We start from the raw sequence: 134,123 nt of genomic DNA, 5'->3' as shown, positions 1-134,123 counted from the left end.
TCTTCTGTACGCCCAACACCGCCCCCCCCCCCCCCCCCCCCAGTAATCAGGAAAGCACTGTAATTATCATGGAGCCTTCTAACATGAAGGTGTCATCTTCTGTCTGCTATCCAGCCAGAGACTGGAGGATCTCAGCTCACAGAGAGGGGGCCAGGGAGGAAGCTGTGAGAAAACCTCTTACTAAACCCCTGTCACGAATGAGTAGTTTGGGCTGCTTGAAGAATCACTGCCAAGGGTATTAGCAAAAGTGATTTAATAGGAGTTTATAAAAGCACAACTTCACAAAGTTCGAGGGCAAGATTCCCTCTATTACTTAATACATGGATGAAGCATACAAAAGATAATCAAGTTAGAATCAAACCACAATGATTTATACAGAGACCAAAGATGCAAAAGGGTAAGGGAGACCCTCCCATTGGGTCACGAGGTTCAGAGAAGACCCCCTGGCTTTCTAAACTCCTGACGGAGCTTAGGTGTGGCTAGGTCCAATCTTAGTCTCAGACTTTGTCAATGGTTTATGTCTTAAGGGATTATATGGGTGTAGCAGCAGTCTAAGGTTCATTCACATTTTAAGGTGGATCGCAAGATTTAGCAACACTTAATCATTGACTGATTTAACATTTACAAAGTGATTCAATAAAATTTACTACTATCACAACAGTGACTTAATTATAGATTCAAAATGGCAATATTTATACTATACTTGCTATCAGATACCGAGGTCAATTCACACATGCATGCACACAGACACAAAGATATATAGATATAGATAGATAGAGAGATAGATAGATAAACAAAAATATACCTGTTAAAAATTCCCCTTGAGCTCAGTGAAATATTCACTTCAAATGTCTTGGCATTTCTCAATGGGTGAGGGTTGAGCTGCAAGGTGTGAAGGATTTCAGCCCAGGTCCTGTCATCAGATTTCACTGACGATCCTCCAAACTTTGCAAACTGAAGAGTTCATGAGCTCTGAGATGCGTCCCACTCAGAGGGAGATGCTGGTCACAGCCTGCTGTGGTTCAGGAGAGCTCAAAGGACCTCACTTAGGACCACTGTTTATAGGTTCACGAGATAATTGGCTGTGGTCAGTTTATTTCCATTCTGGCCATAATTCTTGTCAGGCACCCTCAAAGGTGGGCCATGATCCAGGCAGGAGGAGTTTCAGCTAAGGTTAGGGAGTGCCTAATTGTCCTAACTCACTGTACCATAGCCAGGATAAGAAAGTACGAGGTTATCCCAATTCACTGCACAAGAACAGAGTGTTGGCTGGTCCTGACATGGCAACATGACCCAGGGGGGGCTGCACCACCACAACCCCAAACTTCTTGTGGAGAGACATCAATTTTGACATGACTTCCCTGGGAAAGATTCTCAAAGAAAGGAGATGTGGCTAAAAATTGCCTGCAATAGTCTACTTAAAGTGTGAGAGAGTCAGACAGTTGGGGTTGGGTTTGTGCCCTGATGGGCTGCTAGCCATCATCCCTTTCCTCAGCAGTCCACCCAAATAGCAATGCAGCCTGGCACAGGTCTAACAGGAGATTCATCTCCCCTTTTACATCCCTCAAAAGCTCACTGGGACTGTGATTGGGGCTGCTGTATGTATGCAGCAAGGAGCCAGGGACGATGGGAAATCATCCCCAGCCATTTGTGCAAAAGCCAGGGAGATTCCAGGTCTTCTTTCTATCATGTTATTCACTAAAAACTTCCCTTTTGCAAGTAAAATTTTAATAAGGTAATTTTTAAGTCTGTGAGAGAAATTAAATAACACTAGAAAAGATACAGAATTCAAGCCTTTCTAAAGCTTTAGATATGCTACCTGGTATTAAGTCAGTAAAATATCACTGTACAAAAAAAAAAAAACAACAAAAAAAACAACAAAAAAACCAACCCAAAACCCAACAACCTTAGTTCAGAAATTAGTAAGGTCTTTTTTTTTTTTTTTTTTTAATTTTAATAGCATAAAACTGCAGTGGAGTGTTCTTTTGAATGTTCCTATTGCCCTGGTGGTGTTCAACGTGATGGGGAAATTGTCTGAAAGGAAATGAAATGCTAATTATACCTAAAAATGGCAGCGTCTGTTCCATCTGCATAACCTAACTTGTATGGCTGTCAATAAAATGTCAGACCTTTAAACAGGCAAGTCTAGTATTTTTGAAAATAAACTTGCCTTAAAATTGTAAATAGAGAAAAACACTTTTAGTTCTGAGCAGTAATTGTATCTTGGAGCAACTGACCCATTTGCCAGGAACCGGGAGAGCAGTGGGGCAGGCACTGCTTAAATGAGGTTGCGAGAGAAAAAACTTTGTTAGTCACTAAGGAGCAAGTATTGCACTGGAAACTGTTACAGACTTGTCTAATTTCATCTTAGATAATGGGTATTGTCAGTTATAGGTAATCCTTGATAATTAAGTATTGATCTCATTTGCTTCTTATGTATGTCAGCAGGAGATAAACTGTCCCCATGCAGCTGCTCCTGCTCAGTTTACCATTTTAAAAGGTACAGTCCATTTGACTAGCACTCCTTCTTTGTTGGTAGGTTAGATGCAACTCCCTGTGGGTCAGCTGTACTTCTTCAGCTGTAAATGTAGGTCAGCTGGCTGCCATGGAGTATGTTCTTATCTGTAAAAGCACAAGTCCTCACACGCAACTTCACAGTGTGCTGCACTTGTCTGTCTTGTAAGAAAGCTCATTTTGCTGGAAAGTGCTCCAGCTGCTCTTGTGACACTGGCAGTTCTTGCAGCCCTTTTTATACCTGTCCTGGCCCACCTATGTGTCCAGCCCCACTGTGACACAGCCACTGCCAATGTTCTGCCTGGTGTGACACAGTCATGACATCACCAGGGCTGGTGCCTGTCATTAGTGCTACATCACTGTGATGTGGCTGTTATCTTCCACCGTTCAAAAGAGAAGAATCAATTAAATAACAATAAAAAACCAAACAATAACTCCTAAAAAAAAAGTCAAAACATACAAACAAAAGAAAATCACACCAACTGGGGAGGGAAATTAAGTGGCTGTGGCAGCAGTTTAAAGAACAGCAGCTCAGCAAAGGTTAAAAGAGAGTTAAAAACAGCAGGTCCTACCCACTGCCCAGTTTTAAAGTTGTGTGTGAAACTTGCTCTTGAGATTTGTGGGGTTTGAAGACTAAATTCTGGAAGAAATATGCTTGTTGAGTTGACTGAAGGTAATATTTCACACCTTTGGAATTAAAGACAAGTCCAATGCCAGACCTTCATCCACAACTGGCTGGTAATGCACGAGGAAATGTTTTTTTTCTGCGAGGGTGACTGAGCACTGGCACAGGTGGCCCAGAGAGGTTGTGCAGTCTCCATCCTTGGAGATACTGAAAAGCTGTCTGCCCATGGTCCTGGGCAACTGGCTCTTAGGTGGCCCTGCTCGAGCAGGGGGGTTGGACCATATGACCTTCAGAGGTCCCTTCTGACCTCAACCAGTCATTTATTCTGTGAATTCAAAATGTGTGACCTAAAATGAACATAGCAATCCTTGTAAAAATTGCTGTCATTAATTACACAGTTCTTGTGACCAGTCTCTCTTGGGTTTTGTGTCCTGCTTCATTTTTTTGTTCAGCCAAGAAATTCCTTTGCTTTTCATTCAGGCTAGTGCTGAACTACTTATGTGAGATTTTTGCCCTGAGCTGCCTCAGGGTTTTCATACCTGGAGCCAGCTTGTTTCTGTCCTCACTGTAACTCTGCCTGACTCATTCACTTCTGCCTGCCTCCAGAGCAGACCATGGGATAGCATGTCCTAGAAAAAATCCTCTCATCACTGTAATCACAGTTTAAGAGGAATCTGAATTTCATGTTCTTTCCAATCTCTGCATGTTTTCAAAGGGACATTTTAAGAGGGACATTTTGTTTTTCTGCTATTTTTCTTTCTTTTCATTTCAAGCACCATTAAGAAGCCTCCTGCAGTTTTGCCTAATCTCCCTGTGTAGATACTGCTGTTGGTTTATAGGAACCATTATGTCCTTCTATGATCGACGTATTTATCTTTTAAAACTTGATTAGGTAACTGCAGGCTGTATTTTTTCCTTTAAAGCACTTAATTTTTTCCCTTAAGAAATCCATTGACCCACATGTAACACTCTAAATCCCTCTTTTAATAGGCATGTTGCTTTCTCTTTTATTGGATAACTACTTTACCTTCTCCAAAATACCCATGTTTCAATAGGAAAAAGCCAAATTCATTTGGAGCATTTGCTTGCTCTTGTATATGGACTCTTGTGTAGCTTCTCCTGACCACTTTCCTCTGTTCCAATCATTTTGTATAGAAATTCACCAGCAGCACTTAAGTTCAAAACAAAAATAAGCTTTAGCAGGGAACAGTTTTCTTTTTCTTAGGCAACACATAATTATCCATTCCTCATTTCATATGAAATTTGTTTTCCCATTAGGCTTACAAGGGGCTGCAGCTGTATCTTTCCCTTCAATTTCCCCAAAATACTCCAGTGTTGGATTTGCTTTCTGGTCCTTTCAGCAAAACAATTTAAAGCAAAAAAATCACCAAGTTGCCATAACTGGCAACTGAATCCCTATGTTTATCTACCTACACAGGGATGGTTAGTCTACTGGCATAGACTCTCCTTTTTACTTCCAACAGCTGAAGAGCTGGTTCTATACCCAACACAGCAGGTACTGAAGTACATTGAGTTTGGCCTCAGGAAGTAATGAGGTTGTAGTAGTGATGTTTTGGATTCCCCTTGCTGCATAACAAGATGAAGTACGCAGACAAGCTGCTAGGGAGGTTGCATGTTTACTGAGGATTTCTGCTTAAAGACAAGAACTGGCTTTGCAGATACCTTTGCACTAACAGACTCAAATTTGAGGCAACAAGGATTTTGCCAATGCTGCAAAAGCATTTCCCTTGGAATCCCATTTATTTTTGGTTTTGACATACTGAAACAATTTTATAAACTCTGCGTTTTTGTAAGGAAAAATTACTCTTTTGTTATTTCTTTCTGCAGCCTAAACAGAATGATTTGAAAGAGTTCCTTTGAACAAAACCATGACATCTTCTTTGTTTAATTCAGTATTCAAAGTGAGTAGGGGCAAAAGATTCTCACCCTTCTCATAGTTAAAGCAGCAGACTGGAAAACCAGATAGCATGCTCACTTTTTGAATACTGAAAGAAATGGGAAAGTATAAAGTGGCCACAGTGACCTCTGTCTGTACAAATTACTCAGGTTTGGTTTAGGTAAAACCACTTCCTCTTCCTGAAAGAAAACCATTTTGAAAAAGTGACATATTTCCTCGATGCGAGCCTGAGCAGGACCCTCAGTGCTACTTTCTAAAGCTTTCCACGGAAGCCTGTTAGCAGAGGAAGCATCAGACTCTTTGTCTATGGTTAGCCTCTTTCAAAATAAGCATGAAAAAAAAATTGTAAAAAAAATTTCACTGGTCAGAAATGTGAATCAAAATACATAAATCTGTCTCCAGTTATCAACTCAGCATCTTTAGTTATGAGAAAAAGATGGACAGGAAAGCTTCGGGAGGAGCATCATTCATTCACACTGTCTTGAGGTACTGTGGATAATCAGCCTCAAGGGAAGCCCTGTAAACTCAGTGGTCTTTCTAACTACTGGGTTTAGGTTTATTTTAGACCTTTGGTCATATCCTGGTGCCACTGAGCCAGAGATACTGCTAAATAGTCCCCTGGGCTTCCTATGTACTCTATGTACTGCAATAGATGGACAAACCCACACATTATCCCTTGAGTGTTCTCTTAAAATTCTAAACTGGTAGAGGAAATAATGTTAAATTTCCATTAGAACTTTGAAAAAGACAGATTTCTTCCCTTTCCCATTATCACCTTGATAAATCTCTTTAAGATGCACCTTCTTGCCCTTCCAAGTTTCTCAGAAGAACAGTGTAAGACAAACGGCTTTCATGAATCATCTCGTATTGACAGGACAGTTTATCTGTGTTTTGGGGAGATAAGGTTTTGTTATCTGGCTTTCAAAATTGGTTGTGGACTGAATGAATATAGCAAAAATGTATAGAATATTCTTCTTCTACTGCTTTAAGATACACATATGCAAACAAATAAAACTAATCATAGAAAGATGGTTACTTAATGCTATAGTTTATGAGTCTCAGCTACAGACTGTCTTAATACCGTGAAGCCTCTCCTAAAGACTGGGATGAGTCTCAGTTGCCTCATCCAAATTACAGCACTGATGAAATCAGCCTTTTTACAGTGAGGTTGCTGACATGGTTGACATTGTTTTCCAAATGATGGTCCAGCCCAGGTCTGTGAGGATGACTCCAAGAGCAAGACAGACAGGTCCATTTTGTTTACTCCAGAAAGCATCAGCTTCTGTTTGCACACTGGCCGTGTTAGGGTATGCTAAACCAAAAGCTGTGTTATACTGTCAGGTTAATCTGTGCTACCCCCATAACGCTCAGTTGTTTTGTGTTTATGAGAAGATACAAAAAAAAAAAAAAAAATCTGGCTTCATTTGAAACTTTGCTGATTTTGGGGGACTTTTTCACAAAACTTGTACTGGTTCCAAACAAGGCATAGACAAGCCTTGTAAAGATCAGGAAAATCTGGCCTGCCTGTTTGTTTAAATGATCACTGGAAAGAGGATTTCCATTTAATAATCTTTATTCCAGTCACCACCATGAAACCATAAGAATAGATAAAACATGAGCTACCATGTGTTATTCATTAAGCAATGCAAACCCACAGTCTGTTGCTAACCGTGATAGTTAGTGCAAAATCCACAGTAGTTAGATTTGGGTAATTTTTTCAGGAAATACTTTTGTGCAGCAGAGATCTACCCAGGCAGCTGCTTTGCAAAACACTGACTTGTCACTGGTTGGGATAAAAGCAGAGTTAGAATAACAAGGTTTCCTGTTCATACAGTTAGTTGGGTCTCACTTTTCTCGAACTGAGACAGCATTTTTTTCTGGCTCAGCTTGAAAGAGGAACTTAAAAGTGATGGGTCATTGACTGTTGGCTTTAACAAGAAGGACTGAAAGGAGTTTGAGGTTTAAAGTTCAGTATCAGGACAGAGAAAGATTTAGGGTGAGATTATGATTACTATATTTCAGGGAAAGGCTTCTAAACTGATCTAAAGGTTTGGAACAAAAGCCAAGGCAAAAAGGAGCTGTCAGGCTTGATTTGGGTCAAGAAGACAATAGGATGGATAGACTGTGAATTATCTTGGGTTTTTTTTGAGAGAAATTTGGAAATGATCCAAACCCCCTAAATATTGGGTTCTGGAGTTATGGAAGATGAGAGGCATGTCGACATCTGGTGAATAATTTTTTTGCTAATATTAGGCAATTTTTAACTCTCCAAATTCAGGAACATTTTGCTGGATGGATTCATGCAGGACAATCACCTTGTGGCAAGTGTTCAGGCTGAGCATCATCTATTTGAGGTTTAGATAATTTATAAATAGTAGCTTGAGTCTCTAAAAGTGGGATTTGTCCTTTCGGACTCAGGTGTCTGTAATTACACCTGAAATCATTGTCTACATTAATTTCTTGTCAGGAGGACAATAGGTATGCTGAGAGCAGATTTGAGTCATCTAAGCAAAGCATCTCTCATCCCAGGAGTGTTTGTTTCTTTCCTTTGACAGCAGAGAGAGTATGTCCAGTTAAGATTGTGATTAGACCCTCTGCTCTGTAAAGCCCGAAAGTTAGGTAAGATGAAACCCACCCTTAGAAGGTGTAGAAAAGAGGTAGAGACTTGCTCCAGCAATAAGCTTCTCATGCAGAAAGAAACAGTGGAAAGGCAAAGCTCCAGCTGAGTTGTGAGGGATCAATGGAAACTCCTTTCACTAGATGGAAAAGACAGAAGGAAGGATGACCTGCTGTGGGTGAATAAGTGCTGGGTAATTCCGGGAGGATCTCAGTTAATGAAGTTGCAGCTTAATTAAACCTCATCATTCATAGCGTGTCTTGTTTGCTTGTCTTGAACAGTAAATGGAGGAGGGAGGCAAACAGTACAAACTCTAACAGGTAAGTGGCCTATTCCCATTAATGAGCATGAACTGTGCAGTAATGCAGTCAGCACTGGGGTCAGGCTGCAGAGGAAAGGGGGTTTCTTACCATGGCTGTTCTCCCCAGGGTATAGGAATGGGCTGGTTGGGAGACCATTTGTTTGTAAGTACAAAGGAAAGAGCCCAAAACAGCTTAAAATGTGATCTGAAGGTTTTATGAAAAGAATACATAGCATAAGGATGCTCCCAGGCTAGCATACTGAGGCAGGTTTGGGTAGAGCACAGTGAGTATAGAGTACGTGTGATGCTATAAATTTCACTCTTTGGGCTCATTGCTTTAATTTGGGGAGAAATTAAAACCTGGGGTCTAATGAGAAGGCTCATATATAGTCAAAACAAAGCAGGTTAGAGGAGCATAAACCAGACTGGCTAAAAGCAAGGACTGAAATTTTTAAAATTGCCATTTCAAAAGTTTGCGCCAGAAAACCAATGCATACATTGTCAGACTGTCAGCTGTCTGACCTATGTCTGAGTAAAAGGAATCTTCTTTTGCTTTTTCCTGTTCTTACCACATATGCATCAGTCCGCTAACCTACTTGTGTAGTTCTGGCACTGTTTGAAGAATAAACAGTTATCTGATCTCTGAGTCCAAGCTGAATGGGATAAGAAAAGAAAATAAGTAGGGACACAGAGAACCTGCTTTTCACCGCTGTTTCAATGATCACTTTTTTTTCCCCAAAGAAATGTCTAGTTAAAAAAGAATAAAATGTTCTCCTACTTATGTCCTTTAACTGGTACCATCCCTTTCTGAAGAGCAGGGAAGGCTATATGTAGCAGAGTCATTAAATAATATAATGTAATATAGTAGTGTGTAATAGTTTATATTGCCTTATGCTCAGCGTGCAATACACTTCAGTAATGATGTTTGAAAATTTTTTTTGGTGTGATAGTCAATCCTCTTTTGCTAAAAATATTTGCATATTTTTTACCTATCGACAATAGAAACAAAGTTACTCAAAGCTCAGTCACTTCACGCAGGATTCTTAACTGTCACAGCTGATTATTCCATAGATTAAAAATCAGAGTATATGCATGAAGTATCTATCATATCAGTTAAGTTCACGAAAGATATGACATGAAATCCAGGATGTGAAAGGCCAGAGATATTTCCAAATCCTTCAGCATTGCTTGAAAGGTATTTAATGTTTTTACCATCTTCTTGTGATAATGTAGCATGAATGGTCTGTCTCTATTGTTCATAAATCTGGTTTTCTTGCATCCTTCCTTGCAAATAGGAGCATGCCAAGTATAACTTTAAGTGAATTACAGCTGTACTTGCTGTGGTGGACTGAAAGACCTATTTTCCCTGACTCTCATGTGACAGTATTAATATATTGGTTTTATCATGAAAAAAGCATGCAGTTTCAAGGATGCTCAAATGCTGCTGCCTTTAAAATAAAGTGCATTTCAAATGCTCTGAGGGGGTCATTCAAAAAGCTTATTTTCCAGAATAGTAACCAGCAAGAAATATGTGCTCTAGGCACATGAAGAAGACAAAGTACATCAGGGGTAGTTTAATGCAATGGAATAGAAACTTGTTTGAAGTCAATTGGCATACACACTGATTTACTGCAAAGCATGCCCTGGCCTAGCAATATTACTTGGATTACATTGGTCCCCTGTTGAACTGATGTTGAAGGTATTTGCACAGTATTTAACCCCTTAATCCCCAGGTTGCTAAATAGATGTTAAGAGGCTGTTTTGTCTTTGATTTTCTTGGGTACCAAGGAAGAACCTTAGTGATAATGCCAATGTGTAGCTGATCATGACTTTTTAGAATTGTAAAATTTTACACCTAATATTTCTGAGTAGACTTATGTAACTTAGTTTCTTAACTGTTATGTTATGGTAGATTTAAATAACTCCCTGTGCTGAATATGACACCTCCCATCTCTGACAGCATACTGTGGCATATTGGGATATGTGCTTCAAGTTCATTCTGCACGGTGCCTGTGCTGAATCCATAGTGAAACCATGAATGATGAGAGAGAAATAGAGATCATAATATCAATACTGCAGGGCATTGCATTGCTGGGTGCAGTCCTGGTTTGCAACAGATAGGGGAAAGATGATCTGATTAAGGTTGCAACTTCTTAATCCAAATATCGAAACCCATTATGAGCTTAAAACTCCTATCTCTGAGCTCAATTCATTTAGCAGGGACTGCATTGAGAGTGATAAGAGAGATCTTCTATAATTTAAGTATTGGTGTGCAGTACAAAAGATGAGGTAAAGGAAGAAGAAGAGCTCTATTCCTTTCTTGAGTTTCCCTTATCCAAGACTGAGGAAGCAAAGGCAGTAGCCAAACTAGAAATAGGTATTTAAGTAAGGCAAGTAATTGACTGCTAGCCTTCAAAAAGAGATCTGATGTGAATTTATTATCTGTACTATTTCACTTACAGCATATAATAGAATTTAATGTTGGAAGCCAGGTATCATGTATCTAATACTGATAACTATTTAAATTAGTCTCCAGATTAATGTTTATGTAATACCTTCATTGTGTGGGTGTTTTTCAGACAGATATGAGGTTATCTTACTAGATAAATAAACTTGTCCTTGGAGGAAAAATAGACTTTGCTGAATTAGGAAATACACCCAGAAAGATATCTATCAATGTAAAATGTCTCTCAGTCTGATTTTTTTTATCACTGAAAGTAAGGACTTTGTTAGGCACATCTGAAGCTCACAGTCTAGCTGTCATGACATGGATATTCTTTATTAAAGTATTTCAGAAGGCCTCTCAATTGTCTATTTTCTGCAAACGATTTCTGACCATTGACAAAAGAAGATACCCGAACGCTTATCCTTTAGAGGATAACCATTGCATGAAATAAATCCTCAGCCTTTGAGTCATCCCAAATACATTTCAACATATCTGATTCTTTCCTCACACTGCCACATTCTACTTAAGTATTTCAGATGTTCTGAAATTGTTTTTCAACAAAAGAGTGAGATCCTCAGCCCCTCTCTCACCACCATCTTGATACACTCATGAATGAAGGTTTTCAGAAGGAAACACTCTTTGCTCTCTCCATAATAACACAGATTAATCTGAATTTTCTCAAGGTTTGGAAAATATTTTATTCACTCAGTTTGTCCTGGGATTTGTTTCAGGTTCTGCCCTCAATACCACATATAGCCCATTCATTATTTTTTAGCACTAATGTGTGGGCAAGCTGGTAGTTTGGAGGACAAAGTGAGCTGCCTTCTTTGTAGTGAGGATACTTGGAGGACTTGGAGCCCTCCCCCAAATTTCCCTTTTGCATTTACCAGGAGCAGGAAATTTCCCAGCTTTGCTGGATTCAACCACAGGCAGGTTCCACTTTGGCATATATGCTTACTACTATTATGTTCGTTTTATGCAAGTATCAAATTGGGGGACACTGTTGAGGGCTGGGGATTTTTGAGATTCTAGTACACCAGCCACAATTCATAGCAAAACAATGATGACATTAATTTTGCTAAGAGGTGCTAAGTCACACACACACACAAAAAGATTTTTTTGGTTTTGTTTTTGAGCTACAAAAGCTGAGAAGGGTGCCAGTGAGAAACTCTATTATAACTTCCAGGGGAAGGTGATGAAGCTACTGCAGGCTGGTGATGCTATTCTTGTCTACTGTTCTCACAGCATTCACGTGTGAACTTGACAAAGCCAATGTGGAAGGGCATTGGCAGAGTCTCACCAGAAGGGCTGTGTTGTTTCGTGTTTTCTTTCTTCATCTTTTCTTCTGTGCTGGAAATGCAGAATAAGACAAGGGATCCACAAATCTAAGCTCCATGCTGAACATGACACAATGTTATATGGAATAGCCCTTCTTTTGTGGATTTTAGTTTAAGGAAAGAAAAATTATTAGAGATGAAAGCATGTGGGATGGAAGATCAAAGACAGAAGGAACGAATTAAATAAATGCAGTGCCTGGAGCCTGTTGACTTCATTCAACATACTGTGGACAAGGAATTTACTACTGGTTTTGTGAATTGAGCTGACACCTTTGCTAATTTTCTCTTTTGTTCAATCAATGAGTAGATATATTATGTCAAACACTTCAGAAAATACATGGGATTTCTCAAGGTTAAGTTTGGTTCACTTAATAACTCTTTCTGTCATCAGCTTTCAGTGGTGGATTTGCCTACCCAAGATCTGGATCCTTTTACTTCCTCCTATTGACTCTAGAGGCTGCTGAGGGGGACTTTAGTCTCCTGTATGAAATTGTTAGTTATTTCAGGACTTGTTTCCTTCAGATAGAGAGATTGATGTGTGTATGAGCTGAGACTTCATCACTGTCACTGTCTCAAAGCCAAAAAAGACCGTTGTATGGCCTTGCTCTCAAATACTGCTGATGACAATGCTATTTCCAAGAGTACCTGCTTTTGACTGGTTACTGACAGTCCTGGAAAAGTTTCTAACAACTTTCTTGTTTTTGAACTATCTTAGATGGCTATTTCTGATTTTTTTTTTTTTTTTTGAGATTAAAAGTTTTTTAAGTACTGCTGGAAAGTTCACCTTCAGCTAGCTTGCTTTAGCTGATAACTGCGAGAGTACTGGCATCACATCAGCATCCATAAGCGGATGTGCTTTAGACAAGCTAGGTCTTGTGATAACACTGTTTACAATAATGCTCCAGAGAGGAAGAAAGGCCAAAACCAAGTCAGATTCAGAACAATATTTTCAGATGTTGTCTTTCAGGCCTAGGACACATAGCAGGATGCTTTAGGACAGACAGGCTGCTAACTATAAAAGTTCACTGTATTGGTGCTGAAGTGTACCAACTTAGCTGTCACCAATCCAGTCTGAACCTTCTGTGTTTGCAAGTACTGAAGTGAAAATTTAATGGAAGTCCTGATTTCAAGGGCGAAGCTTCTTCATTTTGTAGCTTGAGGTATTACCTAAGGCTCTTCTGAATTAGGGTAAGATTGAATGAAGCAGGTCATCATCTGTCCTACATTGTGTATGGTTTCCAGTGCACAAACATTTAGGTGGAAAATCTTCCTTTAGACAAGTGCAGTTAATCTTGGTTCTGTTTCTTGGCTTCTTCAAGTGTTTGAAGAAATGGAAAAGCTATCCCAAGGTGTTATCTAATTTCTCCTGTGAAAGAAAGAAATTGTGAAGCATAGCTGTCTCTGGGCTCTCGGGACCTTGTTGCCACACAAGAGGCTCCTCAGGACTCCACTGGCCGTAAGGAGGACTTGTGTCCTCTTGCTCTTTGGCCTTGGGGATGGTCCCTGGGGGAGATCAGAGCTGCTCTTATTACCCTGCAGCACTAAGCCACTCTAAATTACCCCTGATGAAAAGTGGGTGAGGAGAAAAACAGCTTTGATACCATGCCTGTTTAACCTCTGATTGTTTTGGATACCTGCAGCATAGGCATGCCGCAACGGAGGGTTTGGACTGTCATTGGTAGAGTTTGTGTTCATCCCCTGAGAGGTATCAAAAATACTGTGTTTTGAAAGGGCTAGGAACAGTGCATATTTCCAGGGTTTGAAAAGTCAAAGAACATTTTTGTGCTCAAAATTTGAACCAGAACTGAAAATGTAGTGTTGACATAACATTTTCCATGGAGTGATCATTTCTTTAAAACATGTTTAAACATTTGTTTTTAAAATGTATTCTAGCATTGATATTTTGCATTTTTCCACTTTAAAATTATGTCATATTTGCAGATTACACTCTAGAATTAGATAGTGAAAGTAGGTATAAAGTACCTTACTATCATAGAAAAAAAAATGCCTCTTTTGACCTATAATTAATGGCATGTAAAAAATCAGTTGTGATTTTGTAATTCTCTATTTTTGTTTTGCAAGAAAACAATTTCTGAAAAGAGAATGTCCCATTATGTTCTGCTTCTTACACAGAATATCTAGTTTTATTTTATGTCTTTTCCCCCCTCTCAAATATTCAGTATACAGAGATTTTTTACTCCAAACAACAAAACCCATATTCTTCTTTTTCAGGGCTCTTATTTCAGCTGTTCATTATGTGCATTGATTCTCATGAAAATGAAGTAGCAGTAAGTCTTATGTTGATTTTTCTATATGTACAATATTCTAAGGAAGAGTCTTATCAATAATCTTGTCCATGGAAATACTTGTAAGGAAATAAAAATATGAGAAAATCACACAATTATTGTGAATTCTTTCTGTAGTAATCACACAATCGTATGCAATTTTGTTCCTTGTGAAGTTCTTTTCACATAGGTAGTTATTTCATTTTACAGAGTAAAGGAAGATTTGGCATTAACAGATGTAAAAGTTCTTGACTGTGCAATTAGACTAAAATCCTTTTTCCTTGAAATTATGCTGATTTACAATACTGTGAACAGAGGAACAAAAAAAGGAACAGAATGATTAAAAACTGAAAATGTCTGAGAGGGAAATAAACTAATGAAACACATAATTAACTGTACCTGGACACAGACAGATATTATCCTATTGCTCCTGAGTTTCTATATCTTCCTTCCTTAGGAAAAACTTTGCTTGACTAAATCCTTCCAGATTTGTTCTGTTTTATGATACTTCTGGAGGGAGTAATATTTAATTGAGATATAAGTAATTCAGGACACGTCAGCAGAAATGTTAAGATTGGACATTGTTGTGAGATTAAGACATATGCTCTGACTTTTAAATGGAATTAGAGTGGGATCCAGAAGGAGAAGGTATCATGGGGAAAAATGGCCATGGGTTTTGTAACCAAACGTATTTGGGAAGCATGCAGGAAGTGTTGCATAAAATCTGATTAGAAAAGACAGCAGAGGGAAAGGATTCAGAAGGGAAATGGGAAGAGTTCAAGGCTAAATTAATATATGCCCCAGTGTAAGAGTGGCCATCTGGCAACTCATCCCTAACCTATACCCTCAGGAGAAAGGAAGTAATGGTTTAGGTGCAGAAAAGATGAGCAAAAATAATCAAACACTTAAAAAAATAGAAATAAGATAAAGAAAATTTGAAAGGCTCTAGAAAGCTTTGGTAAAGTTTGGGAAGAAGAAATGAAGCTGGAAGAGAACAGAAAGGCTATTGTAAAGGGGAAGGGTGGATAGATGATGGTGTTTGTAAGCATGTAGCCTTTCAGACTTCTGTTCAAAAATCTTTAACAAAGCTGCAGGGCCATCTCTCCGGCTGCTGTTGTATGAAAAGAAAGTGAAGGAAAAGATGTTGTACAGTGTGTTTCCAGACCCCAATGTGATCCTGAACTGCAGAATCACCAGGAATTCAGAATGTAAGGAATTGGTGCCAGTACAGAGGAAAGCTCTGTTCTTCATATTTGTGGTAGTCACAGGCGTGTATCTGTGTGGCTTTGAACATGAGCTCAAAGTGGTGTAGGGAATGAGTACAGGTTTGAGCAGCTGCTTAAAGTTAAGGATCCGTTCAGTTGCTTTGTTGAATGAGAGTCTAAGCAAGCATGGAGAAATTGAAACTTTTTTTTTTTTTTTGTAAAGTAATGCCTGAGGTTTGCAGAGGTTCAGCATTCTACTGTTTGGTGGGAAACAGCAGCAAAACCTCAAATATGTGAAGATGCACTTCTCTAAGCAGCAAAGAATATACAGTCAATAGTGTCTCACACAGAGAATAAGGGACAGTCACCGCTGTTAAAATGAGCATCAAAAAATGAAGGTACAATGCTCTCTGTAGCCATATCTACCAAGATATGTATAGAAATACCACTGTCTATACATGACCTTGACAAAACCTACTTATAACTTTTAGAAGGAAATGAGTCTGTAATATAAAGAAGGGCACAGGTTGTGTTAATTAAAAGAAAGGAACAGAATTTCTATCTTTCCAGTTTAAATTTCCTTAGCTTTTAAAACTTGTAAATAAATATTTTTTTCCATATTTATAGCTTTACTCTATAAATGGGAATGAAGTTCTATAAGAAATTAAACACATTTATTTGTATTCCAGAGTTTCTTCTGATTCAAATGTTAACTGTCCGATTTATTAACAGAAGACTTCTTTCTTGACATGTAAGGATCATTTACTTTTAATGGAAAAAAATTGCACCAGATCTGATTATCATATAGATTGTTCTTGAAATAAAATGGGTTAAATGAAATAGGCACTTGTCAAACCAATCCTATTGCTGGTAGTATCTTAAATTAACCCATTACTTTTGTTCCCCTGCTGCTTCTCTTACCTGAGGGATATAACTTACTTATGAACAAATTTATCTTTGTGGGGGTAGATTGCTGCAAGTCTTAGTACAGTTATCCTGAAGTAGTTAGGTCAGTAAAAGAAGTAGTTAAAAGAGCAAAAAATGTCACTCAAGTGAATAAAACCATCTTAAAGATAATGGTTCACAGCTAGACAGAGTGTGAGTAATCAAAATGTATTCTGCTTATTATGTTTTCTAATATGAGGACACTTTGGCATTTATTTCACTTTTCTCATATGGAAGGATATCAGATGAGATTGTACAGCCAACGGGCTTACTATTCATAGATACCCTTGTAAGCTGCCAGTCATCACAACCAATAGCTCTGGAGAATGGAAAATTCATGAGATGGTAAAAGTAATATAAAGATGTAAAGCAATATTTTGCCTTTCGTCCCTGGGACAAAGCTGGTTCAGGTGGGTACCATTCCAGCAATAATTAGAAATACATGCTATATGTGTTGTAATTATCTTCTTGAATTTTTAAAGATTATGCAAGATAGGCCTATGTGCTAATATCTAGTTATAAGTAGTAGGATGTTGGTACAGCTAGTTCTACGTGGGCTTGGTAGGAAATATGCTTTTGATTGCCCACATCTTTCACAAGTTATAAGTGCTGGCCGGTTTCAGCCCTTCCTCCTTCCCCACCTTTCTTACGTTGACTTCTTCAAAAGCACAGCAGAACTCTGCTTCTTTTCTCCTGATCCTTTGGTTGTCATTTCAAGTCTGGGGAATAGGTGCAGGGAGCAGTGCAAAAAGGGAAAAAAGATGGAACCCTACCAAGCTTGCTTGTACTGTTAATGCTTTTGCTTTATTGTTTATATTTTAGCTGAGATGGTTATTTTGAAAAGTTGGTGCTTAACACATGCATGTGTTTGAAGGAAGGATCAAGTCAAGGTTATCACTGACTGAATGAAACAGTAGTCTCTGGACAAAACGGCTTTGTAATGAAAAAATATTTATCAATAGATGCCAAAATTCTTCTGACAAACCATTGCTGAACTTCCACTTGTGTTCTGGTTTGTTCTAGTTGTGACAGCAGTAAAGGGGTTGAACAGTGGAAATGATTAAGAGACAGCAGAGAGGAGTCTGCTGAGCAACTGGAGAATTAACTACTCTGAAAATGAATCAGAAGCTTAATACCATGATTTCTGAGTCTTTTTGTTCCATTTCATTGAAGCTTTTCCCCCCAAAAAATCTTTCTTCGGTCTTTTTTTGGTGGCATATGGATAACTGAAACATCAGGCCTGAGCAAACAAAAGTAGAACTTTACATTCATTTTAAGGCCTTCTCATGCAATTCTCTTTCTGCAATATGTCTGTGAATACAATGACATTTGAGGGTAAAGAATACTGAGCTTAATAAGAACTCAAAAGCTTTCAGAACTACAAATGTTTAGGGGAATTTAAAGTCTCCATATTTCATTCATTCAGTGTCATAACTGTATGATTCCATGACTTCTAAAATTGCTTAATTGTTTCCACATTTTTGTTCCTGCAGAGAAATGTGTGCTTGCTTGGTTTTGGTAGGATGCAACATTTAATATGTTTTGTTTAGTTTTAAAGATACAGGTGACATGAAGCAAATAACAACTTGATTCTTTCATACAAGAGTTGTTCTTGCCCCCAGTGAGGTAAGGACATTTTTGGTTCAGTGTAAAACAACACAAATAGTTGAAGATGTGCTGGAAAAAAACCCAAGTTTTTTGTAATTCTTTAGTCAATAAGACTTTAGTCAGCTGGGGGTTGTATAATATTAGAAATAGATATCTCAGCACACTCTTTTCATGTGAAACTGTTGCAATAGCAAAATGTAAAGCTAATCAAGATGAAAAGCAACTTGTAGAAGTTCAGAACCTTGTGATAAATGCCTTTTAAGAGAGCCAGGTGTAGGATTCCTTGATTCTGTAGCTGTGGGTTTCCAGTAATTCTGAGATGTGCCTTACCAGGAACATACAACAGTAGTTTGAATATTTTTAATGTGCATTGATAATAACAGACTATAGACTTCCTCCATGCCCTTTTTCCCTCCCACTTTTTTGCTTCACATGTGTTAATCAGACATAATTAATTGCAATTGGGAGTGCTGTCAGTATTTTATCAGTTGCAGATTTATGGAGTGGGTAAGCTGTTGATTATTAAGATTATTAAGAAGGTCCTCCTGACAACTCTGAGTGCTAGACATTGCTGGGGCTTGAGTGTGTGGGGGTTTTTTTTAGGAAAAAAGATGTGCATGAAAATATAAGTGGTGAATAGTTTCCAGTGGAGTTAGAACTAAGAAGGATCAGGACACATAATTGTAGCTGTACAGGCACATGGAGCAGTAACACAGTACATTGATTCCATACCTAAATTTTTTTCGGGATATATATGGGAGAAAGATTACCCATGTTTAGTCAAATCAATCGCATATTCAACCCTAAAATGAATATTTTTCAGGTAACCTGGCAATACTGTCTATGAATAAAACAAATGAAAAAATGCTGGACTTGTCTAATCTCCACTTCCCATCTACCCAATTAAGAATAAAAAAGGTGAATAAATGACCTTTTGCAAGTATTCCCAAGCCTTAGAAAGGAAATGTAAATAAATACTTTTAATGTAAGAGCCTGTAAACATATTTGATTCTTAATTAGTTTGTTATGGTGACAGACAAGTATTGAACAGCAGAAAATAAAACCCTGCAGGGGGAAGAGCCAGACAAATACCAAGACACTTGGAGGGCTATTTTTTTGCTTAGAGAAAAAGTTGTCCAAAAGCAAAAGAGAGGGGTTGCTCTTACCCCCAAGCTGTGTTAACTACCTAAAGCAGAGATTTGTGTCTGTGCAGCAATATAGCATTTCCAGTTTATTTCAACAGCATAAGTGAGTATATAGCTGTGGAGTCTCTTTTTTTTCTTCTTTTTTTTCCTTTTCTTTTCAAAGGATGTCTTTCCCCACAGAATGCTGTTCTCCCCTGAGCCTGGTAGCATCCACATCCTTCTCATATGTTTATTCATCTGGGCCCTCCTGACTTTCTCAGCGAACTCCAAGAAGCCATGAATGGGGGCAAGAACAAAGCAGTCAGTGCATTTTAGAGGGCAGGAGGTATCAGCACAGGAAGACAGTGTCAAAACAGAGTGCAGTGAATCGTGCAGGTATGGGTGCCTCCCAGAATAGAGGTTAATATACTCTCCCCCTTATACAAGCTATAAAAGCTCTTAGTAGGAAAAGGCTCACCCTCCTCACAGTCATGAGTACAGCTCAGGCTGGTGATGGTAACTTAGCTGCCTGGGGATGTGGGATGAAAGCCCTGGACCAGCTGTCTTTAAGGGTTTCTGAAAGGCACAGTCTGGGATACTCTTATAATTCTGCTACAGAAGCCACACCAAGCTCTCAGTGGTCCCTGCTGAAATGGTCAGTGCCTGTGCCCATCATTTCCCTCAGGTGTTCCCATCAAATAACATCTTCAGCCGAGTTGATTACACAGATTCGAGGCTGAAAGTTGGTGAAAAATCTCCTCTTAATCAATGCCCTCGCTTCACCCAGTGCAGTGAGGGGGTGGGAGAAGGAGAATCTGGGGGCAAATCAACAGCCTGCCATCCTCTCGCGTGTGCTGCTCAGAGAGCCCTGCACTGCCTCCCACCGTCACCTCTCCAAGCAGAGAGTTTCCTCCAGGCTTAAACTCCCGGAGATACGCCAGGTGAGGCGGGCTGGCGTTATTTGGTAATTGCAATGGGGTGCGTGATGAGGTGGGGATCCCCGCGTCCGGGTAAGGAGGAGCGGGTGGGCAGGGGAGTTGCACGGATGGGGAAGGACAGGGAAGGTCATGGGCTTGGAGAGCCCTGTGTGGCTGGAGCTATGTGGGAGGCGGTGGGAGCATCCGGGGGCGGGGGGGGGATCCTGGGAAGAACATCAGCTCTTACCGCTCGGGATAGAGCACAGCAGGGTGCACCGGCGCTCCCGGGTGCAGTTTGAAGTTGTTCGGCCAGCTCTCCTGTGCCAAGCAAGAGAGGAGATTGATTGCACTGACCGATTATTTTGCGTGCTGGTTTAATTCCCCCCCCCCCTTCCACTCCCGCCACTCACACATATACACCCCTCCTCGGCCACCCCCTATGAGACAAGATCTCTTAGGGAAGGCAGAAACCGATCTCAGCCTGGGCACGGCGGACGGGGAGAAGCGGCACTAACCACTCCCAGCGGAGGGGCGGCACAGCCGGATGAGGCAGGCGTGCGGCGTGTGAGGGGGAGAGACCCCGACGGAGCCCCCCGCCCCGCTGGGCAGCCTGCAGGCAGCCCTGCCCTCTCCAGGAAGGCTCTCTCGCCACGCCTGCTCTGGGGCAGCCCTTGGGAGGGCGCAGGGGCACTCGCCCAGCTCCGGTCGAGAAGGGGGCGCGCCGAAAAAAAAAAAACAACCCACCCTCAAATCCACACCTAGAGGAAGACAACGGCGTGGGAAGAGGGGGAGGGAAGACTGGGAGGACAACGCGACCCACATGCCGACCGGGCAGCAGGTTTTTCCTCCGAGAAGCGAATCCCCGGCTCTGCCGGGAGCCTCTGCCCCAGCCGCGCCGAGGGGATAAGGATGAGGAGCCGCCTCGACCGCGCCAGCGGCGGCTGCAGCACCGCGGACAGCGCCCGCCCCGTCCGGCCGACCTGAGCGGGCGTTTCAGCACCGGGGACAGCGACAGCTTCAGCACCGCGGACAGCGGCAGCGCCATGGCGGGCCGCGCCCGCGCAGCGCCGCGCAGCGCTCCGCGCCTCTAGAGCGAAGCGGACCCGGCCCCGACGCGCACATGTAAGCTGCTGCCCCTGCGGGGAGCGGCGGGCAGCCGCGGGGGCTCTGCCTCTTTTCCAGAGCCGGCTGTCCTTTCAGCTCCTCTGAGAAGTGCCCTGGCTCTAACGCCAGTGCCTCGTTACGCAGCGGGAAGTTTTGTTGGGGTTAGAGGTGTCTCGGTGCGACTCAGTCTCCGACAAGCCCAAGTAAGGGGCTGGCGCAAGTGAGGTGGGTGGCTGCGTATGAGACTGGTTTGGCTTTCTACCCTTGGAATTTGTGCAAACGTGCTTGGCCTCAGCGTACCTCCAAGGGCTTGTTGCTTGTTACTGGCCACATGGTTTGGAGCCACGCTGTTGTCTTCTCTTGTAGCTGGGTGAATTTTTTAAGGGCTTGTTTTTCCTGGAAACAGTGTGGCCAAGGTGAAAAGAGGAAAAATGAAAGGTGTAAATGCGGGACGCTGTATCGTGCCTGTTGCAGCTTACTGGGTCTAACGGTTGTCAGGAGTCCTTCTCTCCTTCTCTCCTTCTCTTGTCTTGAAATAACTATGAAGTAAGCAATGAAAAGGGTGCAGCAATAGGGAAAAAACGAAATAGAGCCAGAACGGAGATTACCAGTTCTTTTTAGAGCTTTTTCTTTCCAGTAGAACTGTTTGTTGAAAATCAGCTTTACACTGCCCCCTGCTTGCACAATTAGAAATATCTTTTGTCGCTCTCCTCGGTAGTAAAAATTTATGAATGAACAGGTATTCTTCTGTTGTGTTCTCGGTATGATCTGAGCCTGAGTTTTGAAGTGCTTCAACAGTGAGGGTGAATTATTCCTGGTTCCCAAAGCCAGATTATAAAAAAAAAAAAAAAGTAGGATTCATTCTTGTCATGGCAGTTCATTTGGTGGCCAAACACTTAATGAATGGACAATGGAAAAGAATGTAAAAATAGCCTTGATTTTGGTATAGCTATCTCACATGTGTTCTATGATACCTTTGTAATAATCAGTTATCTTCACAACCATATATTAAGGGGAAGCAAGGAAGGAAGGAAGGAAAAGACCCCCAGTACGTATATTGTAACACAAGAAGAAATTGAACACAAGAACCAAGGTGATTATTTTACAGTCTCTCCTGCTGTAAAAGTCTTGTATTGGTGTATGACATTGCTTTGGAATAGGAAAGAAAATGCTGATGCTTAGTTTATAAGAAGGGGGAGGGTGAGACAACTGAGCAGCAGTGGATGGGTTTTTCAGAAAGATAGCTGGTAGAAAGCCAAATTCCATTTCCTTTTTTCAAACCACAAGGCAGAGCTGCCTTCTTTCTAACAGAGATCAGGGAGAACATGAAAATTTAGATGCTGGTAAAGATTTGGTGGTCTGTCCTCAATGTTTCTCGGTTATTGGCCTCCAGCCTTATGCTTCATGACAAGAAGATGATGGGAGTGTTAGTATGTATTGTTCATCATCATCCTTTAATGACATGAGAGGCCTGGGTTGTCTTCCTGAATGTATCTCATGCTGCCATTTCTTAAAGGGATTTGAAAAGGTGTGGTTTTGCTGACTGCACCTGTACTTCCACAAGGACAGAGGCCACTTTTCAAAGTTTGACCTTAAATTATCATTTTCTTTTATGAGCAGTGGGAATGGTGGGGAGGGGATATTACTTCCTGCAACTGCTTTGTAGGACCACTCTGCAAGTGAACGAATATCTGAATAGAGCTAAAAAATTCTGTTAATTGTCCCTAGATATGTATGCAACTTTTCATGTAGGAGAATGCAACTTTTCATGTAGGAGAATGACCATGTTGCTAATAGTGTTGAATTAGTGCTTTGGACATCCCAAGATTAAATAAAATGACATGTAAGCATTTCAAAGCATAGAAAACTTTGGAATAAGCTGCTGTTAATCAAAAGCAACCACCCCAAACGATACTGAGTCTGTATACATAGTAAGTCAGCAATATGTGAAAAAAGATACTTAAAACTTTTATCTTAAAGGATAACATCTTGACTTAAGATAAGATTTAGAAGGCTGTTTAAGATATTGGAGAAAAAGAGGGTATCAGAGAGCTCTGGTAGTATATGCCTGTGCAGCATTTGGAATGCCAGAGTAGCCTATTGCATATAGGATAATAAATGTGTGCAGCTGTGTTCAGTCTGTGCTCCTGACTTGAAGTCTGGAGTCTGCTTCAAAATATGTTACAATTTTTTTGACTAAAAGATGCAACACCTTACTATTTCTGTTGTGAATAATTTGACTTACTCTTTCAAATGGATTCATTTCTATATCAATTTGTGTCTGCTTGTATAACTTAATTTCCTTAATTTTTGTTCATGTTTATAGTATGTCTTGGATGATCAGGTTTTCTATGTGGAAGCGAGGGTTAATAGAGGAAAATGGTCCATTTGATGTATAAGAGCTGTGTCAATTCCAAAGAGGCCTCAGGGAGTCTGCAGCCTTTATGTGCCCTGATTCTTTTTAGAAATATTGATGTAAGTAGAAAGAAAAATAATAAGTAAGGCATCAATCTGACAGTTTCTGAAGCTCTGCAGGAACCGAGGGTAATGCTTTCAAAATGGCTTTCAGAAACTTGCCTTTTCAACAAGACAGAGTCAATGTCTCATCAATGCCTACACTGATGGTTGCTTTACCCAACATGGGGCATAGTAATGGTTACATACCCTAAGTTTCTTCTGTAGTTTCTGGACAAAGGGGGCCATTGAAAAGGCACAGGGAGACTCCTGCCAAACTCTCTCCACTGAGTGAAAGCAAACCTAAAGTGTAGTCAGAGACCATAAGTTCCTAAAGCTGCCTTTGTAAATGCCCTGCTCAATTTTTAGGCTTTAAGACAAGTAAAGGTTGACATCACCTGAGAATTCCAGAATTGCCGCAGTACCTAATACCCATTGATTTCAATACCTATTCAGACTTCAGATGTTTTAAAAACTGAAGCAGATACTATTCAGCCTGCCCTGCATGCTTTTAAGGTTCTGGTTCAAAGCCATGTGTAAAAGCTCCAATTTCAGTTAAGGCCTTTGAACATTTTCTCCAAGCCTTAGCTCTGCCCATCCATTGGCTCTTGTGTGGGACCAGAGAGGCAGCAGAATGTCCTGTGTGGCATAGTCTGGAGCACTTTGGAAAGGAGGATCAAGGAGAAAGGACTTTTGCTGGGCTAACCTCAATATGAAGCAGCCCAGCTTCCTTCCTATGTCTACCTTTCCTACACGTCTAGCATTCAGACCAGTTAAGAGAGTGTGGTTGTGTCATGGTTTAACTCCAGCCAACAACTAAGCACCATGCAGCCGCTCACTCACTTAACTCCCTACCCAGTGGAACAGGGGAGAGAATTGGGAAAAAAGAGGTAGAACTCATGGGCTGAGATAAGAACAATTTAATAGAAAAGAAAGGAGGAAAGTAATAATGATAATAACAATAACAAAATGACAACAATAATAATAATAATAAAAGAATGGGACTATACAAAACAAGTGATGCACAATGCAATTGCTCATCACTCACTGACCTATGCCCATTTAGTTCCTGAGCAGCAATCCTCCCTGGGCCAACTCCCCCCAGTTTATATACTGGGCATGATGTCACATGGTATGGAATACCCCTTTGGCCAGTTTGGGTCAGCTGTCCTGGCTGTGTCCCCTCCCAACTTCTTGTGCCCCTCCAGCCTTCTTGCTGGCTGGGCATGAGAAGCTGAAAAATCCTTGACTTTATTTATAAACACCGCTGAGCAACAACTGAAACCATCAGTGTGTTATCAACATTCTTCTCATACTGAACCCAAAACATAGCACTATACCAGCCACTAGAAAGAAAATTAACTCTCTCAGCCAAAACTAGGACAGGTTGCAAAAAAGGAGAGTTTCAGCTTCAACAGTGTTTTCAGTGACACCACATGAAGAACAAATCTCATGTTACACCATGTTCCCTTTTCAGATGTTGAGTGTCTCAGCACCTAGTACCATCAGTGCAAGTTGCAAGGACCTACTCTTAGCCACTTTAATTAGAAACTGAGATGCTCCCAGAGGAAGATTTGTTAAAAGCCTAACCACCTTTCAGAAATTGCTATTCTTCTCAACTCGCCACAGGAGTCCAAACATCTTATGGCTCCCTCAGCTGCATAAAGCTGGATGTGCTTTGCTGCAAGCACTACTTAGGCCCTGAAATTTTTGTTTTTCTTTTCCCAGACCATTTTCTCTCCAACAACACTGCATACATTGGCATTCTTTCCTAGAAAAACACAATATTTAATTGCAGTGCCTGATGAGTTTGATCACTAGCTGTCTCAATAAAACATGCAAATACAGAGTAATTTCAATGCAAAGCACCTTTAAACAAAAATGGTAAGATAAATGCAATCAAGTTACAATTACTTCTTTTTAAGAGAGCATATTAGACACACTCAGTAAATATGATTAGTTCTAAACCTGCCGGCACATAACTGAAAAGCAGAACAGAAAAATTTGCCGAGTACAGTCATGACATTACAGTAGGGTTCAGTTTCCAAGATCTTCAGCTACTGCATATATTACTCTTTGCACTACCACTTCTCTATCACGATTCTGTGCTTAGGTCAAACATAATTATAACTTTCTTCTCAGAACAGGAGTTGATAGCTGAGCATTTCTCATGAAATTATTCAAAGTTAAAAGTATAATTTTTTATTCATCTCTTGTTCTCTATAAAGATGATAAAGTGCGATAGCTGAGATATTGATCTTCTCTGCTCATGAGCAAGACTAGGGGTCATAATTCATCTGAGGTGAAGCCCTCTGAATTATGGTGCTCTTGCCCTTACCTGCAGGCAGCAGAGATCAACTCTGTGGTGTAGGGACATCCCTACAGCACATTTATTGCAAGATAAATGTTGTATAGTAATTATCTTTTTGGAGGGCAGGTATGCTTTTCTGTTTCCTCTTTTTCTGATGCAGTTTCTGTTGTTGGAAACAGTGTATGAAACCAGTGTTCTCTCTGAATTGAAGAAAGTGAAAAGAAGGTCTTTTTTTTTTTGGCATGTTATTACATATGTAACAAACGGGTGCAAATTAGCTCCAGGCCAAATTCTAACCTCTTTTCTCAGACAAAAATCTTAGAACTGAGCCAATGGTAATATTTTAGGTAGTTTTATGGTTACTTTGGGTGTGATTGTAAGGTTATCTGTCCCACCTATCTGGCTCCTCCTTTAGAGGTAATAACATATCAGGAGAGAAAAGTTTTTCTAAGAAAAAAAGAACAATGTATCAAGAATTATACTTGGACATCAGGCAAAATATCTAATAGATTCCTCACAGCTGGAAATGATCCGTATTTCTGAGTTGCTTCCAGTACTGACCATTAAATATAACAACAAATATAAGGTTGCCAAATATCTTGGCATACATGTTTTTTGAACATCAGAAAAGCCCAGTGGAATTCCTCCTGCTTGAAGCAGCTCTTGCAATTAACTGTCCTAAAATATTTAAGTGTGTGCAGCCCTGCCACACTCATTGGTCATCACTGAGTAGCTACAGGAGCTGGATTCGTTTCCACTTGATCCCAGCAACATTTGCTTAAGCCATCACCAGCTCATCCTTTTGAGTTGCTTAATGTTTTAAGAGGTTTAATTTCACATCCAGGAAATCCCAAGACTGCAAATGTGTGAAGTGCTTTCTGGTACTCTAAGTCCCCATTTAACAAAGTCACAGTTCAGAAGTGTTTATTTGTATGTATGGTCCTTACTTGAACTCAGTAAGTCTTCAGTGCAGATTTAAAACTTAAATGCTGTCCTGAATAGCTAAAGGATATGAGCTCCAGTTTAGATAAGCACTTCTGCATATGGTTAAATACTTCATTTTAAGCACGTTAGCTCTCTTGGCCTCACTGGGACTGCTTCTGAGATGAAAGCTAATTGCTGGGGACATTGTGTGTGTGTATGTGTATATGTATGTGTGTGCGCACGCACATGCATAAGAGTTTGCAAAATTTGGACTTCACTGAAGTCAATGGAACTTGTACTGTTGACTTCAAAGGGGCCCCATATTTACCCAAGGCATTTTGCTGCTTTAGAGACCTGTCTCCCTGTCAGTGTTAGATGTGTTAATGGTATATTTTTTTAGCTGTTATTGTTTTCTCTTATAAAATAATTCATGCAATCTTGGGAATTAACTTACTTAACCGTATCTCCTTGATTATTCGTATGTCCCTCATCTCTGTGTACTGCTTCAACTTTCAACCACACTGGAAGGGATTGGTTTTAAGATTTATATAGCACTTTATCTCTCAGTGGAGCACAGGATGATATGTTCAGTTTCTTCCAGCTTTTATTAAGTTGTTATACTGATGCATCAAAGTTTAGCGGGACAGGTTCTTAATTATGAACCTCTCTTTCAACCATGTATGGTCACAAAATTGCTTTCTTAGGATTCGTTCAGATTTTAGTGTAGCTGCTAAAAATTTGCTTGAAATTCTTCAGTACTAGCTTTCTGTTCTAATTAAAATGATAGATACGTATGTATAATTTAGTTCCCTAAGAACAGCTACCTTCAGAATTTCTGTGTCTGGGCACTTTAGGTATTTGGGGTTTCTAATACCCTTTGTTTTCCTGGGTTTTTGCTTGATTCCATTACTCTTTTCCTAGATATTATTGAAGGCAATATAATCTACTCCACTTTGACTCCTGGCACCTTTCTCTCTCCTCATTCACAGCATTTTCAAAGTCCAGTAGTATTTTTTTTAGAGCAATACATGAACTGTTCATTGACTGAAGGTCAAAACTGACTTGGAGAACAGATGGATCATGGAAGGATGAACCTTTGCCACCCACTGAGCATTAACACCTGCTTATTTGTTACATCTGCCCACTGCAGATTAGAGGCTCCTGAAAATTTTACCCAAGTGATTTAGGACTTGCTATTTGGACTGAGTGCAAATGCTTTTTGTGAAAGAGGTGTTGGTTTTACCTTTTCACCCAGGCTGCACATTCTGTGGGCTTAGGATAGCAATTAACTCCACGTGCTTTGACTCTAAAAGAGGGACTTTGATTTTGTTGAGATGCTGCTGCAATAAAATTAAAACAGAAGAGCAACGTCGAGATGGTACTGAATACAAAGTGTGACTGTTTTAAAACCACAGATAGATTTAGGATTTCAGTTAATTTCATACAACGGCGTGTTTACTCCCCCTTGAGGCTGGTTGCACATTGCATCGTTTTCTTTGGGCGTTCCAGAGAAGGCAGAATAAGAACAGTTTGTCTCCATCCCACCAACTCCAAGTGAAGATATTTCAGCCACATAATCAGTGGGGAAACTAATGACCCTTTCTGATCTGCCCTCTGTTTGTGGTCAGAAACCTGTGTTCTAGTCTTTCTGCAGTAGCTCTCTGAAAGATGCTTACTGGGGAGTGATGTGACTTTCTTTAGGGCTTGTGGCCTCAAGTATAAAACTCAAGAAGAGTAATTCAGAGAAATATTATGTTGTGTAATTAAGTTCTAAACAATAAAAATGGAAAACAATGTGTTCATACATTTTTTTTGGCTATTTCTCAAGTTAAGAATGTGCTGTATATCCTTGTTGAAATCCAGAAGGGTGTACAAGTCAGAATAGAACTTGTCTGCTGTTCAGGAAACTAATTTTCTTTATTCCACATCCTAAATGATTTCAAACAACTGGCCCAGATTATAGAAACCTAGTAAGATCTGATCATAATGAGACATTTCTAACCTTGTTTCAGGTTAAGTGAGTTTATGACTCTCCAAGAATATAACCAACCTTCCTTTCCCATTTTCTGCAGGTTGAGAAACAGCAATTATAAAAACATGCATCGAAGGCACACAACCCTTCGGGAGAAGGGCCGGAGGCAGGCCATCCGGGGCCCAGCCTACATGTTCAATGAGAAAGGCACCAGCCTGACTGCGGAAGAGGAACGCTTTCTTGATTCTGCAGAATATGGCAACATTCCTGTTGTGCGAAAAATGCTGGAGGAATCCAAAACCTTGAACTTTAATTGCGTCGATTATATGGGACAAAACGCCCTTCAGTTAGCTGTAGGGAATGAGCATCTGGAAGTGACGGAGCTCCTCCTCAAAAAGGAGAATCTCGCTCGAGTTGGAGATGCACTTTTGTTAGCCATCAGTAAAGGATACGTGCGCATTGTGGAAGCAATATTGAACCATCCAGCCTTTGCACAAGGACAGCGTCTCACACTCAGCCCCCTCGAGCAGGAACTGAGAGATGATGATTTTTATGCTTATGATGAAGATGGAACTCGGTTCTCCCATGACATTACCCCTATTATCCTTGCTGCCCACTGCCAGGAGTATGAAATTGTTCACATCTTACTTCTAAAAGGCGCGCGGATTGAAAGGCCACATGACTATTTTTGCAAGTGCAATGAATGTATTGAGAAGCAGAGGAAAGATTCCTTTAGTCACTCTCGATCGAGAATGAATGCCTACAAAGGATTAGCCAGTGCTGCTTATTTGTCTCTTTCCAGTGAAGACCCTGTCCTTACTGCTTTAGAGCTAAGCAATGAATTGGCCAGACTAGCCAACATTGAAACTGAATTTAAGGTAATTTGCCACTGTGCCTTTTTCCTTGGGCTGAATGTGTTCAGAGTACCGTATGTTTTACATGTTTGATCAAGTCTTGGTTTCCCATTTGAGGGGGGGCGGGGTGGAGGAAACAGAAGTTACAGAAACTGCCAGATGTGTTAACTACACATAGATTGAGATCACTGTGCATTCTCCAGTTAATAAATATTTGGAACTGAATATTGCATTTTATAGCAGAGACATCCTTACTTAGAGATTTTATGTTCCACGCTGTGATTGCTTAGAATCTCTAGATTGCAGCAGGAATAAAAATTAGATTATTACAAAAATGGAGACTCATTTTTTTGTAAGAAAGGTAAGTCTTTTTAATTGAGCAATCCATTTTAGAGGCAGGGCTCTAAAGGTTGGTTTAATGGCTTAAGAATCCAGTACATCTAGTTCTGTTACAATGATAAAAGGTATATATCAAGCATTTTTGGTTCTCTGTAAAATAATTTAAATTGCATTGCATCTTAATGGTTTGGTACTGCATCTGTATATGATGAATTCCATGAAAAAGAAAGAGAGGAATGATCAAGAGATTGCTATGAGGTTTATCATCATGCCAAACATAACTGGAACTTGCAAAACTCTCTTAGAAGTTATTCAAGATTTCCATTATCATAATGAGTTTGTAAATGTCCAATGTCATTTGCATTATTTCTCTAAGTCATTTACGTGACATAAATAGCATTGTCTCCCTTTCTAAAATAAATTAGTCATGAAAAAACTCATTCTCAGTGGCTCAGTCATCAACATAAGACTGTTTTCTGACTTATGACTATTGTGCAGCTAACAATCACGATCAGTGACACTGGGATAATAAAATCTATGTTGTGAGTAAACTGGGGTAGGATACCTGCCAGGAATCCATTATTTTTAATTTAGAAAACTATTGAAGTGTTAAAGCATCCATTTCAGGATCTGTGGCTATATGCTCTCCAATTTAAAAGTGAGAAGAAAGCATGTTTTCAGGCTGTTGCCTTTGAAACTCTTTAGTAAGCCTCTAACAGGAAAAAAATGCCCAAACCACTGAGCTCTTTTGGCAATAAAATTAGGGCAAAATCTTGCAAACTCTTTTTACCCATGTGAATCAGAATTGCAAGGACACAATAATTTAAAAGAGAGTTTTTACTTGCACGGCATTCAGTGCTAGTGAAGCAACCTCATTGGGTTCAGTGAATCGGGCCGCTTGAGTGAGGGTTACTCCAGTGTGAAAGCACTGTGGGCTCACACCCACTGTTAACAACATTAATATCTCATTTATGTTCCAGCTTCTTTTCAGTAGAAAAATATATATTGTGTGGAGCATATGCAGCCTCAGTATTGCACGCCTGTCAGTTCTGATAAGTGTCTTGCTGCAGAAAAGTAAATCTATTTCTACCAGAATCCCTCCTTTTGTTCATAGAGCTGCCAATGTGGTCTAGACTGGCACTGGCAGGTACATGAATCCTCCAGGAGCAAACAAGCAATCAAATGTTAAATAGTCTCATGGTGGTTATACCTCCCCAGCATTGGCAAATGGATGCAAATAAATCAATACCGGCAAAACCATTAGAAACTCTTTGCCAAATTACTGTATCTCCAGGAAGGTTTTCCAGTTTCAGTGCCTTATTGGAAGGGTCTCTGCAACACACAAGTATGTGTGTTAGCAAAGTACCTCAGAAGTACCCATACCACTAGTTTACTTCAAAGTTGTCACATTCCTTTAGTATATTAATGTCTCCAGAAATAAGAAAAGTCTGGAAATTTTAATGTATTCTCACTGTAGAAAAAAATTAGATGTATGTATTTACACAAAAATATTTATTCTTATTAACATAATCAGTGTGATGTGGAATAGGGTATTAATAAAACAGTAGGGTTTTTTTCACAGAACATGACATTTTGAGAATTCATTTCTAGAAAAGAACACAATTGCTGAAAATGTATTTAAGATGACCACAAATTATGAAAATCTATGAAATCAGACAAGTTCATCAGGACTTCTTTTGTGCCTAAAATATACTGTCCTAGAATTTTGGGGTTTTATTGCTAAAGTTCTGTAATGGCAATTGGTGCTTAGCAGATTTATAAAATTATCACTTGGAATTATTTCAGAATAGTTATTTATATGCAATCTTAGCAATACAGTTTTCAGGAGGTACAAAAGGTCTTTGAAACAGAAGGACACAAGTAAGATTTTAATAATGTAGGTGGACAAATAGTAATTAAGTAACCTCTGAAGAAACTCCTAGCATGAGCTAATTAAAATATGAACGCAGTGCCTCTCACCTGCTGCTTGCTGCCCTAAACCTCTTACGCAATAGCACCATTCAGTACTTCGGACTGAAGAGCCAGTATGTGCACTATGTTTTTAGAGAACATGAAATTTTTTAGCTGAGTTGCCTTTTTGTACAGATACGAAAGGTGAAACAAAACAGCCACATGAACCACTTCAAAGCAGAAAAGTTTCATTAGCTGTGGCTGGCCACAGTTTGAGAGAGACTCCAATGAAGATTACTAGGTGAAAATCATTTTATCCATACTTTTTTACAGTGGTGGAAGCTGAATAGATTGTTCTCATCCTAAATTGCTAAGATTCAGTCATACACTGCAGTTCTTACGAAATGTCTTTGCATAAGCATCGCACATCACTATGGGAGTACTATGGGAGTGGTTGTTAAGGTGAAAATGGGAGTCTGGACATATGCTAGATCACACTGCTGGCTTTTAGCAGCATTTCTGTTGACTGATGAATAGGTCTTTAACAGCAAGAGTAGATATTCTGGCTATCAGCATGGAGTGGATATACTGCCCTATTGAACTCCTTTCCTGATGTGTTGATTTTGGCTCAAAACCAAGGTCAAGACAGTCAGCTACTATGTGGCTTCCCACATGCTGAAAAGAATAATAACAGTGGAGACTTGGAGCTGGAAGAAAGAGGGAAGTTGTCAGAGTCAATCAATGCCGATGGTTTTACTGGAGCAGATATTCTATTGGGGTAAATCAGTGCTTTTTTCACTGCAGCGTAGATGAGGCCACAGAAGATGAGGACTTGTCCCAGTATTTAGAACAAATGTTTGGATCAATGTTGCTGTGCCATTATTACAAGCAAATGTCAGTTTTTGCAATGCTTATTGAAGAGGAGGGGGAAAAAAAGTGGAATAATGTTACATTCACATAGAAGTAATTTCATTTTTTCCCTTGAATTCTCTAGTGCCAAAATCTTGCAAAAAAGTTTTCTTATTAATGGGAGAAAACAAATTGCTTTGAAAGATGTAGTCCACAAGTCTAGAAATAAATAATCCCCATTCCCCAAAATAAGATGAAAAATATTGAACTGGTCAATTCCACTGAAAATACTAGCAATGTGCTTGCATTAAATGTCCTGGCAATTAGCCTAGAAATGGGGTGGGTAGGAGACCCCTCAGAGGTGGATTCTTGAAATTTCAGAATAGAGAGAAGTAAATGTCAGAGTCACTGTGTGTGTTTGCAGTCTCTGTGCAATGATACCCTTCCATAGTGGAGGCAGCCCAAGTTGAAAAAACAACCTTAATTCAGTCCTTTGCCTTTTTTGTATATCTTGTTTGAAAGCATAAAATTAAGAACCAGTTCATGACTTTCTCATTCTTTCCAATTTTCATTTTGTGTTTAAAAAAAATAAATCAACATCCACAGGAGCAAGGGTAATACAGATTTGGGGCCTCATTTATTCCACTGGATTAGGCCCTTGGTCTGTATTGCCCTTGGAAAGAGAGAAAGAGAGGGGAGCCTTCCTCCCTGGGTGGACTAGTGACCATGCTTCTGCAGACTGGAGGCACTACTGTGTGGGAAACTGAGGGGTTTATTTCAATTAAAAATCAAAAGTAGAACTAAAACAGAAATCTAGAACAAAGTTAATGTGCTTCGTGATTTTCCATAAAGCATGGAAAACAGCCATTAGGCCAGTGATTAAAATATGAAGCTCTTTCAAGGGAGAAAACATGTAAAGTCAGCCCAGCAGAGCTAGGACCCCTCTAGTCCACCCAGGGAGGAAGGCTCCCTGCTCTTTCTCTCTCTTTTACTCAAATTGAAAAAAATCTGTGTACACTCCCATTTCTTTCAAAGTTGGCAGACCCTGGGCCTGAGTCATAAAGCAAATAATTCTTCTCTCATCTACCAGTGTATTCTGTTTGTTTTGCTCATGTTAGTAGGCTTGATGTCACTTCCAGTATGAATAACATAGCCAGTTTCCATATGAACAAGTCATCACGCGTGAGCCAGGCTGATGAGAAGTGCTGTCCTCTTTGGTCCAGAGAAATCGATCTTCCCTGTGTCACCTTGGCGTGAAACCATATGCAGATGTGTTCACAAGTTGCCAGCTGTCCACAGCCAGGTGACTCGGTTCTAAGACTGGAATATTAAAAGCCGAGTCAACAGAATCATTTTTATCTGTCCATCAAACTCCTTAGGAGATTACATTTCTAGCAAAGAGTCTGCAGGAAATGCCCTTGCAACTGTCTTCAACAACAGTATTAGGCTTAATGTTACTATCCGCACCCTGGAAGCAGTGAGTGAAGCACAGAATAATAGCTCTCTTTACTGTTTTTTAAAGCTGTGACTGTGCATTCCTGTTCCTGGTGAGATCCCACTCTACACCCAGGTCTGTTTTACAGCCTTGCACGCTCTCAAAATAGACTACATGCTTGTGTACATCAGGAAACGTCCTTGTAATGAAGACAATCAGCCAATTCATTCCATTTACCAATCCAGACAAATTAAATTACAGAATCACAAAGGAGGCTATGAAAAGATCTCACCAACCATAAATGGTAAATAAGATCTCAGCTCCTGCTGATTAAAAAGTTATCGAAAGCATGATCAAAACCACCACCTGGAACACATATGGTGCATGGTCTTTGTTTACCAATGCTACCAACGTTGTCAGTTCATTTACTACAGAGTAACATGGTTTGTTTCTAAGTTATATGCTTCTCGCTGTCCCTTTTCTTTTAACTGTTGTCCTTTCTCCAAAAAATGTTGGGATCCAAAAGCAGACCCTAGCTGTGAGCCTGCTCTTGTGTGCAGGTGAGCATCATGTCCAGGCTCAGCTGGCTGATGGACTGCAACTGGCTGCTATGCTATTTGTGGGGAGTGATGGCTTGTGTGGCAGCAAGTCAAGTGTGTAGATGCCTACAGAGATGTGCCTGCTAGGAACTGCTTGTTTTTTCACTGGGGCTGCAGTCATGTAAAACAGCTGAGGCTCAAATCCCTAAATTCTCGTGATGCTGAAAGAATGGCAAAACAACCCTGGAAGGTCAGTGACTTGTATCCATTAGGGATAACGTGACATTCCTGCAGCACAACTCTTGCTCCAGTTAGCCCCACCTTTTTTCTACCTAAATATAAATTGTTAACTTCACAGAATGTGCTTCGCCTCAACTTCTTAAAATGACCTTGTAAATTTTCCCAGTATTTCTGGCTTTATCTCTGCAAATGAGAAACTGGGACCAGATCCTGCACTTTGAGGATGACACCGTACTGCTGTTGCAAAGTAATAAGCACTGACATATCTAGTTATATACTGCTGAGAAGCTGCAGCTTTTTAGGTTTTGTGGCTCTGCAGCATTGAAGAAGACCTCCTAACCTCTTCATTTCTCAGGCCATCTGCAAATCAATCATGGGCATTACTGAGGATAAATACATCAGAGATTGTAAACTGCTTCCTTTCCCCGTATTGATTGCTAAACTTGGTGAAATATGACTTAATGAAAGAAGTCTAACTCTTCAAATACAAAATAAATGGGGGAGAGAATATTTTTTAATTTGTAAGAAAATAAGAGGAGATGGTAATAAATATAGAGAAAATAAGATATACAAATTATGCGAAGGCCTAAGGAAACTTGGAAAGAAGAGCTGACTGCAAAAGTTGAACTTTGCAGTCCCAACTGGGAAACATTTCAACATGAAAAATACATGCTGCATGGAGTTAAAAAAATCATTATTAGATTAATGCTTTTTGGAATGAGTGATAAAAAACTAGGAAAGGGCAGAAAACATTGGGAAGCAAAATAGTAGGAAGGGGAAATATTTCGTGGGAACGGAGGATAGCAGTGGACTTGGAAAGAGAAAAATTCTTGACAACCATCAGGCTGTAAACCAGTAAGGCTGTACTTAGAAACTCTGCTTCCTACTTAAACTGAACAAACTCTTAGACTTGTTTGCTCTCAGAACTGACTGATTGGAGATAGCCCCTGAAACTCATCTCCCATTAAAAAAAAGAGATTGTTGTGGGAACCTCCTTAATTAGTCTCATGAACACTCTTGTAAATCAATCACTTAATTTTTCCACTCTGACCCATTTTTCCTTGAGCCATCCTGTTATCCCTTTGTAACCTCTTGCCTCAACATACTCTCTGGCAGGCATCTTGCTTCTGATATGTTTGGGAACACCTTTTAAGACTCATATTTATTATTTCAGCAAGATGCTCTTTGAGGCTTTAGTGTTTTTATCTGGCCTTTCTTTAGGTTTTCATTTAATTTTCCAGATTTTCTGTTCTTTTCTATTTTTTCTTCCAGACAGGACTTGTATTTTTTAAAGAGATGTCTTTTTACTTGTGCATCTTCCTTTTTTTCTGCTGTTTCACTTTGCTGGGTGTTAGGAAGAGAAGACAGAAGGAAGCTTCAGAAATCTGGCCTGGTATGCAGAATATATTGACTCCTTTTTACTACTGTTTTTATTTTCTCCTGCACAAGTATCATCAATCTTACCTCATTCCTGTTTTGAAAATTAAGTATCACCGTTATAAATACTTTTGAGTATATGAATGGCCACTATTCCCAGGTGATCGGCTCTTGCACCAGCTCCTGTACACAGCTGTGAAGCAACTTTTATTTCTCCTCCTGTGAGTTTTCTGACAACCACTCCAAAAAGCAGCTGCTTGGGAATGAAAACCACCTCTTCCCATCGCATCCCTTTCCTCTCCTACCTCTTCTGACTCTCATTGCTAAATTTCTAATTGAGAGAGCAGGCCACTGGGTCACTCAGCTTTATCCCAAATTAATGCCTGATGACACTGGGCTTTGATGGGGCTGGTCCAGAACATCCCTTTCAGACCCTTTTTGTGTTGCAGTTCATGTTCTAATTAGCTTGTTCTCTGCTTCTCCTGTTGGCTCTATGCTACTTCTGTACCCTCAGCTTCTCACAGGGAGATCCCTGCTGCCTTTGAACCCATCTTGATACTCAAAGTCAAAAGGGTGACTCTCTTTTTGACTTTTTTTACCTAAATATGCATGATACCTGTGAAAGAACAGAAATGTATACATTGCTAAATGCATTTACACTGCTAGTGCACAGTCAAAAGAGTTGAGCACTTCTGTAGACATGATGAAAACTGCTATTTGTAAAGTTATGCTAGTAAGCTATAATCTTTTTTTTCAGTTTTTTTGGATATGAACTTTTCCAGGTCAGTCTTTAACAAGAACATTATTTTTTCTTAGAGATGGAGTCAGGGATGTGGTTTGGTGTTTTTTAGCCTTAAAAAAGAACTTTTTGTTCTCCCCCCCTCCGCCCCCCTCACCTAAAAGCCAATTTTCTCTACTGCCTTGAAAACATGTGCATTTAGAAGCTACAATTCTTTTTTTCAATTTTCACTTGTGCAAAGCAAATGCATAAGTAGGTACAACCAATTACCCAACTCATAATACAGGAAAGAATCAAGTCCCAGTAAAGCAGGAAAACAAATTTCCTATTATTAAAATTTTAACTTATTGTTGGAACAAATTAGGCATTAAAGTAAGAGAGGAAATTAAAAATGATCACAGAAATAGCCTGGGAGAAGGAGAATATATTGAAGCCTTGTAGCGAAATTTGTGTTTGGCTCACTGAGTGGGATTCACTCTGTACATGAGGAACTCATTCTCCGTGCTGTTCTTTTTCAGAGACAAACCCACCAATAATAGATGCTACATCAAGTTTGTCTTGAGAGCTAAATTAATTAATTGCAGATATGTTTTGCATGGATATATAGCAGGGACTGTGGAAAATGGATGTAGAGAACCCTTCTGATCTTAAAAAAACACCAAATTTGTGACTCTCTTATTGTTCTCTTTAAATATTTATAAATCAAGAAATATCCTCTATATTTTGAGAGCTGTTTTTGTAAGTGCTCTTTCTATGCCTGTTCTGTGATTAAATCATTTTCTGCCTGGCACACTGCCCAAGCAAAATGGTTTTAAAATGTTGCATGAGAAGAAAATCTCCAAAGCTTTTCAGAGTGGTTTAGAACTGATGCCAAAGCTGTGATGCCTGGAGCTGTCTTGAAAAAAAATATATTTGTATCTGCGAATGCGAAGGTATCTTAGCATCTGTCTATGTCTATTCACAGTAAAGCAGAGTAGTAGATGTTGTGATTCATAGTGAAAGGTATAACTCAGCCATCCACAACCCACACCTGCACCTGGAAAAAATAAGACCATTATTCAAGAAAGTTGTAACTCTAGTGACAGTACTAGCCACTGAGCAATCACATAAAATTGGATCCTGGCCACTGCCTACAAGGTGGATGATACCTACTTTGTGGATGATAGAGTGACAGTGTTGTTAAAATATCCCAGCTAACTTTGGTCAAAAAAGAAAAAACTCTTTAAAAGTTGACAAAACACATTCTACAGGAAAATGTTCTCTTCACTTTCCCAGAAGAAAAAGCCCATGTCTCTCCTTTGAAACAGTGGAGGGGAAAAAAGATTCTTTCGACACATCAAATCAGAGACAATGCATCAGTGTAAGAAAATCTAATATTTTAGTTAATTCCTTTAAGGGTTTTGCTCCTCTCATAAAATTGTCTGGAGGAAACTTTTGGTATTTGGAGATGGCAAGACAGAAGCAACCCTGGAAATATCTGAATATCCCAGAGAGTACAGCTGGGATACTTTTGTTTCCCGTGAGGCTACTCTAAGTGAGACTTTTGGCAATGCCAGTTTGCACACCACCAGTGCAATGTTTATTACCCTTTACAGATCCTTGGGAAGCGATTTCTAGTCTGCTCAGTTAAGGATGAACAGACTTGCAACTGCGGCACTTACAGCATATTATTTGCAGTTTGATTGCACATAACAGCCCTAATACTAGAGCAGGATTCCAGTTTAGGTGAGCAACAGACATAATCATAAAAGTATAAAATAACATGGGACAATAATAATAATAATAATAATAATTTATTATATTTATTATACTAATTAATATCAATAATCATTAATAGGAGACAACACATGGGTCCATAAGCAGGGTGGGAAGGGGATAGCAATGGAAATGGTTCACATAATGAAGCAGCACAGCAGCTGTTCCACCATTGTCAAGTATTTTGGAAGCATTTTCAAGTAGATAAGTTTTAAGCCAAATAACACAACATTTTAGCCAGGTAGAGAGACAAGTGCAAAATCTGGAACCAGATGGAACTGAGCATATTTCAGTTGCTTTAAGGTAATTTTGCTCCTGGGATTTCAGTGTTTCCTTACAAATAAGCAGCCCATCCTCCATCAGGAGTGCATTTCTGTTGAGTTGAAAAATCCCTATTAATGGACACATTTTTAAGGGACCCTAAGGGAAGGAATTGGTAAAGGTGGTGAGCAGAGTTAACTCCCTTACATGTAAATAATCCTGGGAGGAATCTGTAGGAAAAGAGGAGAAACCCCAGCAATATTAATGTGTTTGTTCCTCCCCTGCCAGAAACGTCTGATACTAAATTTCAGAATCTGAAGCAACTACACTCCAGTAAATGGGTGGCACAGGGGCTGTCAGTGTGCTTTCTCTCTGCATAAATGTCTGGTGACTTCTATTTTTCTTCCTCTTGTAGTCTGCTGTACTGATTATATTAAGTCCAGATTTTCCATATAGTTCTTAAACCCTGGGTACGATGAGGAATTTAGAAATTAATTTTTGTTATGTAAGGTGACTTTTATAAATCCTTCTGAACTGCCAAGGCCTAGTGGCAACTAATTTTACTGAGCCATGATTTTCAGGAAATATATTTGTGTGTGTGACATCTTACATAGAGTAACTTGGAGCATATTGAATATATTTAGAAGAAAGGGGTTTAGAGTTCAGAGATCTCCTTTTCGTTCTTCTTGAACCTGAACTTTTGATAGTGAATACAAGGAGAGAGTTGTTTACCTTTGATATAGGCAATCTCTGAATATTTTGTAGTCAGGGTGAAGCATAATAAAGCTTGTAACATGTTAATGAGGAATATAAGCGTTTTGACTAAGTAGAAGGAAAAAAACAACTGACATTTTGAGATAATTTGCTGTGTGTGGAGGGGATCTGTATGAAGGCAAGGTTAAATACAGAGTTATATTAAGTTAAAGTTACTGTGATAGAAAAGCAAGTGAAATAAGGTTAAATTAAATGAATATAGTGCCCATGTGCGTTGTGGAGTCATACACACCACATATAGCTGAGTAAAGAACAGTAGGTAGCTGGTATGAAGATTTAAGTGGTATTTAACTGGCTTTTGGGAGCTCTTTTAGCAAAAGTGAGGCTGTGATACCTGGTCCTCACCCTGTTTCTGCTTCTCAGAGACAAGGAGCGAAGAAAATTGTTTGGGTTTAGAGATGACTGATTTTAGGAATGAAGATGATTTGCCTGCACTGTGTTTGTCTTTTGTGTGCAAGCACTGCTCTACAACAGCTTTTTGAGTACAGATGCTTGGAAGGATGAATCTAACAGACACAAGGACTGTCACAAACCCAGAGACAGGCAACAAACAGTTTAGAAATACTTTCAAAATTTAATTGCACATAAAAACTTCAGCTTACCACAGTGTTACTAATTTCACATTTTGTATTTTATAACAACTTTAACATGGGAGAAAAGCCCCAGTAGTTGGCAAAATCATGGCTCATTTGACCATTGTATCATCTTCAGGTTTGCTGAACCCGAAGATGATTTCTTCCTCACCCTTTGAAAGAAATATGTACAGTGAAGCTGGTGGACTAACCAGTGGGTCTGATCCGAGGCTGACCACTGCTCATGGATTCCTCTCTTTATACAAATGAGGAATAACAGATCACATCTTGGATTAAGAGATCTGTCACAGCTAACTAATTGATCAGCAGTTACATCAGTTAGGTAGGATTCATGCTCTACCACAACCTTTCCCAACGATCTGGGCTATCCCACAGAAATTTACCTTTGTCTCTCCAGTCTCTAAGGAATAAAGGGGAGACAAACTCCTCCGTGCCGCCTCTCGCTGTTCTGCTGGCTGCCCAGCCCAGGTGCCAGAGGACTTTCTGTTCGTGCGGGCAGTTGGATTCTGCTGCGGCAGAGCCGAACAGCCCAGGACTGCGCTCAGCCATGGCCCTCGCTGCCGCTCCGGAGAGGAGCAGCTCGCATTTCTCTGCCAGGTTTGCAGCCAGCTGCTAGTAGCACTGTGATAAATAGGGGGAATGATTTGGCCAGTTGCCTGTGTTTAGTTAACAGTGACAGAGTGTTTTCCTTTCTTACCCACTGAGCGTGCAAGACAAAATGAGTCCTGGTATCCAAAACCGGTGCACCTACTCGATGGTAATGCAGGGAGGGCTCCTGCCACTTGCAGCTGGCCGTTTTGAAAGGAAAGGCACGTTGGTCCTTTCCATCCTGGTTACTGGATCCTCTGCAATGAGTACAGAGCTTGTATGACTTTGAGCTTGCCCTTACTAGCACACTCACCATTTGTCTCAGAGAGTTTTCTCAGAGCACTTACTGATATAAAATTACATAGTAATACAATTACCCTTCCTCCTCCCCTCAGCACAAAATGATACGAAGATGGGTATACTCTAGAGCGCCGAAGACAAAGACATTTTTCAGAAAGACAAAATCAAATTATTGGTGAGGGAAGCAGACAGAAGATGATGCTATCACTATTGCAATATCAGTCCAATACGATATTGATAAGCTTTGTGTTTAATTAGTAATGCCAAATGCCCAAACATTCAGCTAAGAACCAGCACTGGTTTTTAGGGAATAGTTAGGACCCGGGCAGTTTATTATGAGCAAGATGACTGGTTTCCAAAGACTGCCGCTCATTATTCTCTTTGGGCAAGGATATCTACTGGAACTACAAATGAGCATAATTAGGACTATTACTCTGAATAGAATAATAATACTAGATCAGCAGATGGGAGAATGGAGTCAGGTACGTTTATCCAAGGCACTGTAGGGAATTAATATCGTATTAATGAATGTAAACGAAGTAACATATTCTGAGGATCTCAAGTCCAACATTAAAGAGGATGCAGATGGGAAGTGATTTAGTTTATCTTTCATTGTGTTGTTAATTGTTGTTATTGTAGATAATTATAATGAACTCATCCTCACTGCGTCTAGGCAGACTATCCACTGGATTGTGGATAAACAGGAATGGTATACAAACAATTTTATATTGCCACAAAATGGTGCTAGGTACTTTAATGTCTATGGGTTTTTGGCATTTACATGATCAAAAATGGCAATTTCCTGGAATATAACTTATTGCAGGGAACTTTACACCAGTGCAGCATGGAAATTGCTCATTGCCAAGTGTGTCATTTCATTGTCACTAACCAACCCCAGGACTGGGACTCATTTCAGAACAAAGAAATGTAATTACACACTTTTTATATTCGTATTTCTGTTTAAGATAGTGCTGCAGCATCACTTCTAAGTGCTCTTCTTAGAGCAAGGATGATGTCCATGCGGTCAAGAGTGCTCTGTGCCAGGACTCTGCAGCTGGGATCACATTTTTCCAAAGTGCTTGGTTGCTGCTTTGATGCTGTGGGGACCAGAATTTCATTCCCTCTGATGCTTGTGACTAGTTTTCCAAGGAGCTGTTGTTGCTGGACTTTGGGAAATGTGGTAGTTGTCTGTCTGAGATCTGGAAGACACATAGTTATTTTAGTTCTCGATGTAAGCTGCGTCATGGCTCTCAGTTAAGCCAGCGTTCACTTGCAGGCTGGATTTAGAAGCAGTCTTTCTCCTGGTATGCAGATGCAGTTTGTAGCCAAAATCCCCATGAGAAATGGGACTCACAGCACCTTTGAACATATAAGTGTGTTCCTTAAGCAAGCTGAAAGTGCCAAATTTAGCTCAGCTTAGGGGATAGATGTAGCTGTGTTAAGCAAATAATTGCTTTAGATTTAAATCCATTATTTTCTCCCTTTTTTTCCCATCTGGTTTTCAGGAAACATAGGGGTTTCAAGCAGCTGAGCTGAAAAGAGCCACACAATTGAAGGAGAGCAGCTAATGCATTTAGTGCAAGGAAACTATCTATTCAGTCTCAAATTGTATAGAAAATGTGGATCTTCCCCAGTGGTGCTTGTAACAGACAGATCAGGAATGTAATAAACATGGGAAAATGCCAGAGAGGAGAAGTATGGATGGCATGTGAAATGAGGAGCTTGGCCCAGAGGTAACTTTCGTGCTTTGATACATCTATCACATCAGAGCGGCAGATTTGCTGCCTGTTGTCTTGTGTGTAAGTGTGTGCTCTGTTGAAAACAGAATAGGTGGCAAGAAAAAGAAGTTAACCCCAACACTGCATTGGACTCCTGCCCTTGTGAAATGCATCTGGGGGTAAAAGAGGAATTCTTCTGCATGATGATAAAAGTAAGGTTGAGATAAATGTTCCTCTAATGCAAGAGGCATTTGCATTTTTAAAAATAAGAAAAGCCATTTCTCAGTGTCATGTTCCCACACAAGGAGCAAGCAAATATTTGAAAATAATGGAGAGAGATTTGGAATCTTGCACTGCATCATCATGAGCTTGATTTTACTGCTGACATTAACAGATCCTAAAGTCTTCTTCACCAAGAGAATTAGCAGAGTATTATTTTGAGATGTGTAGTTTGTATTTAATAAAGAGAAGCTGTTGACAGGACACAGGGAGACAGACCCTTTCCTTCACTGAACGTGTGTATTCCCCACATTTTGCATGCCAAAATATTTAGTTAACACCTCTGTATAGCCTGTCCTGTTTCTGTGACATCCAGGGACTTGATAATTTATCTTCTGAAAACAGGTGTTTCAGCATAAACATTCAAATGAGCTTGGGAAAATCTGCAAGAAGGTAAAAAAACCACCTTTTATTTAGCTGAGGAATTAAAAGCATGTGGCTTATTTGTGACATGGGTTTGAAAGCCAGCTGAGATGATGTGAAGGAGAAGTACATCAAGCATCAAATGCCATCTTATGTTGAAAAGCTGCTATGCCAACCTTGAGAATTTAAATACTCTAATTTAAAAAAAATTATTGTCAACCAACATAATTTCTGTTCTAAGTATATTTAAATATCTTCAGAGACTTGGAATAGGGTTTTAGTTCTATACTGAATAGCACTGATGTTTCTGCACACATGCATGCTATGGAGATGCTCAGTAATGGTACTTGTCAGGAAGAAGGTGACATTGTGGGAAAGGAGTAGAGGAGATGGAGGTGTTCTTATGGCAACTTCTTAAACGCATATTTAAAAAAAAAAGATTGTACTTTGTTCAGGGTGAGAACTTTAAACAAGTCAAGTGATTCACTAATTTCAGCGTAGAGAGAGTTCACAGGCACAAGAAATTTATTTTAAGTTTCAAATAGAAAAAAATCAATATAAGTAATAAAAAAAGTTGAGAGTGGACTGCTCCTGCAATTTCTTATTCTAAGGAATCTAAAACTTTGGCTGAAGAGTCAAGAATTGTGTTCAGTCTCAGTCCTTAGCTTCCTCCTAGGATTATGTGAATGGATTCCTGGCTTTACTTCCCCAAATAATCCATCCATTAATTTTAGATTAAAAAAGAAAAAAAATGCATTTTAAAGAATTGTTTCAAGGGGATATCAAAGTGAAGTATTTTGCATTTTCCAATGTTTTTATTGATGGAAAGAGCTTGCAAAATTTATTAATTGGTTTTGGTTCCACAGAAGCTGTGTTTATGACAAAACCAAACAATTTCCCAGAAGCAGTTATCAGTAGAGTTGGTAGATACATAACAGCTAGAGCGCAAAAGAGTAGAACCAAAACAAGGAGGTACAAACCTATCCTTTCTGCTGCTTTTGACAGTTCCCACTTTAAAGATCTTGGAACGTTATTGTTGAAGGTTACGCATATGCCTGGACCTGTGAAGGATGCTGTAAAAGCACAGTAACAAATTTTAACGGATTTTTTTAACTCTGCCACAGAAACTATTAACACCACCTTGGCTATCAAATCCTTAAGGATTTGATATATCTACCAGTCCATAGGTATAAGGTGAAATCCAAAGTCAGTGGTTTGATTGATTCCTTACTGCTCTGGTCCTTGTTGAAGGGGTATGCTGTCTCAGAGATCAGCTTCTGGGGTGCATATGAAGAGATGAATTGCAGCTAGAAAGCCTAACCTATTGAGGAGAAAAAAGAGGCACCAAAAAAAATTTCTTATGGTAAATCAGTCAATGCAGCTGCCATTGAAATCTTTGCAATGATGCAAGGAACGTTATTTTCATGGCTTATTGGAAGCCACACAATTTTTGTCCTCAGTCAAAGCATACTTGTTTTCTGGACTTCTTTGGCCAAAAATAATATCAACACAGACAGCACTGTCTGCTTTGTCCTTGGGCTTTTTTATTGGACATATCTCTTGGTGTCCCCTCACACTCCCTTGCAGGATTTAAAGTCACCCTTTGCCGGGAGGCGCTGCCCCGCTGCTCCACCATGCTGCAGCCTGGCACTCTGCAGCAAGCAAACACTTGCCATGTTTCTCTTGGCTCCATTTAGAAAGGTCCGAATTGCTTGGAAAGCAACAGACACGCACTTTTGAAATGTCAGACTCTTGTATTTGAACAGATTGCTTATTATATTATGCTCACTGGAGGTGAAGAAGTCAAGGTCTGGATCATTGGAAAAACGAACCAGCGGCATCTGTTGCTACCTCCAGACATAATTCGCAACAAGCACCTGAGTAGTGAAGTGTTTTAAATGAGAACTTGGCTTTTTTTTCAGAGCCATGCCCACTGAATATAACACACTACACCCAAAGCTCCAAAAAATCGCCGATGAGCTCCTGCTTAAGAAAGAAGAGAACACAAATCAACTTGATGTTGTGCTTTCTGTAATATTAACTGTACAGCCTTGGCATAGTCTATGCATGTAGGCACTTAGTCTGGAAACAATAGAAATGCACTCGGCTGTAATCAAACGTGTCAGAAGTTATGCGCACAGTCACCAGAGCTATTTGGAAGGGATGCTCAGGGCACTTCAGAAGTTAACATGGTTACAGGAGCAGGATCAGTGCAGAGCCCTTTCTTAGCCTTGCCTCTCATCACCTTCCCTCCCACAGGCCTTGTGTTTTTTTTCATTCCTAAACATATGGCCAGTCACAGACAGTGTAAATACCCAGAAGGAAAATTGTCCAACAGCTTCTAGACTGGCTTGTGCATATTTCATGTGATATCTAATTGGTAAATATTTATAAGCATTTTGTATATTTGACATGATGGTTTATTTAATAACTTCATTTCAAAACTAGCATGTAATTTTAGTGGCTTTCTGCTGCCCTCCTTTCTCTCACCTTTGTTTTCTATCTATGCGCGTTTCTATTTGGGGGAGTTTTCTGTTCATGCTTACAGAATTACTTCTCCATTTTATTTCTGCTGCTTCTTCTCACAGTGCTAATCTAAGCAATGCAATATTTCTCCCCATGATATATGTGTATGTGTGATGTAGATCAAATACAAAGAGCCAAGAACTTCAAGGAAACAGAAAAAGAGGCTCTGTGCAATGTGCCTACAGCTTTCATTTGCACAGCAAATTTAATGCTACCCAGAAATGCCAGATTTACTGCCGAGTACACAGCTCCTGCATTGCTCACAGACAGGAGGTTGGATTCAGCGGATTTATGCTGTACAGTTAATCTGTGAACACCCTGAGAGCACGTGGAGGCTTTCTGGTGCGATGATAGCCCCAGTCACAGATGCTGGGCGTTCATGTCTGTTGGTTCCAGAAATCTTGGATTTGTATGGAAGCCCTCAAATTCCAGTGAAGCAGACTTATAAGAGACAATATGGACAGAGCCCTAGAGAAATGGTGACTCTAGTATATAGCCATCATCCTGTGTCTCCTCCCCTTTTCCTCCTTTTATTTGGAAAAAAAAAGTGTATTGATAAGCAGCATTAGGTTGCCTTTTTTTTCTAGAAAAAGGTCTGTAGATTAAATCATTCTGGGCCAGATATATGGTTAGATATTCAAAGGGAAATTCATCTGTGATACTAGTTTTTCTGATCAGAAGTCTGACCTTGAAGCTTTAGTATAGGCTAACAAAACAATTAGTTGTATACAGGATAGCAGTAAAAACTGTGAAACTTGGAATTATCTCTGCTTAGAATATCTATTGATGGGTTGTGGTTCCTGTACTGCTCTTTAAGGGTGTTATTTGGAAGCAATTATTAGATTGAATTTAATTAAAGGTCCTAAATAGTAACATATGGAGTGATTTTCATTAATAGTGCACCTGTACAGGTTGTTCTGTATTTGTGTGCCATGCACCATCCTGTGGGTCTGTGGCCCCATTTCAAGTAACAGCTGTGTAGTGATTAATCTACAATGATTACAACAAAAAAACCCTGCAGGTCGATTGACAAACTCATCCCACTTCAAAATTCCCGAAGCCCCAAAGAAGATTACTTCAGTGCTTCACTGAAACACATGCTTGCAAGCATTTCGTCAGCATCAGCAGGACTTAAACATTAACTCAAGTGTGTTCCTCATTCTGGGACCGGGAAGGTAGTTTGTAATTGCATATAAAGTGGTTTGATCCTCTTAGTTTCTGAACCATTGTCCACATTCCAGTTTCTGGTGAATGCTCATCTGCACTGAGAGGTTCAGCAAATCTCAGACCTGCTCACTGTACGTTGCAGCGTCGAGGCCAGACATTTGTATGTGCCATCCAAAATGCATCTGCAATGCTGGCATTTCAGAGGTAGGCTCCCATGGAGGATGCTCCTCTTCAGTGCTTGACTGTGATTGCTTTTTAAACAGGGGTTGGTTTTTTTTGTTTTTTTTTCATTAACTAGTCAAGACAGGTTGCTGGTCGTACTTTTTCTCGTCACTAAACTTTTTACTCAGACTGCCTGCCTCTGACCCGAAACAGCTCTTTTCTGAAGAAATCTGGGTGGTTTTGAACAGATGTGGAGACATGACAGAGTTCATTTAGAACATAATCAACAGATAATAATAGGGTATTCAGAGAAATTGCAGTGAATGACAAGTACCATCAGCCTTTTCAAAACAGCAAAATTAGACATTTTTAACTCCACATGCACAACAGTGTTAGAAGAAGCAGGAAATGACTAATTTGGAATCCTTTTATTATGTTCTAGTTTTTAAAAAATGATATTGTAACATTCTCAAGCATTATCCTGATCCTTCTCTGCTCACTGTCTCTATAGGAAATAAAATACTGTTCCATGTGTTATTTGAAGCAGACTGGCTCTCTTGTGTACTTAGTTGTATCTTTCATCTTCCTCCCTGAGGCCTGACAGCACTCAGCTTGTCAGGATGAGGCCCCAGTATCCCTCACGTATGATTTGCGGTTTTCATTACTGTAAAGATCCATCTGTTTTATGAAACCTGTAATCCTCAGACTTCTATAATGTGGTAGCTAATCGGAGTACTTGGGAAGGTTTGGGTTATTGTCATTGCCTGTGTCTGTTTTCACAAGGCTGCCGAGAGGACTGAGCTGGATTTTGTGTCTCCAGCCCTGAGTTCCTTGCTGCGGTGGGAAGGAGGACCTCCACTTGCAGCCCACCGCCTGCCCAGGTTTGCAACCGGAATGGTTCAACCCAGAAACGTATTTAGACCGGGATGGCCATGAAATACTTGGTTTGGGGGTCAAACCCGGCTGGCAGAGGCTGTGGCGGAGCGGGGACTGGCCCTTTGCGCCCCAAGACCCAGTGGCCATCTGCCCCTCTGCCTCCTGGCAAAGTCACCAGGAGTCCTCAGGGCTCTGATCGTCAAAAACCTTGGCGTTACAAAAAGTAACTGGAAATGCGTCCTGGTTCTCCTTCACCTCTGCCTCCCGACTCTTCCACCCCTCGCTAACCCTTGCCCTGGGGCTGCAGCCTTCTGTCCTACGCAAAAGCGAGCCCCACCACTGCCACGGCACTCCTTCGTGCAGGGGATGCAGGATCTCAGATACTTCCAAATGTGTGAAATACAGGCAATTTATACAGCACTGGCACACCCACCGGTATAGCTTGCGTGCTGCTTGTAAATCTTCTTGGCTTCCCTGAGTTTTTTTAGCATGCGTCATGGCTTGCAGTTCAGTGTTTTATATGCAGATAGGTCATTTCTGCTTGCGTCATCAAAGCTACACTATGCAAGCCAGGGTCAGGAGAAGCTTGGCTGTCAGTCTCCTGCTAATCTCAGTCTTTAATAAAGATACAGCCAATAACCTGTGCTTGCAAAGAGAAAGACACTGACATGAGGAGAGTCGCTGTGTTCGCTGTGTTCTCACCGTCAGACTGAACAGGATTGTCTATGCTGACTGTGAGCATTAAGGAAGCCACAACAAAGATGACAAATGCTTTTGTAAAAGGGATCATCAGAAGACACAGCAGGTTCAGTGATCATTGAGGCTTGTCTTAACATGTGAGCAAAGTCTCATGAGAGCAGTAAGCTGCTCTCCTGCCTGGCTGCAGATTAGCTGGAAGGCACTTTTATTTTATTTTATTTTATTTTATTCTTTATACAGCCTGTATCTTGGGTAGATTGTGTTGCTGCTTGTGTCTACTTAAAAATTGGAGTAAATAATTCCGAACAGAAAAATCATTCATAGTCCCTGCAAATGTACAGAACAAGCAAAAACATTAGGCTTGGAGATGTGAATAAAGTTGGGTCTTGCTGGAGTTTGCCAGCTGGGAGCCTGCCATTTACAGTTGCTTTAGAAGCACTTTCCTAGTTGTTAACTAAACTGCTTTCCTTAAAGAAAGCAGAAGAGGAAAAATAATCTGAGCTAATACATACTAGTTGTTCAGATGATGTGGAAATGGTGATGAGAATTACCTGAAACGTCCTGGCTAACAGATAAGCTTGTGAACTTTGTAAAGGGTACATAGAGAATGGTATTAAAGCTTAGCAGAGTTCTCAGCCTTGTATTTTTTAAACCTGCTGGGCTAATTATGCGTCTGCATTACCTGTGGCAGCTAGGTATTTCATTCCCAGCCTACATCTATTTTCAGATCTATCTATATTTGCTGTCCTTCACGATTCCTGTGGTTACTTCCAGGCTGATATTTTTGTTTGGACATCTATTCTCTCAGTGAACAGGCAAGCTTTCTATTTATTTAAATTCATCTTGGTATGGTGAAGATTAAAGCACAAAATTGATTAGCGAGGAGCGCTTTGAATCCATAAAATACAATCTTTTTTTCATTTACATTTCAGACCTTACTTTACCCCATATTTGATGACACTCACTCTACAAACCCTATCTCCACTAAATACCTAGGTACTAGATTTAGATGCAAATGTACAATCATTTTCTGCCTGAACCTTGAGGACATCTTAAATCTTAATGCACTAAATTGGCACATTTATAGAAGTCTTGGTGCCCCAGTTTCTGCAGTGGGACATGCACCTGCTCTACCAGAGATAAACATCTGCTTGTTTTTATGTCTCCTTTTAATGAAGATTTGAAGTTCCTGCTGATCTCCATTTATGAACACTCCAATTAGAACATGCGGTCTGATTACAGCACTCAAGGAGGAAAAGGGAAACCCAGATTTCAACCTTTTTGATAGATAAGAGGATGTAAACGTACAAGTTCCGCCTTGCAGAAGGTCTCGCTGCTAAAATACAGGCTATCCCTCAGCTCCTCAGCCCCTTCTCCTAAACACCTATCAGAAATGGCATCTTCCCTGTTTCTGGGAGAATGGTCTAATCCCAGCTCCGAAAGGCTTTCTGGTTCCCTGTGACTATTGAATTTTTCCGTGCTGAGTGAAACAGCTCTTCATAGCCTTCAGCACACAGGACAGCATAGTAAGCAAAGTTGGGACACACACATTAGAAGCAACCTCAAACCTATGACAAAGTCATCAAACCAACTTATTTAAAAAATATTAAGTATCAAGAGCATCTTAATTCTGAAGGGGAAAAACTGTCCAAAGAAATTTAGCCACCTCTAATAACATCATATTTTAGACAGCACAGCATTAATGTTCTCATTAATTAATGAATGTTTGCACAGTGCTTTGAGATCCTTGCCTAACAAGGAAGGCTAATACATTGCTATGTGTAAATGTTAGAATTAATAATTTAGAAAATATAGGAGTACAAAGCCAGGTTACTCTCATCATTTCATCAAATCCAGGTTTAACTACCTTCTTTTTTTGGCTGCTGGCTTAATTAGATAAGCTGCTGAATTTAATTAACTCATCAAACCTAATTTGAAAAGATCTCTCAAGTCAGTAAGAGCTTGTCTTATGCTTATTATTTCTATTTGTTACATCGAGTCTTTAATATCACCATTTTGTTAGGATATTAATGGTAGCCTTAATTGTGTTCTAATTTACTGCATTTACACAGATGGTGGCATTTTCCTCATTTTTTAAGTGTCAGCATGTGAAAATCAATCACAATTTAATTTAAGGCAGTGAAACTGCTCTTCTAGCCCTCTATCAAGACAGCTACATACTATCTCTTTTCCCATAAGTGTAATTTAGGTTTGCAAGGTGAAATTATTTCATAGGAAATCATGTTGAGTTTCTAAAGTCCCATTTGCTGGAGAAGTGTTATGACAAAAATGATCTTCTGGATGCTCTTTTGGGACTGTTTAACCAAATTGGTAGGTAATAAATTTGAAACTGAAATTGGTATTACAACTATATAATTCATTTGAACACATCTGAATGTGATGCTCCAGCTTGTTGTGCCAGCCTGAAACTCCTTGAAAGTTACTAAAGAATTACTAGCAAAGAAACTAAATTGTAAAATTTGCTGTAAATTCTGACCCATTAGCAGGACCTTTGGCTATCTTTTCATGTTCCTAGATGATATGCCACCCAGAGAAGAGATCCAGCAATTGCTTAAAAACAAAATTTCCCTATAAATTATTTACTTGTTGTTCTGTAAAGCATGCTCTATTGTAATGTAAACTATGTTGGTGATAGAAACATTGCTAATTAAGTCTGGGGGAGTTCATGTATATCTGTGAAAAGCTAGCTACACCCTGGGTGAAATCAAGTGCTTTCTTACTATTCCAGTCAGTAGTTTTGCAAAAGTAACCTTGCTTACAATTGCTCTCTCTTGCTTTTTTTGTTTGTTCGTTTGAGGCATGCTTTCAAGTGTGCAACTGAATAATTCATTTTTCTCTGTTTTCCTTTAGAATGACTACAGAAAGCTATCTATGCAATGCAAGGACTTTGTTGTGGGGGTGCTGGACCTGTGCAGAGACACTGAAGAAGTTGAGGCTATTCTGAACGGAGATGTGAACATACATTTGTGCCCCGAGCACCACCGGCCAAGTCTGAGCAGGATTAAGCTTGCTATTAAATACGAGGTCAAAAAGGTAAGCCATTTCTTTGGGTCCCTGGTGATTATGTCTTCACATCTAAATTATGCTGCCTTGATGTCACCTGAAAAATAATAAATGTAAGATAGATTTCTGTGGGACCAGGACTATCGCTAGAATTTTAGCGTTTTATGGCTTGATTTGCATTTTCTCACATACTTTAATATAGAGAAGGTTATTTGCAAGGGGCATATTACAGCAGGTATGGCATTTATTTTAAAATTATAGACATGGATATATAGACAGCCCAAGGGCCGGCTATAGAGCACAGTGCTTCTTGTGCAGATCATGACTATGAGTCTCTGCAGACTTCAGCAGGGACCAAAAGTTGTTACTGTAACACACTGAGGGTCTTCCTTCCTTCACTGCGATTTACATGAAGGTGAGGGATGAACCTAGCAGATGCTGTGGCATCTTTGGCCACAAATTATAAAAGATAATTTAGTCCCGATCCTCACATTCCCAAACCATTTGTCTTTCCTTCAGACTACATCTACTGCTTTGACTGAGGAAATAGCTGGTCCCTGCAGCCTGACTGAAGTCAGCAGACCGTCTCCTGTCTCACTTGTCTGCTCTCAAAAGCTCCCTCACCACTTAACTCTGATCCACATCTCCTCTTAGTCTCCAAAGCCACTTGCAACCATAAAAAATGTTTCCTTTTCTGTAATGTTACAGAAAAAACATATACAAAAAGTAGCAATTTTGTCATTGTCAAGACCCTTTACTACAGTCTGATGAAAAGTGGAATCTAAATTTAAAAAAAAAAGACGTTTTCTAATTTTTATTCAGAATTGGATCAAAACCTCAAAAATCAATTTCTGATTAACTTGGAATTTTGATTTTTTGAAAGCATGTGAAAGTAGATAAACATTAACAAAAAGTGATAGATTCCCAGCTTCTACTCTCCTAAAGCTCCGCATCCATATTCTAAGAGTTCAGATTTCCCCAAATCTACAAAACAGAAGGAAGATGTATATTTTAAGGAAAAACATGAAGACAGAATGACCTTTAGCAGTATTTTAAACAAACATCCAGCTTTACGGAAGTATGTTGTGTGAATAGAAAATTTGATTCTGGCAAATCCTAGGCCTGGGTGGTCCCAATTAATTGCTCCTACAATATGCATTGATGGAAACTGGGCTCCTGCTACGGGACTCAAAGAGCGTTCCAATTTTTGAAGCTAACATCTGCTCTCTCTTTCCCCTCCCAAACCCACCACCTGCTTCAGTTTGCCTCTTGACTATACTGCTATGCTGGCTAGAGGAGGTCTTTTCCTGTTATGAAAGCCATTAATTAAAGAGAATCTTAAAACTCTTATTTGAAACGAATTGCTTTCATGCAGGAGCACATAGTATGAAGCCAAATATTTCCTCCTAGGATGTTGTGTCTCTGCATCGTTCCATCACCAAAACTGAGCGTAACATCTCAGTTCACTCTTGGATGCCTTTCAGCAAGTGGGGTCAAGTTTAGTTATTGAAGCTGTTGCTTTGTTAACAGGAGGCCAAACTTGCTCTGGTGCTCTTCCAGAAAATGAACTCATCTGAAAGACACTGATAGCACCTCATCAAAGAATAGACCCCAGCGACCTATGCTCTGAGAATTATCATGAAGTTGGTCAGAACCTCAAGCCTTTTCAATGTATGAGGTCTTTTGCACTATTTTGCTTGTTTATTCTTCTAAATATTTGCGTCACCCTTTAGATACCAAGACCGTTAGCCAGACCTCAATTGCTGTTATTGTGCCGCTTTGAGCACATTCATCCTAGCTTAGCTGGTTTCAGAGCAACACGGCCTCCATTTCTTACGTTGTATATATGTGCACCTTTTCGTAATGCATGAACAGTGACCTAAAGCATCTGTGGTAGGTCATATACAGTTGATCTTGTTATGTATAAATATCTTCTTACGGCCAGGAAAGCTGAGCGTCCCTTCTGGATCACAGCAACTTGTTGCACACTGATAATAACTGTTAAACTGATTACAGAACATAAACATAAGCATTCATCAACCTCATGTTGGCTCTCAGGTTAGCACTTTTCAGAATATCCTTTTAAGCAGGCAGAATATATCTATGTTTAAGACGAGCATTTAACTGCTAACTCAAAAGTAAGATAGTTCCATTTGTGGAAGCAGAGACACACTCAGATAAATGGCTTTGGTTATTGGCAGTGGCTTATGATAATAGACTGATATTTATCACACTTGCTGAACAAAGAGATTGTGTTATGGTAACACAGTAATGATTTCCTTAAGAGGCAATACATTTCAGGTACAAGGTTTTTATCCAGCTGAGAGATATTTAGGCTTATATATACATACTCTGTGCTTTGAAATCTGTTTTCATTTCAAGAGAATCCTATAATAAAGAGGGGTGAGATGGAGGGTGAATTATTGTACATGTTTAATAAATCAATTCTTGGACAGATTCTGTAAATTCCAAGTCACTTTTTCAAAGCTAATGCAATGACTCATAGGTGTAAGTGAGATCACATGTGACCCTCCAAGTGTGAAAGGCAGAGCAAGGCAGGGGCACCGAGCGACTTCCCACCCACAGCACCCAAACCCCCATCGCCTGGTCTGACAGTGCTCCCTGCCCAGTCCAAGGCTGGGTGCTGAGACGTGGGTGGCTGTAACTCACCCAGAAACAGTCCCAGGGACGTGGAGACCTTTCCAGTTCTTTAACTGCGTTCTGGGACTGGAATGACACAGAAATAGTTGTGTTTGCAAATTTTTTTTTGTTCTGGAAATTTAGTTGGCAGGGTAGGACTGATGAAGGGACTACAGCAGTGCCTGCCACCCCTGCTCCTCACTTCTACCATTAGCATCAACATTCAGAGGGTCAGTTTTGCATTCTCCAGCTCAGCAAGCTCTAGATGAGCCAGGGAAATAAAGATGTTCTTACTTAAATGAGTATAGAGCCCCTGAAGTGTTTTATATTTGTTCTTTCCCAGGAACAGCAAGAAGAATCTTAGACAAGACAACTTTAGGGACTTCAGAATGGTCTGAGAAAATAAAATAAAACAGAAGTTAGTTGTTACGGGTTTGGTTTTTTTTCATTAAGTTAGCATCCAGACTAAATAATTGCATTCACATCTGAAATTTTAAGAAATATTTGATGTTTCAAAAAAATCTATTTCTACCATTAGCTGCTTAATTCACATTTCCATATTAGTACTCTAAGTGTCTACAGTAGGCTTTCTTTGATGAAAATTTGCAGAGAACAATTTATATTGAAAATTATTATTTAATATCGATGATTTTACTTTTACGGCTGCTGATGCAGTCTGCATTTTATCACATTTTTATTTCCAGAGTCTGGGAAAGATGTCTAGGGCTCCCAATCTCAGGCAGGAGAGCAATTGCATCTGTAGGGTTTCATCAGGCATTTGCACAAACTCAGAAAATCTTCCTTGTTCTTTTAAATTTCCCTGTTACTTCATCGTCCTCATACACAGCAATCACCACAGCCACAGTGTCTAAGAATGGTTTTTTTCTTTAATAATAGCAGCTGGTCTATAAGCTTCTCCCACTCCCTGCCCAGCTCCCAGCCCTCATGGAGTTGTCTTCCCCCTCAAAGGCCAATGCCCACGGAGGTCAGGAGGCGGCAGAGGTAGCAGGATTTTGAAACTGAGAGCCATCACATTGCATTTTAAGGATTTAAATCGCCTCTGCCATCTTTTGTCTTTTTCTTCGTATGTGCCCATCTGAAAATTTTAGGGATGCAATTGATGCTACAATTACAGTTTCAATTTTAAGTCCTAATTTTAGTTCCAACACAGTATCTCCTTGATCCTGAATACAGCAGTTGCGTTCCCCGATAAGTCACACTTGGTTGGAGGTAGAGGCTGCAGCTCCCTTGCACGTACAGTGCACGTCACGCCTGTACATCAGCGAGCTCAAACCATCAGCCTTGCGGCAGCTTTTAGCCCAAAACATTGTGCTGCTTGTGCCTCTATGTTTGAAGGGCAACTCCCTGCCCGAAAATCCCCAAGTCCAGGGGCAACCTGCCCTTTGAGCTGAATGTTCACAGACCTGTTCATTGATCACACTCTGTCGGTGCAAGAAAACCTTGTATGCACATCAGGGCTAAAAGGGCGACTGAAGCCGCCTTGTCTCCTCTACTCAGTAAACCTGCAACTGGTACCCTACAACAGGTTTTTGTCCAGGCCCTAAATGATCTTTCTCTGCACTTTCTCCTTTGTGCTTCCCATTAGAATTCCCTGTTACCTCACCCCTTCACTACTCCAAAAAAGCAGTTCTCTATTCACCTGAAAAGACACAGTTTTATTAATCATTATCTTTTTTTTCCTAATTTACAAAATTTGAGATGAATCTTGGAAAGTCGCTCAAGAAAGAGCAAAAGTTCCGGACTTTACTTGTCTGCCTCTTTTTTTTTTTTTTCTTTTTTTTTTTTTCCTTTTTTTTTCTGCAAAGCATGCTACTAGCACATATGAGATGCTGGCAAGAAAGCAAGTTTAAGGCTTAATATAATTGAAGGACTTTATATAGAAGGTCATTGAAGAATTAAGAAACTCTGCTTGTACGTATTTCACAGCAAGGAGAAAGCTAAAATTACAGTAGTTTACAAGGTGGTCTTTAAAAGCACTGCATTACTCTAATTCTCTACCCTTCCGGAAAGAGCTAAATAATCACTCTGTACCCTAGGATTCTTGGAAAACTGCACTCAAATGTCCTCCGTTCAAGTTTTCCAGAGTCTTTTCTCCCTTCAAATTAGCTGTCTTAAATGATTCATGATTCCCCGAAAATTATTACAATGGGAACAGTTTGTCAAGAGTAAAACAAACAATTTGCAAATGTTTGAGCATTTACTGAGTCCTGGACTGTTTCCAAGAAATGGACTTTTAGCCCATGTTATGGGATTGTTGAAAATGTACCATTGTCTCCCCTGAAATTATTTAGCTATGCTTCGCACTTGCGTACTCCAGTCAAGAACTGATTTCTTTCTCCTCCAGCTGAGCAGGGCTTCAGGCAAAGGGAGGAGAAAGATTTGGGTGCAGGAAGAGTAGCAGGGCACCCTGCTGATGCTGTAGCAAGGCTGTTCAGGTGGTTTCTTTGGATTTTGTAGGAGAAGGCTGGGGAACTGTCACAGTGTGAGAGCAAACACTGTGGCGGGGTCCAGCAGACACTCATGGAAATGGCAAAATTAAAAGCAGTGTTAAGGTGAAACCAGAATTATTTAGGTTGGGTGTTTCTGGTGGATTATAGCCAAAAGTGGCTTGAGTTGCTATTTGGAGTTCTGGTCCCAAGGAAAGAAAACAAAACTGATCTTGAGCTTCTTGAGGCAAGGATACTCTCAGCTGTTCTTCATGCAGGTTTACAACACCTAAGTGAGAGTTTACTTCATGTTCTTGACTGAACCTTGCAGAATAATGTTTTTTCTTTTCTTGAAACAATTAAACAATTTTGGTTTCAATCAGATACTGGAAATATAAGAGTAGCACAGGTTTTCCCTGTGTGTGAACTCATTTCTAATTAAGCCAGGGTGTGATTTCTACCTGTGAGAGGCATAGGTACAGAGGCCAGGACAACTGTGTTTTGGAGTCTTCCCTTGGACAGCCGATAGTGAGAAAATGCAGTTTGTGATGTATTACAACAAAATGATTTTACTGGTGTATATCAGCTTTCCAGAGCCCTTCGTATTTTCTGTTCTCATTTTTGTCTGTATTTCTATGGTCCTTTTTTGTCATCCTTTAATGTTGGCAAGGGGCTTATATGTCAACATTTACCTTTAGGTTTAAAGCTGTTGCGTCTCTGTAAGAGGTGACATTCGTTATCCTTCTTTCCCAATGTCAGAATTATCGTTGCTGTATTCTTTTAATTGCCAGTGTTGAGTGCCTACCTCAGCTTTTTCAGCAGTTCAGTTCATAGCCGTCACAGAGCCAGAGCACCTTTCTCTTTCACGAGTTTTAATTTAATTAAAGACACACAAATTGGGTTTAGAAAAAAAAAAAATTAATAAGAATTAAACAGAACACCAGATGGCTGTGTAAATCCTATTTAATAGAGAGCTAGAACAGGAACTTTTCTCATAACTGTATTATTAATAATTAACATATGGAGGATGCTCCAAACAGAATAGTCATGGCCGCATTAGATTACAATTTTTCACTGCATTGGTCACGCGACTCAGATACTCAAGGGCATGAGAAGTCCCAGCTCTCGTCAACTGCTGCAGTAACCTGTGCTCCCCATTCATTTGCTCGGAGGATGCGATTTTACCCTGCCCAATATCTTGTGCACAAAATGCCTTCCAGGGTCCTTCTCACCATTGAATGGGGCCCCACGTGCAGCATTTCCACCCCACATGGGAGCTAGAGAAGGTTAGTCTCTGAACGGGCAAAAGAGCCAGCCCTGCTCCTGCGGAGGAGACAGCCCTGAGCCTCAAAATGTGCAGGAACAGACACTGCCCCAAACACAGGCTGGGGCAGAGCTCAGCTAGCACATCCTTAGGAAGGTTAATGGGAAAAGCTTGGTGTTTGCAAGAGAAGCACGAGAAAATAAGCTGGAGAGTAGAGGGCAGGAGAAGCCCACGGACAACAAGAAATTCTGCAGCTCCTCCCTTTGGAAAGCAAGGAGTATATCTGTGCCGTGTGCCAGGGTGGGTAGCAATGGGTCAGCGAGCTGTGTGTCCTTCCAATTTGCAGTTATCCTGCAAATTCCTGCAGTGCCATGCCCTGGGGAGGGACCGCTGCAGGGGAAAGGCAGAGGGGGCACACCGGGGCACGCCGCCCACCACCTCACACACAGCCTGTGCGTTAGCCTTGACACGAATGGAAAACTACATTTCAGCAACCCGAACGAAATGTTTCAGCTCTGCAGCTTTCGGAGCTGTGTAGGTCACAGAAAATCTCTCGCGGCTGTTTGTCCTTCTTTGGAACAAAATTAAGTTTAGGAATTTCCCATGGGACGAACATTGATCTTGCTATACCCCAATGGTTGTCACATGCACAGATATGGCTTGAAACAAGACAGGGTTATGTTTTGCCATCTAAATGTGAAGCCTCAAGGAGGAGAACTCCTCAAGAAAAAAGGCTTTCAGTAAGTTGGCTTTTTGCTTCTGTTCCTGTAATCCCTGGCTAATTTTTTTCCACTCTTTAGTTTCAGGAATATTTAACTGAGGTCTTGTGGACTCATTGACAGCTTGGACTGTGGTGGTGGGAAGAAAAGTATCTCTTGTCTCCATCACTGGAGAACCAGTCGATACTGTTCAAATGTAATTTAGTATCTTTGTTAACAGTAGAAACTCTGTGGTCATCCTGGACTTTTAAGTTTATCCATCTAATTTTTACATTTTTAATTGCATATTACAGATGTTTTGTCAGAGATTGGAAAGGGAAGGAGTTACTTTTCTTCCTCACAGAAAGTGTTGCTGTGTCTCTGAGTATTTCATTAGCAAGGTTCCTTCCTCCCACTAAAATCTGTGATTCTGATGATTTCCTTTTGCCCAGATGTTATAATTTTTTTTCTTTCCCAAGATGAATCTCATTTTGTTATTTCCTGCCCATACATCCATCCTCTCAAGACTTGAATGAATCATTTCTCCATCGTGAGTGGTGTTTGCAATATTCCCAATTCACTGTAATATGCAGACTTAATTATTTTCATTTGCAAAGTGCCACAGGGTCTTAGATGTCCATCAAGACATTGACAAGAGAGCACGGGAACACACCAAACCCATTGTGTGGATGTCTGTCACAGATGAAAGGACTTAAAATTACCTTTATTAATAATAAAATTCTCTTAGAAAAGAGCGATTAATATGGTCTGTTATAAACCTGACCTTAGTTGCCCCCAATTTTGGCTTCATCTATCTCCCCATAGGCAGTAGACCTGCTAATGTGCATTTTGAATGGAAAGTCAGATGGGGATGAGTACAACCCCTCAAAAAAATAATAAGATTCAGTATTTCAAGTTACTGAGGGCATTTTCCTAAGCCGTGTTCAGGTTCAGATGTCTGCGTGGGTACTGACCCAGGATGTGTGTGGCTCTCCTACTTGAGATTCTCGTCACACACCTGTAGATGTCTACTTTTTCGGGGCTCTATACCTCGTGGTGAGAGGAGTCTCAACCTATGAGTGAGTCTTTCTCTCCATCAGCTCTGCTGGGAGGAAAGCCATCTACACTGGAGGCATCTGGGTTTGAGCACCAGCCTTTCCTCACCATGTAGCCAGGGGAAAACAGTTTACTGACTCTCCTGGGGGAGGGAGAAGCTTTAGCATTTTAAATTTCTCCTTCTCTGCCCACTGTGGTGGTTTTTTTTTAGATACCAAAGGGAGCTTGTTGTTTGGTAGCTTTTTATTGTGGCATGTTTTCAGATGAATAATTAAATAATAAGGATTTCCAAGTGGTTTTGATTCTGCACAGATATGAAAACCCTGGAATGTTAGAGGCTGGGACTTCCAATTCATTTGCTTGTTTTCAGATAAATAATTCAGTGATAAGATTTATTCATACATGTACAAAGAGGACAGTGCAGACATTAGCAATAAATCTCTTCAGAAAACATGCAGCCTACTAGAATATGAAATTGAAGTTTTCTCAAGAGCCAACCACCTTATTCACTACCCTATAGAAGAATGCTTAGCACAAAAAGAGCCTCTGTCTTTGTCTCAGGGAAGTGAAATGATAAAAAAAAATTAGGCAGAACAAGGTTTAAACTGAAACAATTGAAGAATTTATGTAAACTCTACATTTTCTAGTTATACACCTCAAATATATCAGACGTAATTTTATACCACATGAATTGAAAATGTAACAGAATGGCAAAAAATCCCCCTCCATTCCTTCCAGTACTAAGAGGATTATTTTGTGTTTTCACTCAGCACTGGAGAGCATTTCTGTCAATCAGCAACTTGCATTTGAAATGATCCTGGCAGTTTTATTTACCCCATTATTTTCATTTTCTATTTGACTAATCTGTTTTTATTGGTTTTTATTTTGTGCCTGTTTAACAATCCAGTGGCTGGTCAAATCCCATTTCTATCCACATTGCTCAGTCTAACAGGAGTACACAGTCTCCTTTACAGAGCTGCACCCCACGGGTGGTTTTGGGCAATTACACAAGCATTGGGATGCTGGGATGACCTTCACTGCCTTGGTTCTGTCTTCTTGTCACCTTTGCAAAGTGAGATCCCAATCCTGTTAATGTACTCACTGATTTAGCAGAGAGCAGATCTATCCCAAACAACAGCCTTGCTTTTATAGAGCGGACTGAGTCGCAGGAAAGAGATGTGGTTGTAAACTGTAGCTGTGCTAAGGTTTTAGGTGTTCAGGATCAGAATTTTGGGTTAGATAACTTGGGTCAACAAGGAAGTGGATCCAGATATTGGATTTCCATAAAACCGGGCAATATGTGAGTGTCTTGGGATTTGATGCAACAAAGTATTTTCCCACTGCCAAATGGCTCTAATATAAAAGGTATTTTGGTTCGGAAAGGTGCATGTGAAAGGTTTACAGAAGGTGTAATTTATTAGTAAAACCATAATAAATGCTTCTGGGTTTATGCCTTAAAAGTAACTCAGAGACTGAGGTTGCACAATTTGTTGGGTTTGGGTCTTTTTCCTGATAATTCCAGCTCATCTGGGCTCTGCCTACATATAGAAACCTTTTCCCTTTGCTACCAGGTTTATAAATGCTGATGTTAGACTCCAGATATCAGGTCTGAATATTCACGAAGACTGTCATAAAGCTCATCTACAGGATGAGCAAGAACCTCATGAATATTTGTGTGATGCCATTAGACAGTCAAATGAAACCCAGGGACAGAGGGAAAGCTGCAGAAATCCTGAGGGCAGGGACGTTTCCTTGCTTCATGTTCTCTGTGTGTGTCTGCAGCAACTGCAATATCTCTGAGGACCTTTCCTCATGTAGTGTTTATTTCTATGCAATGGTCACATCCCGTTGAAATGAGTCTTAATCAGTTGAATTTTCTTTCATCCAAGTTGAACAGGGTTCCATGAAATTCTTTTTTGCATCTGGATGAAGGAATTTGGACCTGCTGATTTACTCTCCCTTGTAAGGTTACTCTGGTGCAAAGTGTTTTAAAAAATGGGCCTGTGGCTATGGATAGAATTTAACTATAATTAGAGCAGGTCTCTTGTGAAAAGGTCACAGTCTCACAGCATAGGTATTTAGATTGGAACTTTACTTATTATTTTTAATTCATAAATAATAGGGCAAGTAGTTTTCTATTTCTTTCTTAAACTTTCTACAGTTTTACTTGCACCTCTTATCAGGCACAACAGCAACCAGTAAGCCAAGTTCCAGCCATATTTACCCTCTGACAACCTCATTTGTCATAGTTTAATAGCACAAGCACTTGCTAAAGGCAGATTTTTTTTCCGCTCTCTGGATCATGAAATATATTATATCCTATCTGCTTCTGTTAAGGTGTCTCAGAATAGTTTCTTCAAAACAAGGGCTCTTTGTTCACTTGGAGGTTCACAGAAGAGTACAAGGTGAAGATAAGAAAAGGCATATGCATATCTTGGCCTTTTCTTGTACTGTGTATTTCCTAGCAAGCTTCAGTAATTTCCACTGAGCTCTGCTGTCTCCTGCTCTGCTTTGGGTGAAATGACTCTGCAAGTACATGGTTTTTTTTCCTGGATCAAAAAACTGTTCCAACACATTTTCCACTTTTTTTTTTTCAAGTTTAGGGTTTTTTTCCCAAAAAAGTATGTTTCAGTTCAAGAAAAGTATTTTATTCAGTGTAAATCCAGACTCATTATTTAGGCTTTGAGTCTTAAAAATGCTTAAAATATTAAAGGAATCTTCCAAAGTGAGAAGTGGTTTAAAAGCAAAGAAATTATGTTTTGTTTTAATATTTTCATTGCCTTTTTTTTTTTTCTGTCGTGAGCACATGGGCATACATTTACCCTTTAATTCTTCTCATCCTCTTTGGTGAAATGGCAGTATATTTTTTACCCTTCAGGGGAAGAGCAGTAATATCCTGCTTCAACCTTTCCCTGAGTTTCTTCCACCCCTGCGGATGTTTGCTGATACTCCCACAGCATCTTCAGCAACCCACTGAAAAAGGGTGATTTCATATCTCCTTTAATGAAGGTTTCGCTGGGAGAAACATGATGTTACCTACCCAAAAGTGGAGATGGGCAAGCCCAGCTTTCCATCTGGAAAGGACAACACCGCTGCCCAGCAAATGCCAACTCACCTTCCAGACCAGGACTGGCAACACCAGCACGGCAAGCTCAGCTCAAGTTGTGTTTGTCTGTGAGGTGTGTCATGAAGTCTTCTTAATAATACTTACGTACTTTCAGCCTTTCAGAGCACACAATGTGTGCGGTTCAGATCCCACCTGGATTTTTCCAACGTGCAGATCCCTGCAGGAGCACTGCTCCTCTGCTCCCTGGTGAGAGCCCTGGCAAAATGGGAAAAGCCATGTACACAATCCATTTGACGCTCCCCTCATTTTCCCTTGTAATTCAGAGGCATGGGGAGACGATTGACTCAAATGAGTCATCAAAACGGTTTCGGCATTTTTGCTAGGATCTCTGGCATTTGAAGCATTACGCACCCGACCAGGGGTTCCTGTGAGCAGGTGCTGCAGCCTAAAATGTGTTAATCAATGTAGGCTTGCAGAAGTGATGAGCTACATCAAAAGACAAATGTTTAATAATGAACTCAGAAAGGTTGTTCGAAGGACATGAACACAGCTACGTGATGGAAAGAAAATTGGTTCATCCCTGCCCCTGCCAGTGTCTCTTGACATTACCGATGTTCTCCTGAAAATCTATTTATGCAGCGCCTTTTCTAGCTCTCACTCGCTGATTAAACACACCGCTGCTCACCTGAACTGCAGCTTTTGTTTGCTGAGGTTTGCCACTGTTTGTTATAAAGCTTACAGCGAAGGGGCGAGCTGGAGAGGCCACGACAGGAGTATCTCTGTGAAAGCAGGGCATTAAAGTCACAAGTTTATGTTGGTAGCTCTGACATGCAGGTTTTTAAAGTGTTTTCACTGTTTCACTGATGAGTTTTTCCTTCCTACCTCAGCCCCTGGGCTATTTAGCAGAGAGTGCATTAGCAAAGCAAGACGATCCTGTCCGAGTAGTTAATTCTTTTGCCTCAGTGGTAGATTTCTCTACTCGTAAGGGAATTAGAATTATTTCAGTAATAAAAGAGATACTGGTTTTTTTCTGCACGATTAATTCCAATCATCTGAGGCTGACCTCTGCCTTTTACCTGTCTTGCCATAAGCTTCCTTATTTCTGCTGACAGCAATTTTCTGTCCAAGAGAGATAAATTTGTCCTTTTTTTTTTTTTTTTCCTGTTTGATGTGTGAGCATTGTCTGACACTCAAGAATTTCCTGGGTTTTTGTCACCTGGCTGTAGCTTCTCTGTTATGTGCCACAGGATAAGAGAGATGCCCTTCAGGTAGGGACCATAGGGTGTTTTGGATAGAGGGTTTAGGTTTAAACAGTGCCTTAACCACTGACAGCTTAGGCAACTACAGTGCTAATACTGAACAGCAGAAGTGACCAGGGTGCTCATCACAGACTCTCTGTGTCCAGTATAATAGAAGATAAAAAATGAAAGTCTCTTTGTTGCAGTGTTTTCTATGGGAAGTAACTTCCTATACAGTTATAGAGATATAAAGGTACTTTATTGTCTGCCTAGTGAAACTCATGCATTTTTAAACAAGTATGCTGAGGAAAAAATCTCCCTCTGCCATGAGAGCTGTAAAGTGCTTTCCCACAATGCATGTACATGATAAGCTACGAGAAAGAGCTGTCATATATCAAATTAGATAGCAATGTGGAAAAGTTATCTTTCAATGTGGTATCCACAGTGGTGTCTAAAACATTCTCTTTATTTCTATGTGTAAAACAGTTCCTTTGGGCCCTTTCAATTCCCACTGAAAGCTTTGAGAGATTTTTCCATATTCTAGATAAATACTCATCTCACTCATTTAATCCCCTGTAGCACCAAACAGTGGCTTTTGGAGGTGTCAATACTTTCTTGTGTCTTTCAGTGGCTCTCAAAAATGCCACTTTGGCAGCTTGAACTGCCTTTTCAGATTAATGCGTGATTTTATTAATTTTTTTTTAGCCATTTTTAAACTTAAAGAAATGTGTAACTGATAGGCTGGAGGGAAGTACAATTTTCTTCCTAAATCGGAGAGGTATGCATGGTATAGGAAAAAAACCACCACAATCTACTGGGGTCCCTGTGCCATGGGACCAGAAAAGCTCCCACTGTGGTTTGTGAATGCAGAAGCATTGGAAAACATTTTGCTTGAACTCCCAGATCCCGATGCATTACTTTATCAGCTTGGAGGGGACTCGCTCTGCCTGTAAGATAAAGCACTTAATGCTTTTAAATGGCTTTTTTTGGACCTATGCAATCCCTTTCACTGCCAGCGCTTCCATTTTAATCAGCGATATCTTGCCCTTCTGCACAACCCCAGCCACGCCGGTCTTGTTGCAACGCTTTCTGCCTTTCTCTTCTTCTGGGATGCAGCACAGGAGCAGTCACAGTTTGCTCCTAAAAGCCTCCTAGCCTCATTTTCCAGTACTGAAGAAAGGGAAATAGCATTTAATGGGAACTTTGAAAAAGCATTGCAGCATTTAAGCCTCTGAAATTCAATATACTGTAACACCATTTTTCATTACACTTTGAAGCGTTCTAGTTTGAAGCTTTTGTCTCAAACTCTGTTCTTTTCTGTGCCTACGACACTAAGCAAAGCATTAGTGTGATCTTTAACTTGGTGTCAGTGCCCACTCTCAGAGAAGAGAGAAAGTTAACTGGGTCTGTAATGTCTCTGATGAGATCTAAGATCAACTTCCGAAATTTTGATAGAGAGAGGGTTGGCATTGTCCATGGGTGACTGTGTATTTCATTAATATCTGATGGATCAAACATAATGGAAAACTCTACTGCTTGCTATAAGCAAATAACAGATCAAAACTCATTCATGCTCTGATCTTTCTTATCCTCATCTGATTTTCCCCTCATTTTTGTAATAACCAGAGTAAGATGAACACCATCAAGGCCCTGTGGCATGCTGCCCATCTTTATTGCCTTGTACAAAATAAATTGTTCCAATGGACTGGGTTTTATGGCAATTCCTTCTCAATTTTCCCATATTTGTATTTTCATTGTAGCTGTTCCAGACAGAGTGAAAAAATGAACAGATTAAAATGTCTGATGAATTCTCTGAAATGCCAACCAGCAAAAGTCTCTGACTGTCTCATTGCCAAGGACAACTGCATTTCTTTATCTGAATCAATTCTCATAATGCAGTGAACAATTCCAAGAGCAGGAGGAAGCCTGGCTGTTGCTTTGGCCCCTCATCTCAGAAGTCTGTACATCAACCACTGTAATTTTCTTTTCCATGAGTTGCTGCGATTGCTGTTGAATTCAACATATCAGAAAAATAAAATTTACAAAGGGAATCAATTCTCTCTCTAGCTTCCTTCCACTTCATCTTTCTGTCCATTTGCCAGAAAGATAATAAGCCCTAGCAGCATTAGCACAAGCATAAACACTGGGCATTAGGAAATGCCTCCTTGCAATACTGCTCTCATCACCTTAACCTTAAACTTTAAATGCTCAGAAGCACTAGGACTGATGATTTATAGATGATCTTCTTTGAAAGCTTTCTTTTTTTGAAAGCAGCTTAAAAGAAAGCATATTAAAATGTTAATATTTCCAGGAAAAAATTCTACAGACAGAAGAGGTTAAAAGTACCTATCAAATTCCTTCACTCTGATTGATTTATTCAGTGGAAGGGGTAAAGTCTTATTTTTCTACTTTTTTCTTTTTGAGAAATGCAGGCCCCAGAGCCTAATTCATCTGAAGAAGCACATTTTAAATAGCTGCTAATGTGCTGTTAAAGAAGGAAATGCTCTATTCCATGGCAATCCTAATTACTGTGCAACTGTATTTCATTCTGCGCTAGCAATGAACCAATCATTTAAACTCATAGTAACGGTTTTGTTATTATGCAAACATCTAGAAAAGAGTCCATTAAAGTCCCGATTTGACCATCGTTTCATAGACAGTGAAGATGAAAGCACAGTTAGAATTTCCTCTACTTTTCAGTCCCAATAAAACTACAGACTACAGCTGAAATCCCCCCAGGTGGTTGCAACTTAAAGGGCTGAAGCAGGGCAATGGGGCAGCTGCCAGACATGGTCCATGTCCCCCCCCCGCCAGGCAGGGACCCCAGCAGCCACCAAGTCCCCTGGTAACCTCTGCTTTCCTCCTCTCTTTCTCTCCCCCCCTTCATCCTCCCCCTCATCTCCAGAAAGTTCTGCTTTTTGAAATAGCGGAGGGGTTTACAGTTCCCTCCTAAGAACATTTATTCAGCTGCAAAACTCATAAATGAAACACTCAGGTTTGCTAATGCAATCAGCTACATTAGCAACATATTTATTTTTCATCTTTTCTTTCAGTTATTTTGCCTTTTAATTATCTTCCTTTGTGATTAAAGACAGTCACATTCTAAATTCAATCACCCTGAAGAACAATATGAAATAAAGAAGTTTAATCTTTTATTATAAAACTCTTCTGTGAGACCCAGTGGTGCTGTAATTTTACCATTAAGAAATTGCCCTTTTCAGTTGTCTGCTGCTCGCCTTTTCTTTTTCCTCTGAACAATAAACTGAAGAAGAGTCTCAGTTACAAATACAAAACATGTACTTTCTGTACCAGAGCACCACAGCTTTTCCTTCAGCTTTTAAATTTGTCTTTTTTGTCTGATCAGTGAAGAATGAGCTGTCATTTTTTGAAGGGTTCTCTGAGATATAAAGCGTTTAAAGTAGCAAAATACCAGCCAGACCTCTTATAGTTAACAGGAGAAGGAGAACCGTGCAGAATGGCTCTCTTTGGGTCCGTATGCAGTGAATAGAACGATATCACACTAGTGCTGTGTTGAGCTACTATTTCAATGCCCTATGTCTTTAGCAAGTTATCAGAGGGTTTTTTTCAGTTTGACATCAAAGTGCCTCTCTTTCTTTTCTGAATCTCAATGTAGACCGTTTTACCTCAAAAGGTAACTTGCCCACAGAGGCACTTTGTCAGTGCTGGCTGCCAGTGGATGTTGGGTTTTGGCCCAGATGGTCTGCTGTCTAGCAAAACTTTTACCTAGAGAAGACAAGAAGCAGAAGTGAAACACGTTTTGCCAGTACCTGGGGATTTTGGGTGCCTAGTTTGCAGTTTTCTGTTTGCGACACCGTAAGCAATGTTGGACAACAAAGAGGCGCCCTGTCTTGTTCCCCTGGCAAGTTCAGCAGGTTATTCACTGAAACCTCATCCTCTTCAGACAGTGCTACTGATACTTTTATTTCTGTTTCTCTTACAGTTTGTCGCTCACCCCAACTGCCAGCAGCAATTGCTCACCATGTGGTACGAAAACCTCTCAGGTTTACGGCAGCAATCTATAGCTGTGAAGTTCTTGGCTGTCTTTGGGGTCTCCATTGGCCTGCCCTTCCTCGCCATAGCCTACTGGATTGCTCCCTGCAGCAAGGTACAAACTCAGTAAGGTGCATGGGTTTTTATGGTCATTTCTTTCCAGGGCCTGGAATGAAGTCACGTATTTTTCTGTAATGCTGTTGGGAAGTGATTTGTGCTATCGTTTAAGATTGCCCCAAAGGAGAGCAAGCTTGAGGTGTTGCTTGGTATATACCAACAGAGCTATTAGGCATGGCTTGAGGATCATTTTTCCAGGTAAAAAAGGTGGGGTGGTAGCAGAAGAGGCTGAGACAGCGGATGACAAGAAAAGAAAAGGGACAAGAAATGGATAGGAGATAACAACATGGGGGGTGGGGTGAAGAAAGAGTAGAAGAAGCTATAAAATGGCAAATAACTAAAACAGCAAAGCTTTGTTGCCCTTTTAGTTAACTCTGATGTTTAAATTCTTGTTCTTTTTCTGTACTTTTTATTGGAGGTTCCTCCCTTCTTCAGAGCTCTTTCCTTCCCTTTCCTTCTTTCTGATCTTGTATTTTTAGTTAGTGGAATATTATTATGGCACAGGTGCCTGAAACTCTGGCAAGCCCCAGGGGACTGCTTAGTGCTGCACAGAAGACTAGTCTTAATCATACAACCTTTATGGTTTTGAGGGAAAAGATGATGAAACTTGGAAAACTGCCGTGTACCTAAATACAGCTGTGCTATGTCTCACAGCATCAGACGGAGCAAGAGAGTTTTGCCGAGACCTAGAGGTCAAAGGACCAGAGCCAACCATTAGCTTAGGTAAAAGCTTGAGTTGTCTGCGGTATGAAATCTGTAGCGAGGTTTCCATCCTGAAAGGGTCTGCTCAAACAAGTGGAGGTAAATAGGTGTGTGGCTGAGCGATAAATAGCTTTTTCACTACTCTTGCCACAGAAGAAAGGGATGGCAGGGGAGAAGATCATTTCACATTCAGCAATAGCCAACAACATCATCCATTACCAGGTAGAGGTCTTCAGCAGGAGGCTTGTCAGAGGTAATTAAATTTGATCAAAATGACCCTTGGCGCTGGTAGTGTATTCAGTCTTGAAAGCATCTTCTCCCATTTCCTTTAAAAGCCAGTGAGGAATCCTTTCTAAATTTGTCAAGCCCAAGAAATTATAGATCTATGAATGGGTATTAAGGAAAGACTATAATTTGAAAAGATTTATGTTAGTGCGATCAGACAAACCTTTTGAAAACAGTTTTCCAGAACATCTGAGGTAGTAAAACATGTTTAAGGCTTGGTGTTCTCCAAAATACTTCCAAGTACTTTCTCTTAGAGTAATCAAGAGTGTTACTTCATTTTCTCAAGGTTTGTATCAACACAAAACCCCACAGCTTTTATGAGTACTGGACAGGACTCAGAAGTTTCACACAGAGAAGTGCGTGTGAAAGCCGGGCTGTGTTGTGGGTGGTTTTGGTTAGGTCGTAGAGGGAATTCATGTGTAGAATTTCCATGTTGATTCCATTATGTCAGACCTCAGTCTAGCAGGGATTTATGAAGCTGTTTAATTTCCTTCACCTCTGTTGAATGTGCTGGGAGTTGGCACACCAGCCAACAGCAACATTTGTGGTGTATTCTCAGGATTACAGAGGTTGCATTTGAATATAGCAATAGATGGGGAGAACAATTAGACTAGAAATAAGTGGAGAATTGAAATGAAAAGCATAAAAACTAAGGGGAAAAAACTGAGGCAAAAAATTCAAAATAAATCAGTTTTCCAGCAGAAGTAAGAAATGACTGAGAATGTTATTTGGTTTTAATTTCTTGAGGTAGGTGTATTAAAATCAGAAAAAAATGGAGGGAGGGGGACTTACCTTTTCATCAACTGTGATTTCATTACACCAAACTTTTCATGCATTCTCATTTTAAAATGTCCCTTTCTTTTCACCCCACTTTAGACTATGAAAAACCATATGTAACCCTCTATCATAAAGTCAAATTGAAAGTTCTTTCAGACAGGAATTGTCTTTTAATGCATGCATTTGCATTGATCAGAACAATGTAGTCTTGATTTTTGATTGGGGCCTGTGATAGAAATAACTGAATAATGAAGGCATTTTCCCCCCTGAATTGGTACCTCACCCAAAATCATCATTATTCGGTTCAAAGGCTGAGGGTTGATACATGAGCCGTGTGTCCTCTCACAGTGTTATTGCAGACAATTCTACATAGGCAGCATACCTGCTGAAAGGATGGTGATCTTAACAGATGATTTGCGTGTGATGCTCTGAGCAGCCTGGTTTTGTCCTGGTCAATTTTACAAGTGTTTTGTTTGGTTTTAAGTCATGGAAACAATCTTGATGTTACACAACTGGGTAATGAAATAATTTTTCCATAGTAACAATCAGCTAAGATATTTAACTTAAATCAAATCAGGCCTGTCTTAAAAGCCACATGGATACACAGGCATGAGGCAGTGACTCATTTCTGGACTAAGACAGTGAGAAAAATGAAGGAAGTCTCTGCAGTGTGGCATACTTCTTCTGGGAGCTATCCTGACCAATACTACTGTGTATCACATTCTTAAGATGTATCAGTCAAATTCTGCAGTTTCACATAGGGTAATAGAGTAATTCATATCTCAGAATAATACCTTCACTGATGTATCTTGGCAAGGAATATGTTTTCAAGCCTTTACTCCCTACCAGAAGATTTTCTTTAATAAAGCTTTGTGGGTTAGAATATACCGTGTCAAATACCAGCCTTGAAAATTTGGTAAATAGTATTAACTGGAGTTTGCAACTGAACTCTTAAGTCTTTTGCATTCAGTTGCACAGAGCTGTCTTTATTAAAAACAATTTTAGTGCGAGTCGTTCATTCACCTCTGGATGCACAAACTGTTGACAAAACCCGTGGAGTGTAAGCCCATCCTATCCTGAAATATCTGTGTTGACTCATCCATCTCACGGAAGTCACGCCATGACTCTGTAATGAACCATTGCTTTATATGTTGGTGTCCAAAACTTATTTCACCGGTGATCGAAAGAGAAGATTAGAGATAGAATGGAAAAATTGCACAGTCTGCTGTCCAAAAATATAAATACAAGAGCAAGCAGGACTGTTTGGACTGCCTGCAGAACTTCAAGAGGTATTTTCTTCCTTCTCGGGTCGGTTGAAGTGCACATTCAGATATTACAACACTAACAGAGATCATTTATACACAGCTCTCATTGCCTGGGTTGTCTCTGGCTTTCATGTAGCCATGCTGGGGATTTATGGACTGTAGCTCCCGCTGAGACAGACTCAGCATCCATTTAAGCACTGGAACTCTAACGATTCACTCCACCTAAAGCTGTACCTATACCTTTTTACTCTAGGTCTTTTCCTCCCCTGGTAAGCTACATAAAATTTCTACAACAATATTCTTCATGTTTCTGCCATGAGCATAGTACTGAAAGTAGTAATGGCTTTTTTCTTTATGATGTTTCTATCTTTCTTTGTTCCTGTCTCTTAGAGATTAATTTGCACTTGGAAAACTTTGTTTCAGTATCACATTTTATATGTTTTCATTTTGATACGTCTGCATGTTTCATTATTTTCCTGTAATACAGATAGGATACTAAATCATGAAATGAGCTATTCTCTTAAGAATGAACCTTTGTATCTACACACTGTCAGTGTCTCTGTCTTAATAGTGAGAGCCAGGCACTTCCTTGCAATCCTGATTTGATGAAAGATGATATTTTCATTTTAAAAAGTAATTGAGAAATTGATACATCCAAGTAGTTACACACCTTGAGTTTAACTTTATCATGTTGCTTGAAAAATGTATCTTACTGTTATAAAGCGTTAGGCTGGCTGGAGAAATTAACGCTTCATTGATTTTTTACAGAATATTCTAGTCAACACTTTCACCTCCTGTAGCTCTTAGCTAAAAATCAGATTTCTGAGAAGATACGAAAAGCATCAGCTCAAGAAAAAAAATGTAAGCTTTCTGCAGTAATAGAGGGGATAAAATGCTGATGTAACACTGACTAAATGCAGACTTTTGTTAAATCAGTAGAGAACTAAGTGAAATTACCCACAGAATTCATTTGGTTCTGTAATACATGGGATTATTTCTCTGATAACCGAGGCTGTGCTACTTTAATCTCAGGTCTCTTCTAAGTTTCTATAGACAGCAGAAAAAGTCTAATTATTCGGAGACAAGTCAGAGTTCAATAGACAGTGTTTTTTCTCTTTTAGTGAAATCAGGGTAGAAATGAGTCTTGTAGAGATTGCAAATGCACTTCTAAAAAGCTTTGTTGGTGAGGCCCCATATATCCATAGTTGTTGTTCCACTTCACTCTTGCAATTTGAGCTCTCTCAGATAGGTCATACAAGGAAAACATCAGAGATTATTACTGTATGGGACATTGTTCAAACATATCCCATCGCCCCATCAGCTCTGTGCTGGAAATATAAATTCTGCTACAAAGTGTAAATCTACCCAACACCAGTCATAAAAAGCTGTTGAGAACTAACACTACACCAAGGTTTACAGCAGAGGAGTGAACCAGCATCACAAGCGTTGGGACTGGTTTTAACACACTTCATTTACTCCTACATCTGCCATAATATTCCTAGACAAGATTAAAGAAACTTGGGGTTTGATTCAGTGCAATATCTACCCACTGAAACACATCATTATTGACCTCAGAAAAAAGCAGGCATGTTAATAAGGGCTTGGAGATAGATAGAGCAGATTTTTTTTTTCATTTTCTTTATTGGAAAGTCTTTCTGGCATTTAGAAACATGCAAATTTTCCAATAGGATTTACTATTCTGTCAACTTCATAAAAGATTTATTTTACGTTTTAAAAATTCAGAGAAGAAGAAGAAATAAGAACCAGAATCATAAGGCTTCCTTTAAATTTCTGCTAAACCTAAAGACCCCTGTTTTTAAAATATTTCCTGCTCTGCAATGACGAGAGCCCTGGGCTCCTTTGAACAAAGCTGCTATTGGAAATAAGGAGGAAAACAAGGAATTTCCTTTTTCAGTCCTTTTTCATATTTCCTATGAAGTTTTATGGTCAAGTCAGATACTAAGAAAATTTTGAGGATACCTTGTCATCGAGGGAAATGAATCAAGGAGTAATATACTGCAAAAAAAATCCCATTTGCTTTCAGGGGGGTTTGGAAAGGGCACATACAGGCCGGCACTTCCATTGCTGTCCATTGTGTCCAACACTGCAGGCTTCAGTCCTTGCACTCCTAAAAATGCTTTTACTATGACATCTTTCTGGAGTAATGTTGTCTTAGATCACAGAAAATGTAAAATGAAAAAAGTGTTATTTAAATTCATTAACAAAGAAAGCTTTTCAAGAAGAATGGAACAATATTATCTATAGTGAAGAGATCTGCTGCTCTGATTCTTGGCTTAATGTCTTGAAATAAATCCCTGTGTTCTGGGGGGTGAATCTACAGCTTTTATAGTAATTATGAGGGAAGACTATCATACCAAAGCATATTAAAAGCATTACTAAAGAATCTTTAAATGAAAGGTTATTTCCTACACATCATTAATGAACTAAGAATTCAGCATTAATAAAAGATTCTAATATATAACAATGATGTAAAGACGAGAAGTGGGCCCATCATTAGGATTTATATTGACACACACAAGTACATTCATATAACACATATACACACAAACATGTCTCATATAAATGTCCTGTCTCTTCATTTTCCACTTACCATATGGCCAGGACAATTAGATACTATATGTGGGTATAAAGGAGCAATATGAGATACTGCCATGCATAGAAAATTATCCAAAGGGCATAATTTGAACTGCAATGCATAACGTCTAGTAATAGCAAAGAACAACTTGAACAAATCTAAACACCATTTAGTTCAAGATCTAGAATTCATTTCTGAATCCTTTTCACCTTGGGCAATTGGTTCAAACTTCTATAGGAAAAAAACTTCCAGGAGGTGGATAAGGGAAAAAAATCTTATGTCTTGTGTATGTTTCTTTGCAGTTGGGACGGACCCTCCGAAGTCCTTTCATGAAGTTTGTGGCACATGCGGTTTCTTTCACAATCTTCCTTGGACTGTTAGTAGTGAATGCTTCAGATCGGTTTGAAGGAGTAAAAAATCTCCCCAATGAGACGATCACGGATCATCCAAAACAAATATTTAGAGTCAAAACAACTCAGTTCTCATGGACAGAATTGCTGATCATGAAGTGGGTATTGGGTAAGCAAAACCAAAATATCTACAAGTCCTCCAGGGAAATTCAACATGACTAAGAATAGCATGATAGACAGTGACAAGACAAAGGAAAAAAAAAACCAAACCAAACACCACCACCCCCCCAACAAACAAACAAAAAACCCCCATCTTGAGGCTAATTTAGCAGTTGATGGCAGTATTTTGATTAAAACAAGTTCAAAGAAGGCTTTGATCTTGGTCACTGCTTTTGAAAATATTGAGTGGTGCTTAACAAATTCTCACTCTCTTGATTTTCCACTTCCCATGGTGAATGCTAGAGATGTTGTCTGTCTGCCTCTATTGGTTTAATCATTGCATCTTAAAGAAGTTAATATAGTCATAGAAACTTACAGCTTCACTACAGGACATTGCTCTATCTAAAGTGAGCAGAAAGAAGTGTGTCCATTGGGACATAGGTGACCACCAGCCAGTTTTACTACCCTGCCATGAGATCCTGTTATAATTCACTGAACCTCAGTTTCTTCATCTGAAAAATGGGTATATTGTTACTTATTTTTTCGTAATGCACTCTGAGATCTGGTGATGAAAACTGCTAGGTAAATAAGAGTTGGATTTTATGAAATTCATAGTAGAAATTGTTAATGGTGAGAGGACAGCACAGCACTCAAATCTTTTAAAAGAAATCAAGTTATCCAACAATTATAAGGTAGTGATTCATGTGGATGAATGCTTCAAGTGCAAAAGTATGTCACGTGCACAAGTTAAACTTCAAGGAGTTTTAGGCAAATTCAGATGTATTACTTTTCTTATGGGCATAATTCATTCCTGGTAGGTCATCTACCTTGAACCATTAATGTAAACAAGCTCAGAAGGATTTATTGGGAAACTGAGCTTATCAACTCTGCAGAGTCTTTGTCTACCTCTTCTGTATCTATTTTTACTCACCACCATGATTTTGATTCTTTTCTTGCAGCAAATAATTCCACTGTTCCATAAGTACTGATGGCATTAAACCCCCCCTGAAAAATCAGATAGAGCTGCTCTATCTGATGACTTCCTGGCCACCATTTCTTTGTTCCCTGTCCCTGCAATAATCAGAATCCCATACAGGATATTAGGCTAGAAAATACAGAATAGATGCCGGACTGGATAGAGTAAGTCTGTAAGATATATTTTTAAAATTATATTAAAGAAGTTGAACAAGATGATTAGATTTTAGACTAGGTATTCTTTCCTTACAAGCAGTAGGTATCTGTCTGCCCAGTGAGTTCCTGAGAGATGAAGAAGAAAACATTTCATTTAAAGCTAAGGTTTTCACTTTTCTGGGAGAAGAAAGGTGATTCATTGTACAGACTTCTGAATATAATGAGATTTTCTAATGACTGCCTACATCAGCACTGACAATCTTCTCTGGCCATTTTACCTGTCTGCCTACATAAAGCTTCAAATAATGTTTCAGCAATACTAAGGTGCAAGTTTGGTGCATGTGGCCTCCAGACAGCTGACACGGGGGCTTGGGCACTTGTTGAGCCCTATATGTGACCCTGAACTTTAAGGACTGTGAAAGCACTAAGGGTGGTGGACTGCCCAGCATTTTGGTGCAAAAATCTTATAGGTATTATAAATACCTATATGTAAGTAGAAATGTAATTAAATAAAAGTAAATGCTATACATAAATATCACAGGTTAAGTTGCTAACACATGCTTTTCCAAAAAGGCAAATGTAAGTAGACAGTAAGTACATGTTAAAGTATAATGAATCTCACTCTTGTGTACTAAATATACATATCTATATTTAAAACTACCTGGCAACACCTGAAGTTGCTGTCTTCAGACTCAACAGTGTAGGTGTGCTACCTACATTTCATTTCGTAGTACAATTAAAAAGTATAATTTTATTTATTCTCAGCTTGTAAATCCTTTCCTTCTCTTTCTGTTCTTTCTCTTTTCTCCTTCATACTGTAGCAGAAGTGATGAATGCTGGTGACACATTACTTGTTCCAACCATAGGAGACCATTTGTGAGAAATTAGTTTACAGGTCCCTGATCTTCGTTCTTTTTAGGGGAGAAAATTGGCTGAGTTTTCTGGCTCGCAACGATAAAATTATGACGCATGTTCAGAATAGCATTATTTGAGGATAATGTGATACATTAGCATAGCACAGTATGGCCACGAGTGAGCACAACCTGTGATAGCAGTTCCTGCAGTTAATCTTGCTGGAGATATGAAAATTGATCCACATGCATACATTTTAAGAGGAAACTACCAGAAGGAGAATTTCAGACTGGAATTATGCAAAAAGATACCATTGCCATCTCCTGCTCCCAACTATTTGTAATGCAGGCAAGTAATGGAATAAACCCATGCAGAGGCAATGACTTTCAACCAGGCAAACACTTCATCCTGCTCCAAAAATCCATATCAGACGCTTTACTTTCCATTAGCCTGCGCCTCTGAAATGGCTGTAGAGCATCATTGGATCAGCTAGGTAGTGTTAGCAGCCCATTTAACATCGCCATGAGCAGCCAGATAGCATTTTAGGTGGGAGAATGCCTTTTTGGTCTCACTCCTCTTCTTTACGAATGAACATCCAAGGGTTGCAGATTATAAACCTGTGAGCACAGAGAAATACCATGATGCTCTGAGAGGAGAACTTGCCCATTTGTACATGGGGCACGGCAATTTCAGTGGCCAGGTCTTCCCATCTCTTGCCTTCAAGTGAGGCAGGCTGGGATTTTCCTAGTGAGCAATATGGAGGAAAGCGTGCACTGGAAGCAGGGAGGCTTAATTTAGAGATACAAAATCCCCACTGCAAAAGCAGCTGAGGTAGCACTTAAGCTCTGAGTAGACACAATCTGAGCACAACTCTCTCTTAATCCATCAGCCTTTGGCCGATCCAGGAAGGCTCAAATGCAGCTCGGCAACATCAGCTGCTCATGATTTATGTACCAGGCCAGTGGATATAAAAATCTGACAAACTGTTCCTTTTTGTGCACAGCTGGTGAACAGCACTTGTTGCACACTTCCATTTTTCTTCCAGACATGCTGTGCTTGTAGCTTGACTCTTCTTCCCCTGCTGAAACCAGAAATGCCCATCAAGGTGACATTTCTGATTATCCCTGCTGTGGGAGAACAGGCACAAGGGACATGCAGAACCTGGAGAGCAGAAGCTGCTCATATCCCACCTCTCTGTCCATCAAACTCAGGGAAACAACCTCTCCCAGAGCCGTTGGGGGCCTCAGAAACATCACACTGAAATGTCATCACATCCTGGCAAATCTGCTTTGCCTAGTTGCCTTCCCTTATTTCTTAGATCCCATCTTATGTCCCAGCCCCTGAATTTTAGCTGCTTTTTCTCTTCTCAGTATTTTTACTTAAGGAGAAGCTCTGAATTACTCTCTCACAATGTATATACAATTACCCAGCAGTACTGACTGAATAATTACTGTAACTTTTCTACTTGTCCTGAATAGACAATTTTCCATATGTATGGATAAAAAATGATTGCCACACAGTTGGCAAAAAGAATGATATGAATTATAGGCCAATAGTGTGATTCTTTCAGGGAGTGATTCTAATTTTAGTCAGTCTACTCAGTTTTAGACATCTCTTACTTCATTAATCTGTGACTTAGGTATATTAAGTGACCAAGATTAGAAAAAAATTTGGATGGGAGAGTTAATATTTAAACCAGAAAAGACATTTCTGGGCATCAGTGAACAAGTGCTTTGGTAGGCAATGTTACCACGCATGTGGTATTTCCTGAAGTGCTTTGGTACTTTTATTTGACACACATACATAATGCGTAGGGCTAATGTCTCCTCTCTATCACTTCTGGGATACTTTTTTTTGAAGCTAGAAATGTTTCTTTAATATTTCATCCTTGCTCCGGGACAGTTCCTGAGAAACCAATTCTTCCACCTTCTCCCTTAGGCTATATATTATTAAATGTTACTCATGGTGAATGACGGCTTAGAATGAAGTTCTTGCTTTAACTCTGCCAAGCACCCGCAGACTCGAGGAGAAAATCTGGGAGGCTCCTCTCCTGCCCTCCCTCTGGCTCTGCTCGGTGCTCAGCAGACCTCAGGCTCTCTCCCAAGAGACCTATATGGGGCATAACCTATATCAGGGTACATCTCCAAGTACCTGCCCAGAGATTCCAGGGCTCTGAAGTCATAGGCTAGCTGTGCCTTGGCCGACGGCAGTATCGATAGCTTAGTTTTCCTTTTTCTCTCAAATCCTTCCCTGTGCACAAGGACTGACAGCGGTAGTTCTTCATGCCCCCACCCTCCGGCTAGATTCACACTGACATGTTTCCTTCCCTATAACCCAGCCTTCAACTGCGCCTCTTGGGACACCATGTGCTTCCAGGAGTCTCTGAAGTAGCCAGGCAAATGCATTTACATGCCATGCCACGAGAGCTTCCAGTAAAGAGGATGGAGAAGAGTTCACAAAAAGGACAAGGTTGCAGGAGGCCACATGGAAATTGGCAGGCACTGCTCCTGCTTGATTAAACGTGAATTTTGCTGCTGCTATGGAAACAGAATTGGGTAAAGTGCAGGAAATATTTATCAGTGGGTTAAATATTCCAATATTTTAGCTATTCAGAAGCAAGATTTTGGCCCTGGAGCCCTGCTGTGATTGAAAATTGGCCAAGTTGGTGAATTTGACCTGAGCTCTTATCTCCAGTTTGCCCACTGAACTTACCTGTCGTCCCCAGCACTTCCCAGTAGAACATGACTGTCAAAACGTTTGAATTGTCTGAGTTTGGCGTTTAGGTTTATCTGTAAGTCTATTGGCAGAAAGATCCTAAATTCAGGCTAAACTCAGCATTTTCAAAGTGGTAGATCAGATTTTAATGAATGGGAATTCATTATTATTTAATATATAAAACTTCAAGGGTAGAACTTCTGTCTTCCCTTTTCTCTAACCATACTGTATTTAGTCCTGGATCCAATTTTCTCTCGTAAAGATCTGTTTCCATTCTCAAAATGGACCCACCCATTATTTTAGGGAAGGAGGAAAACATGAGCAGAGCAAGCAATACCATCTTCAGTGGCACAGTTTAGCAAGGAGATTTGGGGGACAAGAGAGGAAATCTACATTTTTTCCAAACAAACAGATCAGCAGTAGGATTTTCTAATGTCTTCAGTATTTCTGAACTGTGCTTTCTCTGACATCACCAGAAATCTACTTTACCATTGACTCATATAGTAAAATTTGGAAATTTCTACCTCATATGCACAAAAGGACATCTAAGCTTAAAGTTTTTAAGAATTTTTAAGAAAAGATGACACGAGCCATTCTTAAGAAATTCAGTTTAATTGAAAAGTTATTTGCTTCTATCTTAGAAGCCACTATTAGCCAGGAAATGTGTCTGTCAGAATACAAAAAGCACCCTCCGTGTTTGCCGGTTAAACGTGCTCTGGCCTTTCCACAGGCATGATATGGTCAGAGTGCAAGGAGATCTGGGAAGAGGGTCCACGCGAATATGTCGTGCATCTCTGGAACCTGCTGGACTTCGGGATGCTGTCCATCTTCGTGGCATCGTTCACCGCCAGGTTCATGGCTTTTCTCAAAGCAACTGAAGCACAACAGTACGTAGATCAGTACGTTCAAGATGATGACCTCAATAATGTCACCCTTCCCCCTGAAGTTGCTTACTTTACTTATGGTAAGATGCTTTTTGCTATCTAATGCTTCCTGTTTTTTTAGGCTAATGTGTGGCAGTGCTGAGAGCAGCTTTCTTTTTGTGATATTTATGTAGGTTTTTTCTAATTAAACCAAATGATTCTTCTCAGATCTACCCATTCCAGCCATCTTCCTAAGCAGTCAGAAAGGAATTGAGATCTGAACCTCATTCAGTCTCTGATCTTGTGCTAAGGCTACATTCAGGTCAATCACATCCTGACAAAATAGCTTGAGCAACAAATAATCAGGAACTAGGAGTGAGCAGAATATAATTTAAATTACAGACGAATGAACCTGCTTCATTTTCCAAATGTGAGAGGGGGGAGATTTGTGAACAAACATAGGATCTGGAACTGCATTTCTAACTGTTGGCACACTCTGCATCTTTGTTACATCCGACACCTGTATAATGGAAATAGAAACACCAATTACACCCATAAGCTGCTGCTCCTCCAAGAGAAAAACTTTATTTTTGGAAAGCATCTGTAAGTGCTAACGTTTGGAAGTGCAAGCAGTAGCATAACCTTGACAACATTATTTTTGATGGCTGAAATGGTTTTTCCCTGATATTCACGAATGAATAGAGCTTTGCACCCCAGTGTGGGCACTGGATTCATTGCATGCCTCTGCAAGCTTTAGATGTACTCCTGAGCAAAATCCACGGGGATTTTGGCTCACGGAGCAGCTGCAGGAGCTAGAGACCTGGGCACAGAGGAGTGCCATTTGCTCCCCAGGGTCATGAGGTAGTTATTCTAGCAAGGGCCTTGGGCTGGAGAGGAAGATCTGGGGCAGCAGACTTCATCCACTGTAGACATGCACCATTTGGCACCAGAGACATGTGCCCTGAGCCCACACCAGGGTGCACGGCCACATGTTCGCTGGTGGGTCCGTGAGCCGGTCACACCAGCTCAGGTTCTTGGTTGGTGTGTCCCATCTGAAGGTCAGCTTCCCTCTCCCTGCCCAGGCAAGCAAGAGGCCTCTGAGGTGATGCTGTGGTTTGCCTCTCGCTGACCCATTTAAAGTGAGTTCATGATACAAAGGTGCAGAGGGGCCGGCACAGAATGTCACAACCAGATCCTGCGAATTCCTCCATCTGTTGCTTTTCCTTTTGTTCAGGTTACTGAAAATAATGTCTAAGTTTACTGCTGTGTCCTTAAAGACGTCACATGTTTTAGCTCTGAGTCACAATCTTTTCATCAAGAAGTTCAGTTGATGCAAGGACACTTATAAGCCATATTAATAACAATGTTCAAATTTTCAGTAGATTAAATAAATGATGCATATCTGGTATCAAGAAGCTTTTTAAAGTAAAAATATTAGAGTGACTATACTGCAAGAATTGGTTTTAATTTTCAGATGACATGAAGATGATACACTTGATGGTTATATCTGCTTTATCTGAACATATCCTAACTTTCTTATCTAATGGTAGGGATAGAGATCTCAGTCTGCCTCATGCTTCCTTTCCAAATATTGACACAGTGCCATGTATCCAAATCTATAGCCGAACTCCACTGGGTTGTGGTTTTGGTTCTCCATCTCAAGGACTTCAGATGGAAAAGGCACAGCACAGTTGATGTTCGACTGGGAAAAGGAAAATACCAGATTTGTTTAAAGCCATGCTGTTTATTTGCTGTGTGACTTTGGTAAATCCCAGTGACTTGCTCATTTCTCATCTTTACAATGTGAAAAATACAATTCTTCTTGCCCGTACTTCTACAGCATGCTGAGGACTTCATCGACCAGTTGTTCCAAAGCTTTTTTTTTTCTTTAACTCCCAGCCAAACCCAAGATTCAGTCTCGAAAAGGGGTCATTTATCGTCATAACTTCCATCTAACACTTTTTGTTACTAATACCTAGTGTACATGTATTGTTTTAGCCAGGAACAAGTGGCTTCCCTCGGATCCTCAGATCATTTCAGAAGGACTGTATGCAATAGCTGTGGTACTCAGCTTCTCCCGCATTGCTTACATTCTTCCAGCCAACGAAAGCTTCGGCCCCCTGCAGATCTCTTTGGGGAGGACTGTGAAGGATATCTTCAAGTTCATGGTCATCTTCATCATGGTGTTCCTGGCCTTCATGATTGGAATGTTCAACCTTTACTCTTACTACCTTGGTGCAAAATACAACCCTGCGTTTACAACGTGAGTACCTATGGAAAAGCAGCTGCTTTTGCAGGGCTCAATCCATTTTGGTCCGTTGCTGCTGTCAGATGGTTTCTACTCCAGTTGCATGGGGAAGTCACACCCAGACTTTGCCTGGGAAACTTGTAGCACAGCCTCCAGCCCTGGTAGCCAGCTCAAGACCTGAGCGTAGGGAGTCGTGTAGTTCAGAAATAGCTATTATTTCTGGCAGTCAAGATAAGAGCTGAGGAAAATATTTTTTGAGATGTTCAGTTTAGTAACTCCAGAAAAGTAGTGGTGAAGAGGTTAGACCTAAGATTATTGTTCTTAAAGCTGTAAGCTGAAGAGTACGTAAAATAAGGGAGGATTTTGCTTATGTGGGGTCTGTTTTAGGATACCACCTGAGCGCAGCTGTGATTATTAAGTACATATCTTGCAGAGCCAGCTGCTAGTCGTGATGCTCAAAAAAGCAAAACAACCCAGGATGCCTAGGCTGTGTTTTTTAAATCCCGACTGGGAACTTTTCGGCAGAGACCACGTGAAAGCTGCACAGAGCATCAAGCCAGGTTACTGGCCACGCAGGGCAGTGGGTCTGCCTGGGTCGTGCTCACCCGCCAGCGCTTGCTGGGTGGCCGCAGAGCCCTGCGGTGGTGGCTGTGCTAATGTCCTGCCTCCATCTTGTCAGGGATGTTGGGAAGAGAAAAAGGTTGGCAAATGCTTCTGGAATGAGGTTCAGACTGAGGCTGCTTTTGAAAGGGGAAAGTCTACAGCTCAAAGGTAGGAGAAAATGCAATCTTGATTCTCCGGGACCCCGGAAACCCAAGCCCCAGCCCTGGTGGGGACAGCTGAGGTCCCGAAGGAGCTTTCAGAGGAGGGGAGAGCCTGGTGCCTTGCTGTGTCTGAGGGATGTGTCCCAAACACCCCAGGAAAACCTCCTCCCTTGCACTGCGATGTGGCACCAGCATAGCACCGTGGCAGTCAGCTTTGTGTCTCACAAACCCACCATGACTTGTCTCAGGGACACGGTGGGGACTTTCCTTCCCACAGAGCTGTCTGTGAAGGAAGAGGAAAGCCTGGCGTAATGTTTTCCCCTTGCTGTGGTCTGACTTCCAGGCAACCACGCCATGCTTGTAACGCGTGAGCCCACGGTGTTTACCAGATGCAGAGCAGACAGCCGGCATCTGAGGTGTCATTTCTCTAATGTGTCACGTAGTGAGCTGGTGGCTTAGCTCGTAGCTCCTCTAGGAGAAATGACCTTTTCAGCATCATTTCTGTCCTGCGAGTGGCTGTTTCCTTCCAAATGCACAGGAGCCAGTTTTACTACACCACCCTCTTGTGCTATATGTATCCTGTAACATAATGTTTACTTTCTCTAATTGAGCCAAATATGCCTTCTAGACCTCTCCTCTAACCTCAGGATACATTTTAATGGAAGGATTTATGAGGCCAGATGCAATTGCATTTATCTGCGCTCGGTAGTAAGGTAGAAGAAAATTGAGTGTGTGGGATGTGACTTGCTTCTTATTTGAAGAGAAGGAAATGCCCTTGAAGCACAAGGCTTAATGAGAAGTTGAGTCGATACCATCCTTGACTGCCTGGTGGCACAGTAACCTTCAGTTATGGTATCCCCCAGGCACGTTGCTAGAGCACGTCACTGAAGAATTCCATTCTCTGATGCAATGCCGTGCAGTAACTCTCTCATTAGCACTCATTACCTAAGTGGATCTTCCAGTAGTTGCTATCTTTTGATGGAAATAATGAGCAAACATTGACTAAAATGATGACTGCTCACTGGTAGAGATTGCTTAAATGCCCAAGGGATGTCTGGATTCGTGAGTCTTGTCAAAAGGCAGTGCTCTTCCTCCTTAACTTCAGCCTGGTGACTACTTATCCTGGAGGGACTTCATGGTGTTATGAAGCAAATTCTCCATGAGCATAAATTTGCCTTTTAAGAATTTGGAAGAGATTTAAAATGGACTTCTGATTATTTAAACACATGGGAGTGTCAAATGATGATCAGTGAAAATGAGCCCTTTCATCATATGAAACAAAGAGAATAGATTAACATTCATCCCAAAAATCCTTCTCAGACATCTCAGTCAACAAGCTAGAAACCCTGAGGTATACAGTCTCAAACAATTTTAATAAGCTAATGACAAGGTTATACTGGCAGATAGGCAGCTACCAATTCTAGCAACATTTCCTTCTCTCTTTTTTGTGAGCTGCTTGTGAGCCTTGCTGAACGTGGTGGGCTCCTGCTGCCATTAACTTATTCATGAAAGGAAGGAAAATTTCAATATTAGAACTAAGTAGCTTGACTATTGTGAAAATTCACTGAGACAAAGAAAAATAATGCTTACTTTGGTGTCCTCATAACCATTCTGTGACTTCAGTGACTTCACTGAATGCATTTCCTGGTGGGCTTGTTTGTGACTTCTAACGAGGATGGGTGAAATTTTACAGTGGGCAAGTTTTATACTCAAAAATATGACTATTTGACTATGGGACCTGATCCTCAGAGATCACTTGGCTAGTCATGACAGAAAAAGACCTGCTGGATTTGTGCAGTAATTGATTGCGGCCAGTTTCAAAGGGCAATGAATTGCCAGCTCACCGGATAGCCTCAGTGAGAAACCTCACAGACAAAGAGCTACTCCCTGAAATAACTTTGAATTACATATTTAAGAAAACCACAGCTTCCCAGGACAGTACATAGGCAGAAAAAAGAGTGTACATTTGTCCAGACAACACTAAGAGGGAATTGCTTGCTTAATTCTAATGGTAATGATCAGTGACTGTTTGGTGCAACTTAGCTTTCGCCTTCCCTTGCTATTGCACTTTTGAAATCTTGTGCTCAGTTTTGCTTGTGTTGCTATCTACAGAGCAAGCACGTAGCACCCCAGTGGCCTCTGAAATGAGTTACCATGCAAAGTTTCTGTCATTTCTTCCATTCTAATGTCCTGGATGCAAAGGAAATAAAGATGCAGTGGACTTTATGTCACACAGTTAAATGCAGAGATTATTTAGCTAACCGTGCTATACTTTCAAAAATTTTTTGAAGGTCTTCAATGCTGAAAAGTAGACCATTTCCACGACAGTTGCAACCAACCCCAGCTATGTTTATCTGTTTATTGTATGCTGTGTACAGAACACAGCTCTTGAAAGAGCCTGTAATTAAGAACATGCTATGCAAACAAAATCGAAATGGAAGCAAGACTGATTGCATACATCTTGCTTTCTGCATCACAAATCAGGCTGAAGGCTACCATGCGAGGTTTTCTGTCTCCCTCTCCCCAAAGAGAGATGTGACTCACTCTTCAGTGCCAATGTTGCTGCTTCGAGGCTTGAAGGCTTTTTTCTTCTCATTTTACTTTGTCAAAATATGATCTTTTTGTAGATTATATTGACTGCGTTGCTTTTTTGGCGGTGTTACGTCTCAACCAATCAGTTTAAGGAAATAACTCAGTCAGAAAGGATGCCTTAAGCTTTCTTAAAGAGGAGGACACAAGATTGGCATGAAATCATAGCCTTGCCATGATCTTTTTTGATGAACAGCACACTGCTGTTTACAAAAGCGAGGAAAATCTGCAACTAGATGATTGCCTATGGTCTGTTTTCTTCCTTGATGCAAAATGTTTAAGTTTTTAAACTTTGTTTAACTTTTACAAGCCTGCGTGTATAGAAACAAAAAAAAAATCTCTGCTCTCTCCTCACTGCAACTGTTGGCTCTACCATGGCAGAGAGAGAGTGCAGGTACCCATCTCCACAAGGAGCATCAGTCAATCTGCCACTGCCAGATCCCCCTGCTGCCAGGAGCTGTCAGTCTGGGCAGAACTCCTGCCTTCCTCCATTCCTTCATTTGTCTGCCTTTCAGAAGGATAAAACACCCGCTGACCTTGCAGGAAGGGGGTAAATTGCTTAGCTGGCAACGACGAGGCACATCAACATCTTGGAATCTTTGAAACTTGGCTCCAGACATCCTCGTCTCGTGTTTTAGTGAGATGTTCTCAAAAAAAAACCAAACAGCCAACTGATGTTCCCTGTGACCTGTGCCAAATCTCGTGCAATTTGGCAGTAATCTAAAAGGGAGAAGGAAAGAGCCATCCAGCCTTTTTGGAGGGTAGGGATGGACTAGTACAAAATTTCCTTAGAAATGTTTCCTCTACGAGAGGGAGACCTGCATCTGCCTGGGGGCATTGCTAAGCACCATTTTGGGGTGCTACAGGTGAGGTCCACCTCTCACACCACCTTTCCAGTCCCACCACCATGGGTGCTGGTCCCTCACCTGACCTCGGGAATAAGGACTATGGACATTTGCACTGGAGCAATTGCCTGCCCCTCTGCAGTGCTCAGGGAGGTCAGGGCTGCTTGCGGTCCTTAATTAACTTTTGAAGGAGAATCTGACAGGACGCCAGAACAAAGGTTAATGCTTAAGCTGCGGAAAAGCAACAGAGTTGACAGGTTGTATTAAAATCTGCTGGGAGGGTGGAAAACTAAGGGAACCTTTCCAAATTAAAAAAAGGAAGGTTAATAGCAGGGTGCCACTGGGATCAAGGCTGAGGGTTATGGTTTTTATTAGTTTGTAAGTGACTCAGGTGGTGGGTTTCAAAGCCAGAGATTTTTGGTGTCACATGTGTTCTTTAACTGGAAAGTACAACATTTATAGAATGAGCACTGGCCAGATTGCTACCATAAAAGCAAAGGGTATCTATCTATCATCTGACACATTAATGCCAGCAACCCTTGGCTGCAAATGAGGACAGGAGACAAAAGCAGAGTGTTACAGGAGAGGAAATGCCCAGCAAGGGGAAAAGTGATGGCACTTGTTTGCAGGGCAGTCATAGCTCATCCCACAAGTGGATCTCTGCATGCTGTCCCAGCCTCAGGCGAAGCAGCAAGAGGGAGTGAACATGGGATCAGTGACTCCGTATCCCTGATATGGAGACCCACTAGAAAGCCACATTTTAAATGAAGTTGTGCAACATCGATGCGAAACACCACTCAGGGTTACTCCCCACAAGTCAATGCAGTTATATTGGCTGAAAAGAAAACCTAAATATTTACTGCATTCTTACTACTACTTGTAAATGGAATGTGGAATACCATAAGTTATGATGGGAGATAAATACCAATTTGCTGTGGCAGAAAGGAATTGCCCAGTGGTCTGCACTAGCTTTTCAAAGGGTTGAAACTAATTTCTTTTGCTTTTATGCATGGTGTAATTGATCCTGGAGTTGATGTAAAGCTTATTGTTCCCTTAGGTTATGTTATAGTTTGTGTCTATGATCTGGTTTTAGGCAGAGATTTAGCAGGATTAGGCTGCCACCCTAGTAAAAAACATTTCATCAAAATAATTTGTAAATGGCATTGTTTTCTTAGAAGGCATTTACCTCCTGGCAGGCAGGGAGAGAGGGGAGGTAAGTAACTGTTAACGTGCTAAGGATTGTTCAGTGAAGGCAAAAGTGTTTCTAAATTAAAAATTAAGCAAACTGTTTCCAAAATGTACCAGCATCCCTCCTCCTCCTTCCTTCCTTCCTTTTCAGCTGTGGCTGGTCCCATCCTGCCAGTTACAGCTTTGACTCCTCTGCATCAGACTCTCTTTTTGGCCTGTCAGTCTGGCCACATCCTTTCCAGCCACACTTCCCTCTGTCATTGGCTTATTCTCCTCTTTTTTTCCTGTTTTCAACCTTTTTCTTTTCCTCTGGTTCCTTTCTACTTTCAAGCAAGGGCAATAACCATATCAAAATGCCTCTCTGCAACATCTTCTACTGCTCCTTAATTTCAGATTTTTGCTACAAATGCTTGGGTGTCTGACTTGTTTGCAGTACCAAAGCAGGATGGGAAGAAAATCAGACTATGGGTTGACTACTTTTGCACTGTGTGCTCGTTATATTAATGCCACTAATCAGAACTTTTCAGTCACTTTTCCTGGGTAACAAGTAGTGCTTCCCTTCTGCCCTGGAAATAACATATAAGGAGGTCAAACTAGGTTCCTTCTTCCCTTTCCCAGATAATGTCTGCCTGTCTGCTCTGGATGAGAAAAGCATGAGTAAGTAGAATTAAAAAGCCCTACGCAAAAAGTTTCAAACTGCAAGTTGTCCATGGAGAAGTCCTTAATAGGGACACAAAATCCAAGTGACAAATAATGTACCTGAGAAGAACAGATGGAGCAAATGAGGGGTCACTCTAACTTTATGGTATTAATCAGAAATCATATTTCTTTATCAAATCAGGAAATATGATTTGCTACATCCCTGGGTGCTGGATAATGGCTTACAATAAGCATGCTAAGGCATCATATTTATGTTGGTGGATTGCCACTTTGATTATTAGCATTTGGCCCGGCTAACCTCGTGTCAACTCTATAAAGTGATTGTTTGCTTTGTTTTTAGGGTAGAAGAAAGTTTTAAAACCTTATTCTGGTCAATATTTGGCTTATCTGAAGTGATATCTGTGGTGCTGAAGTACGATCATAAATTCATTGAGAATATTGGATATGTACTCTATGGAGTATATAACGTGACTATGGTGGTGGTGCTGCTTAATATGCTAATAGCCATGATCAACAACTCCTATCAGGAAATTGAGGTAAGATAAGAAATTAGATTACAAACTTAATGTACTTAATTATCACCAATAATGAAAATGTTAAAAAAAACAAGGAAGCTGTAGCTTATTCCATCTGAAAGATGAGAGTGCTGTAGAAACTCAGATCTTACACTTTGTAAGACTTAAGGCTGTGTCTGTCCTCCGTAAATTAAGATTGAATTAATAATTAACAATGAATCATTTCTAGAACAACTTCAGCTTCCTTGGTTTTAATGACCATCTGTGAGTAAACCCAGTTTCCTTTACATGTATTTATTGAAAGTAGTTTGTAATATTTTTTATGACCTTTGTCAGTTATGATCGTTTATCCATGTGTGTTACCTTAGCTGCATTGTTTGCTTATGATAGATTGACTAATATTTCATCTGACTTTTTGCCCTGTTCTCTACTGGTTAAATGCCCAAGCCCATCTAAGTCTGAAACTCATGTATGCATATTTTAAAAAATCTGTATTTTCCAGGCATGCAACCTTGATGCAGATTTTTCTGAGGAGTGTATAGGTCTGTAAAACATAACTGCAACTTTTAAAGGGCATGAACATAGCCCTCAAGGAATATGAATAGGTTTCTGCAGCAAGGTGTTTGCAGGGTTTACCCAACCTTGTTCAGTAGTATTGCTATTAGCAGACTGGATTTGCTAAATGCTTTGGACATAAACAACTCCCTGCTAATATATATAAAAGCAGAAAAAAATATTATTTGGATAACGTATATGCTGAGTCATGTCTTTTTTCTGATTCGTTAAATGTCAAGTTTCTGTAGCTGGGTTTGTATTAATTATTTGTTGTAATGTCCCCTCAGAAGCTGACACTGCAAAAGGCCAGAGCTGAAAATATTTTCTCGCTGTAATGTCTTGTTCATCCATGTACTGTAGTGCAAATATAACTCTATCTTGTGCATGCTGTAACTAAATCTAAATGTCAGAGAGACCTTACATATGTTCTCTGCCCCAGAAGCTTTCCTGCATGCAGAAGAGTCATTTCCCCAAAGGTTCCTAATCACGTAAGATCAAGCATCTTCCCAAATCCTCTTCTACTGAAACGAGATTTACTTCTGAAGGGGTCTCAGCCTCTTACTGCATTTTCTAGTTTATTGTAGTAGATAGAGATACTCTTGAAAGTTTCAGAAGAAAAATCTCTAAAAATACCAGAATAAGTGGCCTATATTAACTTTCTAGTCTAAACTTTGTGATGACCATTTTCCTGGAAAAATGTTTTATCATCCTTCTTGATTGCGTGGAAATTTTCAAGACTTTGTTAAAGACTGCTTGTAACTATCAGCAAGCAAAACTAGCGTGAGCTATTTGGCTCAGATCCTCCTACTTGAGGACTGAGAAAAACTAATAAATCTCATACCAGCTCCTTTCAATCCTCAGGAGCAGGGAGGTTAAAAACAGAGTCACCCTACCGACTGCAGAGCAAGTCCCTTTTGCCAATGTGTTTATCTGATGACATCAATGTCAGTAACAACAGAGGCTGGTCATTACTTAGGAATTAAATTCCATTATGGTCACTGGGAACATGTTTTACTGCCAGCTGGAGTGGCAAGACCATGCTTTCCATTGGACATCTCTCTTGCTGTTTTTCTTCTGTTTATGCCTCAAGTATTAGTGCTTCCTGCCAACTTTGCATTTATGGAAAGAAAAAATCATTTTGCCAGCCAGAAACCAAACCTACTTCCATCAGTAGCTTCTTACCTGCTTAAGAGAAAGCACTTACAAGTGACTTCTACTGTAATTCAGCCTAAGGCTTCTGTGAGGTGTAACCCCAAACAATAAGACCAAGCGGCAGAAGTGAATGCTGTTCCATTGGTGAAGACATATTGCTGTAACTGTGACAGAATTAATCTCAATTGTGTTATGCCAGTTTTTGACTGGGTGTCAGAGGTACGGGCTAATCAGAGGTTATTAATTTCAGCAGAACACAGATGTACATGAGTACGGGGTGTTGGCAGACCCACGCTTCTATTGATGCTGCTGGCCTCCGTATAAACCACAATGAAAACAGCTGTAGAGCAGCTGTATCTCATCCTTTCTTTAGCCTGATAAATGGTCCTGATACACAGCCCTGACCATCCTCCCCTACAAATGCCAAGCAGATCCATAAAGTATGTGCTAACCTTGGTCTTGTACATGGCAGTGATCCTGGCACACATTGACAGTTTGCAAAGGAGGTTCACAGGCACCGAGTGATGGCCTTTTTTCTCCCCCTTCATCCACTGAGGTGAATAGTAAGAGAATTAAGGTGTAGTGATCTAGGGATATGTGATGGTGAATGCAAACAGGATTCATGAAGAAATCAGCTGATAGAAGAAATCAGCAACCTGGCCTTTTCTATGGGGGATTCCTGACAAATGCAGTGGTAACAGTTAGCTGGCAGTCAGATAGCATTGCAGTTAATCAGAGACAGTCTTTGCTGTTGTTGTGCATGTAACAGTTTTTTCTGGTTTCCATGACTCTGTGTATGTTCTGACATATTCTTTCGTCAGCACAAGCACCAGGTTGTTGCTGAAAGACAACCCCTTTCATAGCCAAGGAAACAGGAAATAGTCTAGTATTTGGAGGATTTATACTCTCTGTTTATCCATTGCTTTGTTCAAATTTTCCTTAGTTTGAGGTTATCACAAAACCACCTACAAAGACACATTGTACGCAAAGGTCCTCATTTGGCAAACAGAAATCTGATTCTAGTTAAATCCTACCTGTATGTTTGTCCTTCTCACAGGTAAATTCCTTCCTATTTACTAATCATGCATTTGGGTGTTCTTTTTTTCTCTTCCCTTCCCAAGGAGGATGCAGATGTGGAGTGGAAGTTTGCACGTGCCAAGCTCTGGCTATCCTACTTTGACGAAGGAAGGACTTTACCTGCTCCTTTTAATCTAGTGCCAAGCCCTAAATCATTTTATTATCTCATACTGAGAATAAAAATGTGCCTCATAAAACTCTGCAAATCTAAGGCCAAAAACTGTGAAAATGATCTTGAGATGGGGATGCTGAATTCCAAACAACGGGTATGTTGTATCTTCACTTTTTGCCTTTTTTGTAGAAAGGATTCATGCCAGGAACCTTCTAGAGGGGGTTCCATGGTACACAAGTAGATCAGGGACAGCACAGCCTCTTAGCCTCATCATTGCATGTCACTTGCATTACATTGCACCTAGAGGGTCCTCCCAGACTTGTGGCCTCATTATACTAGGCACTGTCTGAACACCTGGAAAAAAGCAAATTTTATAAAAGCCGGCACTTCTATAAGGGAGTTTCCCAAGGTCAAATAAGCAAGGTCAAAGATGAAGGGCAGAAGCAGAGGCACAAACAGGATCCCAGCTTGTCTGACTCCTCATCTACCCAGCAGGCCTTTTGCCTTTTCAAAACATCCACCTCCCTTTAAGTGATTTCCAAATTAATTTTACTGTCATTACATTTACTGCCATTCCAGGTTCGGGAACAAGTTTCCAAGCAGTGCTTAATAACACCTCCTAGATAACTAAAGCTATAATTAACAACCTCTCTACTTACATCTGCCTAGTGATGTGTAGCCACTAATGGGTAGATCCTGCCTCAGCTACCGCCCCTTTGGTCATTTGAAATAGAAATTTGCTTTCAAAATACTGGCTACACAGCGGTACAGTTTCCTCAGCACTAGTGAGTGTCTGCGTGACAAAGCAAGAGAGATGCAAGAATATGGTTAAGCATCCAGACCCTTCCCAACAGAATTAGCTTTGCTCCCCCGTGGGAAAATGCCAAAGAAATTAGAGAAAATGATGTTGCCTGCAGAAATTACCATCTACAACACAGTGCTGAGCGTCACTGGGATGAAGCATTCCTAGCACATAAATTTATCACAAACATCATCCCACTCACAGGGCAATTCCACCTGCTTTACACTGGAGAAGAAAACACCCAAAATATTCACAGGCACTCAGCTGCCATCATATTCAGTGGATTCAAAGATGGGAGGAGGCAGCTTTGCTTAAAAGTGTCCTGGCCTTTATTTAATCTTCTCAGCTCAAGCTGGGTTTGAAACAAGAGAACAACACTGGGAACCCATTCCTGGGGGAAAGGAAAAGTCCTCTGAAATGTGTTGTGTCTCATTTCTTACAGTCACTGCACGTGAGAGGCCAGTGTGGCTCCTTGGCAGGCTGGCCAGCCTTTCTGGGGCATGTTGCTATTCCCTCAGCCTGGTCTCAGACTCATCCATCCAGGTTTTAAAACCCCAGCTGCGTGGCACTGCACAGGAGAGGGAAGAAGTGGGTGACACTGGGACGCTCCAACTGAGACTGGGCAGCCAACCCCCAGTTTTAAGCCTGCAAAAGAGAGGAGGTGGAATGAGAGATGGAGGAGAAGGAAAGGGAGGTTGGAGGAGGCTTTACAGAGTTCACCTTTGTAATGTGCAGCCTGCTTTTGGGCTTCGTCTGGATCTCTTGGCTCTCTTTGAAGGAGCCAACAGCTGAGCAACACAACTCACGGTGAACCATCTGGCTCCAGGCAATGCCCATGGCCTTGGAGGAGATCATGCTCCCATGAATTTAAGAGGACTGGTCAGGTCCACTGTTCATTCAGTCTCTGCCAGAGCCTAAATTGAAAGGAGAAGCATATCCGTGGGGTCTACTCCATGCTAGCAATTAATTTAACTACCCAACACAGTAGGCATTGCCAAGACAGACAAGCATTGGGGCCATTTTACTCTATAAATTCATTTAACACTACTATTGATTACTTAAAGACCCACTAGAACAGTGGAGTCTTGAAATAAAAGAAATGTTTGTCCTTTAACTATCTCAAATAATGATTAAAAAAAAATAATATTTTTAAACGTTATTTGAATCTAACCACACAAAGCTTGCTTTGTTTGAAATTTAATTTCTGCTTCAAAGCACAAACCAAAGTAATAAAATTTTCTCCAAGCCCCTTGTTCCCCAAGCCACATGAATGAAAGTGTCTAGCTTGCCCTTTTTCATGGAACTCATGCAAAATCCATGGTAACCATGGCTTTGACATAAACAATTAAAGGTATCAGTCATTTCTTGCTTGCCTGTTGATTTTGTTCACAGATCATCTTCAAAACAGTCTCTGTAAAACCATGGCACACCTGATGAGTGAGAAATAAAAAAATAATTACATGATTACATCAGACTTTTAGTTCAACCACTATCAGCATCTTGATTTTAAAATAATAATAATAATTTTTTTTTAAAAAAATCACCTATTTCTCAGGATCTCTGGTCCAGTCAGGGAAGCAAAACCTTTAACTAGGGCTTTCCCTGTACATACACTTGCATAGAGGTTCAGAGGCCTATGATACGTATTGGCTCTTTTGGGTCTATGATATGAATTAGTTCCTTTGAATAAGTGATTTTTTTTTTCATTAGCACTTGAACTAAAGTGTTCAGAGGTGGATAACAGAGTCAAAGAAATCTGTTACAAATACGGTGTGTAGTCTTCAGAAAAGTGTCCTTGGAAGCTTCTAGAGCACAAAATTAGTAGGTGTGATGTACTCTGATAAAAAATACTGCTCTATCTAAAAAAAAACCAAAAACATATTTTTGTTGAGCTGAAAAAAGTAGTGTATTGTACTGCTTTTTGAAAAGGACCGATGAAAACCAATTCTGTTTCAAAATTTGTTTTTGTACCACATCGATTTGTTCTCTCTAAACATAAGCATTTATTCTTCTTCCTTCCTTAAATTGTGTTCTAAATTGATAATCACCGATCTATTTTAGATTAATACATTTTGTGCCTCTTAACACCTTCTTGTCTAAAACTTGTGCGAGAATACCATTTTTGTCTAGACTATTTATAGTCTTTTTTTTTTTTTTTAAGTAATTTGTGGGTTTTGACCCTTTTCTGTCTTTCAAAAGTTTACTTTTTTAGACCTGAATGTGCTGGGTTTTATTCTACTCATAAATTAAACCATTTCCTACTGTTTTTATAAAGCTCTGTTTAGTTTGGGGCTGTCTGGGTATGAGAAACTATCATTGATTTAATTATATCATGATGTTTTATAATTTCAGAAAGTTCGTTTTCACTCTAGCGCTCGAAATACAGACATTTTTTCTGGGAAGAACGCTTATAACAAGCCCACAAGATATCAGGTAATCACATCATTGAAAGCAAGAGCCAGGGAAGAGATCTGTCAGTGAACAGCTCTTACCTGCAAGGGTCACGTTCGTTTTCTTCCAGTTAATGCCATCCTGTGACACGCCAGGCACGGGCACAGGACTTCAGAGACAAACACAACCTATCACCCATGGAAATACACATGGTGTTAGCATTTGTCACACTAATTAATTCCACTCAAGGGTATTTAATTTAATACAAGAAATATCATTCAAGCTTTGATCCTCCAGTCTTGCATCGACAGCATTTCATTTGTCATGACATAGCATCATCTCTCCAGCCTTTGCATTAACATTTGCACGTGCTTTCTCTGGCAGTGACTTGTCCTACCAAGCTAAACCTGCAATGTGGTATGGTTCAAAAATACCCGTGGCTGGAGCGGTGGCACAGGGTACCCCAGCCATCGCACGAACTAACACAACTGTCTGTCTCAGCTGGAACGTTCATGCCAGCAGACGTATTATTTCTTGTGCAAACATGTGTAGTAGAGTAACACAACAAGCAAAATGTACCCCATGGGATTTTTTCCTTATTTTTTACCATAAACTGAAAAGGAACCTGACAGCAAGTGATGTGCCTGAAGGAACCGACGTTAAAGAGAGTTTAGGAAAGTAGTAGTTAAGTTGAATAAAATGTATGCAATGGCAAATCTAGAAGTAATTTGTCTTGTGTTGGTACAGTATCCAGCACAACGGGCTCCTAGGCTGTACAGCAGACCAGTAATAAATTTCTACTGGTTTTAAAAGTTGTTCAGGCTTTTGTGCCAGGATAGGAGGAGTATCTAAAAATCTAAGTTAGAAATGGGATGCATTTGCTCTGGCATCTGGAGTTAGTTGGCTTGATACCATCAAAGGCAAAGGGAAGATATGATTGTGTCCTGCTCAAAAGAGCATTTCAGCATTTCTGGCATTTTCCTGTCCATTAAAACCCACAGGTAATGGAAAGATGTGTCAGCCTCTGCTGGACTCATTCTCTTCCTGGAGCTATTAATTCTAAATGAGACCGCCTAATGTTTGTGGTAAATTAGACCCTTATTTCCAAGGCTGAAAAATCTAAAGGTGGCTGTGAAAAATAGATAGAAAAAGATAACTACCTGTTATTCTGCTTTAATAATGCTCCTACTAGATTTGTCTTCAAATGATCTTCGAAAGTTTCAGTTGCTGCAGGAAGAAATTGCCCAGATAATATCAGGAGAGTGTAATAGTCTTGATTATCTAAACATAAAGAAGAACAAACAGTTTGATAATCTGGCCAGCAAGCTTTCTTCTACTACTGGGAAAACCTTTGAAGCAGTAGCTTTTCTGCAATCTGCGTACTCGGACTACATACAGACAGTGCTCTTGAGGGATAACAATATACAGAACCGAAACATGCAATCATTTGAAAAGGAGGGAGAAAAGTCAACACACAGCCGCTGTGATCTGGGAATAAACTAGTCCAGACAAAAGGATACCTTTATCAAACCCCCTTGAGCTGAGACTTTGAGATGGAGCATTGCTAAAATGCTGTACTAACCTCACAAGTTTTTCCCACCTTCAGCACTGCAGTCTGCCATGCTATCAACAACTCATGAAAGGATTTGTCAGGAAAAAAAAAAAAATAGGAGGAATAGTTTTTACTTTTAAAGGCTAAGCAGTATATTTCTTTGCTGTTTGGAGAAACAAAATAGCAAAGAGGTGAGAAATAAGGAAATTCCTTTGCTCGCCTCACTCTCGAGCTCTTCTGCTGCCTAACTGATAATGTGTGCATTTGAGATCACCGCATTTGATATCTGATGCCCCAGGGAATAGTTGTCCCCTCTAATCACTGTTGACTTGCGTCTGATTTTGACCAGGGACGTGAAGGTACAAAGCATTTCCTCCCATTAGTGCTGCCCTGGGACCTCCCACACTCATGCCAAATGACATCTGCAGTGCCCACAAACACAGCATCAAGCAGAAACCTGTGACTTGAATAGCAGTATTAAGGTCTGGAACAATGTGATCTTCAACAGTGCATGTAAGTGAAGTCCAGAATAAAACACTATAAATAGTGAAGTGGGAAGACATCGTGGCCTCCACATTAAGGACAAGGAATTGAGGTCCGGCAGGAGTTATCAGACCCAAAAGCCTATGGCTGAACGAGAAATTGAGCCCCACATCTCATGAGTCCAACTTCAGTGCCTTGGCCACAAATCTGTCCTTTTCTTCTCATTTCCCTCTGTGCTAAAAGGTATAGGAGGTATTCAGATAGCTGATGACAAATGCGGAGCTTGGAGGTTGTGCCAATAAACACATTAAAAATATTTAGTTCAGTGCAGAGTTATAATTTACAAATGCCTGACCTGTTCCTAGAACCTATTCTTTTAAGACCATTTTAAGACCAACACTCAGTAGTTCAGTGTTGCATAGTATAAAAGATTCTAAGACCTGAAGAATTTCAATTAACTTTTAGAGAATGGAGGAACAGTATTTTATAGAAATCAGACGTATTTGAATTGTTTCAAGTTTAGCATTCATTACCACAAGACTTCTGTAAGTTTTGTTCAGCATTTCCCTGCAGGAATCAGAATTATTTTGCCAAAAGGCTATTTCACCCACTGTAGCTAAAAGGAGCAGTACTGGGGAGAAGAGGAGAAGAAAGCTTAGAAGCCACGGTGCAATATTAAGGCAAAAATTAATTACTTTCCTAAAGCTATTGGTAGAGATATCTACTAAGTGGCTAAGTAGACTCTTGTTAAAAAGTGGTCACATTTTTAGTATTTAGTTTCTGTGGACAAATCTGACTACAACATGTATTTGATAGACTAGGCAGCCTTAAACGTGTGACTTCCATCACACATAGTGCTTAATATAGGATAGCATTTGAGTAGTGTCCCTCAGAAATACAAGCTCTATGGGAACTGGAGTAGATAGATGTTATGTTATCACATTTTTCCAGGTAATAAGAGCATTCACGTGTGCTGATTCCTTGTTTTAGTCTAAATTTCCTCTGTCGTCTGTTCTGAAAAAATAATTTCTTTTTGGATCCAGGATTTCCCTACTTTCCCCAAACATTACTTCATTTATGTTTTCTCAGGTGACAACCCTACCTCCCTCTGGATTCTACTACCTTGGCCATCTTCAACACACCGTACGTGCGCTCTGCCTCATCTCTGTTGCCTTAATGACTCACCCGGTTAGCCAGATGCCTCTTTGATACAAGGACAGTCTTAGACATCCCATATTCCATGGCTGCATGACATATACAAATGACTGGATCCTTCTTTGATGTTCACATGCCTTTTGCGCTGCTACAATCCATATTTGGCTACTAAGAAAAAAGAGCAGGTGTACCAATTTCTTAATTCATATTTCCCACTCTGTGGAGCATTTTTCAGTGATGTTCAAAGCAGAGACATATGATGGCTCTGTGAATAAGTGAGCCCATGCCGGGAGAGGCTTTTCCCTTAACAGTGGCCATCTGGTCCATGAAAGACATTTGTGTATCTGTTCTTGGATGCTCACTGAGCTCTCCTCTGTTTGCAGAGGATGCACCTAAATTTGCCTCTGACAGAGCAACCATTTTTATGTTTATAATAGTTGAGATTTCTTTTTTTCCCCTCATTGATGAGTGTCTTTTCTGTAGTGAAGAATGTCAATGACACAGGCCTTCAGCTGTAACCCAGCGCGTAGCCCAAGACTGCAAAGTTACTTTCCTTCTAGATAAATGTAATTTATGCATTTTTGGAACAATATCACATTGCAAGCTCATATCCATAGCCATCTTCTTCTATTTCCATATACACTGTTCCTTACTAACAACCATCTCCCATTTTATAAGTCTACATGGCTCTATTTTTTCCCCTGTACATGTCCCTTAAAATCTGCCATTTCCCTAAGAAACTTCTCTCCCTTAAGCCAAGTTCTCCACTTCTGTTCAAACTGTCTTTTCTCTGTCCTTCACTAAATTTGTTTTCTCTCCTAAAACCCCAACTGCAAGGCAAACAGAGTCTTTCTATTAACCTCAGGTCAGATGTTTAGTTCATCATCATGAGTGAGGTTGCTAACTTCATTAATTAACCATTTATTTCTTCCTGTAAAATATCTTTTATTGATACATTAAACAGCAACATGCTAAAGGAAGGCTCTGGATCCCATTTCTTAGCTTGCTATTGGTTCAGCTGTGGTTTTTTTCTGTCTGTGGGACATACTCTACATTCATATGCATCCCACAAAATACCCCAAAGTGCCTTGTATGTGGGCTCATTATGGAATGGCTGTCAATCACTATTGTAGTACAAAGTTCATAACATGAAGTATAAAATAAATGGGAAGTCAATAAAAAAAATTCTCTTTGCATCATCTGAAGCCAGGTTTTATCCATAGTGAAGTCAGGTGTTTGAATTGCTCGTAATGAGTCTAGAATGAAGGCAATGTGGATAAGCTCATGTTAAGATAAGTATTTCTGTTCTCTTTTCAGAAAATAATGAAACGTCTGATTAAGCGGTATGTACTGAAGGCTCAGGTTGACCGAGAAAATGATGAGGTTAATGAAGGCAAGTGGATTTTTATAATTAACACAGATTAGAGCATGTAATGTTATTGCTATTGATACGGCCAGTAAGAGGGTTGAGCTTAGATAACATCCTCTGGAGAGAGAGAGCATGCTCATGCTCGCACTAAGGTGAGCAGTGGTAACTCTGAGCCACTTTTATGCTCTTTAAATTCTGGGTCCTTAATTTTCCTTAGGAGAACACATATATCATAGGATCTGTCTTTACATAATCCTGCTTTGCCCTATAGTTCTACCTCTCCTTGCTTTACAACGCCCACGATATTGCCAACACCTAACCTTGTCTTGGGGTCTAAGTAAAGCAGTTTCTGACTGTACTGCCCATTCCTGCCCCAAGGACTTTTTTTGAACTGGATAAGGATTTATACAGCCATGGTATCATGTAGGATTTATATGCAGATGGGAAAGAACCTCTTTCTAACACCTCTTAGCTGCTACCCTCCTGCAAATGCCCTGTGTAGGTGGGGATCTGTATGTGGGGAGATAACAGACTTGAGAAAAAAGATGAACTTTCCATACATACTTGCTATTGCTGTCAGTACCACTACAGCAAGTACAGGTTATTTCTTATAAGTCAAATATTAAGTGCATAAATGCAGGGACATCATATGGAGCTCCACACACATTCATGACCAAGGTCATCAAAATTAATGCTTTCTCAGGTCTTAAAAGCATAGAGGTTAATTATTTGGTTCAATATTGCTAACAAGAATATTTTCCTCCTTTTAGGAGAACTTAAAGAGATTAAGCAAGATATTTCTAGTCTCCGCTATGAACTCTTAGAGGAAAAGTCACAAGCTACTGGTGAGCTGGCAAGACTAATACAGCAGCTGAGCGACAAATTTGGGAAGAACTTAAATAAGGACATTTGATGGTGAACATGGAGAAAGGCAACTGGTTTTCTAAACATTATTCAGTCTCAACCAGCATCTTAGGAGGGCAAAAACCATGCAAAAGATGGGTACTGCACGCTCAACTTTTGCTAGCTAGCAAGTATTGGTAGGAGCACTTCCCATTACTCTTGTGCTTGGTGAGTTACCAGTTAAACAAGCGACTTACTGGTAAAACTACATGCCCTTTGACGTGAGAAATAGATGCACCATAGGGAAGGCACCTCTAGTTAAAGGTAAAAAGCCAGATCTTCACCCATCTGACTCTAGTGAAGACAATGCATCTGTGCTCATTTATACCAACTGAGACTGTACTGATCAGAATTGGATGAAACCTGAAGAAAAAAAAAAAAAAAATGTGCCAAGCATACTCCCTGGAAAATTTTACAAATTCCTATCCTTGGGTGTGTACTCTCCTTTTATGTTTACACAGGCATCCATGAAGATAACTTTGAAGAGCACTGTGGTTAATGAGTTAACAAACAAATGAGAAATCATCTGCTGAAATTACCAAGGCAAATTATGGCAGGTAGAGGTCATCTACCTTTTAGACTGGATGACAGCGTTGGAAAAAGTGGACCAAGCTTGTTGGGTAAAGCATCCTTTGTTTGACCCCTCTGCTACAACCTGATAAAGGGATTCCCAGCCAAAAACTCCTCTCCACCTTTTTCAGCTATATTAGCTAGTCCACTAATGGATATGGTCTCTTTGTACACACCTAGCCTCTCTTTTATCCTTAGATGATCCCAGCTTCAACAATAGTGTACTGAAATATTCATAATGATGTAAAACTCACTTCCCAGGAATACCCAGAAATAACATGTATTGTGCTAATGTGTTCAGTTCAAGGAACAACATTAATCCAGTGACAGCGATGCAACTGAGCTCAGCTTTTTGGATTCCAGAGGTTAAACAGCAAGCAGTAGGGTGAGATAAATCACAAAGAACATAGCCCAGTAGTTTCAAACCTTTAAATCAATATGAAAAGGCTTCAATTCCACCAAGAACATTCTGACAAAGAAAAGGAAAAATCATTGTAGAAATTATTGGTTTATCTATTTGGCTCTTACAGAGGACCAGGAAGGGATTAAAACTGTTTTAAAGGCTCCAGTAATATAAGTACTTGGATTGCACTTTTCTGACTGGAAAGAGATGAGTCTGCGCCACACAACTGCAAACTTGGATTGCTTGGGTTTTTATGTTTAGCTACATGATTTCAACTACTTAAAGCACACCTTACTACTTGGGAACCACTGAACTGTACTGTTTGTTTACAAGAGACACCTATAAGATGAACATGACATTTAGGTATCAGCTGAGAAAAACAAGCAGAACCAGAAGGTGACCTGTGATCAGTTCTTAAGTGCCAGATGAGAATACAGATATCCTAACAGAATAATAGTTATATTTGTACAAAAAAAAAAGAAAACAAAATAAAAAAGTGTACTGTACGTAGATCTGTTTAGAGAAAAAAGCAAAATACTGTATTTTTACCTTTAATAAGATTATCTTGTATACTGTAATATTTTTACCTAAAAATGGGAAAAAATAAAATTACCTCATAATATTTTGTTGTACACTGAGTGAAATATTTGCCTGATCTTTTGACTATCCAATACATGGACTTTTTTTTGCTTTTCTGCGATGCGTGAACAATGAAAACATTATATGAAGCAATTTTGCCATAGGAGTTCTGAAGCCTGAGTCAAAAAAGAAAACTTAAACTCAAATACATTTAAAGGGAATAAAACTAAGAGATTAAAGGTTCTGTGAGCAACTATAGTCTGCAAAAATGACTCCTTATTTGTGGTGCTTGATTTGAAATTACTGTATCCTTACTGTGTTTGTAAAATTGCCTTCTAAGAACAGAAATTCAGCTTGGCTGGCTTCAGACAAGCCTGGTGTTGGTACTGAGTGTGCAATCAAAAGTCAAATGAGTAACATTGAAGTTTACAGGCTTTAGCTGGTAAGACAACTGAAATGGCATTTGCCCCCAATTACCCGGTCTGGGCAATGGTACTCCACAGTGCTCCAGCACAGGGCAGCATTTCCCATAGCTCTTGTTTGCAAATGTGGGAAATCTGTTGTTTTGCATGATAGTTCTTGCAGTGTAGTATTGTGATGAAACACTTAAATGTCCATGTTCAGCAGAGAGTACCAAATGCCAGGGTAAGAAGACAGACACTGCAGGGAACAATATTTGCAAGAATGATAACTCATCGCTTTGGGCTCTCTTCCACTATTTAAACCAGAAAATGCTGCTGATTTAAAATATTTAGTTTTCCCCATAAGAAGAAGGAATATCTTTCATGGTAATACTGCTTCCCCCCGCCTTTGCGGCCACCACGTAAAACTTTTTTCAATTTGGAAAACCAGCTCTGCTGCCACAAGCACTGTCTTAAAAATTTATTTCATTACAGCTCTACACCCAGCTCCTGATCAAAGCATTGCTTTACCCTTCCCATTCAGCATTTTAGCATCCCCTAGGAATTTAAGCAGAATTATTCTAGGTACAACATACAATAACCACCATAATTTCCATTTCTCAAGATATCGCATGTCAAGTAGCACAAGAAAGTTAAGTGGAAACGCTGTGATGCACCTACATTTTGTACATTTAAACGCAGCTCAGCAACAGGCCTGTCCTAAAGTCCAGCAATGCCAACGGGGATGTCCTCCTACTGCTGAATATTGCAGTCAATACGTATTCCAATCAGCACAAATAACACTATACTGTGAACAGCTTTGCTGAATTACATGAGCCCAGGTGTAGCTGTGCCCCATCACCTGCTGCCCTTATAGCATCTATATAAGGGAAGCAGTGCAGTCCTGCCACAGCTAAATCAGATCAACTAGTTAGCATCAAATCAGCTAATTAGCATACTGCTCTGCATTCAGGAATTTGCTATGAAAGAGCATAGTATTTTCTGGGACTTTGAAAGTAGACTAAAAGATGTATAAAAAGTACTGTTAAAAAAATCTGCTTCCTCCCCTTTTGCATTTACATTCCAGGAACTATCAAGGCACAGAGACTTCTTATATAAATATTCATGACAAGTAAAATCCCACTTCATCAGAGCGCTTTTCTCATCTGGTCCCAGGAACACACCCAAGGAAGCTGCACACCATGTATTACTGTGCTCTCAGCAGAAACTGTGTGAAATTCATGGTTTATTCTCCAAGCTCTGTTTATAAGAGATTAAAATTAAGAAGCCTTACTAAAAGATCCCTGAAAGGATTTAGAGAGTTTGAAGAGGAAAAATCCAAGTAGGTGGGTCCCAGGTTGGATTAGAGCTGAGACGTGCAGGTGCCCTCTCCCATCTCCCATCACCAGTGGGACCTCACGGCAGGCCAGCGTCACACCTACCCACCTGCTGAGTTAGATCGGATCCAGTCTGCAACAGCTCTTACTTTGGGTTTGAAGTATAGGATTTAATATTCCTTGGACAAATTCATATTGTGAAGGAATGGAACTTTGCCCAAACTCTTTGTAGATACAGAATCATTACTTTTGATGGGAATTATGTTAGAAAGGGGTCAGGCAAAGATGAAACTAACCTGAAGTCTTCCTTCACAAGGGTGAATATTCTCCAAAAGATCCTCCTAATTCTGCAAATCCCACAGGCCAATCAAACTGGCACTTAAATAGCCACCCTGAGGAAGATCAGAACAAAGCCATTAACGAGCCAGTATTGATTTCTTGACTGCCCAAGTCTTCAGACAATTGTTTCACATCTTGCAACGACCAAACCAGTCACCTGCTGCTAACAAAAGGGCGCAAACAGCAGAAAGCATTAACGTGACTCGAAATAGCTGAACTGCCAGGTTTTAAGCCAGGAACCCCTGCTGACCAGAGGTGCAACTCCTGAAGCAAAGGAGCTGCCCGAGGGCATCTGGTGTCTTGCCACCGCTTTCAGCAGCATGGGATGGGCTTTGCAGCCCCCAGGGTGGAGGTGATGTTTCATACAGGGCTTTGCTCTCACAGCTGGACTAATTCTGCCTGTAACTTTACAGAGAAGGACTAAGGACTACTGTCCCTAGTTCCCCCAGAACATGGTTTAAAAGTAAGTAAGAAGCAAGAACTGTGCCATGAATAATGGCTTAGAATACTGCCTGCATCCTGACCAGAGCTCACAGCACATTAAATTGTCAGAGCTAGGGTTTATTTTTAATTAATCTTCATGAGAAAAGCATTTCCAGCAGGCCAAAAGAAATTGCCCCAATTAAAAGATGGAAGAAATTAAAGATCACTCAGCAAAGACAAGCCAGGACACCACAAACACAGGAGACCCGAGCAGCACGGACAGGGTTTCCAACACATCTCCAGCCGGCAGCAGAGCTCTGCCCGCACCACGGCCGGGTCTGGGCTCCAGCCCTGGGCATCGTGGGCAGCACCGTGTCACAGAGAACCTCTCGCCGCAAGCAGGGACCTGGCAAACAGGTCTTGTCATTCCTAATTTGGCTTGCATTTGCTTCCCTGACTAACCAACAGGTAGGGGAAGGAAGGGCAGAACTTCATAGCCGAGGCTGCCAGGACTGTCCTGCAAGGTGGCTTTCAGATGGGGAGGATAGATGTTTCCTCTATCTAGACATTATAAATACTTGCTTTGTGACCCAGCCTGACCCCTAAAAGCAGCTCTGCCCTTGCTTTGGCCACTAATTTCTCACCACTACAGAGTTAGATGCTACAGTCAGCAGGTCCCATTGCTCCCTTTCTTCTCTCACTTGGTTCATGCCCATCATTTTACCTTGCCAGGGACTGGGCTGTAAACCCTGCAGGTGGGAGACCTGATGCTGGACACCAAACTACGTCCTTAAGGAACTTACATTTTTAGTAAAAAAGGATAGAAAGGGCACAGGAGAAATAGCCCTCACTTCCAGTGAGAGAAGGGAGGTGCAGAGAAATTCAGGGATTTGCCTTAATGAGCTGGAAGTTAGGGGCCAAAAATGAGATTGTGGCTCTGAATCTTATTTGGGGCTATATATACCCATTAGCTTCGCCCTCTCTTGGTCCCTGTTCTGCATCTTTGAAGGGCACGTACTCCAGTGTGAGGGATAAGATCTGTCAATGCCCGATGCAAGCAGCACAAGAGCAACAATGGGAAAAAAGAATCATTGCCTCAGTTACCATACATTTATTTTGGGAAGCGATTCCTTCAATCTCTGGGAGGTTTTAATGGCTCCATATCAATAATGAGATAAGTCTTCACTATAGCTGAACTTAAATAAAGCCAAATAGAAAGGGAGATAATAACCAAAGGGGCAAAATAACTAAACTGGTTCTGGAATTTGTAATGCCTTTAATAGCAAGCAAAAGGGCACTCGCTTAAGGTCATTTGAGACAGATATTTAACACAAACCTGCAGTGTGATAAATGGGGTTTGGAAGGGCTTAAAAGGTTAATGAATAGCTAACGAGCTTGTTAATATATAACTAATGTTTACTATAATACAGACTAATATTTAATTCCCTTACTAATGATTAATTATTCTGCTGTAAGGGTTTAATTAGGGCTCACACAGCAGGAGTGTGTGTGGGGGGGAAATCTGGTGCTGAGATGACTTTCTGTGTGGCAGTCGCTGGCCCCGACTCCGGGGTCTCCTCCGGCACCTACCCCTGTGGTGGGCACAGCTTTGGGTGTCACAGGGTGCCCGCGTGTCGAGGAACCAGGAGACTGACGGCTGAGATCTTCCTTAGGATGAAAGTTGTTCTCTTGTACGTCCAAACAGGCGGCACATAGACTCCATAGCACGTTGCTTTTGAAAACAAGCAAACAAATCCCGAAAGGAAACCTCTTCTTGTACCCCAGCGGCTGACAGCATCGTGCACTGCAGCCGTGCTCTCCCCTCGGAGCAGGTCCCCCAGTATTGCTATACTGGTACCCAGCACCACTTCTGACTGCAAGGATTGTGGAGCAGGGATTGTGATAACTCACTCCAAGGTTTTCATTTGAAGATGAAAGCTTCCACCAAATTAAAAAGCTGATTTTATGCAAAAGTGTTTTCTGTACAATAACATGCTTCAGGCCAAATCTGCATGATGATTCCTAAACACAAATAACAGAAGTGCCGTCACCCTATAAGGAAGGTCGCTGGGCACATGCATTTAGAAACAGCACTGACTGATTTTATCAGTCATTCCTGCAGCCAGCCAGGACAAACAGACAGTGCTTCAGCAAGCTACTCAGAAGACCACACTCATCATTCCGGCTCTGCATTTGCAGCCAGGCAAGTGAGCTCACAGCTTAGTTACTTTTATTTTGGTCTTTTTTCCCCAAAAATCCACAGAGACACCATATCCATGTCACAGCTCTCAGGGCCATCAAACCTGAAGCCTGTCTAAGTAACACTTAGGCAAGCCTTTAGCTAAAGAGATGCCACCGATTTCATTCGAGGGGCAGTCACTAAGCACATCTAAGAGCAGTACTCCAGCTCATAGCTTTCTGGCAGTATCCGATGTCTGCAAAGCAATAGTATTGAGATTAAAGTACGACAGTGAACGAATAACAGGTACCTCATCAGAAGCAATATTCACCGCAGAGTAAAAAGACACAACTTGAGGGAGACTTTTGTACTTATTAAACACTCTTAACTATATGATGGTTAACCCTATGATGGTTTAACCATATAACACCTGACTCAGTCCCTGCCACCATCTAGGCATCTCACCAGAACCACATTTTTTGTGATGCTCCACAGTCACCATTTCTGCTGCAATAGGTGTTGTGGAAAATGCAGTGCAGGCAGAGGTAGCCCATTGCAGGCACACGAGCTGCAGAGAGGAACGGGGTCCGGGAGCAACCCAGCCACAGCTCTCGTAAAGGGGAGGATGGAAGAGATGATGTTATGGATCTGAACCACAAACCTCCAGCGGAACAGCGTGGGAGCAGGAATCTGCAGGCAGGAAAGCCAGGGGAATGAGAGCAGGAGATTTGCACCCACTACAGCTGAGCTGTAGCATGAAGACTGTGGTGTACATCACCTGGCTGTGCCTGATCAACCTTTTGCATAAATTATAGCGCATACACTCTGGGATTTAATTTTTTTTAACTTTAAAAAAATATATATTTGTGGGGTTTGTGTTCTGCAGCCCTCCTAAGGGGAAAATGAGGAGGAGGGAAAGGTGCAACTTGAACAACAATGAAATTAAGGGAAAAAGTGTTACAGATGGATGTCAGCAGGTGTAAATTAAAACAATAGCCCTTCCTCAACTGGAGTTACAGCCACACAGCATGAACTGCTGTCTCTGAACACTTTTTCCCCAAGCTGTGTAGACACACTAGCTAGCTCAGAGCTAACTCAGGGTTTTCAACGAGGCATAGATATATACCTATAGAATCTGCTAAAAGCCAGCCCTGAACCTAAATGCAGGGTATAGCTCAGAGAGAACATCATAAGTTAACAGGAATAATTTTGCCTGGTAATGTCGAGTGATGCCACAGCCTGCAATAACCCCACAATCCCTAAGACCTCCAAGTAGCCTGGCAGTCTGAGAGGAGAGAAAGAAACTACTTATTTTCTATTGTTTCAGGAGTTTTTTCTGGCTTTTAACCATAAAAGTTCAAACCTCTTGTCCCTGCAGAGAGCTGCAAGGTGTTCCCCTATATATTTTCCATGCTTTGGAGTAAAGGCTGTGGGTAGCGCATAGGGATTTCAGTGACCACGTCCATTTCCAAGGGGAAAACACAACCCAAAGCATCCCCAAACTCAAACACAAACTTGGGGGGGGTGATGGAGGAGGAGAGGACTCCTGCCCGTGGCTGCTGGTTGCGGTGGGAGCCGGCAGGCTGTGCTCACCAACAACTAATGCACAGCTCTGCCTCTGTGATGCTCTGAAGTAAAACCAAAGCTACAGGAGGAAAAAAAAAAAAAAAATCCGCTTTCTGCAGGGTTTTTCTTCAGCTCGTTATAGCAACCTGCCTACATGCTTTAACAACGTATAAAGCCACAAGGATCTGGCTCTTATTAAACTGTATTATTACACCAAAGAAATGTTGAACTGCTGCTTTCTTGTTAGAAGGAAAGACAATATTTCTTCAGCTGACTTTGATTTACTCGGATAGGTTTTCTTCTTTGTATTGGCTTACATTTTTTTCGGGTAAATGTCTACCTTGCTCCCAGGGGACCACACCTTTCAGTATCTCGCACTCATTCACACCTGCACAAAGTAAAGATAAAAATCTCCATAAGCAAAATTTTCCCTTCAGCTGAATTTTGTGTTTAGGACCTACCGTGGCCAAATCACCACATGCTGCTTCCCCAAAGTGAAGAGTCAGCTATTTACGTTTATTTAAAAAATATGAAGATTAGGTTCTCCTCCAATCCGTACCTACCTAAGCCAAAACCTAACTGCCATAAACTTGGAAACAAAATCATGTTTCTGCTATCATCTCATATAATAAGCAGGGTTTTCTTCATCCATCCTTCACATTTTAGTAGCATTGCTAACAAAATGTGGAAAATTCCTAGATCTGAGGTACCAAGACACTTGTGATGATAGCAGAGTGAGTGACAGCTCTTTTCAAATTCTAATAGGGAATCCCTCCAGCATGCATCCTTCTTGGAGCTGGAATTTAGCCTTTAGCCTTTACTCTTTCTAGGCACAAAGTCTGTCCTTGATTAAAGACAACACTTCAGTCATAACCTAAACTTCCATAAGTACAGTAGTTTATTTCTTGTTATTCTTCTGGCAGTGGTGAGTCAGAAACCTTTGCGTTATGACAGCTTAAACCAACAAACTCGATGCTCCCAGATGCAATTAAGAGACAGGCAAAAGCTTGAGAGTCAAGTGTGTTTCTCCTGGGCTGAAGCCAGTGTAACCTCATTCCTGACATTTATGTCAGTGGTAAGGGACTCCTCTGAGGGCTGGGTGAAAGACAGGAATGATACAGAATTACAAATATATATTATTTATAAATGTAAAAAAAAGAAATAAAAGAATAAAAAAAATAAAAAGCATGCCATAACTGCATTACTGAATATCGGAAAAATCAAAACTAGTCTATCAACCTCTCTGTGTGTCACTCCTACAGCTTCACGTGCTCCCCACAGCCCTCCTGCTCTCCAGCACTAGAATTCCAGGGACCTGGAGCCACCCCCACGCCACGGGCACAACCATGTATCAGCGATGTACACAGCATAAACCACAGCCTGCATCTTGTTCAGGCAGAGGACTGCGGTTCAGAAACATATTGTTATCATCTAAGTCAATCCTCTAAACCAACCAATTCCAGCAACTCGCTTTGAAAATACCACCCACGTTCTATAAAAATTCAGATTTAAGATGCAGCCCACAGAGATTAATGAGGGTTTGAATTTATGCCTCAAGAGCTTCTAATAGTTTTATTTTTCTGCTATACCACTACAACCTTCCTATACATGGCGGTTGCTCACTTACTTCCAGCTAGGGAAAGGCCTTGATTTCACAGCTAATAAAAATTGCATCCGGGGGAAAAAAAAAAAAAAAAAAAAAGCAATTGTTATTACTCAGGTTGTATTTTAGCACAAAGTTTAGTTACGTAAATCGGTGTGTAGTGGACAGACCGAGTTTCAGGTGGTGTTTTTCTCAGTCGAAGCTTCTGTGATATGCGAGTGGCCCCGTGTCCGGCACGCAGCAGGGCAGCGCGGATGCCCAGTCCTCCCATCTGTCCTGGCACCGGGGGGGCACTTTGCAGCAGCCTCCATAACGCTATGGGAGGTGTTCCCTGCAGAAAGCTTTTAGCTTGAGGTTTGAGGAGTAAAGTCAGCAGTCATAAAGCAGTGGCGGTAGCCAACAAGACCCTTCCAGTATTCCACAGCTGGACAGACCTTGTGACAATTCCTCACTACTCAGGCAGCAAATGCTGCTGAAAGCCATCCCACTGAGTGTGCCCATTAAAAGCAATCAAGCACACCCCTCTGCGCTTACCAGGCACTTCAGTACAAGTACTAAACAAGCACGCCAGTTTGGGCAGAGCGGGCTGGAAAACATCTCTGTGAATTTATATTTTACTCTATTACACTATGGACATACGCAACCCTAGTACAGCACCTGGGTTTTGCTTTCCTCTGGTAGCATTGCTTTACAAATTTAATTTTTTCCAAGTTTGAATTGGACATCCTGGGGGAAAGGAGGGGAAAGAACCTCAGTATTGGTTGAAAAGCCAAGTAACCTTGTTCTCACAGATTGTAAGAAAAGCTCTCTGTCCTCTCCACCTCCGCTCAAAAAGGAAAGAGAGAACATTTATCTTCACTTAGCACTGAGTATATCCTGTTACAGATTTCTGAGTGATTCCACTACCTATAAAGCTGTAGGAGAGAAAAGACATTCTTCCTCTCTACACATTACATGTTAGACATCCTTAAATAGGTCTCAGACTGTCCCACAGACCAGGACCAAAATGACAGTGTGAACCACCGCTGTCTGGCACTTGTGATATTCCTGCTTCTGTGTGCACATCTGTCTGAGTTGCCTTGTGCATAATTCAGCACAATTGTACACATTTCTTGGTTAATGTACTCAAAATAATCGTTACTCAGCTTGATGACTAGGTCCTGACTTACAGCCATCTGGATGGTTTATTTTAGAAAGTGATTTGAAAGAACAGTGGTTTATTCATAATTATTACGAGGGCTCCGTGAGAACACGAGGGCTGCAGGGATCCAGCTACTGGCTGTACTTTGCCTTTCTCTCATCAGCCTCCAGCTTCAGGTTTACCTTAGAAGTTCCCACATTTTTTGAAGGAGGAAGATAACATTTATCATTAACCACAACATGCTCTTATCATCAGACTTTGAACAGCAACACCATAAAGGCCACCTGGCTCCAGAGATGATTCACCATAAACCCACCGACTGATAGCTGCCGCTTCCACACCACCAGCACATGGTCAACCTGCACCGGGCTGCGGCCAGATAACAGAACTACGCTTACCATTAATGCCAATTAACGTTCAAATGACTCAGACCTTTTCTGGAAGTGTTGCCTTTCAGCGTACCGCTTGCTGCGGCTGGAGCGGTACGTGACCATGGCAGGCTCGGGATGCCATCGACACAGGTCTGAGAGGCTGCAGGCCCCCTGCAATGCAAAAAAGGAGAGGCACTGCACATTTAGGAGGGGTTTTTATGTATCTCAGCCAAGCCTCACAGTACCTAAATGAGTACTGTGCATTTGCTGCATTATTTTTTGTGTCCCTTTTGCCGACACATGCAAGGAACCTGAGCTAGTGGCTCTGCCACAGACTTCATACCTCATCCTAGCTCCAATGGCTTTTTCCAATTTTCCTACAAAGGGCAGATTACCATGCTGTTTTCAAAGTAAATACATTTTTGCTTGGGTGCAGAGGTCTCCTTGGGTGAAAAGGTCCCAATCATAACCTCTGGAGAGGCAGGAACATGCCCAGCAGCCATGGCAGAATGAGCTGAAATTATCACAAAAGGTCACTGAGAGAGAGTTTATATTATAAACATGGTTCTGGTCCCTGTAAATAAGCAGCCCTCTCGCTAACCGCAGAGGATTTACATGCCCAAAGGGTAAGCACAGGGTATTTACAAGCCCCAGCGGGTACTGCTGGATCCTCCAGCAGCGGTTTTCTCCTTGGAAGAAGTTATCGTGAGTGTGGAGCATTTCCCATCTCTGAACCACTGATATGTGGGGCAAAGCCTCTGCGCTGCTCATTTCCCCCCGAGCCAACGCTGCCTGTTTCGAAAATGTTGCCATCTGTAATTACTGCACAATGGGATGAAGTGAGGGTCCTTTGATCACGTATTCATCATATCTCCCCTGCTTTGAAGATAACTCTGCAGAGTGACAGCATCTGTTCTAATCCCTAGGTGGTGCCAATAAATACAGGAACTGGTAGTTTAATACAACGCTATCTGTGGTCTCATATTCCTTTAATAGCTAATAATAGAACAAAACTACAAAATATAGCAATGATCCCACAGCTGCAAACTACCCATTAAACCAACACAAGACGTGTAAAGGATGGCTGTTAGCACCCTCAAAGGCAGTGAATCATCTAATGCCCTCCCATCTGCACAAAGGATTGCACATTTCATTTATTTCTACAATACCTGTCAGAGCAGAAAAAGAATTGCATTTTAAAAGGATATCAAAAATCATCGCTGTCAGGACCAGGCTGGAACCTCCTAAATTGTCAGATTTCACAGCAGAGACTGCATGACACTTCTGCAGGTCTTTCATAATCCTGCCATATCAGAAAGTTTGGGCTTGCAGTTTGATCTGTAAAGGAATCGCTAGTTGGGAAAAATAAGCAAGGCCACCCATTATATTTCACAAAGAACAAAACAAAACAAACAAAAAACCAAGCTAGAGCACAGATTTGGCATGCTGAAACAGACAGATATTCCCTCAACTACATTGCAAGCGTCAGGAAGATGCACCAGCTTGTTTCCCACTGTGGATTTTTAATAAAAGAAACAGAAGCAAATAAGGAGGGCTGATACCATGAGTTTGCAAAGGCATCTATATTCTCAGGCAAAGCAATTTTGCCTGTAGTTCTTGCTCTGTGGTCTCCAGGGATGTATTCTTAGCTGGCATTAATCGGCATGGAAAATCAATGCAGCCATGTGTATAAGCTGAGGCTGCTGCCTAGGTCTTTCTTTTCCTTCCCCTTCACTTGCATAGAGGTGTGTATATGGACAAATTGCTTCTTGGGATGATATGTGCTAACTCCACATTTCCTCCAGTAAACTCATTTTTCTTTAATCCCCTCTGGTGCAGAGGCTTATGAAGGCAGTTGTGATTCCCAGCTCTCTGCCTTTGGCTACACCTGTGATTAATACCATTCCCTGAGTCTTGCAGACTTAGGATTTTAAGAATATGGTGGCAGAAAACTTGAATTTGTCAGGCCCCAGGACTCTAAAGTATTTTGAGTGCCACATCTTTCCTGTGTGGCATTAGATTATCCTCATTGATACATTATTTTATCCAGACTTTGCATTGCAAGTAACAATCCTTTAGGGGTCCCTTGTATCCATTTTTTGTTAAACATGTAGAAATACACTCATGCTTTTTTGCTGCTCTTTCCCTTGACACTACATTCTTTTTTGGCTGTACCCTCCTGCTTATTTTTCTCTTATTTAAAGCTGAATAGTTTACTTTTCTCTTTTATTTCTACTTACTTTTTCTCTTATTTCTTTCTGGTCTTTGCAATTTTCTGGTGCTGGTGTGAGCATCCCAGAGAGGGCAGGACAGAAGTCATGCAGTCCCAGCAGAGTGGTCTCCTCTCGCAGGATCTGTGGGGTTGAGTACCATTCCTTGCTCTTTACTGGACATCTATTAAAGGCTGAAATAACAAACGTGACCCTCAAACATGCCGATGTGTAACACACGCATTCAAAAAGCAGCTGGAGGAGTGAAGCTGGTAGGAGATGTGGACAGAGGGACATCAAGTCGGCAGGTCCCAGTGCAGCTCAGCCAAGGGCCAGGGCCAGGCACCCATCAGCTCACCCTGTCCCAGCCCTGTGCTCTACAGCACCGAGTGTCACACCTTTCTCTGGAAACCAGAGGAGTGCAATGAGCACTGGCTTAGAATATTCCTTTCAGAAATCATTTTGCTGTTTTCTGCAGGACTTCACGTGCTGAGAACTGACGATTACCTCTGCAGGATAAAAGGGACGGAAGACAGCTTCCAAGAACAAATGGACATTCAGCAGCAGACGTTGGATAAATCTCCTAGAAGGCACGTTATATGGATCCCAGCAAATCTGCAGCATAAATCAGAATTGTGACCATTCTGTATGTGATTAAAAGAGGGAGTTAAGCTTACCTCTGTCTTCTCTCCCAGTGGCTTCTTCTCCAGTCCAGCCTCAGGGGGGTTTGCCTGACAGTAGCAGAAGCAGATGGGAACCTACAGTTCAGATAAACAATATAAACAGGGAAACAATAAAATCATTACATGGGTTGCACTTACAGGGGAACGAGAGCAGTAACGGTGGCGTAGCCAGGATGGTGCAACTCCACAAGCAAGAGTTTGTAAATGTCCCAAGGAAGGGACTTTCTACTCAAAACCTTGCGTTTTCCCAGAATTACCATCTGGTCTAGTGAAAGGCTCTGCCTTTCCCTACGGATTTGGTGTCAGTCATGGACAACACTTGATGATGGCTTAAGCGAGTGTTAATCCTCAACTCTCACCGTGGGAAGAGGTGTCCTCATTGGACACCACTGCAGGCGTGGGGCAGAGGAGGAACATGTCCAGCCTTGGCTCTCTGACACTGCAAAACAAAGGACAAGACGAATCTGACTTAATGACACTATCCAAAAAGAAAGCGCTTATATCTCTGAGGATTTAAGCTATTCTATCACACATTGCTCCTGGCATGAACTGTTGGCATGGAGACTGATGCGAAATGTAATACAACATAAATAAAATATTAATGACACAGGAGAAACCAGTAGTGATTTAAAGAGATACTGAGCTGCCAACCAAGCTACCATTTGGAGTTCATCATACAAACAACAGGGAACACTATGACTAAAGCTATAAAGGGCAATGAGGAATAGTCCCGTTCTGCCAAAATCTTCTGGCCATCAAAAACACTCAGAAAAGTCTGATATGGCAGAGGGAAGAAGTGAAGAACTTCCTAAAAATGTTTTTCCTTTTTCCCAAACAGAAATGAAAGGAAGGTCCCTGCCTCAGGAGCAGCAGGGCCAGGCCAGCAGGCTGTGGGACATGGCTTAGAAATGCACCAGGTACATCACAGCACTCACCGAGATCAGAAAAATGTGGTCACAGCTCTTGCCTCACAGTCTTGGGTTGCCTTTGCAAGAAAACCAATACCCAGAGGGGAGGAGAAAGGACATTGCTGAGGTGGGATGCCCGGAGCCGGGAGCTGGGAAGCGTTGCTGATTTTATTAGCGTGGATGTAGACCGAGAGATTCAGGCTCAAATTCCTGTTTCAATAAGAAAGTTGTCCCAACAGGTTCAGCTGAGTGAGAAACTAACCCCAGATTAGCAAAAGCAGCATTAGGGTGTTCACTGGAGGGAGGAAAAGGCAGCATGAAAAATGTATCCCAGTCTCCCACACCTTGCACAATCACCTTTCCCAGTAGAAATGTTGCTTTTAGTGGTATACTCCCGGTTTGAGAAAATTTTTCTTCAGCAAAGCTATTTTGTTGAAAAATTCCCAACAATCCCTAATTCTGAATTCTCACACTAAATTATATTTGAAGTGACACACTTCCAAAACATGCAAAGATAATAAGCATTTAGTATCATGGAATGGATAGCATGATGGAAAAATACTAAGTGAAATCTGATTCTTATATGAGCTTTTCACAGGCTCAGATAATTGCAGAACTGTTGATAAGCTGTCAGAGAGAGTCAGCAGAGGGGCAGAAATGATCAGAACAGTTCCTGAGCTGGTGCAACCAACATAGAGCTCAAAGTCAGACCAACTTTATTGAAATAGCTGGCCTTGGCAGATTTACATCATTGGACATGGAGGCAGAATTTAATCCCAAAACAGCACATTTCTTATTATTTAATGTCTAAAAGAATGGGACTTAAGTCCTCCCTACTCACATCCCTTTTCTCTTTGCAAGGCTTTGTTATCCACATCCCTTGCTCCAGATCCTCTTACTGGTTGCATGTAAACAATATTAAAAAATAAATATATTTTCTGAAGCCCAATAATTTCCCATTTACATAAATCATAAAAATTTCTCTTGCAGGAATTGGAAGAGAAAGACTGAGGGGTTTGGGAATAATACAAGTCTGTCTGGACTACATATCTGAGAGAGAGCTGAAGATGAAAGACTCCCAGATACAATGCAAATTAATAGTCATAATTTAAAAGCCCTGTCTCCAGGAGATAAAATTGTCCCAAGTAACTACTATAAAGGCTGAATTTCTGATACAGAACTTACAGCGCTTCTTATTGAATGCTCCGCACATCACAGACCCACATCGCAAAGTGCTACTGGAGGAGGACATTATGTTGGCTGACAATGGAAACCGAAGCATAATCACTGGCGATTTGCGTACCGTCATTAACTTGCTATTCAAAATGAACCAGAGACAACTGAGAGATACGCATCCTCCGGAGCCACAGGGCAACAAATTCAAGGGCCTTTTTCTGTTTGCAGGTGCAGATAAATCAACTGTGTATTTGTGCATGTGAAAATTTATCACAGTGCCTTTTGCACAACTTGTATAACTGTGTCTAAAATATTTTAAGCATAATCTCATTGTAGAAACCCTACACAGGCAAAGAAATTACTTGGAATAGTATATTGAGACAATATAGACGGAACAAACTAAGTTCACATTTCTATCAGTTATTCAGTGAATGAGAGCTAATGTTTGGGCTAGACCACAGCTGTATCAGTTTATTACGCACTATCTAGAAAGCTGCATGAGGTGCTTATTGACTCATGGGGATGTGGGGAAATACAGGAGAATGGTGTGGAAGTGCTCATTAAAGTGTTTAGCACATGCACCTATTGTGCTTCTTTTCCTTCTATTGTCTCTTGGGCAAGCCAGGAGGCTGGGCCGTTCTCGGAGAGAGGATGTCTGAAGTCAACATCAAAAATATTTTCCTGGGAAGTGGATGCTGAGTTTATAAACAAAAGTACGCTCAGCCAGAGGCCAAGTGTCCGCTTTGCCTGGTTAATGTCACCTCTGCACCTTCCACCGTCCCTCTGAATTCATCCTGCAGAGGATAAACCTCCTGCCTTACCTGCTGTGGATGGGCATCTGCAAAGGGCTTTGCTTTGCAGTAGTGATGCTGAACACCTATTCCTCTATACCTTCTCCATATAATTCCCCTCTATGGACTCTATATTCTAGACTGAAACTGTCTTTATTCAGAAATAACTCTGCAATTCTCACGTCATTGTAGAAGAAAAAGACAAAACCAGGATGTCTTATTCAGAGCACCTGTCCCTAAAAAAAAAAAAAAAAAAGGAATACAGAAAACCTGGCCAATGAAAACAAATACCCACTTGTGGTTTCTTTCTGACAGTGCCCATGACCACTAGCCTGACCGTGCTTCTAAAGAAGGGTTCTTATCTCCCGGTGCCCTGCATTTTCCTCCTTTCTACAACGTCCCTACAATATCCCTTCCCCCTGTGCCCCTTGCCTGTTCACACTCTTTGGAGCAGTGCCCTGCAGCGTAAGCTCCTTTCTATCCTAACTACCCACCTACGGTTGGCATCTTGAGACACTAATCCCGCGCAGATCACCCTTTTTGGTGTTGTTATCACGCTATCATGTTGCATTATATTTTCATTACTATAGCTTCAGATGTTACTTTAGTCCCATTAAGTGCTAGCAAAATCCTTTGTGAAGGCACTTGCAATTAGGTAAATAATTATAAGTCATTTATAATAATTCACCTAGGATGCGGAGCATTAGGCTGCTCAGAAAAAGCTCCTTTCCAGGCAGGTAGGTTTCACCAATGGTGCCTTCTCACTGCAGAAGGTGAGGGTGACTAGAGATGGATACCTGGGAGGAACGATCCCAGCTGTACTCCCAGCCTGACCCATTTTGAAAGTTGAAGGCAGCCAGTGCAGAGGGCAGCCCCTCCGCTGCTGACCTTGGGGACTCGCTCAGCCTTGCGAGGTATTTTTCTGGAGCAGGGCCCTGCAGGAGTGTGTTTTTCTAGCTACCATCTACTGTCTGGGGCAGAGCATCAACAGCATCCATTGGAGGGGCTATTGATAAAAATCGTGTACATGGCAGCACTAAGGCATAATATTAGCACTGGAAGAGAAAAACCAGCAAATATTCAGTTTTGAACAAAAACAGCAAGGCAAGAGCGTGTGAGAAGTGCAATGAGCAGTCTCAGCAGCATTTCCTATTTTTCTCAACTGTTTCGTAACATCATGCAAAAGTAAGATCTTTCAGCAACCCTACCAGACACTCTTCCCTACGCTGCCTGCTGAGCAAACCTGAGAGACACCCCAGCACCAGGAAACCCACAGGAGTCAGCGTCCCAAACAAACAGCCGCACGTACCGCTCTCTTCAGGCATTGCAGTAGCATGCTGCTTTTAAACGGTGGCTCAAACACCCTTAAAAGCACCCATGGTTTGTCAGACTCCTCCACAGGAGACTTTCCTGGAGGAATTTAAGAAGATATTTGTATCCCCTCCTTCCAGCCCAGCCCTAGGGCTGTTTGCTGGCATGGCCAGCACCCTCCCCTGCCCGCCGTGCTAGCTCAGCTCGGGGGGGTATCAGTCACTAATTGTACCACTGAAGGTTATTAAAATAAGCCAGCGGATTTGGGGCAGAAATAGTAGCCCTTATGTAGTTTTTGTCAACTTTGGCTATGACAGCGGTTATCATCAGCTGAGGAGTTGCAGCAAGCATCAAGTGGAGATGGTTTCTGCAGCTGCCTCGGCAAGATCCCAGCAGAGCTCCTGGCTATGCCCGTTAAATGTTTCTCTCATTGAACATTCAAAAGCTGAAGGGCTCAGACACATTCTTTGCCCCTCATTTCATCACAGCTGACCCCATAACATACAAAGGGAGCTGATTTGCCTTTGGAATGCCAGATTTTGCAACCATGGCAATACGTAAATGTGTTTCCTTTCCCCTTTCTCAGGGAAACAAACTGAAATACAAAACCACAAGAAGAAAGGAAAAGTTTGCATGCTCAGTGAATCTGGTGGTAAGCAAGTAATATCAGCTGGGAAGAACCCGCCAGAAATGTCCAAATGTGCCTAATACAAATTCTCTGCGAAGGATTGACAGCTTCGAAGATTCATACGTGTTAATCTACTTAGCTGAATTGCTATAAGCGTGGCTCAGCTTTTAAGATTTGCTATAAGCTACCAAACAACCCTGCCTGATTAGTTTTAGTCATTCCAGCGCAACTTTTTGAGTCAGAAGAATTTAGTTTTTCTATTGCAGAAAATGATAGTTCTGCTTTGTAGGAGTAATGCTTGTACGCAAGGAAAAGTCAGAACCTGAGATGAACCTCAATGTATTTTGACCTCGTGCACCATCTGAGCTACAGGGGTTTATTTTCTTTAATGAGAAACCCCCAGTACTTTATAGATACAAGCTTTATCGCAGCAGAACAAAATGTTCACGTCTTTAAACATGCTCATATAGTCTGTGGCTCACTTCGGACGTTCATCTCACAGGTGATTCCCACCCTAGCCTTTTCACACACCATTTCTCCGGGTGATTGCAGCCTATTTTCCAAAGGCAATGTAAAAGTCTCCTTGAGACTTGCAAGAAAATTCCTCCAAGTAAATAGGAGAAAACTTTCACAACCGCTTTGTGGCTGCTCTCCAGCGAAAGCTGTGCCTTTCCTTTTTGCTGGTCTGTTTGCATTGCGAACAAAAGCACAGAGCTGCTCTTCACTGAAACTGCTCTTGCTCTGCAGCGTTTCACCCTCCCACATCCAGCCTCCCCTTAGCGTGTGTTTCCCTGCTACGGATGCAAGGCGGCAGACGCATGGATACCCGGGATGGCAGAGCAGACGCTGCGCTTCATCCCCCAGCCCATCGGAGCGAATGGGCGCCTTGGCTTCCATCCCACTCCGACTCGCCTGCAGGCTTTGACAGTGAAAGGTAAAGACGATGGCTCTTCACGCACCGCTTTAGTCATCGCAGCAGAAATCATTTCCGTCTCCGTGTACCTACCGGGAATAGCTACAGGAACATACTGGCAGCATCCTGTTGTTCCTGAAAGAGAACGGCCCCACAAGAGCTTTCCCATGTTACCTCACTCCTCTGCTATCCAAAGCATCCGTCTGTCCTTGCTGGCTGGGAGAAGCTTTTTGGACATACAGAAGGGCCCTGGGCTTTCCTGGTGGCAGCGGGGCACAGTGCTCAGCCAAACTTATCGTCTGCTCCTCGCACATCTCTGGCTTTCAAACCGCTGTGGTTTATAGGAGGTGTGCGGGCGGGTTCGGGGAGGGTGCCCAGCTTTTACACGGGTGAACAGAGGACTCGTGCTCTCCCCTCTCCTGCCTCCCCCACCTTCTGTCCCACTGGTAGTAACCCACTCTCCTGCAGCAACTCCTTTCTCACCACGCAGCCCCCAAACTTGCAAAAGCCCACAAATAAACACAATTCAATAACAAGGAGCTTAAATGCAAAAGCTGCTGTTGCTAATAGAAACAGATGCTCCATTTCTATAGAGGCAGTTTCCTCGGTAACTGATGCCAACACAAGGCCTCATCGTGCACGGTGCTGACTGCTCAACGAGAGCAGAGGACCACATAGGTGGTGCTGAGCATCTTTCCATAAACACCCTGTTAAAAATAGGCAGGGTCTGTAGCTGTTTCAAAAGCAGATTTTGATTTCTCTATAGTGTGAAATAGTTACAGGAGGGAGGAAAACATTGCCTCATCCACAGGACATTTGAGCAAATGCTCTAATATGAGAACAGTCACTAGTTTACAGCACACAAGCAATGTCACACCTTTAATCTCACATTTGAATATATCATGGTGACTCTTGGCCGTTAGCTTTAACATCAGAGAGTACAAACCCCATGGGAGTGAAATAATATTAAGGAATTTAGCTAAGCATTTATCAAATGCCATATGGGCCACACAGCTCAGGCTCCCCCCGTGTCCATACTCACCTGGAAATGCCAGGAGACCCCTGAGGGCTTTTCTGCAGCACTGGAAAATTATGGAAACTTATTCAGATGTGACACGGATGTGTTCACAACATGGGATTCCCTGGGCACAAAGGTCCCAAGGGTTACAGGAATAAGAATGAGCAGGTAAAAGTTGGAAGGCGTGAAGTAATGGGCTGTTTTGGGGCTGTGGGTCCCAACCCCAAATCTGGATCTGGTTACAGGATCTCCAGCCATCCAACCACTGCAGCCACCTGAACGAGCCGAGCCCCGCGTTCTCCCAGCACAAATTCTGCCCAACTCCAGGGAGGAGGCAGCTGCCCGCGCCGCCTCAGGCTGGCAGCCACAGCCTGCACCCACCGGCTCACGCAACGGCGGTCCCGTGCCCATCCCGTTAACTGGAATATGCTGCTCTGGGTTAGCCCAGCTGTCCGGAGGCAGCCGAGGTTGAGGAAAACCAAGGCTGATGCCCCATTCCGTGTCTGGCCCTCGCAGGCAGCAGCAGGCACAAAGGTTGCAGGAGTCTGAGACACATGCAGGAAAACATATGAGACGTGGAGACTTCAACAATGGGAGATTGTCTCTCTAACTGCTCACGAGTACTACACCCGCTACTATTCCTCCCATCATGGTCTAAGGGGCACGCATCCAATTAAGTTGTTAACAACTCCTATTTAGTTCTGAAGACCGCTGTTCCTGTTCACAAGCACTTGGATGCTGAAAAGCTCTCCTAATTTTCCAGTAATACCAGATCATCTGAAAAAAAAGATTTCATCTCTGCCTACAAACCTTGCACTGCCTGAATATGGTCCGGTCTTGATGACACTTGACAGGTTATTGGACAATATAAAATCCAAAACAATGATATCAGCACTTTATCTGGTTTGAATGGTAGATTCTCCTCTGATTTCTATAGGTGTAGCATCAAGCAATAAGAAAAACTGTGGTTTTACTGAGTTGGGTTTTTTTTCCTCTCTGCAGAGATGGTGTGAAGAGCTATTACATTTCTTTCCCTCTGCCCTCAGATCTGCCCGAGACCTCCCATAAAAGAGCAGCCACTCTTTATTCTGCTGGGAACTAAACAGGCAGCAGAAACTACGGCTAAACACAGGCTTGCCTCTCCTGCAACCATGGGAGAAGACACAAGGTCCCTGCAGGACAAGCAGCCAGCACGAAAGCTCTTCTGCTCAGCAGGGGAAGCCCCCGATGGCTGTGGGTTTGGAGTCAGAGCATTTCCCTGACATCCCCTCTTTTATGGATAGCTGTTCTACTGGTAACTGTATTCACCGTGGAGGTACTGGGGAGCTTTCTCCAGTTCCCAGAGGAAAGATGTGTTTACCTGATACCCGCTGCCAGACAACCAGAGCAGCACGTGCTGCGGCTGGCCCTGGGCTCTGCACGTGTGCTCAGTGCGTACGTGATGTTGGCCAGTTTGCTGGTGAGACAGAAGTCTCCGAGCCTGTATCTCAGCTGGCTACCTCCTGTGTTGAATGGCAAGAGAGCTGGGAGAAGATCTTACCCGTGAAGTCTCTACCCGAGGTCCCTCTGGGGTGAATGCTGCTGTGGGATGCGGGCAGGCAGTGGGGACTATGGGATGCCTGACCACAACCAGAGCTGGAGGAGACCTCCAGGGTTTTCTGCCCCATCTCCATCCCAAAGAGCAACAATCACACCAACGTCACTCCCGGCAAATGCTTTTCCAGCATTTCCTACCCTTAGAGATCCCAGTGACAATGTCTCCAGACCCACTTCCCCCGGTTCATATCTATGCCATTACCTCCACCAGTCACTCAGCTGTCTTTTGCCACCCTCCCTCCCAATCAATCATGTTTTGTCTGTCTTATTCAGTTTTGTTCTGCTCCTTTTTCTGTTCTCTCCCCGCCTGTTCTTTCTCTAATTCCTGACATTGATTTGTTTCTCTTCCAGCTTTGCGACTCAGCTGAGCTTTTCAACACCTTTTGTTCCTCCCATTCTTCTCTTCCTCTCCCCCTCCCAGATCCTCCTGGTGTCGGTCTCAAGCACAGACCAGGCTGTGGAAGGCAATTGGCTCTGAAAGTCTTTCCGAACTGTATTTTCCTTCTTGGAAAGAATCCCAAAACCAAATAATAAATGTTTATTTTAATTAGCGAGAGACCACTGGCCTAGTATTAAAATCACCTTTTGCTGACAGGATGCACTTAACTGACTGCCGATTTGCTCAGTCAATGAGGCTGCTGGATTCTTTCATTAATTCCAGCCAAGGAAAAAACAAGTCCCACAACTGACTTGGCTCTGCACATAAACAGCACCCGTAATTATGGCAGCACATCTGTAGTTAAGGTTAAGCCAGTCTGCTTCTGCAACCTGTGATTTTCCAGGCTTCTAACCTGGCAATAATGGGACTTGCTGAACCAAAACTTCTGCACTTTGCTCGTCCGCGAGTCTCATCTGCAGCAGCACTCCAGAGAGGCAAGAATGCACTTTTAAGCCACATGAATTGGCTATTAAGGTAATTTCCTACCCCTTGTGTTAGTCTTCCCATCAGATAACTGTAGTGAATCAGGGAGTTTGACCCCACCAGCCCTGTGTGCAGATACATTGCTGGAACTGATGGAAGTCCTTCTCCAATCTCTGGGCATCACATCTGCGGCAGGGTCCATCTCAGATTTCCTCAATAGACAAAAATCAACTATGACCCAACCTGAAGTTTCTCTGACTCTCTAGGGCAGGACAGCTCACTTGTTTAACCTTTGCAAGCATCTTCTCTGAGTACCAGTAATTCCTTGGTTTCCCTATGAAGGTTTTTCAATTGTTTGGAAGGGGACTTCTTTTGGCTAAAGATGGAAGTAATCTCTTACACTGAGATTCCAGTTAACACCTGTAAATACCAGCGCACTGCATTTCCCCACTGCCTGGACAAATACACTGATATAATCTCCCAGTGGTTGGTAAGTAGCTGGGGTGTCCCCCTTTTACCATCGTCACGTAGTATACCCACTGGTCACCTTTGTCGTGCCACGGTAGCTGCGTCTCTCTGTCCTCCAAGCAGTGGGTAGGCTTCCAGGAGAGGTGCTGAGCAATTACTAATGCAAGTTCCTGGTGTTCACCAGGAGATGTCCACCCAGCCCTTCAATGCCTGTCTCTGAGTGGATGGGGGAACCAGTATGCATTGACTGAATCTGATCCAGGAGGAGACACAGCCCTGAGCTTGGGAAAGCAGACAGACTTGCTTTGCTCCAAGGTAATGTGCTGCAGCTGCCAAAATCCCCCAGGGGACGTGACCCCTGGAGACTTACCTTCAAGCCTGGCATAGGCCAGACCTGGGGAGGTGCTGGGGTGAGGCTGGTACCAGAGCTAACCCGTCCCGGACAGTGGGAGCTCGGCTCTTCCTTGCAGCCACCTCTGGGATGAACCCAGCAAACCAGCTGGGTTGCTTTGTGGTTCGTCACTAAACCTGCACCGCATTACCCCGGATAGTCATCCTGGCCAAAACACCTCCAAATGATACCCCCCAGAACAGTTTTTCCAGACGGCGTTTGCAATACACCTACTCGTAAAACAGGCGATGCTGCTTTTGGTAGGACTGCTGCAAGCTCGCAGCGTGCTCCAGCAAACCTGCTCAAAGGTAGAAAAGTTTCTATTAATTTGTTTATTAATAGAAAAGTCTATTAATTTGTTGAAGGCAGACTTAAACAAATACCTCCTTTTTTTCCTTTCTAAGTTTCTTTCAAATGACAAACTCCTTATCTCCTGATTCAAGGTTAATATTTCTCCTGTTTTAAGAGAAGCAGCTCGGATCTGAGACATCAGTCAGCCTTTTGTTGGCTGACACATCCCTACAGACTGAGACAGGCTCACTTGCTAAAGTCCTGCTGCCACACAATAGCAGAAATGTTTTGCTTGTTTTTCAGAAATTACATCTGAGTGATGAAGCTACAGAAGGAGAGAAAGGGTCTTCAGTAGAATAATTCTTTTAAAATATATGCAGGTTTGTCACAATGGGCTGTTCTCAAAATCAGTATGATGGCATTAAGTGCCAAATTCCTATTAAAAATTAAACCTTTAAAACAAATCCGTGTAATGTCCCACCCCTTTGCTGGGGAAACCTAACAGCCGGCTCGTGCATCAATAATCGCACATTCAAAAGAAACAGCCACCATTTGTCATTCTCAAGCATCAATGGAGAAAAGTTTGTAGCCACTTTGCTACACACCCCCAGAATATGGAGGAGGATTTCCAAGGGCTGCATTTGCAGCTTGCCTTTCTCCCAGCCAGTCACCAGGTACCATTTCGGAGCCAGCAACCATCAAGCTGAAACCTCTGCTTCTGACAAGCTGCTCCGTAAAGGTCAGCCACTTAGTAATGAAGCCGTATACACCAACGGCACAAAGAGAATACAAATGACAGGCAGTTCTGGGAAATAGCAGTCCCTGCGCTGCACGTGCCACAGTATCTGTCACCAATGGCCCCTATTTTTAATTTGCCCCATGCCCCCAGAGAAGAGAATCAGAAAATATCAGGGAGTCAGGATGGGAAATCATCTGTCCATCTTTCTTCTGCTCCGTATCAGACCAGAACCATATTCAAGGCTTTCTAGGAAAAGGTTCGGACAGGAATTCACTTGTTCCACGTGCCACGTCGAGCACCGAGCCCGCAGCCTGGCGTGCCCTGGCAACAGGGACACACAGACAGGGCTGTGCCCTTCCCTCTCCACGCTGGTGTCTCTGATGTCTGATTTCAGTCACTTTTTGTCCGCTGCTTGTCAGGAAGGGAGCATCTTTTCATTTCTTACAAGCCAGAGGAAATCCTCTTAGAAGCAAACGCCGTGATGACACATTCCTGAAGATGCCGCACACTATCCCACAGGGATGCTCCGTGTGTCACCTTGCAGTTGTGATGGCTCTGACAGACCTGTGAAGGTCTTAGCTGGATCAGGCATCACTCCACGAATTATCTTTCTCCTGATAAACACATATATGTATAATATATAGAGAGATATATGTGTATATCTACACACACACACACATATATATATACACACATTACACAAAAATACAGATATATCATATAAAAGAAAAGACAGTATGGGACCTGACGATGTGTTACTGATTACCTGGAATAACGGAAGGCGGCGGCAATTTATTTTTTTCCTACAGGAGAAGGGGATTTAACAAAATTACAATTTAAACATTATTTATAGGGCAACCTTGCCTCCAAAACCTCTTACAGCAGAAATAAATTAGGGCTCATCCATCATGAGCAAATGCCACTGTTCCAGTCTCCTCTGGCGCAGTTTCATACCAGACTAGGCAATTTCCCAGGATTTCACCAAGCACCTGGAGCTGATCCGATCTCGGCTGCCTTCGGCCACGCTCGGCTGCATGGTTAATGCACCCTGCCTGCACAAGCGGTCCGGGTGAAGTCAGCACAACATTAAGATAATTTGGAGCTGCCTGATTCAGATAATCAAAGTCAGATCCCCAGGGCTTGTCTCCACGGAGAAATCAGTGCAAAACATCCAGGATGTGAATTGTCAGTGCCACAAGCATTTGCATTAAGTCCTCCTGCTCCCCACTAAAATTAATTTCTCCCAGTTCAGCCTAACCCAGTTCCCAAACTGAACTGAGCTCAGCGACACGAAGGTAATTTCGGAGAGGAGTGAAGGTGTTGTGGTGGAAATTAGTGCAAAAAGCTGCAACTCAGCAGTACTGGCTTTGCCTGCTCTTTCAGACATTCCAGATGGGTCTTTGGACATATTTCCATTTGAAGGTAGGAGAGTCATCTTCCCTCACTTCCTACCCACTATCTTATTTTAAGTAATGAATCACATGTTTTACTTTTTTCCTCTTTTTCCTTTATGAAACTGAAAATGCAGATCAAGCTTTTCTAGTCCTTCGAAGCTCCAGACTTCTGCAACATCAGCAGCAAATAACTTCTGCTGCTATTAAACCCTATTTTATCATTGCTAAGTGTCATTTGTCATAGAGGAATGACACTTTTCTGATTTCTTAAAATATTCCCCATGGTGATATACCTTGTTTTTTCCCTATTTAGCAAACTCACTTCTGATATTCAGAAATAAGAGAAATATTCCACTCTGAAATTTCAGGATTAACTGGAAATCACATCCAGGATGTCTGCAAACCTCCTGAACCATGGAGGAGGTGAGAAGACCGTGCATGCTGTCGGGTCTTTTTTTGTCAGATAAAGAAGTTTTTATATACTTCTATAACAGAACATGAGACCTTGGAAATTATTTCTGTGTGAAAAATGACAGAGAAAAGCAAAGCAGCAAACAAAAGTGCCCCAGAGCTGATGGCATGTCACCAGTGCAGCGTGCGTGATGTCCTTCAGCTGACAGCAGTTTCATTAGCAGCCGAGCATGCTACATTTGCTCTAAGGTGCCTAAAACACGCCAGACTGACAGGTCTTCGGTTGCTTTATTGGGCCTGTTAGAGACAGTAGCAGGGAATCAATTAGCAGTCAGAATATTTAAGTTGTTTGTAACTGTGTGGACAAACACCCTAAAGCGACTCTCAGCGCACCGCAGATGCTCCACCAGCGCTCCACCACCCCGAGGCTGCGGGCGTTTTAAGCGAGGAGTCAGAGACAACGATAAACAAGGACAATTTGGGCAAATTGTGCGAGAAGTTGCTCCATCACGCGGATGGAGCCATTAAATCTGGTCTGTCCCGCAGAGGAGGGATTTGCTATGGGGCAGCTCAACTGTCACCCAGCTGCAAGGAGCCACGTTATCCCCCCAAAACCTCACGTTTTTTAAAGTTCTTCCCTGGTGTGAAAACCCTTTCTGGACTTTGGGGGAGAGAGTTTTCTGGGTCGATCCTGTCAGTAAAGTGCCTTTTCCAGGCAGCAAATTAATTTCCAACATAAAAGCAGAAAAACATCAAAACTCAAGAGGAAACAGAAGGTAGGAAAGCTAGGAAAATAATTGCCCACTTGGCCGGACTGAAAGCAGCAGATTGCTTTGCAAGCTTATTCAGACCGCATGCAAGTATCCAAGACTTTTCTCTTGTAACTGGTAAAATAATCAATACCTACCCACTTGTGAAGTTTAGTGAAGATAATGAACTGGCGAATATTTATAGCAAAAGCCATGGCACATTAGGTATTCCAAAGGACTTATGTAAGTGCCACTTTCTTTAATACAGCTTTAGAGGAAACGGTTTAAGAAGCTTTATCAGCATAAAACATATTTTGAAATTCATGAAAATTAATAATTGGCATAGCAAAGTCAAAGCCATCTAAGCGGAATGACTTAACCCTCCTGGACAGTATTTTTCACTAACTATAATGGTTCATCTGTCAGCTGAGAGAGGAAAATTCTCTTCTATTGTCAAATACAATGAAACAAAGGAGGAAACTTCTCGAGCTGATGGGGACTTCATGGGAATAAATGGAATATGGCAAGTTCTATAGAATAAGGCCCATTCTTCAAAATAAAACAAATTAAAGCTGACTAAGTTGAGGAAACTGAGTCAGAGCAATTTCCTTGTGACTGAACTAAGCACTGGTATTTAGTCTGGCCTCAGCCTCTTTCTCCTGAGCGGGTATTTTCTTTGGACCAGGCCCTACGGGGCTCACATGAATTTCCCATCAAAGTCCTTTACTCTGAAATATTTGCATTGTTTTCACACCCGTTCAGTGGTTGACTCCAACATATATTCTAGCATACAAATGGCAGAGCCTAAGGCTTGGATTTTCCTCCAGGAGGTTGCAGCAGGGAGTCCCTACGGGGGCCAGGGCAGCATAGTCCTGCACTGTTACACATTCCTGAATTTGCTCAATTAAATGTATGAATTAAACATACATTTCTGTATGGAGAATTGTGACATGGCTTTCTGCAGTTTAATTTATATTGTGAAATTTGTTGAGCTTCATATCTTACCCTACCATTCTTAATTCTTAAAGAGTACCTAAACCCCACTTACCACAGTAGAGGAATTTAGAGGAAACTTCCACTCCCTCGGGTCTCAGGATAATTGTGTGCTCTTGGGTCTCAGGACAATTTTGTGCTTTACAGAGTTGTTTGGGGTAGTTAAGGGCACCTGAGGCTTGGGATGCACCCTTCTGTTGCTACAAGCCAGCTCCTGGTAGCAATCAATTCCTCCACGGAGAACTCACTTCCCGCTATCATCAAATACATTCCTATTAACAACTAGCAAGTGATGCTCTCTGCCAGTCAAACCAATTTTCGCTTAAAACCAACTACATGTCTTCAAGCTTCTTCCTACTAAGGGCTGCAAACTAAAGTCTTGTATTTATCCTAAATTCAGTTAACTTCTCTGTGGCTAGTTTCTCGCACATTCTCTATTCTTTGCTGACACCAGGGACATTGTTTACCCTGTTACATTAATTGGGTCCTTCTCAGTTCCCCATTTAGCGGAATCTGCAGGTGCCACTGGTGGACGCCCCTGGGCTGGGCTGACCGCAGCCTCCTCACGGCCATCACGTCTTGCTGACTTCTGCTCCTCCCTTAATCTCAGGCTGCCATTGTGTTATACAGATTTCCTGGAGGTGTTTAAAAAGAGATCATTTTGGATCGCAAGACTTTGCCTGAATCCTTCTCTTTTCTGGCATTTATCACCTGCTGAATTTTGGGGTTCTTCATTGGAAGAAGCCACCATGTCAAAGAAAAAGAGGTGACCAAGGCTTGTTGAGTTTCAAATGAAAGTCACAGATTATCACCAAACCACACAGGATTTGTCTCTTTGAGTTAGAACGGGTGAAGATTTGTAGCCTACTAAAATCTAAGATAAAATGAAATCTCCAGCATCTCTATACCGCTAAAATGAATCATTCCCCCTCAACAAATTGAAACTGCTATACCTCCCAAGGTTCTGTTTGTAATCTACTCAGCCAACAGTCATTTCTACTTTATAGATATATAATTTGCTTTTGTTACAGAACTGCAAATTCTGAGAAGCACGCTGTCCACCTGTCACTATCTTCCACAGCCTCCAACACAGATGATGATGCAATTTTTCATAGAGATACGCCTTGGGGCAAGGAATGTTTTTTTTTCTCTTTTTGTGCATTGTGCCTGACACAGCAGGGGCCAGATTTGTATTAAGAAGCATATAATAGGATCTACAGCATAATGCATTATAATGAGTGATAACAAGCAGAGTGGTAAATGATGTCATTTAGTGCATGCTCTCCCTGTGGTCCCCTATCATCAGCTCTTTATTGAACAGGCTTGTCCTCACAGTTTCTTACTGATCTAAAAGTTTGTCTCTATCATTATGCCTATCTGGGTGTCTATTTAATGCTTTTCTGCTGCAGCTCCTCTTTTGCTGTCCCTCTTTCTCAGCCTGCTCCAGGGAGTTGGGGACTACGTTCCTGTTTATCCCTTTTTTTTAATTCCTTTGCTGCTTCACTTCCCAACTTTGCAAGCAACGTGGACAGTCAAGTGCTTCTGAAGGCCAACACATGATATGCAACCGCGGAGAGGCAGATTGGTCCCAAAACACGAGATGATCCTCACAACACCCTTTTGCTGCTTCCTCCACTGTTTAAGAAACTAAACCCAAACACTCTTCCGAGCACATCACTGCCAACTCTTCCTCAACTTTCTTTAGCATCTACTCAAGCTCCATTTGCAATTTTCCTTCCAGACCAAAACCCACACAATGAGAAGGCAGCTTTGCTCTGACCTACACCCTCCGGCTAACGCCTTTGCCGCAGACCTGCGCCCCACCAGACCCGACAGCGAAGGTGCTGAGGACTTTCACATCCCGAGATCATCGTCCCAGGTTTCAGCTCGCATCACTCTCAGTCCTCTTCCCATCTGCGCCACCTCCTGCTACTTCCATGTTCAGTCCGCACATTTCAAAACAAGCAGTGGGAGCTAATACGAGGCTGCTTGCTTATATTTCTATTAATCTTCTTCCCCTCATCCCATCTGCCACCCCTCTTTTTCAGTCTGGCCCACCCAGCTCCCAAATTTACAGCACTCACAATGCAGAAGAATTAATCAAATCCAATCTCTCAGCAAAATCTCTAGCATCTGCTGTTCCATATTTGGTTCCCAGCAAGGGCTGCTCAGTCCCAGCCTCATCTCCCTTGTTTGTACCGCAGTTCCTATTAGACCAAATGAAGAGCATAATTAATTAATTGGTACCCGAACTTGAAAGTTCCACATGCATCGTTAGAAATAATCAAAATAGCTCTGCTGTATGGGTAAATATCCCTTGACTATGTCTTATCATCTACTGTTTGCACAGGAGCAGTAGCTAGAAGCCCCAGCTCGCCCGAGGGACTCATCACTGCAGGTCAGAAGTAGGTGAGAGCTGCAGGCAAGTAAATGGAGGGGAGGGAGAGCAAAACAGGGAAAGACAGGCAAAACTTATCCACGGTCTATACCACGTGTTCACCTGAATAACACTTATATGAGTGTGGTTTTCTAACAGAAGCTATTAAAATTTTTTTTAAAAAAAAGAATAATCAGAAGCAGTAGGTTCACCTCTACTAGGCTTAGCTATTTTTTTAATCAGAATTTCTCAACAGTGAGTAGATTTTGAAGAAGAGATTTTTAAAATCATAACCATAATGGTTGATTTATCACAGACACTGAGGCCAGGGCAGGTGAAGACAGCTCTGAGCCCTCTCAGACGCAGAGGGCGAAGCCCCAACAGCCCCAAACTGTACCAGACCCAGCTGCGTTTCCTAAATTTCTTCCATGTGTCCCCCCTTGGGGAATACCTTGTCCTGCATGGTCTCTCTTTGCGTTTGCCTTTCATGGATTTCAGCAGATAGCGGTGCATGGCACATCTCTCAAAGAGGCGTGTTAGCCCTTTTTGTACCAACATCTTTGGTCTGTTGACATCAGCTCAATGAAGCGGTGGCCTTGGGGACACTAATGGAAAACCTATTATCCACCAGCCCAATCCCACTTCTGCTTTCTTTTGGATGATGGTACCTCAGGCATTCACTTATTTGACATTCATTATTTTTTCTGGAGCCCAGCTGCTTTGGCTCTACCCCTAATTTCTTTTCTTTGCAGCACAAATCATTAAGATGCCTGCGTAGCTCTGAAACAAAGCAGCCGTTTCTTCCTGCACAGCAAAGCCTGGTGCCTTCTGCTGAAGATAATTCATGCACCCACTGTTCTCAGCAGCAGGGATGTAAAGGGAGAGAGTTGGGGTATGTTTAATAAAAATACATCTTACACTGTTTATTGACTGAAAAGTTGTTCGACAGATGCTCCATCCTTAGCTATGTTTAAATTATTCCCCAAGCAAACAATACAAACTGCACACTTCATCTTATCCAATACAAAAATAAACAGGACATGCAAAATATATGGCCCTGGTAGAAGATCCCATACAAAGAACAGTGATTTCTCCTTTGCTTAAATATTTTCTGCACAATGTTTGCTCAGTAATTTATTCTTCCACTGGCTACAACAAATTAAATGTCAAAATCTGTTTATCTTATGAATTTTCAAGACTAATAGTGAGTCTCTCATTTCAGCTTAAATAATGTTGTCGGTGAGATACCTCTTGATGGATTGTATAAATAAAGCCAGATACAGAGATTAAAAAAAAAAACCAAGAGCTGGGTTTTTTTCCCATTTTTCTTATTTTAACAAAGAGGCATGTGAATACTGCGATCAGCTTTACTTTCCCTAAAACTTCCGAGGTCTTTATAGCAGAGAGAAAAATCACTACCTGAAATGGCTAATGGATGACAAAAGAGCTGCTTTGCTGCTTTCAGGTCCTTCCTACCACCTCCCCTCTGCGTCCCGCCTCGGATGCAGCCGAGAGGCAGGAGGGGATGGGGTGAGGCTGGGCGCTGGGGGGGTCCCACGGTACCAGGCACCCACCATCCCCAGCAGCCCAGAACGACCCGAGGCTGGGTGAGTGGTGTGCAAGTAGCTCCTGTGAAACCAGACTAGTTGGATGGAGGCAAAGAGGCCAGACTAAACCGCAGAGCCCCCCTCCCCTTCAGCCGGGGCCACCCCTCGACCGACTCCGGACATCCTTGGACAAGCCAAGACATGCAAGTTGGCCATCAGCCCAGCCTTGCAGGTCATTCCTGTAGAGTAGCGCAGATGCTGCCATAAAGACTGACAAAAATCACTTTTCACCCCGACCTTTGAAATCTGCAGCTACATCAGACATACCAGACACCAGGTTAGGGAGCAGGAGTGAGCGTAGCCGAGGAAGGACCTGACCCATTGCCCACCGTGGCCCTTTATCCCGTATCTGCCCCAGCTGGGCTGTCCAGGGCTGCCACAGAGCCTGGAATAAGATCCTAGCGAACAGTCTTCGCATGCACTTAGTATAAATGATTCCCACTAATTAAATTATTTGCTCACAAGGTGTAAATGGACTAAGCCTGGCAAAGACCTTTCATATCTCTATAGCCACCTTATGCTAATTCACAAAAAAATTATACCAATTTATTTCTGATGAGCCTTGTCATAGTTTAATCCCAGCCAGCAACTAAGCACCACGCAGCCGCTCACTCACTCCCCCCCCATCCAGTGGGATGGGGGAGAAAATCGGGAAAAGAAGTAAAACTCCTGGGTTGAGATAAGAACGGTTTAATAGAACAGAAAAGAAGAAACTAATAATGATAATGATAACACTAATAAAATGCCAACAGTAGTAATAAAAGGATTGGAATGTACAAATGATGTGCAGGGCAATTGCTCACCACCCGCCGACCGACACCCAGCCAGTCCCCGAGCGGCGATTCCCCGCCCCCAGTCCCAGTTCCTAAACTAGATGGGACGTCACATGGTATGGAATACACCGTTGGCCAGTTTGGGTCAGGTGCCCTGGCTGTGTCCTGTGCCAACTTCTTGTGCCCCTCCAGCCTTCTCGCTGGCTGGGCATGAGAAGCTGAAAAATCCTTGACTATAGTCTAAACACTACTGAGCAACAACTGAAAACATCAGTGTTATCAACATTCTTCACATACTGAACTCAAAACATAGCACTGTACCAGCTACTAGGAAGACAGTTAACTACATCCCAG

At 41.3% G+C, this 134,123-nt stretch overlaps 1 protein-coding gene across 1 annotated transcript; it reads left to right on the top strand.

Moving 5' to 3' along the window:
- The first annotated feature begins 28,714 nt into the window (after positions 1 to 28,714).
- On the top strand, positions 28,715 to 100,578 carry TRPC7 (transient receptor potential cation channel, subfamily C, member 7). The gene is made up of 11 exons (XM_010578880.1): positions 28,715 to 29,485; positions 51,823 to 52,005; positions 68,347 to 68,511; positions 74,441 to 74,657; positions 80,076 to 80,309; positions 82,207 to 82,471; positions 88,843 to 89,038; positions 91,846 to 92,067; positions 95,068 to 95,148; positions 99,614 to 99,689; positions 100,436 to 100,578. The coding sequence occupies exons 1-11, from the start codon at positions 28,733 to 28,735 to the stop codon at positions 100,576 to 100,578; spliced, it is 2,535 nt and encodes an 844-aa protein (XP_010577182.1). The 5' UTR covers positions 28,715 to 28,732.
- The last annotated feature ends 33,545 nt before the right edge of the window (positions 100,579 to 134,123 follow it).

This window comes from Haliaeetus leucocephalus, unplaced genomic scaffold (genome assembly GCF_000737465.1).
Source record: "Haliaeetus leucocephalus isolate CR32 unplaced genomic scaffold, Haliaeetus_leucocephalus-4.0 Scaffold656, whole genome shotgun sequence".
NCBI lineage: Eukaryota > Metazoa > Chordata > Aves > Accipitriformes > Accipitridae > Haliaeetus > Haliaeetus leucocephalus.
The sequence above is the reverse complement of the archived record's forward strand: the minus strand, read 5'-3'. Positions and strand labels throughout refer to the sequence as shown.

What these genes read in the sequence shown, in the direction of transcription:
- TRPC7 (XM_010578880.1), top strand. Translation starts at nt 28,733, where the DNA reads ATGCATCGAAGGCACACAACCCTTCGGGAGAAGGGCCGGAGGCAGGCC. An exon ending in TTAAATACGAGGTCAAAAAG is followed by an intron (nt 52,006 to 68,346) that starts GTAAGCCATTTC and finishes TTTCTCTTACAG; the next exon opens with TTTGTCGCTCACCCCAACTG. An exon ending in TGCTGAATTCCAAACAACGG is followed by an intron (nt 92,068 to 95,067) that starts GTATGTTGTATC and finishes TTATAATTTCAG; the next exon opens with AAAGTTCGTTTTCACTCTAG.